Source organism: Calidris pugnax, unplaced genomic scaffold (genome assembly GCF_001431845.1).
Source record: "Calidris pugnax isolate Ruff unplaced genomic scaffold, ASM143184v1 scaffold25, whole genome shotgun sequence".
Classification (NCBI taxonomy): Eukaryota; Metazoa; Chordata; class Aves; order Charadriiformes; family Scolopacidae; genus Calidris; species Calidris pugnax.
The window spans coordinates 3,204,979-3,347,850 of record NW_015090805.1 but is presented as its reverse complement, the minus strand read 5'-3'; the positions used below and the strand labels follow the sequence as shown (position 1 = coordinate 3,347,850).

General features: G+C 43.9%; 3 protein-coding genes across 9 annotated transcripts in view; 2 read left to right on the top strand and 1 right to left on the bottom strand.

Annotated features, from left to right (window-relative positions):
• SLC37A1 (solute carrier family 37 (glucose-6-phosphate transporter), member 1) overlaps nt 1-34,607 on the top strand; it is a 40,473-nt gene extending 5,866 nt beyond the window's left edge. For all 3 annotated transcript variants that reach the window (XM_014938227.1, XM_014938228.1, XM_014938226.1), the window contains exons 3-20: nt 551-632; nt 1,436-1,562; nt 3,459-3,537; nt 4,410-4,545; nt 6,104-6,180; nt 8,007-8,173; nt 8,937-8,974; nt 16,296-16,379; nt 19,409-19,540; nt 22,361-22,451; nt 23,935-23,997; nt 24,536-24,621; nt 25,296-25,344; nt 26,495-26,568; nt 28,069-28,147; nt 28,711-28,808; nt 31,131-31,183; nt 31,802-34,607. In XM_014938227.1, the coding sequence (XP_014793713.1) occupies nt 551-632; nt 1,436-1,562; nt 3,459-3,537; nt 4,410-4,545; nt 6,104-6,180; nt 8,007-8,173; nt 8,937-8,974; nt 16,296-16,379; nt 19,409-19,540; nt 22,361-22,451; nt 23,935-23,997; nt 24,536-24,621; nt 25,296-25,344; nt 26,495-26,568; nt 28,069-28,147; nt 28,711-28,808; nt 31,131-31,183; nt 31,802-31,817 (1,531 nt within the window). In that variant the 3' untranslated portion in view covers nt 31,818-34,607. The remainder of the gene's footprint in view (nt 1-550; nt 633-1,435; nt 1,563-3,458; nt 3,538-4,409; nt 4,546-6,103; nt 6,181-8,006; nt 8,174-8,936; nt 8,975-16,295; nt 16,380-19,408; nt 19,541-22,360; nt 22,452-23,934; nt 23,998-24,535; nt 24,622-25,295; nt 25,345-26,494; nt 26,569-28,068; nt 28,148-28,710; nt 28,809-31,130; nt 31,184-31,801) is intronic.
• Nucleotides 34,608-50,296: 15,689 nt separating this feature from the next.
• On the top strand, nt 50,297-104,953 carry PDE9A (phosphodiesterase 9A). 5 transcript variants are annotated; one of them, XM_014938275.1, is made up of 18 exons: nt 50,297-50,730; nt 63,076-63,146; nt 67,231-67,308; nt 67,649-67,692; nt 75,183-75,237; nt 76,070-76,140; nt 81,509-81,593; nt 85,638-85,719; nt 88,066-88,140; nt 91,278-91,364; nt 94,482-94,586; nt 95,714-95,796; nt 96,717-96,873; nt 98,058-98,171; nt 98,894-98,998; nt 100,448-100,576; nt 102,384-102,479; nt 104,054-104,953. In XM_014938275.1, the coding sequence occupies exons 1-18, from the start codon at nt 50,662-50,664 to the stop codon at nt 104,102-104,104; spliced, it is 1,557 nt and encodes a 518-aa protein (XP_014793761.1). In that variant the 5' UTR covers nt 50,297-50,661; the 3' UTR covers nt 104,105-104,953. The 5 variants fall into 5 exon arrangements, with proteins under 5 accessions (XP_014793761.1, XP_014793766.1, XP_014793763.1 ...); XM_014938280.1 differs by lacking the exons at nt 50,297-50,730; nt 63,076-63,146; nt 67,231-67,308; nt 67,649-67,692 and adding an exon at nt 73,374-73,525; XM_014938276.1 differs by lacking the exons at nt 50,297-50,730; nt 63,076-63,146; nt 67,231-67,308; nt 67,649-67,692 and adding an exon at nt 74,896-75,017.
• Nucleotides 104,954-122,662: 17,709 nt separating this feature from the next.
• The window catches only part of WDR4 (WD repeat domain 4), a 26,286-nt gene continuing 6,076 nt past the window's right edge, over nt 122,663-142,872 (bottom strand). Inside the window, exons 5-11 of the mRNA XM_014938162.1 lie at nt 142,750-142,862; nt 139,657-139,717; nt 138,236-138,334; nt 132,522-132,586; nt 130,797-130,980; nt 129,831-129,900; nt 122,663-127,243 (exon numbers count right to left, since the gene is read on the bottom strand). Coding sequence (XP_014793648.1) covers nt 127,062-127,243; nt 129,831-129,900; nt 130,797-130,980; nt 132,522-132,586; nt 138,236-138,334; nt 139,657-139,717; nt 142,750-142,862 — 774 coding nt within the window. The 3' untranslated portion in view covers nt 122,663-127,061. The remainder of the gene's footprint in view (nt 127,244-129,830; nt 129,901-130,796; nt 130,981-132,521; nt 132,587-138,235; nt 138,335-139,656; nt 139,718-142,749; nt 142,863-142,872) is intronic.

The following is a 142,872-nucleotide window of genomic DNA, read 5'->3' as shown; positions in this document are numbered from 1 at the left end:
ACAGTACACACAGTCAGTGTCAGTCTCTCAGTCCGCCTCCAGAAGTGGCTGATTTCCTTTGTTACAGAGGAAGGCAAAAATAAAGCAAAATTCTAAAAGCAGTAGGGAAAGAAAGAAGTAATAACCCACAGCAGCCAAACTGATAATGCAAAGAGCCATCACTTACATCCTCTTCATACCAGAAAACCGGATGAGACAGTAAAATGTGAAATCTGATTATCAGTATGTTTAATGTTGAACTGCCTTTTAATAGCCCCCAGGGGAAGGTTGTAAACAAGGCATATCAGCTCTGTGGACTCCAGAGCACTGCCACGTGATCCTGCTCGTACCTGTGTGCTGCCAGGCTCCTTCTCAAAGCCAGAGCAGAGCAGATGTTGTAAAGCAGCATAAATGCTCGGGTGGTTCTTCAGGCTGTTGGAGAATGGAGAAAAAAGCCATCTTCCACTATTGCAAGATCAACAATGACTTGTGTAATGTTTTTATGTAACTTAGTGCTAAAAGTCAATCTGAATAAAATAAATTTCAAATACTGTTTTTCTTTATATTGTAGGTACAGAGCCTTCATTTTCTCTCTCACTTTCTTGTTGTACACCAGCTTCCATTTATCAAGGAAACCTATTAGTATAGTTAAGGTAAGCAAGGTTGCATCCTTGGTTAAACATCCTTCTACTCCCGTCAAACACGGAAGTAGTTGTCTTTTTCAGTATTTCCTTTTGTGAAAGGCGGTGTTAAACTTTAACTTGGAATGGTTTATAAGATGAAAAACTGATAAAGCTAGTACACAGTGACGTTTACTTGATAAACTTCAGTGAGACCACACCTAGCATATTGCATATATGTCTAATCTTTGGGTTTAAGACCTGAAACAGCAATGCGTACTCTTAATTCACATGAATTAATCTAATTATAGATATTTAAGAGTTTACAGGTTTGCATTCGTATGTTTGAGAAAAGTTGCTCACATCTGATGAGTCAAAGACTGTTCCAAGTACTGTTAAGCATCATAGTCGTAGTTGTCCATACACTTGGGACTCTCTTCCCAGTGAAGCTGCTGGCAAAATATCTAACTCTAGTTCATTAGTTTATAATCTTTGACCTGTATAACTTGCTAAACACAAATCAAATCCCCCAGGGCTGTATTGTATATAACGGATGAGTAACAATGGGCTTGAAGTTAGTGAAGAATTTTGAAATTCTGCATTATCGGAAACATGTTTTCACTGTAATATATTGTTTCTAGCCACATAATTACTCTTTCATGTGATGATGGCCTCACCCGGCAAAATACCAAGTGGTTAATAACAGCTAACAATTTTACTGATTTCAGTGGGTTCGATAGGGGTTCAGATAGAGCTAGAATTCTTAAGTTTGTTGCTGTATGGGGATTAACAGTCACAAGTGTGTTTTCCATTTTCAAATTTCCATTCTGTATCAGGGAGAGCTGCATAAGCATTGTGCTGCTTCACATGAAGTTGAACTCAACTCCTACAAAGAATATGCTGCCCAGATTCAGCCTGTCAAAAAAACATCTAATGTATCTCAGTGCGGTTGGGCACCATTTGGTAAGGGCTGTTTTCTTGGGTTTGTTTTTTTCCTACATAATAATGAGCTGATATTCATAATTAGTTTATTTGCCTCTCTTCCTATTTCTTCTTCATGTGTGAAAGGATTCAGGAGATGTGTACGGGAAGGGTGTTTTGTTTTTCATGTTCTCGTTGATTTTTTCCAAAGAAAGTTAAGTTGTGACTTACCTTATGATATCTTTTCTACTTAAAGTCACTTAAACAACTGACATTATATTACCTGTTTATAACTATGAGATGGTTTCAGTAGATCAGTTTTCAGTCAGAAAACGGGGTTTGTCTTTAGAATGTCTACTAAGGAAAAGAAGGGTGAAGAATAAAATAAATCATTATAATTTTCTCCTGGTTTAATTCAAGGTCCCGTAATCATTTAAGTGAAATTACTCAGTGTTTATCTAAATTGGAATTTTTCACAGTCCTTATCTGCCAGAAAGAATATTTTTCTTACCATTTCAGTGTAGAAACATGAAGGACTTGATTGCAGAATACAGTTTACAACTTGCTGAATAGCTTATGAACCTAGCCTTTCACTTTAGTATTTGCCTACTTACAATTAACTTGAATTTAATTGTATTTGAATTTAATAGAGATCTTGAATGATTCCTTAACATTTTTATCACTACCAAGAACGTCAGAGAAGTAGAATAGTCCATTCTGTCAATGTGCCAGTCCACTCCAGTCTATCTAGCCATCTGTTCTAATTTTTCTTTAAGTAGCAATTAAAAGAAAGTCCTACTCTGTTCAAAGATAATTAAAAATCTGAGCTCTGGATTTTCTGTGGACAGAATTCTGTGTGTTAACTGCCTGGTGGAAGATAAATCAGTCTATTGAAATTAGTCCCACGGGTTTCCAAATGTATTGGGATACAGTTAAACTTGCTTGTTGTGTCTTGTCCCTGGACAAGGGGAGGCTGAGGTTCCTTGTCTGAAATACTAGTTAGCTTTCTTAATGGAGGCTTTCGAGCTCCAATGTCCTCCTTTTTCCATGAACACACAGGTTATTGCAAAGCTACCCCTTTGGGATGGCACTCCAGGCTTGTTCTTCAGCTCTGTTTTTCAGGCAGCGTAGCTGGCAAACTGGGAGTAGCACTGAAAGAAGGAATGCTTGAATAACTGTGACTTTATTCCCAAAGTCAATGGGAATTGTGGTGCCTTGCAAATACACAAACTGTGTGTCTCGGTGTGAGCTCAGGTCTCTTGAGACTAGACTTGGTGTTTCTGTCTGGGTGGAGTCCCTCCTGCTCCCTCCATCCTGCTGACACCTCCCATTTAGTTGGGATTCTGCTCATTTGCTGTACAGAGCTGAACCCTGTGTTGTTTTTTTTGTAAACAGGACATCTGTCTCTCTACCTTTATGAGTGGTTGGAAAATGAAATGCAAAAGGCTTTAACCATTTAAAAATATATATATGTAAAGCCCATTCCTTAAAAGCCTGTATGATGATGGGTTATTTTACCCATTTTGGCTGTTAAAAGCTCACTCATTTGCAACACATCTTTCCACTTTATTAAAAGTCTGTAAAAGTTTGTTTTTTCTTTTTGTTTAAGGACCTGTAAGAAAAGGGCACCTTGTTAATAGCTAGTGTTTCTTCTCTTCCAAAATGCTTTTTGAATAAGGTGGAATTAAGAATGGGCCCACCAGTATTTTCCTAATATGCTACAGACAAAACAATCAGTTGTAGAGATGTGTTGGTGTTGTTTTCTTTTGTTAAATAAAATGCATTTTGCAAAATGGATAATTAAGTCTAAAAGTGCCCTTTGAAAATTAAAAGTCAGTGCACGTCCACTGCCATTTCTCTTGTAATTTGTAAAATTACAGTGGTTGGGAAGTTACTGGTACATTTAAACTGATAATTTGTTTTGATAATTATTTTTAGATAAGAACAACTACAAACAGTTACTGGGAGCATTGGATTACTCATTTCTGTGTGCGTATGCAATTGGGATGTATTTAAGGTAAATATCACTCTCTTGGAAACCTGCTTCATCTTTTGCTGTTATTAACAGTGTGAGGCTGTACTAATTCTGAGGTATTGTCCTTTCCTGCTGTAAAGTTTCTGCAGAAGAGAGCGAGATCTTGGATGTACCCCACCTCTTTGCTAGTTGCTGTGGAAGAAAATGCCTCATCCCAAGTCCCCAGTGGTGTCATAGCTGTTGGTACACAGGAAGCTTCCCTGGCCTTCCCTGCCCTCACTGCCTTCTGCAGGAACACCTTCCAGCTCGCAGGCTTGTTCCTTCATAGGCAAGATGAAGGAATAGATGCTGGAATATATATCCTCAAACCTTATCTGTCTCCAGCTTGCACATGTAGACTAAGCTGATTGTCCTGGCTCTCTCTGTACTTGAAGGACAGAAGCAGGCACCTCCTAAAAATGATACTGAACACATTTTAAAATGGGCAGTGTTAGCTGCGGTTTGGAGATGCATCTTTTTATTGACTGAAAGCAGAACCTTCGCAACTAGAACCATCAGCAAGGGAGACAAGTCTCACTTTAAGTGGCTGTAGACATGTCTCACCTTACAGGTCATTTGGAAGGTGATGATATAAGTAAATCACTTCTGATGTGCTTCAAGGGGAGCATCTCCCCAGAAGGTGGTTGTGCGGATGTCAGCGTTTGGCAATTAGGGGACATGAAATCTTTGTTGCTTTTTCCTGTCAAGTGCTAAAAATTGCTCATGTGCTGCTGTGAAGAAAAACAGCAGTTGCCAGTAAAGTTTCTCCTCAACCAGAATCAAACAACACAAAATTTTTTTCTATTTGTGAAGGCTTGGGGAATGATCTGATTTTTAATTATCACCTTTCTTTTTATTTCCTTCCATTTTCCAAGTGGAATAATAGGAGAACGGCTGCCTATCCGGTACTATCTGACTGTTGGGATGCTTGCTAGCGGACTCTTCACTGCAATGTTTGGATTTGGTTATTTCTATAACATACATAATCTGTGGTTTTACATAATGGCCCAGGTAGGCACGATGTTACTTGGATACTCTGAGTTTCCATAGTGCTGTTTAGTGTTGCGCTGGATTTTTTTTTTTCAGTTGCAAACAGTGATTAGTGGTTGGATGGGAGGATGTAAATGCTGGCACATGTTGTCATTGATGACAGGCAGAAATGATGGAGTGGATAGCCCCAGGTTTTATTTTTGAAAAATGTTTTGGTATTTTGTTGTTTTTTTTTTAGTGGAAGAAATCTTTGAAAACAAATTAAAGCGTTTCAGTCTGTGTCAAATCAGTGATCAAATCTTTGCAAGCTTAAATGTGGGCGAGTTTTAAAACAAACGTATTTACTTTTGTCAGCCTGCCAAGCCCTGAGTGACGCATCCTGGCTTTCTCGGCAGGAAAATTACACTTACGCTGCTAATGATGAACGGTCTCCCACGTTGGTGTGGCTGAGAACAGGCAGCTTCTGTAACAAGATTCATTGTGTGGGATTTTTCAGAGCACTTGTAGATCTAATCAGGCATCACAAGAATGTTTACCATTGACCTGACATGGAATTTAGGCCAGGACCAGGATATGGTTAGCACTTCTGAGTCATTTTTGGACACGTCTGCTGCTGTCTTTGTGTTATTGCAGTAGCACTTTCACCGCTGGCACCTTTGCATGGCATCGTGCGACACGGCATGCAGCGATACTAACTTTGGGTACTGCAAGCTCTTATAACCATTTCATCAAGTCATCCCTTTAACCGTGTCACTGCCCTAGCCCTCTTGGCTTACGTGGTTTCCAAGACAGGAGGTGTCTCCTTTAGGGTTAAGCTGACTGTCTCTACCAGTGCCGCACTTCCCAGTGTGGCCAGTGAATCCTGCAATACCAAGGAGAGTCTTGCACCGTCAGCCCAATTGGGTTTCGTTGGGTAGAGTGAGGTTGTTTCGTTGCATGTTCAAATGCTCATTGTACGTGTGAGTTATTCTACTGTGATCTTTGTGTTAATGTGTCATTCTAGATAGGGAGGTTTTTAGGAGGTGAGACAAGGTAGGGTTATGATCTGTGCAACATGGAGGCTGAAATAGTTCTTACTTCAGCCTGAATGTAGTAGGTTAAGTTTCTTCTCTCAGTTTATTTACAAGTGTCTGTTAAGCATTTTAAAGTTAACGTTCAAAGTTATCCAGTCTCCCCTCAAGTTTTCTTTTCTTCTTTTCCACTTATATTGCAAACACACTTTGCTTTATGTTCAATTTGAGATAAGTAGCAGTATTTTGCTGTTTGAGTGTGGGGAATTGGTTTCACTGTTCAGTTCAGTGCAATGTGACTTTTGGTAAGCTTGTGATTGAATTAGAATTCTTTTGTGGTTTAAATCATAAAATAATTGGAGACATGTAGGTAGAGGGAAGAATCTCTGGAAAGCATTGTAACTTGTTTATTGTAGGAAAAGAATGCTTTCAAAACCCCCCACTAAATTGCTAAATTCAAAGCATTTGTCTAGGCTTCCTTTTCCCAATGCAGCACTCGGCAGGAATTGTGTAGGAACCTGACTTATTATAGGGTATGTTTATTTATTATTATTTTTATATACTTTCAGATAGCTAATGGGTTGGTGCAAACTACTGGCTGGCCGAGTGTCGTTACATGTATTGGCAACTGGTTTGGAAAAGGAAGGTAAATAATACATAACCCAAAGTTTCGGAAATACAAATCAGTACATTCTGGGCTGTCATATTATAGTCAATTTAAATATCTTTCCTTCATTTTGGGTGTTTTTGGGGGATGAAACAAGCAGTTGGGTAGATCCTCGACAGGAATTTTCTTTGTTACAGTGATTAGTTTGAAATAGATATCTGTTTGAAATATTCTCATGTCAAAACAGTGTTCTGTGGTAGCTTTTTAGTCTGATGTTTAATTTTTCAGATGAAATATTTCAGAAATGAATTAAGAATGGTTCCTGCAAATATTAACAGTCTAAGCCCACTTCTAATAAAGGCTGTTCTGACATTTTAACATGGAATTTCCCACGTTTTCATTTATGTTTCAAAACAGTTGTCAGGATGTAACTCTAAAAGTATCTTTTTTGTCTAATGGCTTTCTAACACACTTACAGAAACTTGAAAGTTCATTTTGAAAAAGAAAATACGTATGGCAACTGATTTAACCTTTCTTTTTGTCACTTTCTTTAAATCATCGTTTTGGTTTTTTTCCTTAATCCTGCATAGAGATCACTCATCATGTCTATTGTCATACCGTGCAGGAGTTTTCCATAAATTTTGCATGCTAAATCCATTGGCTTTGATGATGGTTGATACAGGCAGTAATTCTACTGTAGTGGCATCGATTGTAGATACATACCATTGACTGAACATTATTGTCAGTCAGTTCAAGAGAAGAACATACAGAAATAGAGTATATGCTTTCTATATAAAATCACAGGCCAATGAAGAAGATGTAGGTTCATGCTAGTTTTTTGTAGTCCCTGCAGCCTTTTTGGTGAACGTTACAAAGTGTAGAGAGCGATAACCCTCACTCATACAATACTGAATAAAACTGGTGAGTCTGTGCAAAACGAACATGTCTATTCAGATTTTGCTTTGTGCAAAAGCAACAGCCTTTGCTTTTAGGAGGCTGCATAGTGGACTGGTGGATAAGGCTCTGGTTTGAACGTCAGTGATCTGGTTCTTGTTTTCATTTTGGTACAAATTCCATGAAATGTGAGCAGACCTCTTAGATCTGGCCTTCGACCAAAGGAAAAGATTTGATTTAGTTCAAATTAGGTTTCTCCAGGTAAACTCCTGCTGAGAGTGAGGCAGTTTTCCCATGCCTTACGAGGGGAAAAAGCACCCACTAACTGTCATGACTTCAGTAGGATTTCTGTGGTTTACGTTAGCTCGGCTGGAGCCTATTCCACAGCAGCTCTAATCTGGATTTCCAGGCAGACAGCAGTTTGATGGGTCTGTTAGCCAAGCTCGCGCAGGTGTTATCTTCTGCTAGTGCCTAGCAAGTCCAGAATGTGATCAAAAATTACTGAATTTGCTCTACTTATCCAGTACAGATTGTTTTATTTTGCATGATAAGCCTGACGTATCCTGAAAGCATTAGATTATCGGTGCAGTGTGTTTCCAGGAGGACTTTAATTCCCAGAAGCATCAAACTTAGCATGCGTGTGCTACGTAACATCTGCATACTTGTTTTTATCAAAGAAACGCTACCCAGAAATACACAAGCCCTAGTGGTGCCTCTAAATGCCATTAAATGCAGGACGAGTTCTGTCATGCACAGAGGAGTATTTAGGACACTTCTATTAATATTTAGGTGCCTTGAAATTGCCCGATGAAAGACTGTAGCATAAAGAAGCGGTCAGTTAAAGAACAATAAGATTGCAAATATTTAACTGACACCACAGATGAGCAGTCATTTTTGATACACTTTTCTCAAGATAGTAATGCTTATTGTTGGAATAATAAGAAATGTTTGTGGTTTTTTTTTAAATGCAGGAGGGGTTTGATCATGGGAATCTGGAATTCGCACACTTCAGTGGGAAATATCTTGGGATCCTTAATTGCTGCTTATTGGGTGTCTACGTGTTGGGGTCTCTCCTTCGTGATGCCTGGTGTTATCATTGCTGTGATGGGAATTGTTTGTTTCCTGTTTCTTATTGAACGTAAGTGCTTTAATGGGATAAAACTGTGGAGGGCTCATTATAGTTGAAGAACACCAGCTGTTTGAGATAAATGACCCAGTGCAAAGTATATTCTTTGAGCTATGCTAAAACTTAAAGAACTTCTAGGAAGTTCTAGAACATTAGATGGAGAAGAACCTGTGTGCATCTAAAGTGTTTATATGCTCAGTATATGCTGAGCTGGTATACCTGAGAGAGTAAGACTTCAGAATTCAGTCCACTGCCCTGTCACTACTTCCATGTCTTTATGAACTGTTCGAGTGTACCTTAGCAGAACGTGCCACCTGGCTGCAATGTATATCCTGTTCTACCATTCAATCCATGCCATCCATATCCTGTGCTGTGAAACACAGAAATCAGCTGGTAGAGCAAGTTTTATCACTTTTAGTTAGAAATTAAAAAGAAATGCCCCGTCTTATGCCTACGTAGACTCAGAGATATTAGTATGAATACTTATTTTCCTGTAACTGTCCTATCTCAGGAAGTAAAAAGTTCTGCAGATATAATTGGAATGCTGTAATGAGCTGGACTGTCAGAATAGCAGTTAATGTGGTTGTAGGACAGGAATGGTACCATGGAGCACCCTTTTCTTTTTCCCTCAAGCTACAGCTACACGTTTTTACTGGACCTACTTCTTGTGTTATCCATACTTTTGTTTATTGTCCGTAAATTACACTACTGGTGTTTTAAGAGCTATTCATTGTGATTGTTTTCATTAGTAACTACGTGTGGTATTTTATTTCAGATCCTAAAGATGTAAGTTGCTCCTGCACACCATCCAGTGTAAGTGAAATGCTTTTTCTATTTTGATTTTTGCCTCCTAATACACATGTTTATTATGATAGTTCTGGAAATCGGATAAACTGCATGCCTTTTTTGTGCCAAGCTGTTATGACTGACCCTATACTTGAGGGAATGATTTGGCTTCTGGGGTTCACTGGTAAACCAGTAGCTTACTTTCTGTCAAAGCAATGTGAATCAAGAGGCCAATGTGTTTGTTTTAACTTAAGTTTTGGAATGGATGATCCTACTACGGTAAAGAAAGAAAAAACTGCTCATCTATTTTTATTTATTTTTTTTTTTGAGGTCTCTTGCTTTTCTGCAGTTTTCCCAGCCATCTTCAGAGCATTTTAACCTGTTCTGCTGCTCTTGCCTTCTTTTCTTAGGTATGGCATAGTGAGATAGTTGCCAGCCGTATCCCGTGAAGGGTCTTGCTGTGTGAAAACCCTGTATTAGGCATTGCAGCAAGTACAGAGCAAGCATCCTTTTTGCTGACATAGCATCAATGAGCCATGCATCTGTGGGCTTGGGGACGGAAGGTGGGATGTTCCCTTGGAGAGAGGGAAGGACAGTAGGAGCATGTCCCTTAGTAAAAGAGGAAGCAAGGAGTGGATATGAAGCTGAAGTGAAGAAGTTGGAGCAGTTAGTCAGTCTGTGACAGGGAGCGTAGTCATGATATAATATGACCTTTCTTTAACCAGAACTGGCATTAATGAAGAGATGTGAAAAGGAGAGAGAAATAATCTGTGCTTAGTGGTATGGGTCACATGACAAATCAATGCTTTAGTTTTTGTAGCATCACGGAATAATTTAGGTTGGAAGGGATCAGGCCTCTGGACATTGTATGGTCCTACATTCTGCTTATAGTAGGTCTAAATTTGACATAAGATCAAATTGCTGCTGTCATATTTTGAAATCCTCCAGAATGGAGATAGTGTTTATGTGTAGATGACTTTTTCTTTTTTTAACATACAGTGAGTTTTTAGACTGCATCAATCACAAGTTTTACTGGCATCGAGGCGGTGGATCTTGCTATTTACGAGAGCTTATACTTCAAGGGCTTAAATTTTGGCAGCTTCACGAAGCTGCAAATATACAATCACCCACACAAACTGTGGAATGGATACTGCCTGGATCACAAGGGAAAAGGCAACTCTCTTGACACAAAAGTTTGAAATTCCAGCATCAGAGATTGACCGCTCAAGGCACTGCTGAAGCAGGACTGAAAAGTGTGTGTGCAAATGGCTAAACTTTCTTTGGGTTGCTGAACACTGTGTGGATGCTTCCTTGCGCCATTGTGGCAACAAAACACATGACTTTTAATTGTTTCTAAAATGAAATCTTTTTCTTTAAGTATTAGTATAAGGTTGCTCAAAACACTATTTTAAAAGTAGGTTGGATGTGATTAAGCTCTGGTACCGAGACGTTTGCCCAGTGCTTTTAAACCAAAAGTTCATAAGACGTTTTACATACTCAAAATTAAGTAAGGTAGAAAGCCATGTCAATGGCAAAAAGATGTGCCTTAGAAAGCTTTAGCTACTACATGAGGAGGCAGTTCCTTCCTTTCTTGCTTGGTGTAGCTCTTGCCCAAGAGGAGGGAGGCAGTCTGAACAAAACAAGAGAAAAGTAGCAAGCAAGGAAAGCGAACAAGAAAGACAGCATTAGGAAGACCGGCTGTGTATAACTTCTTCTAATAGACTGTCATTTGTAGCCCAGTTTTGTTCAGGGGTGTGTTTGCAAGTTCATTTCTGTTTCATGTTCCTTAAGTGTGTTCCTTAAGTGTGTGTGTGTTAAGTGTTCCTTAAGTCCCAGTGCTTTTAAACCAAAAGTTCATAAGACGTTTTACATACTCAAAATTAAGTAAGGTAGAAAGCCATGTCAATGGCAAAAAGATGTGCCTTAGAAAGCTTTAGCTACTACATGAGGAGGCAGTTCCTTCCTTTCTTGCTTGGTGTAGCTCTTGCCCAAGAGGAGGGAGGCAGTCTGAACAAAACAAGAGAAAAGTAGCAAGCAAGGAAAGCGAACAAGAAAGACAGCATTAGGAAGACCGGCTGTGTATAACTTCTTATAATAGACTGTCATTTGTAGCCCAGTTTTGTTCAGGGGTGTGTTTGCAAGTTCATTTCTGTTTCATGTTCCTTAAGTGTGTTCCTTAAGTGTGTGTGTGTTAAGTGTTCCTTAAGTGTGTGTGTCTAACAAAAACCTAGAGCAGCGTGTTGCTCCGGGCTCTTTCTCCTGTGGCTCCCAGGAACCTGTGGGCAATCAGGTCTGCCACATTTTCACCCAGTTCTTTGGACATGACTTTTAATTGTTTCTAAAATGAAATCTTTTTCTTTAAGTATTAGTATAAGGTTGCTCAAAACACTATTTTAAAAGTAGGTTGGATGTGATTAAGCTCTGGTACCGAGACGTTTGCCCAGTGCTTTTAAACCAAAAGTTCATAAGATGTTTTACGTACTCAAAATTAAGTAATGTAGAAAGCCACGTCAATGGCAAAAAGATGTGCCTTAGAAAGCTTTAGCTACTACATGAGGAGGCAGTTCCTTCCTTTCTTGCTTGGTGTAGCTCTTGCCCAAGAGGAGGGAGGCAGTCTGAACAAAACAAGAGAAAAGTAGCAAGCAAGGAAAGGGAACAAGAAAGAGAGCATTAGGAAGACCGGCTGTGTATAACTTCTTATAATAGACTGTCATTTGTAGCCCAGTTTTGTTCAGGGGTGTGTTTGCAAGTTCATTTCTGTTTCATGTTCCTTAAGTGTGTTCCTTAAGTGTGTGTGTGTTAAGTGTTCCTTAAGTGTGTGTGTCTAACAAAAACCTAGAGCAGCGTGTTGCTCCAGGCTCTTTCTCCTGGAACCTGTGGGCAATCAGGTCTGCCACATTTTCACCTAGTTCTTTGGAAGAATAGTAGGGGGAGACTGGAAAAGAAGGCCTTAAGGTTTCCCATCTGTGAATTTTAAAAGTAGGTTGGATGTGATTAAGCTCTGGTACCGAGACGTTTGCCCAGTGCTTTTAAACCAAAAGTTCATAAGATGTTTTACGTACTCAAAATTAAGTAATGTAGAAAGCCACGTCAATGGCAAAAAGATGTGCCTTAGAAAGCTTTAGCTACTACGTGAGGAGGCAGTTCCTTCCTTTCTTGCTTGGTGTAGCTCTTGCCCAAGAGGAGGGAGGCAGTCTGAACAAAACAAGAGAAAAGTAGCAAGCAAGGAAAGGGAACAAGAAAGAGAGCATTAGGAAGACCGGCTGTGTATAACTTCTTATAATAGACTGTCATTTGTAGCCCAGTTTTGTTCAGGGGTGTGTTTGCAAGTTCATTTCTGTTTCATGTTCCTTAAGACTCTGGTGTGTGTCTAACAAAAACCTAGAGCAGCGTGTTGCTCCATGCTCTTTCTCCTGGAACCTGTGGGCAATCAGGTCTGCCACATTTTCACCTAGTTCTTTGGAAGAATAGTAGGGGGAGACTGGAAAAGAAGGTCTTAAGGTTTCCCATCTGTGAGGGCAAATCAAGGCTGTTAGGGAAGGCATTGGAGGGAACGTCCCAAGGGAATCCCACATTTTCCAGTGCTAGGGGATTGCACCCGGAGATTGTCTGCACACATAGGTATATGTGAACTAACTATACCTTTCAGTTGTGAGCCTCACAGGTAGGTTGTACAGGGATCATGGATTGTCATGGAATTGTCAGAGTTGGAAGGATCTCTAGAGATCATCTAGTCCAACTCCCCTGCTAAAGCAGGGGATGATTGCTGGTTTTTTACCACTCTCCCCAGTAGTTTCAGGTAGATGGCTTTTATGTTGTAGGTGGCTTCTAAATGCTTTTTAAATGCTCTCTTCTTGAGTAGTAACTGAAAGCAACTTTTCTAGCCTGTTATCTCCTCTTTACCAGTTAATGGGCTTTTTCTTCTCATGTGAAGTACTCTTGATAAAGCTTCTGAACACTTTTAATGGTCTGTGGAACTCCTATTCTTAGTTTGTTATTGTGAGGTAAGGTGTGCTCACAATGCATTCCATTTTTCATTTAATCCTTTTTCATTTCTTAAAAGTAACTTCTGTCAAGTATGAGAATATTTTAAGTGACTCTTGGAGACTTCTAACAGGAGGCATTTTTTTTCTGTAGCTTTTATGTAGTACAGAAATGCTCTCATGAATACTTCAACTGCTGTTTGTAATAGCTAGAGCGTAAGGTTTACAGAATTTGCTGTTAAGCTTTATGGAAGTAAATGTTTGTTATTTGTTTTAAATACACTTCCACTGGAAAGCATAACTAAAGACTTCTGCACAGTATGTGGCTTGTATGTCTCAAGGAGCTAATATGGAAAAATCTCACAAAAATTTAGTATTTTAGGGGCTTTCCCCCCATACCTTCCATTCACCACCCTTTCACCTGGTCCTGGAAGGGGGCTAGCATTTGACCTAATCTCTAGGACACCTGCAAGATCACTGCTCCAGGTGCAGTGTCATTGTGTAGGGATGCATTTGACCTCTGTTTCCCTGGAAACCTTGCTCTCCAGAGCAAAGGGCATCACTTCTGCCTTCCCTGTTCTGTATATTCACATCTGCAGATCTTGTAGGAGGTTTATAAAAGTGCTTCCCCACCTGCCTTGGACCCTTCTCAGCTTAAGATTTGCCATTGTCTCGGGAAGCTGTGTGTCACTTGAATTGCTCAAATACCTCTCTTCAGATCTGTGTGGTCTGCAAAGCACAATGGGCTCTAAATCCTTAGTGAATAGGGCTCAGACCTTCTGTTCGCTGTGGGCAGGATGGTTTTAGACATAAGGAAATTAGTAAGGCAAGAGCAGAAGTTTAAGGAGATCTACAAATGCAGATGCACCATGTCCGATTGTAAAGAGAACAATGATTGCTAACTGAAGGAAGGTTCATCTAATAAAACAGACTGTGTTATTAGTGGGAACAAAAAAAATTCAGCGGTGCTGTAAAAGGTGTAGTTTGCTGGTAGGCATAAAATGCTAGCTGTCCTTTTTTGCTCGGTTGTTTCAGTGACAACCTGAACAACTTGTGTGCTGTTGCAGGTAGTTAGAAATGTTTTTTCTAAGAAATTAAAGAAACATACTCACTTGCTTTCCTCATAAAGCTGCAGAGGATCACTTTGGACAGATGTCTTGGTTAGGTGCAGGCAGCTCTGCCACCTGCTGCCAAAAGCCAAACCTCATTGTGGAAAAATGAGGCTGGTTAAATTTAAGCACAACTGAAATAAAGGTTCAACGTGAGAGAAGGACTTAGGGTAGATTAATACTAAGATTTATAGATCAGATTCATCTCTGTGTGGTATTGCTATTTTGGAATAATTTGGTCTACTGTTTATTTGCAGCATGACTGTGAGCCAAATATTTCTACACAGTTTGTAGTGGTGAGTAATCAGATTTCACTGAGTTGTCCAGAAGCGCAGGCGGTGAGCCAGCCCCAGAGCCTCGGATGCATGGTTCTTGTTCTTCATTCACCAATTTCTTGGGCTCTGTTTCGTTTGCTTGTATTCATCTTGGCTCTGATTTATAAATCTGAAATTTGTTTCAAAACAAATATTTGAGTACAATAAAATGCTTTTAAGTGCTAGCGTTGGAGGCTTGATCTATGACTTTACAAAAGGCTATACGTGTGACAAATGCAAGTGAGAAGTCAGTGTGCTTTATTAAGCATTGGTATACTTTCATAATGAAAGTTAGAGTAGATTTACAGGATTTGTGAAATATGAGGATTTATAACTGATCTTATTGCTTCTCATCTTTTCTCCCTGTACCATTTATTTTTTTTCCCTAGGTAAACATGTTAGTTGCATCATGTTCATACAGAGCTGTCTTTATGTTCTAGGAACTTTCTTTAACCTGACTTTGCATTTCCAGGAAACTTAGTTCTCTTAAGCTCCTATGGCAAAGTGCTCCGGCGTTTCAAAGATACCACACTGCAATTTTTATCTTCTGAAAAGGAGGAAGAAGTCTAAGTATTAAGTGTGCAGCCTCTCAGTCTAGTCCTTTTCCCCAGACATTTCCTCCTTATGACAGTAAATCTTATTTTTGACAGTCAAATGAAAAAAGAATGCTGAATAAAGATGTAGATGACTTGTCTCTAGATAATGGATTTTCTTCCCCACAGATTATTGTAAATCGCTTTTTTGACGAGAGCCTAATTTTCTGTAAGATCAAATTTAAAAATCTGTTTTATCAGACTCTGTGGTTTTGGGTGTTGTTTATTTATTTTAGGAAATACGTGCCCAAGATATGCCTGAGGCCTGCATTGAGCAGCAGAAATACCTCAAATTTTTTTTTCCTTTTTAGAAGTATTTGATTGATGAATGGCAATTTGTCTAAAGAATACTGCAATACATATCCTTGCATTTTTGTTGGGAAGAATTGCCTAGTGATTCATTTTAATTAAAATGTTCAGTGTTTTTATTATTTGTGGTGGTGGGTTTTGGGTTTTTATTTGGGGCAGAGTTTGGGGGTTTTGTTTTATTTTGCTTTTTTTAACGTGGCATCCTGAATGTGATTAGACACTTAAACATCTCATCCCTGAGGAATGCATAGTGCCCTCTTATGGTCTTAGCAGTAGGTTGTCAGTACCCAACTGCAAACCTACACTGAAAATCTATTTGGTGGACAAATGTTAATGTCCTTGGCAAATCTTTTTAGAGCAAGGATCTCAGAATTCTGTTTTCCAATGAATACAGTTGTTGTGAACTGATACGCTAATGCGCTTGTTAAGTATAAAAAGCAAGCCCATCTGGGGCCCAAAATACAGCTTGTTGCCTTGATTTCTGTACTGAGCATGCTGGAGGTGCTCAGACTGTATTATCCCTCCTGCCCACAAAAGCACAGTCCATTTCTGGGTTAGAAGAATGGAGTGAGCATAAGCTAAAGAGAGAAACTTTTATTTTAAAGGGACAGGGAAATGAAGAATCAAGGTTTTCCTGAAACAAATCACTTCTCTGTTGCTACTAGAATCATTGTATTATAAGAAAAGATTAAGTTTGCAATGTCAGTGAAAGTTCAGTAGAGGAAAAAGCAGATAAAGATGTTAAGAATAGTGCGGCTGTGCTCTGAATTCAGTATGCTGCTTCTGTATAAAACCAGAATGAAGTTAGCCTTCAAATAAATTTGTGATTGCATTTTATGTACGTTGCCATAGGTCTGCAAAAGAACTTTAAAAACCCAAAATACCCAGTCATTAAATGAAAGATGCTTCATTTTGGGTTATGTTTATGTTACAATGCACAGAGGCTTTTGTTGCAGAGAAATTATTAGCTCTAATGCAGCCCTTTAAAAAGCAAGCAACAAATGTATGGGTTTTTTTGGTTTTTGTTCATGTTTTTTCAGAGTTCTAAAAACGCCTTGAATGGTGCGTGTCGATTCAGAGTCCAGATGCCAACCTTAAATGCTAAGGAAACCAGCAAACCTCAGGTAAAATCTAACATATTGTTGTAAAATAGTATAGAAGACGTCCTAAAGCTCACATGGAATAATCCCAGTAGATAAATTATTATTGGTAAAGATTGCTCTTCATTTTATTATACTGAAATCTGCTTCCATCTTAGTACAAAAATGTAACTTCATACAAGGGAACTAAGCGTTATCTAACATAAATACTGCAAACTAAGCTGAGTAAGATAACATGCTTACTCAGTTGGTCTTAACTTGTGGTCTTCATATAATTCCAGCAAAAGTACTGCACTGCAAAGTATTTGAAAGAGAGCCATTTGAAATCTTTAAAGTACGTTCACCCTGTTTGTCCCCTCCTTGCAGTTTCACTTCTGTCCCTTTGTAATGTAACAGAAGTACATAGTTACAATATTACAAGTGAAGACCGAGTTCTAAACATGAGAAATTAAAACTTGTGACCATAAGTGCTGGTAATTCTCACTGGAAACTGAATTCTGCATTTGCCTATTTGTCGGCAAAAAGACATTTTATCTTGTGATGGACATTAACTGAAAATTTCCGTTTGAAATTTTCTATTTGTATTCAGTATACTTGGTACATCATATCCTGAGAGGGTAACTTTTTTTTAACTGCTTTCAGACTTTTACAGGAAAACAGAGACTTCTTATTCTTTTCATCCTTTGCCCACAAAATAATAATCAGCATTCACAGGTTATAATAATCAGTGTTGATGAAAAGGTTTTGAAATTTTTGTTAAGGAAACCTTTTACTCAGAATTTCAATCAGTCTTAAACCCCCTCTGTATTAAGTTTATTCATGTTCATTTTGAGCTGCCCAAGAACAGTCTCCAGCCTGGAAACCATTTGTCAATATTATTTTACAACCAGCAGGGAGATAAGGGGAGAAGATCTAACAACATTGGTAGATGTCTTTTGACGAGTCATGAAGACAATTAAAATATAATCAGGAAATCAGTAGACAAAGATGTCTTTTCTAACTCTGTTAGTACCTCTGTTTAGCACCATTGCTGTCAGCCTGTACAGAGAGTCTGCATAGCAAGTGGGCACAAAAGACATATCCCCCCCTCCTCTCACACTGCTGCTCCCTTGGGAGCAGGACAGAGAGACAACACGGACAACAGAGCATGAGGGCACTTGCTGGCAATCCTGTTAATATTCCTTTTCTTTTTTGATTCTTGCCATCTGGGCCTTATCTTTATAATATGGAGCACTAACAAGTCTTTCATAAAAAAAATCTAAAATCCTTGTTTGTCACTGTTTGGGACCCCCTGATTTTCTCCCAGTGACAAAAGGTAATCTTATTCTTGTCAAAGTGGAGTTGAACATCTTTCCTTTCTACAGTGGTTGTGTTACAGTTATGCTGAGCTGATTATCAGAGTCAGCTTTTGTGCCTGCACAAACAACAGATGTTTTGGATTTATGAGCTGGTCTCCTCCAAGCTCACTGGAATGGCAGCTTTAACTGATTTTTCATTGACCTCTTCAATTACTGTAAAAAGAAAGCAAATATTCAGGATATGCAGTGATTGAAAGCAGAATGTGTTTTTGGCTGCGTGACCTGAATACCTCTGTGTGTTCATTACTGCTTATATGAGGTTGGACTCTTAAAAATTGCAGAAAATCGAAGGATAATGAATCCTTCCCTAGAGATCAAGAGTCTGCCATATGCCTAATCACACTCTATGACTTGCTGACAAGGCTGCACAATGTTATCTTTGCCAAGCACAAACTGCTTGCTTTATTTATCATTTGGCTATGTGCAGTATAAAAATCCCATATTGTAGATAAAAGTTTCCAGCATGAGTTGCTAAATAAGTTATTCTGAGTTTGGTCACTTCCACTTCAGTATTTAACCCTCTCTTCTGAAGTAGGCTTAGAGCTACCTGTCTGAGAAATGAGCAGCATTACCTCAGACAATCCTGATTAGGTTTGCTGTGCAAATTGTGCAAGAGATACTCACTTAAGAAACCGTCCAGACCTGTCTTCCATTGAATCCAGTGGGGAGCTTGACTGCATAAATATCCCTTTTTCCCCCTCCCCCCCTTTTTTCCTCCATGTTTTTTATTGTTAGTAGCTGATATGGTTTGAATTGCTACTGTTAAAACAGTTCAAGCTTTGAAGTTGCTTCAGTAATGCAGAGGATAAGTACTGATGATGATGCCGTGCCTCATGTGCCATAGCAAAGGCTTACAGTGCTGTGTTAGAGGTCTCTAGATGTTTCCCCTGTCTTCTAGTTCCTGCTTCACCAGAGTGCACAGTCTCCCATAAATGTTTCATCCCATCTACCAACTTTGTACAGATGTTATGGATGCTGTATGATAGCTTCTAAAATTATACTGAGTGCTGGGGCTCAGGTGCCCAGATGGATCCCCGAGTGTTTTCACCTAAATGGAGTTCTTTAAAAACAGAATTTACTTAGAATCACCGAGTGTTAAATAGCGGGATTGAATTTGAATTTGTCCAGCGCTTAATATATTTTTTTTTCCTTTCTTCCTCTGTCGTCTTGCCAAATATTAATCTGAAAGCCTTCATCTTTGTAATAACTATGGGAAATAGAATGATGTGCTGTTTGATCTTTACCAACCCATAACCAAATATATATTTGAGGCTCAATTCTTTATTAAGGCTTTATTCAAATGCACAAGAACTGGAAGAAAGAAACTGTGTGTAGAGTACGTCCATAGCTAGTAAGAGTGCAAGTCTAGGTAAGCTTCTCAGCGAGCAGGTGAAAGTGAGGATAGCTACTGGTAAACTCCAGGCTTTTATAATTTGTGGATTGCAATGCTCAAATGAAACAGACGTGAAAAGATAAGTGATTGCTTAGCATAAAGCACTCGGTATCCATAATTTGATTGGAAAGATGGCCTGTATTTCAATCGGTGAAAAAGATGATGTTACAGAGTCTGAAAAAATGGGCTTACTATTTGTACAGGAGGAAGATAGTAGCATGCTTTTGTATGGAAATGCGTTGTAGTACTCAGTACTCATTGTTCCTTTCTTTTTCATGTGATGTTGATGGGGGAAATTGCAGGATCCAGAGATGCAGCACTTACTTATTGACAGTGAAAACTGCAGTGTGTCACTGAACTCCAGCCCTGCGGCCACTGAGGAAGGTAGACACGGGACATCAGCTATCAGCTTCCTTGGGGCCTTGCGAATACCTGTGAGTACATGTGCTACTCTTGCCAGTTCCCCTAAGAGTAGGTTTGCCTCAGAATCCATATTACTGTGAAGTTCTAGATGGAGTGCTAGATGACATTAACTTTGCATCACAAGCTTTCAATGGCATGTCTGGTGTATATAGGCTAAAGGAAATCCTGGTACACAGGATAAGGTGTGCCACTCTCACAGCAGGAGTGAAGAATCAATACAAGAGTTCTCTTTTCCCCAGTAAGCAGATGGCATAAACTCATTGGTAGCATCTTAGAAACTACAAGCATCTAGGCTTCAGTGCTCATGTAAATGGCTTGCCTTTTTTTTTTTTTTTCCTCCTCATTGTGAGTAATACTAGAGCAGTGTATAATGTAATAGTTTACTGGTCTTACTTAATGACACATGGATATTAAGAATGGAATAGCAAGCTGAGTCAGTGAGCACTTCTCTGTGTCAGAACTTCCTTCCGTGGCTTCCCTTTTACACACTTGGAAATTGTTTTTAAAAGCTTTAATTTTAAAATGTTTTGTGTGGTTTATATGCAGAAGTTTGAAATGGCCCAAATATTTGGACTGCTTGTAAAAGCAAAGAAAGGAAGTTTCTTTTAGGTCAGGGACAGTCGGCCTTGATTGTCCTTTCAACTTGAGGTCTAGCAGCTTTAATGGGATGCACAAGTAGCATTATCTACAAATTGATTTGGGCCAGGTATAAAGGTAAGGAAGGAAATTCCCAGCACTATATTCCTGCATCCTCTCATTCTGTTCAGGTAAGCTTCTCAGCGAGCAGGTGAAAGTGAGGATAGCTACTGGTAAACTCCAGGCTTTTATAATTTGTGGATTGCAATGCTCAAATGAAACAGACGTGAAAAGATAAGTGATTGCTTAGCATAAAGCACTCGGTATCCATAATTTGATTGGAAAGATGGCCTGTATTTCAATCGGTGAAAAAGATGATGTTACAGAGTCTGAAAAAATGGGCTTACTATTTGTACAGGAGGAAGATAGTAGCATGCTTTTGTATGGAAATGCGTTGTAGTACTCAGTACTCATTGTTCCTTTCTTTTTCATGTGATGTTGATGGGGGAAATTGCAGGATCCAGAGATGCAGCACTTACTTATTGACAGTGAAAACTGCAGTGTGTCACTGAACTCCAGCCCTGCGGCCACTGAGGAAGGTAGACACGGGACATCAGCTATCAGCTTCCTTGGGGCCTTGCGAATACCTGTGAGTACATGTGCTACTCTTGCCAGTTCCCCTAAGAGTAGGTTTGCCTCAGAATCCATATTACTGTGAAGTTCTAGATGGAGTGCTAGATGACATTAACTTTGCATCACAAGCTTTCAATGGCATGTCTGGTGTATATAGGCTAAAGGAAATCCTGGTACACAGGATAAGGTGTGCCACTCTCACAGCAGGAGTGAAGAATCAATACAAGAGTTCTCTTTTCCCCAGTAAGCAGATGGCATAAACTCATTGGTAGCATCTTAGAAACTACAAGCATCTAGGCTTCAGTGCTCATGTAAATGGCTTGCCTTTTTTTTTTTTTTTCCTCCTCATTGTGAGTAATACTAGAGCAGTGTATAATGTAATAGTTTACTGGTCTTACTTAATGACACATGGATATTAAGAATGGAATAGCAAGCTGAGTCAGTGAGCACTTCTCTGTGTCAGAACTTCCTTCCGTGGCTTCCCTTTTACACACTTGGAAATTGTTTTTAAAAGCTTTAATTTTAAAATGTTTTGTGTGGTTTATATGCAGAAGTTTGAAATGGCCCAAATATTTGGACTGCTTGTAAAAGCAAAGAAAGGAAGTTTCTTTTAGGTCAGGGACAGTCGGCCTTGATTGTCCTTTCAACTTGAGGTCTAGCAGCTTTAATGGGATGCACAAGTAGCATTATCTACAAATTGATTTGGGCCAGGTATAAAGGTAAGGAAGGAAATTCCCAGCACTATATTCCTGCATCCTCTCATTCTGTTCAGTCTGATCCTCAGTCTCAACTGTTTTTCCTGTGGCAAAGTGGAAATAATGGGTAGAAAAATTTCTGCTGCTGACACTTGTGATCTTTGTAACTGCAATATTTTTCCTGCCTGTTGTTGGGAAGGGTCACAGCTGTATATGAAGTAGAGCCAGCTGTGTATGTGTGTTGTCTGTGCAGATAACTGCAGTACTCCATACCAGGGAGTTAAGAAATCCTGTCTCTAACAAAAAGGTATCAGATGGTGAGGGGAATGAAGGTAGGTTAATATGGCAGTTTAGTTGCAGCTCTCTGCAGTAAGCATACTTTTCATATACTCAGCAGGAAAGAGGATGGAGCAAATTAGTGTTTTAAATAGATGTATGCCCTGTCTGTAATGAACTTTTACCATGTATCAATTTGAACTGTGTCATACTGGTTAACTGGCTGTTTGTAAAGAGTTAAACAGTAAGGGAGAGATTGTAAACCCAACCAAAGGATTGATCTTAAGAACACAGAAATGTGCCCATTTCTCTGGAATACCTCCAAACCTGCTATAATGCCATATAAAAAACCTCTTTATATGAGGAAAATAAGTGATGCAGGTGTCTGAAACAGTATCAGATTGTTCCTGTTCATTTTAATGTTCTCTCTTCGGTCAATTTAGTACAATCACAAGAAGAGAAAACATGAGTAAAATACCAGTCTTCTCTGGTTGTCAGCTTTGTGCTGTCAGCAAAAGAATGCTTTGTGGGAATTCTTAAGAGAAAAAGAAAAGCCTAAGTGCTTCTTAGAAACCATTTTCATAATGGTCTTTGAAAGCAAATAGCAGCCTCTGTGAAGATACTAACTTCCGATTTCCTTTATTCTCTTAGGGAGTCATAGAGTTCTCCCTTTGTCTTCTGTTTGCGAAACTGGTGAGCTATACTTTCCTCTTCTGGCTTCCCCTCTATATCACAAATGTAGGTAAGTATCACAATAAGGGGATAGAGAATTTATGAGTACAAACTGTCTGGAAATAAGAGCTTGAAAGTAAATAAAAGAATAAACATTACTGCTTCTGAAATAGGGTACCTTTGCCATAGAAGCAGGAGAGTTTGAAGTCACTAACTGACATCTTTCTCAGTTTTATGGATTCTGTATTATGTGAGGGCATTTTCAAAGCAAACAAGGAAAAAGAATCTGGCTTATCTTCAACAATTCCAAGCATCAGTGCTGTGGCTTTGGCTCTTGCAAACCAGTCAAAAAAGTTTACTTTCTAATGGTGTTTTTAAATGATACTAGTGCCCTGTTAAAACATATGCCAAAAATCTAAACAGGCTTCTTTATCTGTTCAGTTCTGCTGGGGTTTTTTTGTGCTGTATAGTGTGAGGAAGGAGTTCTTAGCCAGATAAATTCATGTTCTTGTGAGTCATGATGTGACCTTTAAACCCCCGGTTAACAAAAATGTCCTGGACAAGTATGGTGGTAACAACCAGCAGGGAGAGATACATTGAACACCCTGTAAAACACCTAACGCTGCAAAACCTATAGCTAGATGCCGTTGTGTGTGGACTCTACATAACCAGTGCTCTTGCAGAACTGGGTACCTTGAAAGCAGTGGGCTTTTAATAGAAAGGCTAATGATATTTATCACAGTACTGCCATCTGTGCTGTGGCAGATGTTGGTGAGGTTATGGTAGTGCCACTGCCACCGCTGTTTTGGCACGTACTGCTCTTTCAAACGTATTTCAGAGGCTTAAAAAAAAATACCAAAGGATTTAGAAATTCAGCTGCTTTTGAAACTTCACACTGAACACAGTGGGACTTGGATGCCAAACTTCCTGATGTACTTTTGGAAGTATTACCCCATAGCATACCAGTGACTACATTAGATGAAATATAAGTATGTGTGAACAGTGGTCTGCACTGCCCACAGGGGAGTTGAGGATATCACTGTCTCTTCATAGTCCCCATAAAGTGCATGTTGCATGTTGTGCCAAGCAGGGTGGCCAGACGTAATTTGATGATGAGTATTATTGGTCATGTGATGGAGGTCTCAAGGATGAGGCTCTGTAAGTGATCCAAAGTTAGGCTAATCATGCTTTTAGAGCACAGAGGCTCACTTAGGAGCATTGGTTAACTGCTTATGATTCTGTGGCTATTCATAAATGGCAATATTGTTGTTCTGAACTTTAACAATCAACAGCTCTACTGTTTAGACTGTATCTGTAGTTAAAGTGGTAAAGTGTCCTGCCATGGGTGTAATTGCATTCAAAAGACTGTATCCTTGAATAGCCAGTTCTAATACATTCTTATTTGTCAAATACAAGAACACTTTATGGTAGCTTATTCCTTTGGACAAACAATGCTTCTGTAAGATACCTTTACCATAGCATGACAAGACTGTGTTAGGCATACTACATTTTATAGTCTGGAAATGAGATGAGTGCTTTACTTCTGTCACTAGAACATCTTGATGCCAAAAGAGCTGGGGACCTTTCTACACTGTTTGACGTGGGTGGAATCTTTGGTAAGTTCTGATGTTAATATTTCATCCTTAACCAGGATCTAGATTAGTTCATTTCCCCTGGTTGCAGTGCGACACAGACAGAGCACTCAAGAGCCAAGTTTCTTGTTGCATGTGAGGAGCTGAGACCAGTGAGTAGCTGGGCACAGCTGGATTCTAGGGTACCAGCAGTGGGGCCACGTGATACCTGGCAAAAAGGCTTCATGCATTCAAAAGCAGCAGAACAATGATTTCTAAATATTTCTTCCATCTCTGTTCCGCCCCCACCCCTGTCATCTTGGATGTTCAGTCAGAAGAAACAATGAGGAAGAGCAACTGTCTGCTCCTGTTATCTTCCAAGTCAAAAACCAATCGGCTTAATAAAGATATTGCTAAATGCAAATTATGTTGTCAGTCACATGCTTTGTGTTGCTGTGTGTAACTGTACGTTAAAAGTTATATTGTGTTGTTTTAATCTGGGTTGGGTTTCCTTAAGTATAACTGATGTCTTCTGTATAAAGCATGGACAGTGCTTTCTTCACGTACCTCCTTCTTCTTTCAGGTGGAATTTTGGCAGGCCTGATTTCAGACAGGCTGGAGAAGAGGGCATCAACCTGTGGCATGATGTTGTTGCTTGCAGCACCCACAGTAAGAGTTTGCCCCTCTCTCACAGCTGTGGCTGAGACTTTGACAGCATTCCTCGGGAAGTCTTGCAGACAGCATCTTCTAACTTGGATATAAAGAATTCAGACCAAGTTAAAAGCTGGCACAAAAAGTTGGGCATGAGAGGAAGTACAGACACCAGGGCTGTCTTTACTAAACAAGCAAACAGATCTAATGTATTGCTTGTTGTAGCATTATATAGAAAGTTTAACACTCTCTTGTAAAATTTGATGTTCAGTTCTTAGCCAGAACCTCAGCTGCTCAAAGGCTAAAAATTCTGTGATATAACTGTTGGAAAACTGGCAGTTAGACAGGAGAGATGCATTTTTCTTTGATGCTTTTGTGAACTGTGCTTTCTGTTAAGTGATTCTTTTGTGAACTGTGCTGTGTTAAAGCTGACAATTTGAGGGTTTAAAATTGAGTGGTCTCATAACACAGCCCTTTTTTCTAAAAGGACATATTGGGCAATATCCCTTATTTCCATCTTCTGTCCAATCAAAGAACCATCCTGCTGTGGTCTAAAACATTTTAGTAAAACCTGGAACTAGCTTTCACATAATACCCACTAAGATATTTTGTAGGTAACATGGGGAAAATAGAGAACCTAGGATTAGTCCATATGTTATGTTGGTATTGAGTTTGATTTTTTGTCTTTACAGTTGTACATGTTCTCTGCAGTCAGTAAAATGGGCCTTGAGGCTACTGTAGGTGAGTATTTTTAAATTATTTTCTGCTTGGCTTTCTGTTAACTTTTCAGTTATGATCTTTGGTGCTCTTTGCTTTTTTCTTTTTTCTTTTTTCTTTTTTTTTTTTGTTTTATCTTTTCCCTGAGAGGAGGAAGTCTGGAATCAAATTCCCTAGACTTTCCCTTGCAGGCTTTTTTACATAGAGGAGGAAGTCTGGAATCAAATTCCCTACACTTTGCCTTGCAGGCTTTTTACGTGGTAAGGAAAGGGGCTAGGAAATAAGTAAGGGGTGGCATGAGAACAGTGATTTACTTAACATCGTTAGTTGTCTTTCTGGAACTTGTTGTATCAGCACAGGCTTTACTATATTCCAAACACCCAATGTCAGAGGTGTTTAAAAGTTACTTGTAGTACTTTTGACGGCTACATTAACTTTACTTATATAGACTGGATTCATTTTCTAGTGAATTTCTAGCTGTTACCTCAAAGCAGAAGTTGAAGCACAAGATAGTGTCTCGCCTACTTAAAGGCCATGTTAAGTTTTAGGGCCCTCTGGTTCTTGGTGCTGTACGAGCAGAGAAGATGCTTATGAGTGGCTCCCTGTGAGTGTCCTCTGCTCTTGTAGACGCGATGTCAGAGGTGTTTAAAAGTTACTTGTAGTACTTTTGATGGCTACATTAACTTTACTTATATAGACTGGATTCATTTTCTAGTGAATTTCTAGCTGTTACCTCAAAGCAGAAGTTGAAGCACAAGATAGTGTCTCACCTACCTAAAGGCCTTGCTAAGTTTTAGGGCCCTCTGGTTGTTGGTGCTGTACAAGCAGAGAGGATGCTTATGAGTGGCTCCCTGTGAGTCTCCTCTGCTCTTGTAGACAGTTTGGTCAAACTTTCCCCTTCCTCTGGCCTACCAGCATCAGTAAAGGCCCTGGGAAGTGCCTTTTGACTCAGCTCTGTCTCCTGTTATATTTGAGAATTCACACCATGGAGTAAGCATTCCAGGGAGATAGAAATGTATGTTGCTTTTCCTCCTTTCCCAATTCTGTAATGGGGTGAGGGGATTCAAGGAAGGATTAAAGCATTTGAGAACCATGGCCTATGATGTCTCCTGTTATTACAGTTAACAGTCTTTCAGGTATCTCATATTTCCTGTTTTTGTCCAACTTGCAACAGTGATGCTGCTGATCAGTGGTGCCCTGGTGAATGGCCCTTACGCGCTGATCACCACTGCTGTCTCTGCCGACTTGGTGAGTTTGGCTTCTCCTCTGCTTCCAGTGTAGCAGCTTTAGCCTCCAGAGAGAGCCCTTTGACTTCTGCAGGGTTGTCAGTGAACAGGCTGCGTTGTCCCAAAGCAAAGGGATGAGGAGCTGGATAGGCACTGCTGAACTCGGCCATTGAGATTGTTTTAGAGATCGTGCGTTAGTACAAATGAGTGTCATGCTTGTGAGAGGCTTCTAGATTATTCTTGCCTACTCAAAAGACAATACAAATTTTGTAGGTGACAGCCCAAAATGAATGTGAAGGTTGCATGCAAGGCCAAGTCTCTGTACAGGTGCCTTCTCCCCTTTTGCACTTTGCATCTTTAAATCGGGGCTGAGGCGGTGGGGCTGTGTCTATTTGGGAGATGAGCTGGAGACTGAATTCCTGTCAGCGTGGAAAGCTCTACCTGACACATACCCTTAATTTTGTCCATGCTACCCTCTGCCCTTTCTTGTACTGTTGCTCTGGTTGCCAGCACTTACAGCTGGATCAGGTCAGTCAGACGTAAATGCTGTGTGAAAACATTGACCTTGGTGCCTTTCATTAGCTAGGCTTTGAAAGGTTGCTTTCAAAGGTGCTGGTTCCTTAAGGCAAAAGTCCTTAAGGTCCAGAGGCAAAAGTCCTCTAACAAAAAGCTCTCTAAATGTAGGAAAAAGAGAGGGATAGAAATCTCCAGACTTCCTCTGGAGCCCTGTCCTTGGCCTGGAGATCTTGGCAAGACAAAGGCAACCGCTATGCATTGCCTGTTTTAACCTTAGCTTTCTTGAAGGGGCTTCTAGCTAGAAAGTGGGGCCTGACATTGCAAGATCCCTACCTAGCGCTTGGGAAGAGAGTTGAAACTGCTAGCCAGTTCCTCAGATGTCAGCAGTCAAACATCTGACATGAGCAAATATAAATCAGACTGTATTCTCCTCAGTGTACTGGAGATAAAGGATTGTCTCCTCTTATTAGCAGTTCTCTGAACTATCCACTTTTTCTGGCTTTCTAAGTCACTCCCTTTATCAGTTGTTCTGTTCTGAAGACCTGGCTTCTAAAATTGGGGCTGAACGGCTTCTCTTGGCTCAAGAATTCTCTGAATTGGCATTTCAGTGTATATGCATAATTCTGGTACTTTAGTATTCCTGTTACAACAGTGATCTTCATTGTTCTTCCACAGAGCTTTGCTGTATTAGCAGGGGACAAGATGGCTGTGGAAACAGCAGGTTTCACTTGCAGCTCCAGTGCTGTCCTTGTTGCTTGCATCCACAGAGCAGAAGGCTTCTTAGTTCCTGTGGTTTAAATAACATGACTTAATAAAGGAGAATGCTGTAGGCAACAGGTTGATGGAGTAGAAGGCTTTCTTAAGTCGTGGTAAAAGGGTTTGAGCTAGGACATTTAAGGCAACTTCACTATATACATCTAATGTGGATGGGTGTGAACTAGATGCCACTGTAGGGACTTTTTCTCAGTTTGGTTTAGATGGTTCTAAGCAGCCTTTGTCACTTCAGGGTACCCATAAAAGCCTGAAAGGAAATGCAAGAGCCTTGTCCACAGTGACGGCGATCATCGATGGAACAGGATCTGTAGGTAAGCCAGAGCTGTAAGGTAACCTGCCTTAGTTGTGGTTGATTAAAACAAAGGATCTTTGAGAAACTAGGCTCTCTCCAGTTCACACTTTGCTAGGACTCAGTACAGCTTTGGGAATGGGGAGTAGAACAAACAGCCTTAAACCTCTCTAGTGGTCCCACACCTGAGGGAGGGAGGGAGGAAGGAAGGAAGGAAGAGGGTGGTAGACTGGGACTGGACACATACAGCAAAAATAGATGCCATTGGGCTTTTTCTGAGATCAGTGATATTTTATTCATGCCCTCCGCACTAGTATGCGGAAGGGAAAATTAAGTAGGATTAAGCTTAATACTGGGTGGGCATTTTGTTGAGCCAAAGGCAGATGTTTCTCAAACTTGTACTCTTCCAGCTTCTCCTGTGTTAAGTTTCCCGTTGGCTTGTGGCTGTACCAGTAATGTTTTGCACTTTCTGGGACCTTTTCATAAATAAACTTGGTGGAGAAATTGATGTTCTAACTCAGAATGACTATCAGCATAGTAAGTTTTACATTGCATCATTCTGACAATATCAATATTGTATTTTAGGTGCAGCTTTGGGGCCTCTCTTAGCTGGTCTTATTTCCCCATCTGGTTGGAACAACGTGTTTTACATGCTCATAGTGGCAGATGCATGTGCCTTGCTAGTAAGTTTCCATGTCTTTCCTTTGTGCTAAAGTATCTTAAAATGCAAATTTTCCTTTTGCAGTTTCAATACTCCATCATTACAAGAAACTTCCAATTGTGTAGGAAATTCTCAATTAAAGAGCAGATTTGCTCATTTTGAAATTCTCATCTAATTTTAATCAAAAGTGCAGATAAGTTCTGATGCGTTTCAATTCCTGAGCAAATGCACATCTGTTAATTGCTGGCTGAGCAGATTACAGCAGGCATTATTGTAAGTAAACCTTCAGATGTAGACCTAGAAGATGCCTCAGATTCTGCTCACGGAAGAATTACTTCTGTTTTCTTTAAAGCCAGTTTAGCAAAGCGGTAACAAATGGTTGTTTTTTTTACGCTGCTGTATTACAAAATCACCGTGATAACGAAGCTGTTGAAAGTTAATACATCACATTCTCCAGATGGGCCCTAAAACTGCTGTACTAGGTTAGATGAAGAATTGGCATCCTAACTTTTGACAGTAACCAGGAGCAGATGTTTAGGGGAAAGGAGTGCAACACACACGCGGTGGCTTGGTACAAAGCACATCCATTTTCCTTTTTTCTCCTGTTTGAGATCATGCCTAGGAAGATCTGAAAAGGGTTTTGGGGTGGTTTTTTCCACTTCTGAATTGCCCTGCTTTGCTTTTAAAGACCAAAGAAGACATGAGATGAGGCAAGGCAAGTCTTGCTGTACCTTTGAAGTCAGTCTTGCTGCACCCACCTGTAGGTTATGTTTTTGCGTTTGCCACAGATTTCCCTTGCAGGCATCTGTACCAGCCTTGTTCTCCAGCAGAGCAGAATGCTGCTATGACTACTTCAGAGGTGTCCTGAATGTCACCTGTTTATCCTCTCCTTTTGAAGTCCTGGGTAGGAGTGCTCATGTAAAGGGCAGGGTGACTGTGAAAGGCTTCAGAAAGGCTCCTTTCTCTGTACTGGCGGTGCTCAGACAAAACCCTGTGCCTGCACAGTGTTGCTCTGAGCTCTGTGCTCCTGCAGAGGAGCTAATGCTGAGTGTGTCAGGGTACTTCTTCCTGACAGAAGAAAAGCAGAAAGTCTTGCTTTGAGTTACAATTGAGACTTCTTTTTATAAATTGAACTTAAACCCAAAATATTAAAGTAAATTTTTCTACATTTAAGATCTGAAATCCCTGGAAATTAAGTAAATAAACTAAGTAAGGTAATAGTTGAAGCTTGTTCCCACTGGCAGTCAGCAGCTCTATGAATCCTTATTTGTGCTGTTTTAAGTATGATGTATTTCCTACTGCAGGGTATGGTTTGGGAGATTGTTGTAGTTTTCCCAAATAGACTTAAATCTCCTGTTTTTTTTTTCATTTATAGTTATTTATTAAAACCAAATGAAAAAATCCCATGTTTCTTTGCAGCATCAGTTAAACTGCCTTCCTAAAGTTCTGCTTTTGAGAGGGTTGACTCTGTGCTGTTGTGTTAAATTCTGGGTTTTGCAACTCTTGTTCTGCTTTTCCTGTTCTTTGCAGTACAGCTATATGCCTGTGTTTAACTGTTATTTCTTCAAAGATATCTGGAGAGGCTTTAGCCTCCTGTGTGGTGTTCAATTCTGTCATGCTTGGCCACTTACATACCTTTTGAAATGTTAGGCTTATCTGCTACAAACACCAATACTTATAATAGTGAAGAAACTTCAATTTATAAGAGTGAGAGTCTGAGGATAAGGAAACCTGTAACAGTGAGGAACCCTGGAGGTTCTAATTCTGTCTTTAATGTATGTGGGAATCACCTAATTTTATTTGTAAAGTCACTTTCTTGGGTACTATCCTAGTACACCTTTTATAGTGCATTTGAAATTCCTGATCCTGCACACATAAGTAAACGTGACTGACTTCATTCATCTTGACTAATTGTGCAATTAAAGCTTCTCACACACTCACAGCTTATTTTCGGAGTAGCACCTAAAACACTTTTGTGCTCCAAAACTTCTATCTGCCATGTCTTCTTGAAGTCTTGGGTTCCCTCTGCTGGTTTCTTTACACATCTACTGGTAAACTACCTTCAGAAAGCCATTCTGGTTTTTACAAATAGATCTCTCATTTGCAAAAGGAATTTATTTTCTTCTTACCTAGTCATTGTAAAAACTCCCCTTCCAAACACTGACTGAGAATCTGTAAATCTTTTCTTTTTTTTTTACTTTTTATTTTTTAACCGAATTCAGCACTATGGGGTGATATTTCAAATGAGGTGCTTTTTAAAGACCAGTTTACATCTTATCCTGAAAATGAGTTTATTTGTGTATCTGTATAGATATTAACACAGATTCTGTGACTGTTTTTACAGTTCTTACTCCGACTTATTCAGAAGGAACTTCGGTGTAGCGCACATCGTACCCTGTAAGTGTTACACATGGCTAGTGCTCTTAAATAACAGTTTAAAAACGTGGTGCCAGGCTTTTGCCCTGTTATACCTCGATGTAGACTGAACGTGTTAATATTTCTGGATGTCCATTTCTGTCTCTTTTAATTTGGCTTCAAAAGAGTAATCTTGTTTTGCTTTTCACATCATGAATACTATTTTTTTTTTTTTTTAGAATATCTTATTTTGAAAAGCATCTGCAAACAGGTTTCTCTGTCATGATCTCTTAGTTATTGTTTTTCCCAAGCATGTAATCTTTGTGGTTTTCCATTATAGAGCATCCACATGGGGATAAGAAGCTTGGTTTGTATTTGTTTAATAACTTCAAATACAACTTTTTCCAAAAGGCTCCCTTAAAGGAAAGGGTGACTCTGACTTCACAGTGGTTTGAATTGAGAAAAAATAATCCCCTGAATTAATGGAGTTACAGTTGCATAATCAAAACCTAAATTGGGCTCCTTGGCTGTAATTTTGGAGAAGTAAAATGGACAGAGAATAGAAAGATGGATAGCAAGGGATGGATCCTGCATTTTTGTGTTAGTGACTGTTGTGCCTCACACCTCAACTTCTCCTGCCTGATTGCTGTTCTTTCCCAGGTTTAAAGAACACTGAGCTAAGAGGCCGGATTTGGAATAAGGACTGCATAGCTGATCAGAGCTCTTCCCTGAAAAAAAAAACGTCATGGAATACATTATTCTATATTTAAGAGAATCTGTTTGGTGAAGAACTTTGCACATTTACTGGAAGCAATGTGAGAAACGCAACTGGTAAATCCCTGAAGCTCTTATTTTTGCACATGAATAAGTACCTCAGGATGGCAACTATTCATCAGATGAAGAGACAGGAACTGTGGGAAGGTTTTAGCAGCGCGCCTCAACTGAGCCAAAGAGAAATACCAAGTGCCTTTTTATTTCTTTTGATAGGATGTTTTTAATTAAAATGCCGAACTGTGTGTTTTCCAAAACCAAGTCAAAACTAGAGCAGAAGGAAGTTGAAATAATAAGAGACAGTCTAGCAGTGAAATGTCCCAGTGTCAGTGAGCACAGTACGTATCCCTTATGTCATCTTGCGCACATGGAGGGCATCGCTTTATAGAGGACAAAACCAGCTGTTTATTCAGATGCACTGCTATTAGTATTTGGAAGCTGCTCAAACAATAATAACCTCACCATATTATTAGTTTTTAACTACCGCACTACTTCTAATCCCAAGGACAACATCCAGCCTTTTGGTAGGTAATGAAATGGAATTTACTGTTGCGGTGTACTACAGTTAGCGGTTTTCACAGACTCTCTGGATGAATATTAGTCCTCAGTGAGGATGGTGCAAAGAAAAGTGTCCTAGGCAACAAAAAGTAGATTGAGTCAGAATTTCCAGTGGGGCGGCTCAAGTGATTTTTAGGGCATTAAAACTGGTCGGGCAAACGTCACGTTAGTGTTGTGCTGCTCCTCTAGGCTGGGTGGAAAGGAGAGGTTGTTCCTTTGGGGTTGGTAGAGAGCTGTGAGCTGTCGTACTTGAGCACTACAGGATTGAACTGATGAGCTGCTTTAGCACCCACTGCCACAGTCGTCTCTGTTGGATGCACCCTGGTTTCAGTGCTGGCGTGTGCATGTGGAAGTCATGGTCAGATCAGGGCCTTAATAACCAGAAGTCTTTCAAGTGGCTAATTCAACTGGCAGTGAATTTCAGATTCCGAGCCAAAATATGTTTATATCGGAGAAGAAAAATGATCTAGGTGGTAGGTTGTAAGAGAACATTTCAGTAACTATTGTTACCTAGCAAATAGACAGTTTAATGTCTTCAAAACATATCGTTTCTTTGTACAGCTGTCTCCTTTGCAAAACAGATGTTTCTGTGATACCTTTTTTTTCAAAGATGTACAAAGTAAAAAGGAAAATTTTTTGTATGAGGTGTTTATACTTAGATCATAAAGGCTAGATAATTTAAACTGTGTATTATTCTTAAATGTATTTATTAAAGCTCTAGGCATATGTCTTGTTCTGAACTGTTCTCCCAAGTTTTGTGAAACAATGCAGTAGTCTTTACACTTGATTAACAAAACAGCACTCTTTAAAATAGTCCTGCAAAACATGGAGAAATGTTCTCCATCCGCTGCTGGTGTTGTCCATGTGTTGGCACAACACTTCATTTCTGGGACTGTTTTGTAATTCTTCAGTCTTTGATCAGTTATTTTACTGATGTGATTCAGCACGTGCTTTATGCTTGACTTGAACAGCAGAAGAATGTGTTCATTTTTAACTGTTTTGCTGAACAGAAAAACAGGGAAGACCTCAGTCCCACAAAGACATAAGGAGAGTACCAAAGTCCTTGCAAGTGAATGCTCCATGTAGACCCTGGCCCTGCAGTTACCCAGATGAATGGTCACCTTCACGTATTTTGAGTAAACCTGTTGAGATCAGTGAGGATACTCAACATGTGCGTTTGTAAATCCGTGCTGTGTTCAGACTTTGGGCTGTAGTTAAATGTGACAGAATTCTGCAGCAGTGTTACTTGAAAGGACTTCCATCCTGGTGGCAGAACATGCCCCTCGCGCGGCCAGGCTGGCACTGGGGGACGGCTCACCAGACCCAGGGAACTGTCTAGCCTCTGGGGGGAAAAATAACATTACAACATTACAACAAAACAGCCCTACTGGTACAACTTCAATGGCTGTGTGAGGAGGGAGGGATGGAGGACTTCTTTAGCTGAAGATGTCAGTCCCTTCCCTGCAAAAAGGTATGTAGAGCTACATACTGGTTTATGGAAAAAAAATTAAACTCTGCTGCACGCACATTTTGAGAGGCCGTTCCCTGTGGGCTGAAGTCTTAGGTTAAAATGCTTTCAGCTGTATTTTACAGTTACAGGTTGTAAAGATGTTTAACTGTGTTCTGGATTTGACATGTTTTTCTTGTTGGGACTGCTGCTGTTATTTATTTATTTATTTGAATAGCTTTTGCACTGCAGGGACTCGAGTGTGGGATGAGGACAATGTTGGAAGTGCTGGGCCGAGTCCTTCCTTCCATCAGTTGCAGGAGGGAGGTAGGACTCGTAGTGTGTCGATGTCTCCTTCCTTGCTAATGTGCAGCATTTCTGTTCCTCCCAACTACGAATTTGTCAGACAAAAAGATAGAGGTTTGCTTTTCTTTCTGAACAACCCTCAAGATCTCCCAAGTTGCGAATAAACTGTGTGTTTTGTTAGTATTGGGTGTCAATATCTATTAATCTGGAAATTAGCAAGACTTGATAAAATTTTGTATGTAGAAATGTGAGTGGCCAGTAGGTAGAGCCAAATTTAAATATGACTGCAGGGTTGGTTTGTTGTTTTTAATGCTGGTTATTGTGAATTTTATTCGTTTACCATCCTGTGTTGAATAAAAATAGATTCTTCTTTAAAACGAGAAATGTTGATTACTTTATCTTTTTCATCTCTGTGAAGAAATGCTCCTTTTATTGGTTGGGAGGATAGACATCCCTGCTGGGAGAGTGCTCCTATCTCTTGTGGGGGCAATGAAAATGGTTCATTAGGAGAACAAATTAGAACCTTTATTTTTAAAACAGTGCCCTTCTCAACTTGAACATGTTTTTTTTTTTTCATTTTGGGGGATTGTGGGTTGTACAACATCAGTATTTCTAATCAGCTGCACCAAATGGGTGATTACACTCCTTATTTCAGTGTAGTAGAAAGGAGGACACTCACCTGAGTCAGGGACTGAGTCCAGCTCCAGCAACATAGTTTTAAGGTGACTTTTTTATCTACTCTGCTTGCCCTTCAATTTATATGGAATTAAAATTGGAAAGCTTCACCTTTTCTCTCTACCTGTCATCATCTTTGACATTTATATTTTTGATTCTGTTACCATGTTTGATGGGATTTGTGTGCCTCTAGCAGAGAGGCAATGTCCTTAATGACAGATATGCTGGGGAAAAACTGCTTGGAAAGGTAAACAATTTCTGGTTAGAAAAAGGTGTCTGAGGGTCTTGGGCAGAATTTCTCATCAAAATGTGCTCGAAGTGCCTCCCGGGAATAGGCAAGTAGTAGCTGGAGCATCTTGTAAAGAAGGGAGACTCAGATCCAAGTTTCTGTTTTACCTGATGCGGAGCAGGAACCTCCAGGGGAATATTTGCACGCTCCTGAGCGGCCCGGCTGTTGCTGGGCACGCTGCAGTGGAGGTTTGTCTCTGTTGTGTGTAGGGTTTATAGGGTGGGGAAAAGATGCTTAGGTGGCAAGGAAGGTGGTGGTGTATTCACAAGTCACTTGGAGACTTCTTATGCCTCTAGGTTGAACCACTAACGCGCTCCGTGCACTGATACATCTATTCCTATGTGTTTTGTCAGTTAGGAAATTCCAGAAGCAATTCTGCCATATGCTTCAGGAGGTTATTCCACGTGTTTCTGGCATAATATCCTTAGAATGACAACGGGAATCGTTCATGTGTGCTTGTGCCAATGTCACGCTGCCTCACATTTTGGCTGAATTCATCATGTTTACGTTTGGGAATCTGTTTGGTTGCTGCTGGTAGGTTTCTCCAGTGACTCATGTGTGGGGTTGTTTATATGAGATGTGCTGCTCAAAATTAGGGAGACGTAAGATGGCATAAATGAAATCAGAGGACGTTTAGAGCTGTTTGAGGCAACTGTTCTTCACATGGAATTAATATGAGGAAGATTGTTTACAATCCCATCAAATGCTGAGGCCCAGCATTGGTGACGGTAGTGTTCTCTGGCCTGAATGAAATTTTATTGCCTGCATGCTATATAGGAGGTTAAATTAGATTACTTTGTGATTTGTCCCAACCTCGGAGTTTATCTGATACGACGTTCTGATTGCTGAACTATGTCACTTTCACCTTACAGTAAGTCTGTTTTGATTTTTGTCCTGCTCTCAGCTAAACTAGCAACAGAATGGCATGGACTCTTCCACCAGCCTCAGCTCCCAGCCTGCTGTGCCTGTGGAGGGACCATAGACTGTTCACTGGGAGGTCTGTGTCTGCCTGCTCTGGGGCTTTGGTAACCTTGAACTGCATTTTCTGCCATGCCGAATTAAAAATCAGACCCTCATCCTTAAAGCTGAGGCAGGGGAAGGAGGGGCTGGTATGCTTCAGCCTCATGTCCAGTGACCCTAACGTTGTGTTGTTTGTCACGCTGCCTCAGAGTTTATTAAACTCAATTGCTATAAAACGTTGGTTTTTTCCCTTTTTTGTTTCCCTCCTTTTGGTTAGTTTCCAGTTTGGAACAAGGAGAGAATTAGTTAATGTCACTGGCTGATGCGTGGGGTTTATTTTAATTTTTTCCTCTGTATTTCTCTCTTGATCTAATACACTAGTTATCCTTTGCTGCAGAGAAATTTTCATAGCTCTTTAAATTGTGACCACAAGATCCAAACTTTCTTTAGGTGTATTTCAGGGAACCTGCTCGTCTCCCTGCTTCAGGAGATCAGCTGTCAAGAACATGTTGAAATTTTCTTTTGATGCTGAACTTAACTAGAGAATTCTAAGGATGTTTTCTTCACCTTGTGATGATACTGGGCATAGGGGTTCTCTCCCTCATTTTCTTATAAAAGCACTTGACAAATATTTAGCCACATTTTCACAACGCTCCCTCTGGTCCAGTTCTTTTTTTTTTTTTTCAGGCAGAGGAGGACACTAAACTGACTTCAGCTGTGCTGCTGTGTAAGTAGAACCATTGAAATGCTGTTAAAAGGCTGATGCACTGAGTAATGTGTCTCACTTGGATGGGATTGCAAAAACATTTCCTTCCTGGTGGTTGAGTACATTCTTCACACGGAGCTTTTCCAGCCATTCAGGAATGGAAGACATTTAAGCACTCTTTTCATGAATGATTTACACTGCAACTTGGCATTGTAGAGGACTGTCTTTCTGATTGGGAGTTGATAACGTGTATTCTGTGCCACACAATAAAGGTAAGTACACACCCACCCACAGAATCTCCTTGCTTGTGGCTGTTAAATAACTATCCAGATGTAAATAAATACAAATTAGTTTGGAGGTTGGTTTTTTTTGAGAGTGTGTATGTGTGTTTTTCATGTCTGTCTGCATGTTAGTGAGGTTTTAAAAGAAGAAAAAAAAAGGCAAAGGGAAGGGAAGTACCCATTAGCATAAGTCAGCAAGAAGGCTGCAGTCAAGAGCTTAAACAGATTTCATCTGAAAAAGAGCAAGGGCCTTTTTGTATGAAAAATTGACTACAGATAGAGAAAGGAAGTGCAAAGACAAAAAGGTGGTTCAATTTTTACTAAAAAGGGAGTACATCAAGTGCTGATACATAATTAAAATGTAGGGTGTAATTGGGATGCTATAGAAATGCAAATGTGGGATAGGGTAATGGTAAAAATGCAAAGACAGCGAAGCACAAAAGGCTGGGTTGGCTGGGAAACTACAGAGAAGCGTGAAAATCTGGGGTTGGAATTAAAAAAAAAAAAAAAAGAGGGGGGCTGATAAGAGCCACCTCTGTGTCTGGAGTGAGGGAGCTGCTGGCCCCTTCTGCCTCTGCTGGACACCAGGCTGGGCCTCAGGAGGGCCAGGGGGCTCTGAGGGATGTATCCAAGGGGAGAGGACTGCTGTGGCTGGATGTGGAGCTGCTCAGCTGCTGGGTCCTTGCTCCAGTAGGATAAACTGATGCTTTGGCCTGAACCACCTTCTGATTTTTCAGTTGCCTGAGGGTTCATTTGAAGTTTGGCGTTTTTGTGCCCACATCTGTTACTTTTCTTTCTTTTTTTTTCTTTCTTTTTCTCTCCAGGAACTAACTGGTGCCTGTGCTTGTACGAAACACCTGTGAGGGTTGGTCCTGTCTCAGCACTGTAGCAACCAAGGGTTTGTGCAGGTCCCTGTGGAGCTGCCAAAGGACTTGAATCCAGTAGTGGTCAGTTGCTGATGCCAAAAAGTGAAAAATCACATTCCTTTGCCCATGTGAAGGCAGGTTGGACACAGAGTTAGATGAGCAACTAGTGGAAAACCTGAGGGGGGCTGAAATTTTGGATATCCCTTTGAGGCAAGGTGCAGGCCTGTCCCTGTGGAGCCCAGTTTGAATTACTGCCATCATCTCCAGGTTACTGCAGTTCCTTGAATCCGGGCTTGGGGCTGGAGGGAGTGCTTCAAAAATAAACATCTTAAAACCTGATTTACTCTGATCTTTGCATTTATTTACTATTGTACTAATCGATTTTCCTGCTCTAATCACATTTCAGTGTGTTTCTAAAAATACAACAGAAAAAATGGAACTAAAACCTATTTCTCATGTTTTCTCACCCGTAGAGGTCACTTTCTTACATAAACCTGGCCCTGAGCTTGTAAAGGTTTCTCCCAGTATTGCAGGATGTGGATTTCATATTTGTTTGAAAATTAGCTTTTTGTGGCCTGCCCGTCTATGACTGTGTTATTTTTTCGTTTGTTTCACGTGAAGGTTCACGGAAGGCAAAACCTTGGTGAGGTGCTGTGGGACAGATGCACTGCGGCAGAGCGGGGTGAGGTGAGCTGTTCAACCTTTCCCAACCATGAGTGCTTTGGCAATTGTACGCCCGGGCTGCAGAGAAGTTGTAATCCCTTCCAGCCTTCACTCCTAGGAACCGATGGCCCTTTCTCTTGCGTAGCTCAGGAGAAGCATTTGGAGAATCCAAAAGCTTGTAAGTCCTTGCCATCTTGGGCACTGTATTTTTTTTTCAGTTTGTCTGATACCCAAATCCTTACTTAACAAGTGGCTTGAACTACTCGGGTTATTCAGAAACCAGCAGCAGCTCCTCTTACTGAGGTCAGAACTCAAAGCAGCAGCCTGAGTTCATATGCTAAATCAAGAGGGATACAGATGCATATGTGTGTGTGTGTACAAATATATATACACACATGTACATGAGTTGCATCATGAAATGGGAATAAGCTGAAACGGCTGGATTTTACTACCCAATGGGTGCAGGGAGACTGGCTCAAAAGACAAGCGACAAGATGTTTAGTAGCTCCTGAATTCTCCCCTTCTCATTTTTATGATACGAAGGGTGGTTGGTATAGGCAGCCCATCGTTGCTGAGTGACGTGCAGGCAAAACTTGTGGAAGGAGTGGGTTTCTTCTGACTCCTCTGCCAAACACAGCGATGTTATTTCTGCAGCAGAGGATGGAGCATTGTATGTGAGTCTGAGTCATCCTGTTTCGCCGCAGGCCATGTGAGACTTCAGCTTCATAAGTACAGCTGGGTCTGAATCTATTCTTAAATTGCTCTGATCATCTGGTAGGAAACAGCTGAAGACTGCATTGTTCTGTGACAGAATTTGTAGGTTCTGTTTCATACCGATAGGTGTAACCGCAAGATTCCATTTAGCCATCCCTGTTAGAAGTCTTTATAAAGCTTCCTCCCCCATTTTCCTTTGGTTGCAGCTTTCCAGCTACATGAAAGGAAGAAAGCACGTTAATGAAAGAATAGAAGAGGCCACAAAAAATTATCAAAAGCACATTCTCTCTCCCAAATAGAAGAAAGAGCTGAAATGACGTGCAAGGTCATCATCGCTCCACCAAAGCGTGCATGTGTTCAGCTTGGTGCCAGCTCTTCTCTTTCCTCTTGGCTGGGTTGGGGGTTTAGAAGTAATTAAGTTTGTCCCCCTGCTTGGAGGTGAGTGGAATCCACTACTACAGCTGGTCTGCCTGTCTGCTTGCAGAATGGTACGTGGAATCCACTACTACAGCTGGTCTGCCTGCAACTTGCAGAATGATATGGTTGCTGGAAGTGGAGAGGAATAGTGAGAAACCTTCTGGTTTCCTTGCTGTGATTTTCAGTGGCAGTTCTCAAAATAGGGATCAGCAGATGTAAAAGGCAGAACTGGGCTGTCTGCCACATCCGGGGTGCACACAGAGAAGCCTGAGAAGGTGTGTTTTAGGACTGATATTTTTATTAGAGCTACATTAGACAAACTTCCCATACACATTGCTGTCAGGTGAATCGGGAAACTCTAAACTTACCACAGATTTCAGCAAATAATTTTTTGAGGAGGATGAAATCCCTCTCCAGCAAAGCACCTCTAGAAACGGTGAGTGGATGAAACCCCCTGAGAGTCTGAAGTAGAACTAACACCGCTAGTTCTCAGAACAATTTTCACTGTCATTTGAAATGAGACCTCTTGGTAGAAAGGTTATATCATCTGCAGATGAGGTAAGTCATACAGTAACAGAGAAAACAAAGCTCCTGTATTTGTCTGCCTGAATTCCTCTAATAAAATAATGCATCTGTTGAAGTAGCATCTAAATGTCATTTCTGTGTGTCATCAGAAAGCAATTGTTGTTCCTAAGTGCAGGCTGTTTCCTATATGCAGTTTTTTCAGCCTTCCCAGACCCATAAAAGCAGTCAAAATGGATGATTAGCAGCTCTTGTACATTCACCTTATACATCCCTGTAAACCTCAGGAGCTGCCTTCTACGTTGGTTTTGCTGTCTCTGTTGGTGACATTGTCCATGTCGGTGCATTCTGCTGAGAACAACAACAAAGAAAACATGATAAACTGTCTTGCTAGTTGTATTTCTTTACACCAAAAAATTGATCTAGGAAGCAGTCGGGTGCTGCGTGACTTTCCAGCAAATTTAGCATTCTGTGGGGCGAGTCTTATTTTCGAGCAAGATTGTCCAAGCAATTGCTTTGTGAATTACAGTTCGGTTCGCCCAGAATGAAATCCTGGATGGTTTTGGAGCCTGCAGCCTTTGCTGGGCTCTGCCTGTCCAGGTGCCCGGGCTGTCTGCAGCCCCTCGTGCTCCCTGGGGGAACGCGCTGGCTGGCGGAAGATGGGCTGAGGGCAGAATGGTTCCACAAGGCCATCTGTGCTGATGGATTTTGTGTCTCGGGGGGATTCGAACGAGCTTAGACCTCCTCGCCTTTATAATATGAAGCAGAGCTGGTTGTTGAAGCTGGCAGGCTCTCAAGCAATGGCATCAAAAGAAGCACGGAGCAGATGCAGCCAGAGAGCAGCAGTGGTGGCACTGGGGAGAAATGGGGCTCCGAAGGCATGAGAAGAGCCTGCAGCTCCTCTCAGGTGGTGGTGGGATGTGTTAAACTTGTAGAAGGTTCGGGTATCCTCATGGAGGACTCCATGGAAATTCCTACAAGTGATAGTCAGCAACACAGAAACAGCTCATAATGGTGTTGCATTTTGCATATTGCAGTATGGCGCTGTAGCTCTCTAGCAATATTTAATTCGTGGTAGCCATCACAAGTCTCGAGGAGGGGTGGTGTTGGGGGAGACATGTTCATAATGCATGCTATAACTTAAAGGTTTATAGACCCCCACACAAACCAGGCACATCTCTGAACAGCAGCTCATCAGCAACAGGCACAGTTCTTCAAATAAAACCCCTGTCTCAGTTGCTCACTTGGAACATGGTGTGATTGGGCTGGAGGAGGGGAGAGGGATGTGTAGAAGACAAATAGACCAAAAGCACCATTTTATGAAAAGAAACAAAGTGATGCGTTGCCTTCGGCCTTCTCCTTAGCAAGCATGAGGGTCAAGCACTCATCTGCTCCAAAGCAAGCAGGGCTCAGCATCTCTGCAGGAATCTTGTTTTGTTGGTGAGCGAGTCTGGCTCCGTGGTTTTTCTGCTGCTCATGGGCACCATGTCTTTTTGGGCAGGGGGATGGCGCAGAGGTGGTTGCACTGCTGGCAGGAGAGCTAGATGGCAAAGGGCAGGGAGACTGCACCCCTTGGATGAAATGGGGCAGGGGGAGACCCAGCCGTGGTGGGTGAAGACATTGGAGCAGATAGAAGGGAGCAGAACACTGCTCAGAGGAGACGATGGTGGAAGAGCAGCAGGAGGAACCAAAAAAAAAAAAAAAAAGAATAAAAGTGCAAGGAAAAGGTGTGAGGCTGGAGAGCTGGGGTCAAGATTGTGCTCTTTTTAGTGGAGGGCTGCTGGGTTTTTACTTTATTTCTCTGTGTTTACTGTGTGTTTACTGCGTGTTTACAATCAGAAATAATGATTGTTCTTGATCTTTTAACTTTCTTGTCCAAAAGATGCTGCCTATGGGAAGCTTTTAGACAGTGGCGAAAAGCCAACAGTGGATTTTCATCAAACATTTGGGCAGAGAAGTCCAGGAGGGGAAAACCTTCCCACCCAGTGTCCAGGTGTGTGGACGCCGCTGAAGGTGGGAGATAAGGATTTTAAAAAAGAATCCAGGTGAACCCAGTGAAATCCTGTCAAAGAAGAAGGAAAAAGAAGGAAGAAAAAAAAAAAGGAGGAGGAAGAGGAGGATGAAAGACTAGTGAGGAGACGTGGCTTTGCCTATGTTGGAGTGTGGTGGGAGAGAATCCAGCCACTAACAAAGCCCCTCTGGGAAAAGCTTCCTGCTAAAAGCCAACAGCTGTCACACTGGGAGCCTCAGGGACAGCTGCAAGGCTTCTCCCCGGTGATGGTCCCTGAGCTGCTCTCCTCAATTCTGAGGCCAAATACGTACTGCAGAGCTAGCCTCAACACGGCGATGTTGGGTCCTTCCCTGTGCAGGAGCTAGGAAGGGAAGCACTGGCATGGGCTTGTTTTCTTTTGCAATATCTCAGACTCAAATGTTCACATGTCAAAATCAATGTTGGGTCCTTCCCTGTGCAGGAGCTAGGAAGGGAAGCACTGGCATGGGCTTGTTTTCTTTTGCACTATCTCAGACTCAAATGTTCACATGTTACTGGTCTCAGGGTTCACCTGGAGTCACCTCTTAAGAAAGGGAGGGTGCAGGAGGGGAGGTATGGGCTGAGACTCAGCACCGTGGTGGAAATTTGGGCTGTGCAGAGCAAAATCCAATGGAGGATGTAGAAAGAGGAGTGAAAAATATTAAAAATATATATATATAATTGAGTTTTTGTGTGAGGCACTCCATCCCCCTGTAAGCGACTTCCATTTCATCTTCTGTAATACTTCAATGCTGCCCTTTCTCCTGACCACACCATTAATTTATGATATTTACTGTTTTCCTCAGGAAACGGAGTCTTATTATTGCATGAAAACCTCCGTTCAATTTTGTTCCTTGGTGAAAGTTTCTGGCTTTCAAAGTTATAGAGGAAAGCTCACGTACGTGACCTGGATGAACAGTCAAGTCCAGAAGACAGGAAACAAATAAAAGGTACAAATGTATTATTTGAAAGCAGACACTAATGATTTCTCATCCAATCTTTTGAGTTTCTTTAGTCATGACCTATGATTTTTAGAAAAGGTGACAATGTTCATAGACGTGTGATGGGTGATTGTCTAGGTAACGCTCCTGGGGAAAAGCATCACCGAACTCATCGTAATATTGGAAACTGCAAGAATAGTTAAAACTTTCCCCTAGTTAGAGAATACCTCAAATATATAACCTCCCTGAGGTATTATCTAGCTATCTATGAAGGTCTGCATTTTTTAAATCATGTTAAAATAATCTAATTTTTTATGTACTGCAAAGAACTATGTGGAGTCCCTTTATGCCAGACTCCCAGGAATTCATGTGGCTAGCCCTGATTTTTATGGGATACAGGTGTGATGCAGTTGAGGTACAATCTCCCTTCCAGTGTCCGAACTTTGCCAACGCACCCATCTTGCTGAAAAGCAAGAAGTGAAAAATTTTGAAGCCGTTCCTGCTGATGTGACTGTGGGTCAGTGTTGTGAAGAAGAGGGGTGAGCAGCAGCGTGCAGACGAGGAGGCACCCAGGGATGATGAGTCATGGGTGCAGCAACGCTTGTCTCCTGCTCTGCCCATGTCTGGTCTTCAGCCCAGACACAAATTCCCCAGGCCCCACATCTGGTGAATGTGTGAAATGCGTTGCGCCAGGCTGGCACCAATATTAGCAACCCCGTGCTAAGCTTCAGGTTGCCAAGACTTTAGGATGTCTGAGGTCTGCTTGTCAGAAAGATGGAAATAGCTGAATTACGGTGAGTCACTGAACAGCTCTGAGCTGCTCAGATGGCAGTCTCCCAAAACAGGCATCTGAAGTAACTTCACTTTCCTGCACCACATAAAATGCCAGGCAGTTTTCTTCAAGTGGAGCCATGTGTCGCTTCCCTCCCATTTGGGAGCACGGGCTGTGGCCCCTGCCCAGGCTTCCCTGCCAAGAGCATGAGCCGACCTGGTCCAGTAGAGGGAATTGACTTTTCCACTTCTTGGCTCTCACCACTCTGAGTGATCTAGCGGGTGACTCCAGACACAGCTAATTTAATTATTTTTTTAATCTTTTTTTTTTTTTTTTTTCTCATCAGCTCTTGAAAGTTCCAGTTGGGTCTGCTAATTTCTTCCATAACCTTATGAAAAACACGGCTTTTATAGCCGGGCTTTCCCAGAAGCTCTATACCAGCGACCCGTCAGGCTGACTTTCGTGTGTCGTTAGCAGCTAGTTAGGGTCCGTCTGCGTGTATATGTAAGTATTGAATGCTTGGTATATACAGCAGTGCCTAGGGCAAGCTTGCAAGGCACTCAAGTACTCTTGGCTCCACTTTGATACTTTAAAAGAAGGCCTAGGAACAGATAGCTGGATCGCAGAGGCTGGATGGGAGTGAGAAATGAAGGGAAGAGGTGGGAAATAGAAAGCAGAGAGGGAAGGGAGCCTGAAAATCAAGCAGAGAGGTTGCAGGGGAAGAGAGTGGAGCCAAGGCTCTCTGGAGGCAGCTGGCAGCACACACCACAACGGGGCACGGCGATGCCCCAGGTCCTGCTCGCTCCTGGCAGGGAGAAGGAGTCGCCTGGGGAGGTGATGCAAAGGGCTCTTAGCAAAATCTGGACATAGGGCTGTCTGTGCCACCGCCTTGCAGGGCCTGTGCCAAGGACCTGGTGCTGGCTCTGCAACGAGAAGAACGGCTCGTGGAGGCTGAGCTTCCTCCACACCCAGAAGGGAGCAGGGGAAGGCAATGGGTTTGCACTGCTGGGAGACCTTCAGGAGATCAGCCTGGGGGGCTGGGGCTACCAGCTATTGCAAGTGCTTTAGAAAACAGCTTACTTAAAAAAAAAATAAATTGCTAATGTAGAGCTGGAGAAAGAAGGCCTTTACTTCAGTAGACAAAAGAGGAAAGTCAAGAAATTCCAGATGTTGTAACGGACACATACTTTCATAAAGTGGAAGCATTGCCTGTGGCTTGAGATGGCTCTCCTTCTCCAAGCCAGTACTGCACACATGGACAACTATGTGTGAGTTAACAGGGCTTTCTGTTTCTACTTTCCCAGGATTTGAGCCTGTTAACTGGTGTGTGTGAGTGTTGAGACACAAGCAAGAACTACTGGTACCGGAATTTTAACAGCAACTGTAAACAGAATAAAGGTAGTATTATCTACTGGGGTGGCCAGCATTGTTAGGTTAAAGAACAAGACTGGTTCCCGAGTGAGTAATACTATGTCTCCAGCTCACAGGGCTCTATAGCCACATTCAGGTGACCCAGACCAGCCACGTCAGGAGATGCTGCACTCCCTTCCAGCCCACCTACCTGGGGGTTTGCCATGGAAACCAGGATGCAGGTGAGTATGGCTGCACTGTGTGGGATTGGGGCTGGGGTGAGCAGTGGACTCAGAAATGGGGCTGGAGCCAGGAGCGAGCTGGGGAGCTGCACCACTGTGTGGTGAAGGGCCAAACGCAGGCTTTCTGGGGCCATATAGACAAATCATATAAAGGTCTCAATATTAACAATCAGTCATTCTGATAATTAGTATTAAATATGATCATTTCCAGGACCGGTCCTGTGGAAACCTGGCAGTGTATAAAAGAAATGTGCGAAGAAATGAGCTAAAATTTCCATATACATCAAGCCATACACCTTCCATAGGCTTTTGGACAGGAGTGAGAGCTGGACTGAGAAGGACAGTCATGCTCGGGCACAATGGCAGAGCTTAGGTTGGCGTAGCCATTGGTTTAGCTGTTAACAGAATAACCACCATGAAAAGTTAATTCCTGCATAGTCTCAACCCCAAATTACATGTTTGTGGGGGAGAAAGACCTAGAAGCAAGAGTGATGAAACACCCAAGATGGTGAAAGGAGGAAGAGAAGACCGAGTGAATTACGGAGAGGAAGAGGAGCTGTAGGAGCTCCAGGGGCAATCAGGTGTTTTGGTAGGTTTGAGGGAAACAGCCTGGAAAGGTAAAGCAGTAAGTCAAGGCCCTGTGGGAATGGGAGAACAAGACACATGCGAGAAACCTTCAGCTGAAGGAGTGGACCTGCAAAAGAAGGAATCAGTGGGCAGAGGAAGCAGCTGAGGGGCTTAGATATGGAGCAGGTAAGGAAAAAGTTGATTTATTTAAATTATTATTCTCTACTTATTTTTCTAGGCAAACTTTGTTCAAAATGTAACACCTCCTTAAAATACTTGGCTTGACTCGTGCTCTGGCTGCCCATCCTTTCAAAGGCCAGGCTGCACCTTCCCAGTCCCAGTGGCCCAGGAGGCATTTCCAAATAGAATCTTATACCCTAATACCCCTTCATAGCCACTGGGGAACTCTCTGTGCTTTGCACAAAACCTAGGGTTTTCCCTCCCCAGCCTCCACCCCAGGCACCTCTCCCTGCCCTTCAGGTGGGGTGAGCTATTTGGTGTTGAGTCCAGCCCCACACAGCTCTGGTGGGAGCGTGGGGCAGGCACCGCAGGCAGGGTACCAAGGGTCTTGCTCCATCACAGAGGGTAAGGAGAGCTGTAGTGCAACGGAGAGTGAGGAAACAGCGTTCAGTGATGACTTGTGGAAATGAGTTTCTCTGAGGAAAAGTGAATGGGAGATTATTCACTGGAACATTTAATTTATCTGGCTTTTTTTCCCCATCTAAAACCCTTTGAAGGATACCTCCCTGCACTAACCCGGTTTGGACGTGCATGTGCAAGGAGCACTTGATTTCTTGAGTGCTACAGGAAATCCAGGTTTTAGAGAGGCTGGGGTCTGCAGCGGGTGCCACCACGTGAGCGCAGTGACTTCAGGACTGGTGAAGCCAGGCCTGGAAACTATGTCCCATGGCTGTAAATAGGTGACTATGGTTGATGGGGATGCTTCGGAGAAAGGACGGATTCTGGGAGGCTATTCCAAAGGGGTGTTGCCACCTCAAGAGGTGTCTGAGAAGGGCAGCTCCTCAGGGGCTCCACACAGGCTGGCAGTCCATGGGAAAGGTGAGTGGAAGCAGTGGCAGTGCTGTCCCTGTCTTATCCTTGACAGCTCACTGCCTCGGTCCCTTCTGCGTAGTTGCAGCTGTGGGCAGGGGGGACAGGGCAGACAGGGGTGGTGCCATGCCACCCCATGCCAGCCATGCATGGAGAGTGGCTGGAGCAGCCCTCTTCATCCTCTTCATAAGGCTTTATGCTCTCCCTTTAAGCAGGGTTTGCAGCAGAAGGGGGGGATCTCAACCTGTGTAAAAGCCGTGTGGATGTTTTCTGCCTTGACAGCAGCGGGGTCCAAGTGCAAAAAACCGTGTGTGATCTGAATATCCTCCAGTCACGCCTTGGAAACCCTAATAAAGCTGCCTCTGAACCCCGTACGTGGAGGAGGCGCCAGGACCAGGAGGCAGAAGCACCTTTTTCACCCCTGGGAGCACCAGCCGGGGTAAGTGACATCTGGCTGGGGCACCACCAGATCGTTGGACCAAAGGCTGAAGCCCCACAGCCCTCTGAAAGCTGCATCGAGTTTTAAGTGTTGTGTGTGTACAAAGTGGTGTGTGTTGGCCTCGGTAAACAAGTCAACAGAGAAGGCAAACCAGAGCTGTGCGATGCTCGGTGTGCCGCCTGCAGCCTGGGGGATAATAGCTTGGCACTGCCTGTAGCCCGCCAAAATGCTCCTCTAAGGCAAATGATGGAGAAACATCATCTGGCGCCGTACTGCCGGGATTTGGCCCAGCTGGTGAACTCTTGAAGGGCTGAATAAGATAGAGTCGTTCTTCCAAGTAATTTTTGTCCCATGTTGCACGGCATATAATGAAATAAGGCGATTCAGGAGGGTTAAACCAGATAAAAGAAGGCAGCCATCTCATGGAGCTGCTTCGATGAACACCATTTTTTGTCGCCTTTCAGGCATGGGCCTGGGCTGTGCCTTAGGCCGTGTCAGGCTTTCACCATCATTTCTGAGAGCTCAGGTTTTGTAGATTCAATTCTACATGAAAAGTTCTTGAAAAGTGAGGTAGTCAGCAATTTTACAATAAAGAAATTTTTCCAGCTAGCGTTAATGTAATGAGGAGGGGATGGGATGTGTGCTGGAGCTTAAGAAACAAATTTTAAATATGCAGGGACAATAGATACGGCAAGGAGGATAGAGGGGCAGGAACAGGATCATCACCTGGATTTATGTGCCTGTCTTTTTGCTGGCTGGAGAAGCTGGTCCTTTTTTTAAATAGAAATCAAAGGGTGGATGCTCACCGGTGTGAGTTTCTGATCCTTAGGGGTCACAATGATGTGGGACTAAATCCTGCAGTCCAACAGTCCTACCACTCTTGGAGTGGGTTATCACAAGGAAGATCTCAGCCTCCTCCTCTACAAGACCAAATGCTCCATGTGCATCTCCCCGTGTGAGCGCTCTTGCTGCCTCTTTCTAAATGGCTCATTGTCATGGCCATCTTCTTGAGGTACCTGCTGCTTATCAAGGTCAATCAAGTCACTTGGGAGTGAACCATGGTAAAACGGGGTTAAGGCAATGCTCGGCAGAGTAGGGTATGAAATGGTGGGTCACAGAAGTCCTGACTGATATTCGGAAGCAGTGGGCGATGTCTGTTGTGGCAGATGTGGAAAGGCTGTGGCAGTGAGAGGCTGTGCCCATCTCAGAATAGCCATGGGGGTAGCCAAGGGGTTGCCCTAGGGGATTATCCTCCAGGATGGCTTACGGGATAGCCTGTAGGATAGACTGCAAAATAGCCCAGAGGGCAGCCTAGGAGGTAGCCTTCGGGACAGCCTACAGGATATAGCCTAGGGGATAGCTTACAGGATAAGCCCTCGGAATAGACCCACAGTGGGAAGGGCACTCTCCTGGAAGCCTTCAAGTGCCTGCTTCAAGCTGGCAGAGAAAGGATGTGAAGCAAAGGTTTGCACCTCCCAAAAAAGTCATCCTTGCTGGTTGCTGGCTCTGAGGACATTAGGAGTACAGCTGGCTTCGGTCTGAAAGGCCGGCCTGGCTCTGGCTCCTGGACTGGCTCCGGGAACCCCTCAGCCCCGTCAGCTCTGATGAATCCCCTTCACACGGTGCCTGTTGCAGGGGGCAGCCACACCATGCCATGCCACAGCCCATGGGGCCACGCTGGCCTCCCCTGCAGGTCAGCCATGCAGCGAGGGCCTGGGGTGGGCAGGGAAGGGAAGGCAGCACCAACCCCGCTGCCATTAGCCCAGCTCTCCCAGGCCGCAGCGCTTTATAAAGAGGCCAGAAAATGTTTTTGCGGCTCCATCACCAGAAGCCTCAGAAAACAGCCAGCACTAACACTCACAGAAGGAGCTGTTTCCAGCTGCTCTGCGTGCTTGCAGCCCATCCAACAGCCTCTCCATTGCGAGGGTGGAAGAGACCCTGCCTCCAAAGCTCTTCCATGACCAAGAGTCACCCACCGCTGCCGCTGCTGCTCCATCTCCCCACCGGCGCGGGCACTGCAGCAGGGCACAGCCAGGCAGCAGATGGCATTTGGCATCTGCTCAGAGAATTGACCATCGGGTACTTCGCTTTCCCCCTGGTTTTCGGCCACACCTTCCCATGGGAGATGCCTTTGCCAGGATACTTCACTTAAATGACAAATTCCTTGGCTCCGGGGGTGGCACGGAGGATGTTGGGCGAAAGCACGGGCTTTATGCTTTCTCCATGCTTCTGGAGTTTACAGAGGAAAAGAAAAAAAAAAACAAAACAAAAAAGCTGCTGGTTTTTCTTTCTGTCCTTGTAATGATTAACAGAAGGGATGTGGAAATTAAGCTGCCGAGTTTGGGCTGAGAGGGTCTGAGCCCCAGCTGCAGCGGGTGCCTGGAAAGGACAGTCCCATCGCAGGGCACAGCTGGGAGCCCGTCACCCTGCCTGCAGGGTACAGGCAGCTCACCAGGAGGGTTGCCACTAATTAATAATTACGGTCCTATTTCACCACAATATCAAATGACATCTCTCGCCTCCCCGATAAAGAAGGTTTCCCCTCCCCAGCCCACCCGGGGATAAGTACCACTTGGTCTTGTGTGTGACGGGAGCTGGTCAGAGCCACAGAGCAGATGCCCAGCAGCTCTCAGCCCCAAAGCCGAGAGGGGTTGTTGCTATGGGAATCGAGAGGGCACTTGCAGACAGCATCTGGAGCCTGTGTCATTCCCTGTCGGAGGCAGCTGGATGTGGAGGGAAGCAAAACTAAAAGGAGGTGGCAGAGAGAGACAGAGGCACAGCAAAATGCATGCATGTTAGAGGAGGGACCTTCCCAGAATGAGAGTACAGTGGGATACAGAAGAGCGGGGACACCAAACTGTCAGGCAGTGGTGGCTCGGCTTGGTAGGATAAACCCTTATTTTCTGCTCTGTTTCACACTGGAAAAAGGTCCGGTGAAAGCCCAACTGTAACAAGATGGGATCTGCCTCCTCAACTTACCGGTCCAAGTGTATTTATTTGGATGTTGATGGAAGAATTCAAAAGGTACTTTTGCTGTTTTTCACAAAGTGGTGTCTCCGGAGGCGGCTGGGGGCTGTGTTTGCTGCAGGACCTGTTTCTGTAAGGCGAGTGAGACGCCTGTTTGCGTTTCAGCGCCGCAGCAGCGGGCTTCGCATCGCTTTTTAAGGGGGGAAGGAGGAGGGGAGGGGGGGATAATCCTGAGTGGCTTCTGCTTTGTACACGGGTGTTTATTTAAAGGGGAAGGGGAGGCTGGCGGCAGGGGAGGGCCGGGCACTGCCAGCTCTGGCTGCTGGCGTGGGGATCCTCGGTTGAGCATTTTCCTCGCCCGGAGTGGAGTGGCGACGTGTTTACAAAGTTCTGCCTGCAGAGAGGTTTTCACCCAAGCACTGGGAGCTGGAAAGCACGGCGTGCCGAGTAATTTGGAGGAGTGTGTGTGTGTGTGTGTGTTTAGTGATGTGCATTTTCCTACCACCAAGCTGACTGGCAGGCAGGTGCCCGAGCTGTTGTGCGATGGGGTGTGCCGCTGCATCGCCGGGCGGGGGGGGAGGCTGCGGGGGTCCCCGCCACCTTTGCCAAGTTGTTGGTAAAGGGTGATAAATGTTAATTGAAACTTTTGCTTCCATTAGCCTGCCTCGTTTGCTTAACCACGGTTCACAGCACAGGGGAAATTGTGGGAGAAATGTGTTCTGGCTAAAAGGGAGAGCTTGCGTGCTGTCGAGCTGACAGCCCACTGCTCTGAAACAGAAACGGTGCCCCCACATTTTTGTAAGTCGTCTCTTTTCTTCTTTTTGTCAGCAATTCTTTGGCCACAAACCAAGTGCCTTTTTTTTTGGTAATAGAAAGCCGCTGCAAGGCTGCAGAGCAAGTAAACTCTGACTTGCAAAATTCAAGTCTCTCTCTGTCGTCCTCCTGCTCTAAATTTCTGTTTCACCCAGCCTCGCCTTTTGTTTCTGCTTTAAGGAGAAACAGCAAAGATACCCTTTTCTTTCCCTTCCCTTCCCTTTGCTGTAAGAGCGACTGCAGAAACAGGGTAAAGAGAGAGCTGATACTCACAGTTCTGTCCCACCACGCACGCCTCCGTTGCCTACAGTCCCCTCTGCCACTGCCCTGGAGACCTGCGACCACCACCACCAAAGTGCTGTCCTGGGGAAGAAGACCTTTAAGAATCCAAATCAGGTCCACCATAGCAGGCTGCTCTTCTTCATCCGTCTTGGGGCTTAGGTGTGACGTGACGGTGGTCCCTCTGCCACCATGGGTTCCTCCATACCGGTGGGCAGAAGCGTGTCGGCTCTGCTGAGCTGAAGACGCCTCCTCTCTTTTGCTGGGGCTTAATGAATTGGTGGCCTGGCAGCCCCCAAAAGTAAGGCTTTTGTACGGAGCTCCCTGGCACCTTTACCGTTTAGGACGAAAATGTTTCGGTATTCTGAAAGGGTGGCGAATGTTTCCGTGGCTTTCGGTAAAGCACATCATCTGTCATCTACTCTGCTTTTTAAAAAAGTAGCATTTTGCAGAACCAGTCTCTGGAGAGTAGTTTTGACACTGAAAACGCAGAAGAAGCACAAATACATGAGCAAGCAAATGCAAATTCAGGCGGCAGTAAGGGGTTTTTTTGCTAGATAAACGTTATCTGTTTCTTTTGTCAGATGTGAAATTCCATCTGTGCAATGTTTGGAAGGATTCCTGCAGTAAAAATGCCGTGTGAGTGGGGTTCACCCAGGGGTAAGCAGGGCATATCTCAGATTCTCATGCCTCCTCAGTAACAACATCATTAGAAAGAAAAGAAAAGAAAAGAAAAGAAAAGAAAAGAAAAGAAAAGAAAAGAAAAGAAAAGAAAAGGGAAGGGAAAAAAAAAAAAAGCAGAAAAGCAACCCTTAATCTTCCAAGGAATGCAGTATTGGAGGCTTCTAAAGGGAACTCATTAAATCAATGCTAAGCTACTCGTCAACCCAGTAATGAGGTATGAGCTTCATTATAACACCGCTTGTTGAGTTTGAAAGGGCTCAGCTCCAACTTGCCACTGGCTTGCTGGGCACCGCAGAGCCATGCAATAGAACCGGGCATCCTCCCACAGCGCTAGCTGTGATGGCAGTTATTCACAGGTAATTCTGTGTTTGCGGGGCCTCAGTCTGAATTTCCACTGGTGTGGCCACAGGGTGTGCTACCAACTTTGGGAGCAGCTGTTTTGTCTTGGCGCTGGGGTAAAAGGAAGGGATGGAGCAGGCTCAGGGAGCTGTGTGCCACCTCCCCCGGGAACCTGCACGTTGCAGATGAGCTCTTGGAAGCGTTGAATTAAAAGCTAAGTAGGTTTGTGTGTCAGCAGATCCAGAGGGGCACAGCGGGGAGGGCAAAGGAACAAGGCGATTGCTGGAGGAGAGTTTGCTGGCTTTGAAACCCTCAGTAATTGTTGAAATAAAAGGAGGCACCATCAGCAGCGGTTGAACACAGGACCATGCCCGAGGCAAGCACATCCCAGAGGAAGGGCTGAAGTCCATACCTGTAAGGCCAGTGCCATGAACACCCAGGAGTCCAGTGGGTGGTTGGTGGGAGGCTGGGAGCAGAGGGGAGACCAGCCCACCCAGTGCTGCTGTGCATCACTCCTACGTCAAGCTGGGGAAGCCTAGTCCTTGCCTCAATAACTTCCTCGGCTCCTGCCCTTTCCCCTTGGCCCCCATCCCACCTGCACCCGCAAAGGCTCTCAGTCATTTGTCACAGTCTGATAAACTGACCTGTCAGGGCCATGGGCAGGCACAAAATGGTCTTCACCAAAGCTGACCACAGGGAAGGGCTCTCCTCCAGCGGGCAGAGGTGACTGAGCATGTCCCCATGCCTGGCTGGGCAGCAAGGGCTGTCCTTTGGGAGGGACATGACATGACCCACCCTGGCCCAGCAGACACCAACTGTGGAACCCCCCCACAGGCATCTGAGCTCAAGATCTCCATAAGGGTGGCTTATGTGTCCACCAGGAGAAGGATTCAAGCTGCTGGTAGCTGATTCCTGGCTAAGGGGCAGGGGATGGGGGTCTCCTGTGGAGCAACCGTCTGCCGAGCCAAACACAAGTCAGGAGATGGAAGGGACAGCCATGCTGTGTCTGCTGGAGAGGAAAGATCAGAGACTTTGCAGCGTTACAGCCGTGCGCTGAACCGGGGCTCTGTGCAAACCGACTTCAAAGAGGTCACTTGTTCTTGGAGCTGGTTGAACAATGAAGTTACAGCGTTCTGTGCTTCCTATCCAGCACCTACCTAAAGGGGATGCACGCCCTGGAGGAAACAAGTATTGCTTGGTTTATTTATTTTTAAAGGACCTTCTCACCCAGGGACACCCAACAGCTCATGACCCGCTTGCCTGGACACACACCTCCCTCCGCGCTTCGCACGCGTGCCTGGGGCTTAGCACGCCCGTGAAACACGTCCACGTCCCACCCCTGCCACAGCCTGGTCTGCTGCCAGGCAAAGGAGAAGCCGGTGGGATGGGGGAAGCCATGAACGTGTTTCATACAGGATAAGGTGATTTTGCAGTACCGTTGTGGACAGGGATTTCTCGTTGTTCCCGAAGTGCCACTAGATGGGGTCAAGCACCCAAACCCCCAGCCTCCCAGCAGAGAAGTGAGGTTTGCTCTGCCAAACTTAAGCAGGATTTGGAGTCTTATTTTCCTTCATAACATTGTTAACCCTATGGCTGCATTTTTAAGAAAAATTCCTATTGAGTCTGTTTCAAATTAAAAATCCACCAGTGAGAAAATGTTCCCCAGCCCATGCCGAAATCTTTTCCATGAAGAAACTACCGGGGAACATTTTCTTTTGACCTTTGAGATTCAAATGGTAGCAGAGCCAAACCAGCCAGGGGCCATATTCCCAGATGGGTGGCTTCATGGCTCTCGTTTTCAAATGTCACAGGTAGTGGCTTTGCTCACAGAGTTGTAAGTGGTTCCTCTGAGAAAAATGCTGAATTCAATAGGATTTCTGTTTCCAGTGTCTTACTCAGCATCACATCCGTAAAAAGGATGGAAAGTCAGAGGGGTGCAGAGCCTGAGCTAATTGGAAAAAAGAAAAGGACTGCTGCCTTTGTCAAGGATTCAAAGAAACCACTCAGGGTGGTATTTTCTTCCTCTTCACAAAGCAAGTAAAGAATTTTGGAGCCATTTTCCTGGCTGACTGAGTCATTTTGGATGCCAACCAGAGAAATTAACTTTTTTTTTTTTCTTTTCTCAAAGAAATGTATTGATTTCAACTTTCTGGGTGTCTACTGTACTGACCTGTGGAGCAGGATATCCACCTCCATTGTTCCTCTTGGCCTAAGGTCCATGATGAACAGAGCAAAGCCAAGACTGCGTTTCGGTGCTGTGGTTATTGCATTGAAACATCAGCACATAGAAATTGTTTCTGTCATGTGAGCTTTTCTTTTTAATTACAGCAGCAGCAACTGTGGTATAAATGCAAACCCAACAGATTTTTCCAAAGCTCTCCATGCTATTTTTAACACGCCAAACTGGATTCAGATTAAAAACAAAACACAGCAGAAAAATAATGGCATGATGATCAGTTCAAGGCGATTAAATATTTTCGCATCCCTGTGGCTCTTGGCTCAGCAGGACAAGCATACTCTGTGGTGCCCATGGACCCAATTCCCTGTCTGTTTGGACCAGGGATTTAGGGCAATACTCCTTCAACTGCTGACTGCCTAGAGGGGGGGTTCATGGGCAGTCAGGACATGGACTCCTCTGGGGGCCACTTTGCCCAGCCAGTGTTCTCAGGTTCCTCCCACACATGGACAAGCTGCTGCCAAAACCCTCTTTAGCATAGTGAGGCATAAGTATGTTTTTGTGGGATCAAGGCCATTTTCTTAGTGCTGGCAGATCTCTGTGGGTGAGGAACGGTGCAAGATAGCACAGCCTGAGCCTGGCCAGTGCTCTCAGCTCACCTTGGGTCTCTGATTTTAGCTGGCCCTGCTGAATTCAAGGCGGCTGCTAGATGTTCTCATCGTAAAGTAGCAAGAAATGAACAGCGAGTTCTTAAAACTCCATCATATTACAGCACGTAAACATTTTAAAGAGCAAAAATGGCTTAAAACCAGACTTCTAAAAAAGTGAGAAAAAATGTCATATTTGAGGCCTCTCTCTCTCTCTTCAACTCCCCTTTCTCTTTCCCCCCCCAGCAAGGGCTCTGCAGAGCATTTAGAAAGCCAAACCATAATCCTAGCACAGTTCTGTAATTCCAGCATAGCTCCATAATTCTTCTGTAGCTATCACCCAAAAAGGCTTGTTTAGGGCTGTTTATCTTTCCGAAGTCACATGCAGTATATATAATTATTAGAGTTTGTGCTCTTGCTAGCCAAGGCAAAGTGTAGGTCAAACACTCTCCTGCTACTCTTACCTATGGATTCAGACAAGCCAACTGTAGCAATTTATGCTACTCACATACAAACTGTTTTGGCTTAATACAAACGAGAGAAAAACCATTTTGTTTCTATCACCTTTCTAGTGAACTGCGAATTGGCCTTTCATTGCCCTCTCGCCACACCTGCTTTTCTTTGCTCCATTAACTAACATTAGTCTTCTGACAGTCTTATATTATCAAGCGTGTGGTAATATTTGACATCATTAATTGTGTGAGTGGTTTTGAAACACGCAGCCCAGCTTCACTCACATTTAGTGAGGACATTTGGTGCTGAAGCATCCTTATTATCCAGTTTACAAAACATTTCAAGCTTAATGCATTTATGTGCTACAGGGTTAATTGCACTTACTACTCCATTAGCAGCAATTGTGTGCCCTTTTTATGTTAAGTAAAGCCAGAGTATAGACATTCCTATTATTTGTCAAAGGTTGAAACGCTTTTATGTCTGCTGCAGAAAATAAGAAACTTTCAGCTCAGCCTCTCACAACCAGCCTTGCTGGGTCCTGGTTACATTCTGCCTTTAATCATTAGGGCTGAAAGACTGAATAGCAGCAATATGTCCCTTAAGTATATTCAGCAGGCTCCACAAGGCTCTCTTTACTGTAACCTGGATTCCTCTATGAGACCCAGCAACTCTAAAAAGTAGTGAGATCCTTCCTTGCTCATAGTGACAGAGACAACCCCTGCCATGCTGTCCCCCTCAATGGACATCCAAGATTGCCCTGGAGGTCACATGTATGAGTGTGAACCGTAGACATTTTCACTTTCCTGAAAAGAGAAAAATCTCTTTTCCCATAGTGCTCTGTTCAAGGATGTTATAAGGATGGTAATTGTGATTTACCTTATAGCTACATGCCTCGGTATCCTGATACGTCAGCTCTGTCTGGCGGTTCCTGTTTCTCATTTTAGGGTAATGTATATAATTAGGAAATTGATGGGATTCACCCCACTTAACCATTAACTGTAGCCATCTAAAAGTTAGTGATGACTGCTTCATGCTAGTCACACAGTTTCCCCACAGTCACTGGGGAGGCGGGTGGTACCTCCAGAGGATGATTCATCCCGTCATAAATTGGGTTTTGGAGACATGTGGGCTGACTTACCCTTTGGAAGTTGTCCTCTTTCTCTACTGGCAAGAGAGGGAGTCTAGCAGAGCAACATGCACGAGATGCCAAAGTTGTAGATGTTTGAAGTTACGTCAGCTGAATCCCACCCGTACATTTCACTTAGATGTCGTGTTGAAATGAATGTTGTCAAGCTGCACATCACTGCCCGAAGGTAAGTGTGAATCAGCAGGACTGCAGAGCTCTGGTTGTTGGAAGTAAAACATCTACCGTGCTCCTCATCCTCTAACAGAAGCAGTGTTTTAAGAGCTCAGGGGAGCCTTCATTTTTGCTCAGACTCTCAGCTGAGGGCTCTCACGCTTTCCTCCCCGCACATGCACTTATTCTCTGTTCCCCTCCTAGAGAAACTCCTACTGCAACAAACAGATGGCAAATCTGGCATACTATTTTTAATACTGCTTAACATTTGAAGCTCAGATAAATGGAGTGGTTTTCCAAATATCAGCTGTTAATTAGTACAAGAAATAAAAAATAGGTACTATGGATATAGCTGGGCTCATGCTATGCCTGTAGCTGAATTCAAAGAGTGAGAAACCTAGGAGATGCTTAGATGTGGGGTTTTAGGTAGGAATTCTGTTGGGAACTGTGACTGATAAGGTCATTTATCACCCTTTTTTGAGGAAGACCTATTTGTTTACACATTTAGAAATAGGAATTCTTTCCAGTGATTTCTACAAAGTGTTATCTAACAGTTCTAGATCCTGCTTCATATTGATACGGACAACAAAGACCACTGGAGAGACAGGGAAAACCTCAATGAAAAATTTCACATCAGCATTCTGCCTTAGCAATTCAGAAATCCCCAGTCAAAGCTGCTATTAGAGAATCATAGAATAGTTTAGGTTAGAAGGGACCTTAAAGATCACCTAGTTCCAAATTTTCACAGTCACTGCAAGATATGTAACTGAGTTTTACCAGACTCTTTTCTGAAACACTCTCCTCCAATCTCATTAGTGAAAGATTATAATTTTAGATTGTTTCAACTCCCCACTTCCAGCCCCGACTCTGAACATTGCTCAGTGAGCTGAATGAAAGACATCACCAAGTGCTAAAAAGTCAGGAACACAGCAGGTTGAGACCAGCAAAAGGAGGTAGGACAGGAAACTGAGAATAAGCTGGCTTTGAAAATATGTCTGCATTATTTATTTAGGAATTTTACTAGGGTAAAAACCAAAACAAAACCAGGAGTTAAATTCTTGGAAGAAAACCCAATTACTAACAACAGATCAGAACAGGATAACATTCTGGATGGGGTTTTCAGTTTACAGAGAGGATTAGCTGTTCTGAGGATCAAATATAGAACAGAAATTGGACTTGTAGGCTGTGGTTTTACCCATCCTATCTGAAAGCAAAATATAATGTGATTAGTTGTAAGCTGGTGGGTTGCAGAGTATATGCGCTATGGTCCCTTAGTAATATCTCCATCACAATCCTTAGTATTGAACTACTCCTCTGAGTGGGAAAGCCAGCCAAAGTAGCAGGGATCTTAATCCCTACTCTTTCTTAGAGGGTTTTTAAAATCCTTGTCCTCAACCAGAGGTGGATACTATAGATTAAGAGACAATGACCTCTTATTTCAGAGGAAGATGTTTCCAAAAAAAATGCAGAACTGTCTCCAGGAAAAAAACCAGTCCCGCAGAAGTGAGCTCTGGGCCAGGAAACAGACCCCATCGAGTCACCCTGTCCTACTTGCAGTCGCTGCATGCTTCATCATAATATTATTTCCACTCCAAAAAGCCTCAGTTATAATTCATTCTGCCTTTCCCTCCTTTGCTTCACATTACTTTCCAAGGCGGGCAGACAACATTCTCCACTTAAATCAAATGGCTACTTCTTGGTCTTGATTGAGAATTACTGAAACGATCAAGCTGAGCACTCAGGGAAGACGATTTCCTGTCATTTTTTTCTACACATGGTAGAAGTTTTGCTAACAGTAACAAGGACAGAAATATGAAATGATGTTAACTCTAAAACAGGGGAAACAAATTGTTTGCAGATGCTGCATAATTTTTGAGGAGTACGTTCTTTTTCTTCCTGGCACAAATCCAAGGGAGATGCAATTAACAGGGTTTATATACGGCTGATTTTCTTTGTGACATTTAGTCATCAGTCTGCAGGCTGGAGCAGAAGCTTCTATTTCCCTTTCCCATAAGGTGTATCACCTCTGCGACTCTGCTTACATGATTTTGGCTCTGCCTTTGCTTTCAGAAATGACACAGGCAAATGAGTGTCTTCTGTTGTCCAGTCTTGCAGGAGACTCTCAATATTGGAGTCCCTGTGTCCACTCTTTCTCAGGAGGTGTGTCAGGAGCTGCATCTCAGGCTTTTTTGCGCTGTGCTGACCTGTGTGACTATGTCTCTTTTGTCACATATTATGGGCAAACCTGTCTGTGCCCTATATGTGCATGATCTTAGCCCAGTACCACAGCTGTCGAAACTGCTGTGGTCTCCTGCTTTTGGCCTCTGTTATTCTCTGTAGCGAGGTCTCTGTCCTGTCCTAAGCAGTGATTTCTTCCATCGGTGGGCATTAATGCAGAGAGCGAGGTGCTGTGAGACATGTCCAGCAGTGGCTTTGCCACCCAGGAATAGGAACAGGGACCTAAGCAAGATAACTATGAGTCAGATACAGTTGATCCAGGTCTGAAGGGAGATAAAGTCCCTCACAGCTGACTGTGGGTATGGACCAGACCCACAAATAGTGCCAGAAAAGTATCATAATGGAGACCTGGGCTGAAGAGCAACGGCTTCAGGACATCTGCCTAAGTAAGGACATCTCCACAGGACTGGGTAAGCTGCTTGCTTCTCCACCCAGTGCCAACAGCGCTGCCTATCCTCAAAGCTGCAGGTCAGACATCTTCCCTGGTCATGGGAGAAAACATGTGTCCTATCTGGCTGAAGTATGGCTGCCAGCCAAATATCACTGCCAAATGCCTTCATGTTGCTAATGTCCCTGCAATGATAATGGACTTGAGGCAAATAGGATTCCTATACTGTTCTGGAGCTATCAATAGTACACATTACTGTCCTCCTGTCTCTCCAAAATACATTCCGGTTGTATTCCATCAGGACAACTGACATCGACTTTATTGGGAACATAAACCTGCAGGCAATAACAGGAACAATTGCACTTTGCTGGGAAATGTCTGAGGCTGGCTGCTCTCTTTTAGAACAGAAGGAAGTTGGTCAGAAAAGCTCAGCAGGTTGCAGCAGAAGAAAAGTTTAGTAGCATATGCTCTTTGGTTAAAAAGAACCCGACCAGCTGAGGACAACCATCCTGAGATGAGTATCAAAGTGTGGTGGGTGATTCACAAATCCAGTTTTAGCAAACTTAAGTAAAAATACCAAGTATGGAAAGCTAAAAAACATGTATGGAGACAGCTCATAATCTAGAAAATAGTATCTGCAGTCCTTGTTTTGCTTCCCACTCTTTCACTATTACATGGAGTAAAGGAAGCATTAAAATTCATCCTCAATGCATTGAAAGTTCCTGCTTCTTTCTATGAGTCAGGCTGGCTTTCTTACCTTTAATGTTTTTCAGTATCTTTTTAATCTTTTCCTCTCTTATCTGTCCCGGTCAATAATAATTGATTTCCAGAATAAGAAACCTCAATACCTGAAATAGCACTCTCGGCACATCACAGGCCTTTACCTTCTGTTCAGACGCAATTAGCATCTCATCTCCTCAGTTACTGCATGTACCAGTTGTTGTACCCTCCAATACCCTGTCAGCCAATTTTAGCAGCTGTCACTCCAGTAGGATGCTGTGTTCTGCTAGGAGTGGGGTTTCAGCCCTCTCTGAACTCAATTGGCTATGTTTCATTGCTTTGATTGCTGCTGTATTTTAATAACCAAGGGTCAATCACTTGGCAAAGCAGGCTTTTAAAACACACCCGGACATTAATGCCACCCATTGCCCTGGTAGCAGTTACTAACTACCTCAGCAATCAAGTGCCTTGATGTTTCATAAAGTAAAGGTACTGCCTGGTGTAATCTCAGCTGGGTCAGAAAACAGGGAAGGTGGGTGTGCACGCATGTATAAGCCACAGCCACCTCTTGAGGTGACCAATATCACTCTCTTCTCTACCTCAAACCCCCTGATGCTTCCCTCAAGAGTAAGAGGGCTCCTCACCACCAGTGAAAATGGAGGTATGAAGCCTTGCTTCAGCATCAGCTTGAGCGTCGGTATGTCACAGCCCAGGCTCAACAGGACTCGGACGGGCTGGCCAGATCTTGCCGTTCTGTCCTGACTCTCCCGATACTTCAGGCTCGCGGTGTTTCTGAGCTGAGAGCAGGCATGAGCAGCTCCTCGCTGGCAGAACATCCTGGGGGCTCTCCCACGGCTTCAGCAGAAGTCTGGGTCAGCATCACAAGACACCTCTGAGTGAGAGATTTCCCCTGGGGTCTGAAAGGCACCTTAGAAAAGGCACATGGGAACCGTGTCATTGCAACGCTATTATGATTTAGGAATTAAAGCGCTCAAATGCCAAGACTGCTGGAGTGAGGCTGCAGGCTTAATTAACTCCTGGCACCTATGCCTTTCAGAAGAGTGTTTAATTGGATGATGATATGCTATTTCTCCAGCTTGGCCCTCATCTTGCAGAATACATGGGCCCTGCTTGACCAGCCAGATCCGGGGAGGGTGGCAACAGCCCCCATTGCCTGTAGCCCTTCTGCTACCTACAGCCTCTGTCCCAGTGAAAACAAACTGTTGGGAGGACATCCTGGGTGACATGTTCCTCTTTTTCTGGGTCACCAGCCTCAGGGATGATCTGTGGGCATGCACTCCCCTGTGCTGGCCATAGACAGCAATGGAAAGTGTGCCTGAGAATATGGAATGTTACGGCTGGTCGTGAAGGGTGGAAAACAACGTTCCCAGCAAGACACTCGAAGGAGCGGAGACTTTTGACCTTGACCACCCTGTGCCTCAGACCTCGTCTGTAAAATACCACTTTCTTGCTCCTCCTGAGTTTTGTCATTAGGTCTCCACAAGTCCCTTTGAGCTTGAGGCTCAGTGGCTATTTCTTCTTTCAGGGTGTGAGGGAGCTGAGCTTCAGCCCTGGCCAGGAAAGCTGCCCGGCTCCACACCACCTCGTCCCCCTGCCTGCATCTGCTCACTGTTGTTCCTGGCTTTGAGAAGATGAGCCAGGCCCAATGGCAATGAGACATTTTATTTCCATGGCAGTTTCAAAGCATCCACCATAGGCAATCAAAGGCACACAGATAAGCTTTCTGCCCCCTACCCTGGCCACAGAAGAGCTTCTCAACCAGGGACCAGGGGAGATGAAGAGGTGTTTGGGGGTGTGGGACGGTAACAGTGGCAAATTTTGTAATTCAAGGTCCAAGCTCTGACCTGACAGCAGGAATGATACTGCCTGATAGACTGGAGGACCACAACGGGTGGGGAAAAAACCCCCTCTGATCTGTTTAAAGCTAGCTTAAACTGATGTTGTCCAAAATGCAGTGCCCTTTTATACCATCCAAGGACCTCCCCAGATCTGGGCTGTTTTCTTTGCGGATCTGGGCTCTTGCATCCTTAAATTGTTATCACCCTGCAGCAATACTGCACTGTGAGATACCTTTTGCTCTCAGTTTGCATATATTGTTGCTCTACTTCTGAACAGCTCAATTAGGTCTCCAGAGCTTGCTTGCTTTATCAAAAAAAGCACCGACTATTATACAGGAGTAGAGAAATATTCCAGCTCACAAGTCAAATCACATAATTGAAGTGGTAGGCTAAGCCTTAAAATTAGCCCAGTTCATGCCTGAATAGAGTTCATATCTCACTGGGAACTAACCTTCCTTTCTCTTCTTTGTCTTCATTTTTTTTTCCCCTGCTGCTGTTCGGTTTGGAAGGTGATCTTTAGTAAATACTGCAACTCCAAAGATATCATGGACCTCTTCTGCATTGCAACAGGGCTACCAAGGTAGGTCTCTCTTTTCATTTGTGACATTCATTTCACTTTTGTGGCTTTACTCCTGGGGACAATTTAAAGATGGGTCCCAAATGGTGCATTTACCTGCTACCCAGGCTTCTTTCTTATTCTACTCTACTGGAAGAAGAAAATCGGGGCAATCCAGAGAACACCAGCTAGAAAAGTGCACAAAGCCCAGGCAGGTGTTGAGCCACCTCAGTGCTGGCTGAGTCTGAAGAACAGAGGGGAGTAGAGTAAAACAGAAGAGATATAGTCCAAAAAAATAAAAGCAAGTACATAAGCCTAGCACCACATTTTTGCCCATATTGAGTGAAATGCAACCGTATGTTTAGAACCTGTGTTCTAGGGAAAATCTTGGGGCCGATAAGAAGCATTGGTGATAAGCTTTATATTCAGACACAGTGCACTCTAATCCCAGGTATGGAATATTCGAACACAAAGTATCCCAGCAGAATCATCTTATAGAACATAAATATCCCTAAATCCATTGCCCAGGCCAAGCCTTGCCCTATTTATGTTGTCCAGCAAAGTCCATGCATGTCTCCTGCTGTAATTTCCTGGAGAGCTTGTTTCTCTTACCCTCAACCTGGACAACAGCATCCAACTTAAGTCTATGTTGTGAGGGATCCAGGGTTGGGTGTTGGTGTGTGTCGAGGTGGGAGAGGCCGGCGTGTGGTGGAGGGTGGCATAGTGTAGCACCCAACCACTTCTGCACTGCCTGTCTGGGGTGGTGGTGCAGGGGGAAGGAAGCCCCTTAGTCACATCTAGAAGGGGGCATCTGCTGTCTCCACACAGGCCTTGAGCAGCAGGGGCCAGATGCACAGCAGCATGTATTAAGCCATAGTCTTTACTTTTGTACATACAGGTTTACAACGCAGAAAAAACACGGGGAAAAACAAGCCAATCCTTTAATCATGGGCTTATTGCATAAGTCCAGCTCTGGGGATTGAAATATAAAATTGTCTATATTGACTCAGAATTTGCATAAACTGTGGACAGAATTAATGCCCTTTCCTGTTTATCCTGGCTATTTCCTTCAGTTTGACATTATAGAGGTTAATAACTCTCATTTGCATATAATGTCAAATACTTCCACTACATTACCCAGGAAACTTTGTTTAGCAGTTTTAGTCATTCATAAACAGGGTGTTCCCTCCATATTTGTAATTTTATTGTCATCAGAAGACTTCTACAGAACTGTTCATTTCAACCAGGCTCCTGGAACCACAGTAAGCTTCCAAGGTTACATCTGAGCCTGGGATCATGCTTAGCACAGTATTAAAAAAAAAAAAAAAGGCCCTATATTCAGCAAGAAATTTGTTTTGTTTGCTTTGGTAAAGGAATAACTAGAGACATTCATAACACCAGTAGTAATTTGTATAGTGTGAGTCAATATGCCTTTATGCAACGCACGTAGCATGCCTTTATGCAAACACAGGATAGCATAAACATGAAGAATCAGAGATGTTCACACTCCTGCAGGGCTATGATCTCATTGGCATTACAGAGATGTGGTGGGATGGTTTCTATGACTGGAGTGTTGGAATGGAAGGATACAGGCTCTTTAGGAAAGACAGTCAGGGGAGAGGAGGAGGGGGTGTCACTATCTATGTCGATGGGGGTGGATGAGGAGCCAACTGAGAGCTTATGGGTCAGGATTAAAGGGAGGGCAGGGACAGATGATGTTATAGTGGGGGTCTACTACAGCCCACCTGACCAGGAAGACCGCAGGGACAGATGATGTTATAGTGGGGGTCTGCTACAGCCCACCTGACCAGGAAGACTGAGCAGATGAGGCCCTCTGTAAAAATGAGGAGCAGCCTCATGTTCATAAGCCCTGGTCCTCATGGAGGACTTCAACCACCTCGAGATCTGTTGGAGGGACAATAGAGAACGTCATAAGCAATCCAAGAGGTTCCTGGAATGCATTGATGATAACTTCATTCTCCAAGTGATAGAGGAGCCTATGAGGAGTGGCGCCCTGGTCCTCATGGAGGACTTCAACCACCTCGAGATCTGTTGGAGGGACAATAGAGAACGTCATAAGCAATCCAAGAGGTTCCTGGAATGCATTGATGATAACTTCATTCTCCAAGTGATAGAGGAGCCTATGAGGAGTGGCGCTATGCTGGACCTTGTTCTCACCAACAAGGAGGGGCTGGTGGGGAATGTGAAGCTCAAGGGCAGCTTTGGCTGCAGTGACCATGAAATGGTGGAGTTCAAGATCCCTAGGGTGGCAAGGAGAGTGCACAGTAAGCTCCCTACCCTGGATTTCAGGAGAGCAGACTCTGGCCACTTCAGGGAGCTGGTTGGCAGAATACTGTGGGATAAAGTCCTGCAGGGAAGAAGGACCCAAGAAAGCTGAGGTACTCAAGGACTTTTTTGACTCAGTCTTCACCGGCAAGTGCTCTAGCCACACCACCCACATCGCAGAAGGCAAAGGCAGGAACTGGGACAATGAAGAGTCACCCACTGTAGGAGAAGATCTGGTTCAAGACCATCAAAGGAACCTGAAGGTGCACAAGTCCATGGGCCCTGATGAGGTGCATCCACAAGTCCTGAGGCTGTGAGATGAAGCTGCTAAGCCACAAACCATCATATTTGAGAAGTTATGGCAGTCCAGTGAAGTTCCCAGTGACTGGAAAAGGAGAACCATAACCTCCATTGTTAAAAAGGAAAAAGAGGAAAACCCAGGGAACTAGAAGCCAGTCAGCCTCACCCCTGTGCCCAGCAAGATCATGGAGCAGATCCTTCTGGAAACTATGCTAAGGCACATGGAAATATATGGGGGTGATTGGTGACAGCTAGCTTGTACTAAAGGCAGATCAAGCCTGACAAATTTGGTAGCCTTCTATATGGCTGAAGTGTCTACAGTGTTAAAACATCAGTGGATAAGGGAAGAGCAATTGATGCCATCTACCTGGACTTGTGAGAAGTATTTGACACTGTCCGGCATGGCATCCTTGTTTCTAAATCAGGGAGTGTTGTGGTTCAACCCCATCTGGCAGCCAGAACCACGCAGCTCTTCACTCCCTCCCCACCCCTCACAGTGGGATGGTGGAGAGAATCAGAAGAGTGAAAGTGAGGAAAAACTTGTAGGTCAAGACAAAGGTAGTTTAATAGATAGACCAAATGCCATGCAGGCAAGCAAAGGAAAACAATAAATTCATTCACTGCTTCCCATAGGTGGGAAAGCAGGGCTCCTGTAATGGTTACTTGGGAAGCCATTGCTTCAAACCTCCTCCCCTTCCTTCTTCTTCCCCCAACTTTATATACTGAGTATGACATCATATGGCATGGAATATTCCTTTGGTTAGATGGGGTCATCTGTGCCCCTCCCTACTTCTCATGCACCCCCAGCCTACTTGCTGGGAGGCCTTGAAAAGAAAAGGCCTTGACTGCCTAGCAACAACTGAAAACACCAGCATGCTTTCCTCACTGTTTCTTATCCCAAATCCAAAACACAGCACTATGCTAGCTCCTAGCAAGAAAGTTAACTCCATCCCAGCTAAAACCATGTCAGTGGATTTGATGGACAGATCACTCAGTGGATAAGGAATTGGCTGGATGGTCGCACTCAAAGATATGCGGTCAATGGCTTGATGTCCAAGTGGAGACCAGTGACGAGTGGCATTCCTCAGGGGTTGCTGTTGGGTCTGACCTAATTGGGGCTGTTTAACATCTTTGTCAGTGACATGAACAGAGGGATTGAGTGCACCTTCAGCTGCTGAGTCGATGTATCACAAAACATAGCTTTTTAATAGAAATTATTAGTTGATGAGTCAACAGAATACATGAGTTAGCAGGGAGCAAAATCCGCTCTGAGATCAAAAATGATCACACTTAACATTTTTCCAGAAACATGTCTGGTAATTGAAACAGGGGAAGCATCAAACCTACCCCGTTCTGTGCTTTAACCCTTTCTGCACCAAGGTAAAATGGGCCCAAGTTAGTGTCAGGCCAGGCCAGGAGTGTCAGGCCAAGCAGCAAAGATGCCCATGCACCATATGCAGCACCACAGAATTTCAGGCAGCATTTCTAGGTCAAATAAACCTCTTTGAAACATGCTTTTCAGGAACACAACAATCTCCCTTTTGACGGCAGACAATTGTATGGTATCCATTGATCCGACAATGCCTGCAAACTCAGAAAGGTAAGCCTTGCTGCAACCTGCTCTTCAAAAGTGGGGTCAAGACCAAGGGAAGGGGTGGTGGTTGCCTGCAGATGCCTTTTGTGTGCAGTGGGAGGTGAGCAACTCCCTGGAGGGAGGGAGATGACAGCAAGAATTGCATGCTGGCTTACAACACTAACATCTGCTGGTTTTGAAGATTTTTGCTTGTTGTTAAAGTAGGAGCAATTGTGTGAGGAAAAAATACTGCTTTTAAGTGTTTAATGTAGAACACCTGTTCCCCTCCCACCCTGTTTGCTATCACAGGTGAAATACAAATTGCTTTCTGAGCGTTGCTAACATCAGCCCTCTCTGACTCTTCCAGGTCTCCATACAGAGTGATACCTGTTGCTACTGGGCAGCTCTCAGGTAAAGTGACCCTTTTGAACTGAATTTACTAAAGCTGAATCTGCGAACATTTGCACATGGAAATTACATGGCTATAATGCATGAAAGAAAGATGACGGTGTCATGGTTGTAGCTATGGCAGAATAAGAAGTATTTGATTACAGTGTTCTGGAGGAAAGCTAAAGAAAAAAAAGGTCCCCAGATTTCAAAGTAGTTGAGGATGGGGTGGAATGCCTGGGGTCCAGGGGATTTTCATGGTGCTTAGCTCTGGTCTGACTCAGCACCATTGATGTCCTGGGGAAAGTCTCGCATGGAGCAGTGGGGTTTTTTTCAGGCAACGTCTTGCAGTGTGTTGCTAAACTTGTTCATCTCTCAGCAAAGCTCTGCTGGAAAGCTGAGCACAACATTTGAACCCCCTGTTATTTCCAAATGGCTGAGGAGAGAGCATAATTTCTGTTGTGGGCATGGTAGCTCTAAGTGTAATAAATATTTAAATACACCTGACAAGATTAAAGAAGGTCTCGATGAAAGAACATGTCTGGAACACATTCCCCAGCGTACGGCACCGTTGTACTCCATAGGCAGGACTGAAGTGGCACTTCTACCATTTCTCTTTGCCTGCCAGTGTCATGCTCAGGCCAGCGGCACTCACACACTGGAGCAGACCATTTGCTTGGGGCAATTCCTGTAGAGCATCTGGCTCACGGTTTCTCTCATCTGTGCAACTCCAGTATCTCCTGCCACTCGCCCCAAGGCAGCCTGAGCAAGAGCCCAAGCTCCACTGTGGAGCTACAGGGAGAGGCTGGCCGCTGAGGCAGGGTCTGCAGGAGGGTAGGAGACATCCGCTGGGGACACAGTTTGGAGCAGTAAAATGAGAAAATAGGAGAGAGAAGGGGCAAGAGGTTAAGATTATCTTGGAAATGTACACTGCACAGAAAGAACAGGAGGGAGCCAGGAAGTCTGGGGCTGGAAAAAGTAGTTTGCAGGAATGGGTGAGGCTTTTAGATTTGGGGCAAGGCAGTTTTGCTGGTCCCAACTCCTCTTCTTGCTAATGCTAGTTGAATATCCCACCCCTTCTTCTTGCTTAGGCTCCTGTGTTACACAAGAAAGCATAGTGTCTCACAACTCTGCCTTCTCTTTAGATGGGGAGGTGGAGGGAGCCAAAGCAACTCTCTGAGGTACACGTCTGCTGCAGCAGAAACATCTGTAGGAAAAGGTCACAGCAAGGCAGTGTAGGAGGATGTGCGGAGGAGGCAGTGTGCATGCAGAGAGCAGAGACGAATGGAGAGCAAAAAAAGAGCGAAGAAGCTAGGAAACAAGCAAGAACTTTATCACAGTAAGATTTGTTACAAGCCCATAAACAGGTCCCATGACGATGACTGCCGCTGTTGCCAGAAGGAGGTAGTCAAATCCGAGGGACATACGCAACTGCTAAGGGAAAAGACTCTGTCTCCTAAACCATTTCCTTATTATAACAAACTCTGCTGGAACACCACTCTTCCAGTCCATGAGTATACTATTTGCATTATCAGATCAGAAAGGTGGGGTCTTAGCTGCAGCCTGTGTCTCTGTAGCAGCCAGTGTGAGGAACCAACAGTCATTTCCCCAAGATGGAGAATGACCAGTGAATGGAGCTGATGGGCTCCACCGGGGAATGCCACTCTGTTTTACCAGCTGGGAAGCTGGTCAAAGGGCTTCCTAGAAAATCTGCCTTTTTTTTTTCCTAGCATGAAGCTAAGCGTATATTTTCATAAGACCATGTATGACTTTTCACACTCTCCCAGGGCCCTCATTTTTCACCCCAGTTGACAGCACATGGCTCTGCTTTGTGCAGAGCGCAGCTCACTGTGTCAGCAAGGTCTCTCTTCCCTCCCTGCTTTTTATAAGAAAAGGATTTCCAAAGATCTAAGCTGAAAAGGGCAAAAAAAATTCTGGCAGTAGCTTGCCAAAGCATAAGACAGAGTCCGCTATGGAAAGAGGAGGAGAATTGAACTGAGTGTGATGGAACTAATGTTCCTCAGTATCTGTTTCTCTTTCGCATGGATTGTCATTAATCTTAAGCATTCCTGACATTTTGCTGAGAGTAGGAAGAATAAACAGAGTGGGAAATTGTTCCTCTTCATTAAAAGAAAAAAAAACAAAAAACAGCTCTGTTCTAGTCTTCACTTCTTAAACAATTCTGCCTGCGTGATTCTGCTTCCCAAAGCAATTCATCCAAATACATGCCAAAAAAGAGGTCACCCCAATTTTCACAGCAGTGGGAGGTAATGCACCTCCTTTCAGCAGTATCCCAGGCAGCTGGAAAAGAGTGGTGCACACTCCAGTGGAACAAAGGCTGTAAAAGGTGGGACTGGAAAATGGAATCCTTTGGGAGGAAAATATAAGCAATGGCTTTTATCCAGCAGAGGAGATATCCACTGGAGTCCTGCTAAGAAACCATTCTTCATTTCCTGGCCATAGTCATGGGAGAGGGTTGGAATTAAAAAAAATTATTATTCCAGTGAGCGTCCGTTGGATGCAGCAGCGATCGCCGTATCACCACGGGGTCAGCTGTCTGTGAGGCAAAGGCAGGGGCCCAGCTGGCCGGCCCTGAGCCTGGGGGGCCCTTGTCTCACGTGCTGTCCCTCCTCCCGTGGCCCCAGACCAGAAGGCGTGTGGCTATCCAAGCCCAGCATCAAACCCCTGGTGCCAAACCCTTCCTTCTCTCTGGGGTGTTTAAACTCCCAAGCCCATCCAACGGGCATCTTCTCTCTCCTGACAGGGGAAATGCTCTGTGTCTGTGTCCTCGCAGCGGAACAGGCTCAAAACTCACAAACTGATGGCTGTGCTGTGGCTGTAATTAGTAGGGTTCAGGCACTCTGCTATATTGCTGGAGATGCCAATTAAATGAAAAAATCCTTCTAGCAGCACACTCTTGAGAAATAAAATTGAAGTCTGTTACATTTCTGATAGCGCAGTGAAAGGAGCTGTTTTGGAGCTCAAGTGAGCCTGATCCACCGTGGTCCTAAATGGGGGCGAAACACACACAGGGGCTTTCTTACTGCTCCAAAGTTAGGGCAGCAAAGCACACAGGCAGCTGAACAAGCCCTCAGAGATCTGACCGGGGATGTGACCTGAAAGAGCGTGACAAGTGCCAAGCTCAGACCCAGCCCTCTCTGCACCTGTCTCCAGCTTACTCCGGTGGGTCCACCAACACAAGCATCCGCTCATCCCTGATGAAACGGGTGAGGAAACCCAAACAGAGCAGTGCTTGATGGTGATTGAGGCCAGCACACAGGGACAGCTCGCCACCTGCCACTCCTTCCTCAGCAGCTTCAGCACCAGGGAAGCCAGCCAGCGTGAGAGCCGCTTGGCCGGGCTGAGGTTGTAGGCAGCGGCTTCGCCTCCCACTTCACTTGCAGCTCGGTTTTTTGCCTCTTCAACTAACAAGCTAGCTAGCGAGCATGGAATAAAACCCACGGGTCTACCCAAGGATATTGGTTTGTAGCAGGAGAGCTAGCTCGACCAAGAGCTGTGACCTGTGCAGCTGCCTGCTAGAAGGCCCACATCTTTCTTTAGGAGAAAGTTCTTTACTGTGAGGGTGGTGCAGCACTGGAACAGGTTGCCCAGGGAGGTGGTTGAAGCCCCATCCCTGGAGATCTTCAAGGTGAGGCTCGATGAGGCCCTGGGCAACCTGGTCTAGTTGGGGGGGTCCCTGCTGACTGCGGGGGGGTTGGACTAGATGACCTTTGGAGGTCCCTTCTGACCCAGACCATTCTATGATTCTGTGCACCAGAGGTCTGCGGGGACTGCTTTTTCCCCCAAAATGATAAAACACACAAGATCTTGTGAAGGTTGCTATTGGTAAAGTCACAGAAACTTGTCACTGTGTCTAAATCATATTTGGGGATCTCTCTCTTCTCCTTGTGGAGGCTTATTCATGCTCGCAGCTCAGGCAAGAGGGAAAAGGCAGAGACTGTGAGAGGAAAAAAAAACCCGCCTGCCTGCTGCTCCTTACATGCATCCCACGTGGATGTGTGCCTCGGGACGGGGGCAACTGCTCTGCTGTTTCAGCATTGCTCACGTAAGCAAGGAACTTGGATGCGGCAGCCCAATTTAACCTGAGCTGCCAAGTGAATTTGGCGCTGGGTATGACGTGATCCACAGCCGTGGGCTTGGACTTGAAGCACCCCCCCTTCCCGAGGCTTTTGTCCACTTGCCTGTTTGGTGGTTTTTTGTTTCTTTTTTAAATTCTTCTGACTGACCAGATCCAACCAGACCGCAGAAAGGGAAATACAGACGGAAGCCTGAGCCAGAGGTACAGGCACACGTGAGAAAGAGACCGTGTGGCAGGAATTCGCCAGCCTGATGCTGGCAAGGAAAGGCAGACGCCCACGTCCCCGCAGCCTTGCTTGGCCACAGCAGAAAAGATGCGGGGGAGGAAACCAACCTGTCCCCACCATCCCATGCACTCCCCGCTTGCACATCGTTGAGGCTGGCAGGATGGCAAGGGGAATCGGGGAGGATGGAGGTGGCTTCCTGGCTGTAATCCCGACATGTAAGATGGGAAAGGAAGAGTCACCGCCCAGCAGGGCAGTGTGAAGCAGAGGGTGCACACCAGTGGGTTATCAGCCATCTGTGTCCATGCATGCACAACCTGAGCTGCCCCAGCATGTACCTAGTCCCCATCTGGCAAGGGGAGGTGTGTGCTCCCTGCCAGCTCTCCAGTCCTGCTGTGGTGGGAGCCACAGGAAAAAAATGCTGCCCTATCCCCTCACACCTGCTTTCTGTCCAGACCTGCTGGAGATGGGGCCGCAGGGAGGGGGGGCAAAATGGCTTCTGGCTCTTTGATGCCCCGGCCAAGCTCCCTGTTGAGCTTGGCAGGGGCCAGCAGGCAAGGAGCCCAAGTCCCTGTGCCCGCAGCGAGCGCAGGAATGAGCTGTGGGAAGCCCGGGAATGCCTGAGCTGGCCTGTCCCCTGCCCCACGTTACAGTATTGCAGCATCTTCAGGAGGGGATTTTTCTAATTTTCACTTGTCAGCTCTAAAACACTCTGCGTACTGTGCAAAATCTGACTTGCTGAACACCTGTATTTGCAAATGTTGCGCGTTCATGGTGCCGACAGGGGATGAGCTGAGAAGAGGGTTGCTTTTGGCTTTTGGCTTACTGCAGCCAGGAGCTGGCGACCCTCAGCAAGGTGCACAGATTTCCTCCACCCACGTTACCTGCAGTAGGATTTCCTTTTCCCAGAGGGAATTGCAACAAAACAAATGAAGCAACTGAAGGAAAAGGTAGCTGCGTGCACGTGGGGTATCAGCCCTGCCCAGAGGGATAAAAAAAACGAAGACAGAGGATAATAAAGGGAGTGAAAGGACACCTACCCTTCCTGTTTTTCAAAGGAGTGGGAAAGAGACACTAAATGATGTTGGCATAGTCTCTCCTTTTCTTTAGAAACAGGGGTTAGCAAAGGTCTTCTCCTCAGAAAAGAACAGGGCAAAGAAATGGATCATTGTCTCTTTAAGATGAGACGAACTGCCACTCTTAGTCATATATCTTTACTGCACCCTAGAGTTATAAAAACATACATCTTCGTTTTGAAAGTCTTTTATTACATCCATAAACATCAGATTGCAGCTGACTGTTCCCTGGATGAGAATGTCCTAGTACTCCAAGTGAGTTTTGACAGGGGGAGGGAGTGAAAGTAAGATTGTGGTGGTTTTTTTTTTTTTACTGGAACGGTGTTTATAGGGAACTTGTCAGTCTCTGGCATGCTACAGCCACTGTCAGAGAGCTGAGCGGCACTGAAGTGAGAGGACACGGGTTTCTCTGCTTATTCTCACAGTTGGACTCTGGTACCATCCCAGGTGCTGCATACGGTAAGCTTTCCTCCTGTCTTAAATAGGGCACGGCGTTTGCTTTGCTTCAGCACTTGGGTTTTCAAATGGGTTTTGTCAGAAACCTGAAAAATGGATCTCTGTGAAAAGAACTAATCTCTTCATTTGCTCTGCTAGCCACTCCACTGGGAGTTGGAGTGCAGAAAAAAAGAAAAAAAAAAAAGAGGGAATTAGATCTGAGACTTTCAGAGCACAGAGTGCTTGCTCCAGTTTAGAGGCACAGGGGTAACAGCCAAATTGTTTTGACCAGAAAAGTGAATGCTCTTGACAAGTATTTCTGAAGTCTCTAATACCTGAGGAATTGCAAATCCTTTCAACAGGTACAAGAGCTATTATTTAGCAATACAGTGTGTATGCTGAGCTGTATTTCTGTCTAATGTGTTTTGCCTGGGTGATTGCACTCATGAGGCACTGCGTTCCCTCAGGCAAGTGCAAGAAGTAGCTTCAGAGATGCCGCTGGGGTATTTCTGTATAGCGTATAAATGGGTGTCTGTAATCTGCAGCGTGTATAGGAGAGCATGCAATGTTTCTGTTCCTTGAGCATGAGAAACCAAGAGTACATCCACATTGCAGGCATGAGAACGACTGCAGCACAGTGCAGTTTAAATTAGCTGGTGGGGGAAAGTGGGAGCAATCTCGAGACAGTAGGTCACAGCTCAGCAAAGGGTGATTTATGCTTCCCCTATCTGTGTCAATACAGTGTGGATAGACTGAAAGATGGGAAAAGACTGCTATCGCACTTCTTTCCTAAAGTGTACTGTTCCCTTGAAATCTGGGGGTCTTGTTTTAAGAACTCGTTTGCTTTTCCCTGTATTAATGATTACAATCCTGTGATGGTCTCAGGAAGGGGCTGGGGCTTCACCCACGAAAGGCTGACTTTCCCATGCAGGCTGAAGCAGCCGAGCACTGGAGTTGGCAGTGGGAGGTGAGGAGCTCCTAGCGTGAATGCTCCCACTGCCGCAGCAGCTCAGGCAGCAATGGGATCCCCCTGGGGATCCCTACAGTGGCTCTGTCCAAGTTATGTTCTCAAGGAAAAAAGGGTTGGGAAATTTGTGCCTTGCTGTGTCCATCCCACGAGCCAGGGAGGGCGGACCTTGTTCTGCAAGGACAGGCATTTTGGCATCTCCCATTTGCCTGAAGCTTATGCATAGCAGAACAATCCTTATGAATTTACACCAAAAAATTGGTCTCCAGGATAAAGTAACAGTGTAAATCTGAACGGCAAGTTGGGTTTTCTTGTGTTCGTGTTGTTGATGGGCACTCTGGCACAGTGTGCTGACGGTGTAGAGGCAGTCCTTGTGAGCCAGACCTTTCAAAAGCAGGGGGCGATTCTGGATGTCCCACCCAAGAAATGCAAAAGGGGTCTCCTTTCAAGAGAGTGCTGCCTTAAAACTAGCACCTCTCAGAGATGCAGCACCCCCCAAAAAAACCTTCTGAGAAACCTTGACTGTGATCTGCAGGCAGAGGAAGGCAGGTGAGACAAGGAGTAATTCGCAAACACTGCGAGGGCAAGAACGACTTTTTGGATAAATGCCTCGCCCTCAGAGCTGGAAGTCCGAGGATGCCATTTTGCAGGGGCATTGAGGGTGTTTTCTTTCCTCTGTCATTTTCTGTTATGTCTCCCTTCTATTTCTTTCAGAGAAGGAAGAATTGTTCCAGAATTTATTAGGACAGATTGCCGAGCAGTTCTCGAGGTAAGAAGCCGAACATAATTATTAATTTAGAATGCTATTTCTTTTATCAGCCTGAAGTGAAATTTTCACAAGAGGCAGAGAGTCATTTAAGATCTCTTTCAAATCCTGCTCTTCCTGCCAAATTTAGGGCTGGTACACACGTTATTTCCTGCTGACAGCAATATGGTAGCTTAAGCCAAAAGTGATTTTGGCGATTATCTTTGACCTAAAAAGGAGATCAAGTAGTAAATATAAATGTTCTTATTATGCTCCTGCCCTCTTTGGAAGCAAAAGAAATGCTTCTTCATTGAACAGTCAAATAATCTGATTTGTTTCATTTTTCCTTTTATCACCCAAACATGTCTCTCCTCCAAAAGGATTTTTCAACATCTGTACAGCTGCTTAGTTTATTCTAGCTGGTTTCAGTAAGACAGATCAATTCCACCACAGCTCAGCAAATCACCAGCATAACTCGAAATAAGGAGGGCTTCAGAGCGTGCAGACACCAAGATGCTGCTGTTAGGCAAAGCATTATCAATTTAACTTTGCATCCCTGGGGGGTACAATAACAAGTCACTGCTGAGCGAGGGGTTGATGAAGTGTTGCAGAACCACAGTACATTCTCAGAGTCCTAACAAAATCATTTGTTGTTAATTTTTCTGAAAATAAAGCCCAGGTGTATTTTCTGCTCAAATTTTAGCATTTTCATGGAAAAGTTTCTTTTCCTTACAGCAACCGTGTTGGACAGAACAGTCCTCTGAAAAATATAGGCATTTCTAGCAAAAGTCCTTTATACCTAGCGTAGGTACGACACTAAATGTATAACATTAATACATGAGGGTTTTCTTTTCAGGGTTTTTAAAATCAATGAACTGAAAACGGAAGTAGCTAATCACTTGGCAATGCTGGAGAAAAAGGTTGAATGTGAGTGTCCCTTTCTTCATATTGCAGTGGGAACTGGTGTCTCAGACCCCCCTCCCTGCCGCCTCGCTGCCCTCCTTGCACCCTTCCTCTTTCCTGCTTCTTACACCCCCTCTGCTTTCTCCAATCGCTCATAATTTGGCTGTACCTGGAGCCTAAAAGTCCGCAGGCCAACCCAGGGTGCAGCCTGGGGAAGGCAGGAGCCCATGGTGGCACCCACCAGTGGGGTGAAGCTGAGGAGGGACCATGTTGCAGGCATCCGTGCGCCTCCTGGCCTCCCCTTTGAGGGGCCATTGAGCCCCTCCGCTGCGCTTTGGGCCCGGGGGCCATGTCCTCCTGCTACTGTGTCCCTGAAGCAGGTCTCCACCACCCATCTCCCCATCCCCTACCTCCGAGCCCCCTCACACCCCACCATGCCCTGGCCCCATCTTCCCTCCACCCAGCAAGGGGGAGACCCCCCATGCCTCTGCATGGGCACTCCCCTCACACCCCCGGGGTTCTCACCACCATTCCCCGCTCACACCCCCGGGCCCTGGGGCTGGCTCCTGCACCCTGTAGTTAGTTACAGGAGGGTAACGCAGCTGCCTGCCTTCTGCTTCAAGTTGCCTATTCGCACAGGTGTGTCCAACGCCTTGTCTTGCAGAGAGACTTTTCTCCCTTCGGGACTTGTATGGAAACAGTGGGGTCTGTCTCTTTGCTGCTGACCGAGGCAGCAAATGAGGTTCAACAAGGGCAAATGTAGGGTTCTGCACCTGGGGAGGAAGAACCCCAGACACCAATACAGGTTAGGGGTGGACCTGCTGGAAAGCACTACTGAGGAGAAGGATCTGGGAGTCCTGGTGGATGGCAAACTATCCATGAGCCAGCAATGTGCCCTTGTTGCCCAGAGGGCCAATAGAATCCTGGGCTGAATAGGGAAGAGTGTGACCAGCAGGTCGAGGGAGGTCATTCTCCCACCTACTCTGCACTGGTGAGGCCACAACTGGAATATTATGTCCAGTTCTGGACTCCCCAGTTCAAGAGAGACAGGGAACTGCTGGAGAGAGTCCAACGTAGGGCAACTAAGATGATTAAGGGATTGGAGCACCTCTCTTATGAGGAAAGGCTCAAATTGCTGGGACTCTTTAGCCTGGAGAAGTGAAGACTGAGGGGAGACCTCATCTATGTTTGCAAATTCCTAAAGGGTGGGTTGAAGGGTGATGGAGCCGGACCCTTTTCAGTGGTTTCCAGCAATAGGATGAGGGGCAATGGGCACAAGCTGGAACATAGGAAGTTCCGTGCAAATATGAGGAAGAACTTCTTTAGGGTGAGGAACAGGCTGCCCAGGGAGGTTGTGGAGTCCCCTTCTCTGGAGATTTTCAAGACCTGCTTTGATGCAGTCCTGAGTGATGTGCTCTGGGCAATCCTGGTTTGGCAGGGGAGTTGGACTAGATGATCTCTAGAGGTCCCTTCCAACTCCAACAACCCTGTGATTCCGTGATTCTGCTCAGCACCAAGTCCTACCACCTCCCTCTGCCGGGAAAGGGCCCGCCATGGGGCGAGGCCACTCCCCGCCCCACAGACAGCGGCGCCAACGCCCAGGCCTCCATGGACAGGCGGCACCTGGAACAACACCTGAGGAAATACAGCCGCAGGGCCACGCAGCGTCTCCTGGGCTGCAAAGACGGCGGGTTCACCCCCGGCTGGCCATACTGGACTGCTAAGCAGCATCAATTTCCTCTCTTGTTCAGTAAGACAACCCTATTCAGTTACCGGGCAACAGCCCAGTTAACTTGATCTGGTTAAAGAGCTCCTTTTCATTTTTTTTTGGTTTGTTTTCTTCTGTTTTGTTTTTTATCTTTTCTCCAAGCAGCAGCTGGCTTGGTGTTTGTCAGTATGTTGTGCAGAACGCAGGTCCCGGAAAGGCAAGGAGGGGGTACGGATAAGGCACTGTCACCCAGCACCATTTTGACACCAAAGGCTACATCCTCACTGAATCGCAGCATTCCCGTCAGGGGCAGGCAGGGTCTCCCCCAGCACTACAGCTGCAGCGGGAACTTTCTCATCCGAGCTGGCTGGGGAAAAAAACAAACAAACAAACAAAAAGTTTCTAGTTCATAGAAGAAGTTGTTTTCTTGAAATTTCCCCTGACCAGAAGCTACCTTGACCTTGCAGCTGCTCAGTGAGACTGATGGCTTTGTCAGCAGGGAGAGGAAAAAAATGTCCTTATTCGAAGAGCAGCTGTAGGGGAACCCCCTCCAGGGGCCACCCCAGCTGCAGGCTCCTGGTGTGGTGGGAGCCCTCTGGCAATGTCCATGGAGGGGGTACCCCATGGCATGCCCATCCCCAGCACAGACCTCTGCACGGAGCCCGGGTAGCAATCCTTCCTAGTCTGCTTGGCTGCAGTTTACCCAAGGCTCCGCTAATTTATTCTTTTGTCCAAAAGAATTAAAAAAAAAAAAAAAAGAAAAAAAAAAGAAAAGAAAAGGGAAAAAGAAATAAAATTAGTTCAGTCACCCTGCATTTTCTGTGAAACTTCTGACCAACTCCAGTCCTCAGGGCTAAATGCCAGGGACTGAGGAAAGCATTCCCGTGGGTCTTCCTATCCCCTTGGCAGCCCAGGCAAGCAACTAATCCCAGCCAGCTAGGGGCTGCTTTCGGGTCTCCCCAGTGACCACCTGGAATTCCTGGCTGCGTCCTGCACACATGCTGCCTGTCAGCACTGGCACGGTGGAGGGAGATAACGAAGATTGGGAGATAATGAAGGTTTGCATGCTGCTGCCAGCGGGGAAGAGTTGTGCGCTATGCACTCTCCGGCGCTTTGTTGCTGGTTTAGGGAACTGCCGTGCCATGCAGGTGAACTGAATTCACAGGTCCCCAGACAAGGCTTCTTTCTGTAAGTGGGTCTCACTGCTGATGGAAATAGCAGAGGATGTAGCAATATGCTGCCATTCTGCCTGAGCGCTCACGATCCCTTCTCCAGCAGCCTCAGCCTGTGGGAAGGAGCTCCCTGGGTTGCCTGTCTACAAATGCGCCCATCTGCTCGAAATTGGACTTCCAGAATTTGCAACAGTGCCAAATCTGAAACATTTTGAAATAATCTTGGGCTTTCATGTTTAAGAAGCAAAACTGTGAGAGAAAGGGAGTGTCCAGCCTCTGTTACCGAAGCTGGGCTCCCAGAGGTTGCTTTAAGAGCTGTGCTTCAGTGCTGGATTCAGCCCAAGGATTTCTTTAGACAGCACAGGGTCTTTTCAGAAGGTATTTCTTATTGCAGAATAATATAATCGGCCCTTAATCAGTGCACATGACAAAGCCATTTATCATTTATGAGCCAAACGTGAAAAGAATTGTGTTTTTTATTTTCTCCTACCTCCTTCAGAGATCCCTTTTCCACCACTTTCACATGTGACCTCCAGGATTTCTTCCCCAGAGGGGATATGTGCGCGGGGATAAGTGCTCATGACAGCTCTACATCTGCACCTCACATAAAATGTTCTCAGCTTCCTTCCCGTTACTGTCTAGAGACCGCATTACAGAGGTGTGTTTTCAAGGAGCCAAATCTTTTAACTGATTTTTAAATCCCATGTAAAGCTTGTGACTTGACTTACTCTGCTTCAATGTTCACACAGCATCCCACACATGAATAAGGGAAGCTGGCAAAAACCCTTCACAATTTGTAAGCATCTCACATCTACCTTAAGAAAATAATTATGTAAATTTTCTGGTCCCCTGGAGAGGTTTTGGAAGAAAACTAAAAAGACGCAATACAAAAAATTGCTCAGTGCTGCCATTTTGCACTGTAACTCCTCTTCTCTCTGCAGTTGCCTGCCCCACTACTCTGTTGGTCTGATAACTCTGCCTTGCTCCCACTGACTCAAATAGGCACTGGCCACCATTTAGACAGTTTGGCAAATGGGCTACCCACGAACTTCTCCCGGATGAATGCACCGGGGTGGTACATCGCAGCGCAGGGGCTGCAGGTCAGCTGCAGCTGATCATCTTCAGTTGAACAAGTGCCCAAAAAAGTGCAGCCAGATATCCAGAAGGAAGATATTGAATAAGCAGGACAGCATCTGGCCTATATCATCACATTGTGATCACCCAAAGAAATTGCTTGTAATTATGCTAGAGGAAAAAACATTGATCTGGAAATGGGATTCTTAAGTGAGGGGTATCACTGTAATCAAGTATAAATCAAAACCTTTTCCCTTTCCTCTCCTAATATGTGGCATTTTGGATTCAGTTCATAATACCTCTCTGTTTTTCCCCTTTCCCAGTTCCAACAGCAATCTTTGTTGTTACTAGCATAAAGAAAACAAAACTGAGGTCTCTGCTTATCTACAGAGTTGTGCCCTTCCAAGGCAATTTTTTATCACTTACATGCTACCCTCCAGATAAGTGTGATTTTGACTATTATTTTCTAAGAAAGTCACTGAATACTGATTGTATGATTCCACATTCCGAGTTCCTTGAACCACGGCTTGTCCGTGCAAACAATGAGTTCAGTAAACAAATGAGCTGTGAAATGATTGCATGTGAATGACATGTACTTAATAAATGGTGCTGTATTACGTCCTTGAGCACGCTGATAGTTCAACAAGAGGGAAAGAGAAGGGAGAATATTCTCATACTCGCACTGCGTTAGGTTCTCACGGCTGTGTGGAATGAAGTGCATTGCTGCATGAACAGGCAATCAAACTTTTTGCCTCATGGCTCTCATCATTACATACAGAGGGGGAATATAGGATTTTTTGTGCTGTATGCAGAAATAAACTTTGATTACAAAATTGACTGGCAAAAAGAAGTGACAGGTTTTCAATAGTTAAAAAAAAAAAAAAGAAATCAATCATTAGAGCAAAACTTTTCAACATTTCTCTCTCTCCTGCATTTTCACTTTGATTTCTCTGTATCTAGCAATGCCACTCAGAGCTCCTTAACGCTCTGCATGAACTTTCAAATTAAAACATTTTATCTTAATGGGAATTCTAATCGTATTGGGACGTGTTCGCTGAGCTGCGCTTATCAACCCATCACGGGAGGGGGTTTTTTTGCTCAGGATTTCCTTTGATTCGTGTTCTACAGCAGAGAAGTGGAGGCACTAGAACCGCTGGCTGCTGCTAACAATTGTGGAAAAGCTGAGACGTTATAGCCGTTCTGTGAATTAAAATACTATAGCTATTATCTAAAATTGGCAGCAGAGAATTCCTATGGGCTTTGAAGATATATCGCTTTGGCAGCACCTGCATATGTGAGAACCGGGGCAGACCGTAAGAGCTTGCTGGCTCACTGGATAACCCCACTGTTAAAGCCCTTTGAAATTTTGCACAATTGTGAAATGAGATCCTTCGACTTTCACCATGGTAACACCCCTGTTGTTTTCCGTTGTTGACAGTGGAAGGCCTGAAAGTAGTGGAGATTGAGAAATGCAAGAGCGACATTAAAAAGATGAGGGAGGAAATGGCAGCAAGAAACAGCAGGTAAGTTCTGCTTTGGACCTAAGCAAAGAAATAAGCATCTGGTTACAAATCCTAATGCAACGTTTCCGTAGAATTGAGTTACCTTCTGGGCTTAGAGGTAGAGGAACAAGGAAACCAATAACCATTACAGACAGTGGCTTTAATTTAACGTTTAAAGATTTATAGCCATTCATCTGTTAAAATAGCTCGGACCGCAGGAAAAGAGAAAAAGGTCTTGCAACAGAGAGTTATTTTGCACCATACGGAATGGGAATTCTTCATCCAGATTTACTAGGATAGAGGGAAAGGGAAAGGAACTTCTGCAAAGTGCGGTGTTTGGTTGGGAACAAGCTAATGCTCAGATCAGGTCCAATATATTCTGGAAAAATATCAAATAAATATGTAGCAACTCTTCTAATTATGATCTCATGCTATGATAAAATATCCATTTCAATTTTAAAAAGAAATTGGGAATTTACTTTGTAATTCAAGGGCTCACTGGATTGTGAAGCTTGGTTTCACTGTAATTAAAACAACAGCAGAAAAAATTGCATTTTGTACAATATATGGTCTCAGCTGGAAAGTGTGCCCCCTGTGTCACTGAATTACCCCATTAGGACAAACCAATAAGCACTGTGAGATTATGAATACTTCTGGGAAGATTGCTGAAAAGGGATATACCGTAGTGCTCAAAGTGTGGGTGAAGAGGATTTTTCTCAGCAAATGTAACTCTGCTATCTTGACAGCCTCTCTCTTTTTCTTCATTTGGGGTCAAATTCTCTGACCTTTAATCAAAGTTATTTCCTATTGAGGGCAATGGGAGATTTGCTAAAAGAATTAAGCTTTATAATCACTCACTTTTATAAATTTTGCTATCCAGATATGTCAGGACGCACAGTGTTAATACATCCCTAAGGCCAAATTCAGCTGTCGTACTAGCATAAATGCGGAATAACATTATTAACCTCAAATCTGCTCCAGATTTATACCAGTAGGACGTACTGCGGTTTGCCCTGTAACTTGCATCATTTCTTGTTCAGGTGGGAAAGGAAAACTCATTAGAAAAATCAGAGCTCAGACTGGCAGCAAATGCAAAAACATGTACAGTGATTTGTGCTGGGTGTGATGTGAATAACGTGTGTGCCCGAGCATGAGTCTTCACTTTTCCTCAACTGCTGTAGGGAGCTGGGAGAGCTGCATGTATGAGCATAGTGACGCACGGGCAGATAAAGAATTAAAACAACAACAAAAAAAAAGTAGTTGTGGCAACTTCATGGTTGCCCAGTTGCTGCCACACACACCAGGAAGTATGAGACTGTCCCAGCAGCAGCCGTGACTCATTCCCGTTCCAGATCTTGTCACCTTACGATCTATATTTTGTAGTATAAACAGCAATCTGTTAACAAGAAAAAACAGGAATGGGGAGTGCTATGTCTGCCCAGTGCAGCCAGCTCCAGCTGAGGTGTAGTCTTTCCTGGGGACTTGTGGTGAGATGTAACAGCCGCCAAAAGCCAGAGACCAGCATGGAACATGATGCTGGAAAGCTGTGGTCAAGACTGGTGCAGTTCTCAGCAGCAGGTAGCACTGGGCACTGCAGCCCAAGCTAGCTTGCTCTGAGCTCACACTGTGTAGCTGCTTTTGCTGAAGCAGGAGCCTAACTTGCTCTGCTCAGCATCACTCTGTGCTGTATCAGTGTGGCAGCTACCTGTCACAGCTCTTCTTGGTTGTCTTGAGCTGGGTCTTCTTCTTCGCAGCTGCACAAAAGCTCCTCCTCCTTGCACAAAATTCTGCCCACCATTACCTGTACCCTAAAGGCTTGGGTCTCAAAGCAGTAGCTAGATGTGGCTAGGTTTAGTGTATAACTAGGGGTGGCTACGAACACCTCTTTTTGCTATAAGAGGAGAGGATGCTCCTTGGTGGCTGGCCATTAAGATGGACCCCATTGAGAGCTGCTGAGTTATGAGCTGTGGCTCCCTATTTCTGAGTGACCACCGCTCCACAGGAGCCACGCTGCTAGCCCGCAGTGGCCCCAGCCTGCAGGTGCTTCACCCCAGAGTGGCTGAGCAAGCTCTCTCCTATGGGCATGAGATATGTGCATGCTGTGGGGGAAGTGGAAATGGTTTTGCTTCTATTTAGACTTGTCATCCCTTGTGCAATGTCATTTGCTAGATAATGCGTTATAGTTGCAATTAGGGATCACGTCTAAATTTAATTAATGAACATAAGTATGTGTGAGTCCATTTATTACTTCAATATCACAGTGTACACAGCTGTATTCTTGTATGTTTACATATTCTCATATTTGCTGTTACATTACCAAACAACAGAATAAGGGCAAACAGCTAGGTTTATAAAAGTCATCACGCACTGTGAATTGTGTATCTCCTCTTCAGAAGAGCAAAGCAGCCCCACTTGCATCCCCCCAGACTGCTTTTTTGCTAGTCTGCTTTTTGTGCTCACCAGTGGCAGATGTTAATAACATTATAGTGTCATTTAAAATCATGATCATTTGCAAATAGGGTTTTACATTTGTTAAGGTCTGATGCCTCCTGGCTCTGGTGTGTTCCCCAGTGTGGTAGCATCAAGGCTTCAATGTCTTTCTACAGCTGGGAACTAGAGACAGTTGGCTGACCCTCAGCTAACCCTGGACACCAGCTCCAATTAGGGCAAGGAATGCCCCAATCTCACTATTTTTATCCTAGTAATACCCCTCACAGTGGAGTTTTGAGGAAACAGCTTTAGAAAAGATTAAGACAGCTTTTCACCAACTGAGAATCTCCTTAAACAGGGCAGGAAAAGGCAGCTGGTGAAAGCCAGCTGACCACCATGAACTGTAAGATGACATAACTTTGGTAGAATTCAGACACCACCACCAGAAATTATAGCAGACATCAATGTTGAGAAGAGAAAAGAAAAGAGACCTGAACCAATTCACAACAAAGAAGAGAAGCACTAAAAAGAAATGCAATACAGAATATGCAAAATAATTTAAAAAGAGAAAATACAGTTAATGCAGTACTTTGGTTCACTTCTTTTGGGGTTTTTCAGCTTCATTTGGCAGGAGGCTCAAAAAATGAGACAGGATAATCCAAATGTTAGGGATAAATGCAAAGTGCGATCTGATCAACCTCACATGAGTTATTAAAGTCCATGTCACCAACCACCTGGGAAACATGTGCTGAGTTAAAGTATCATGATTGCCACCGGTGACACCACAGAGCTCTTAGTTTTATTGTGCCCTCTGTGACTGTAAGGCAAGAAACTGCTCTCACACTGCGATGCAGCAACCTAGATGTTCTGAAAAGGTTGTAAGGCTGGTATGCACCTCCCACCACACGGTCCTCTGCTCAGAAGGGATAGCATCAGCTTGGCTCTTCCACATGCAGAGGAAGGAAGAGTAGAGAAGTGGCAGTGGGTGCTGTTTTTAATAACCAGGTGAGTGTTAATTACCTGTAATTGTTGTCAGCAGCTCCCTTCCTCCAGGATCAGGGAGCCAAGCAGACTGTGTCTGCCAAGCCTGTGCCTTACTGCTGTTGTCCCACCTGAAGGGGAGCAGACAAGATAGTCATGGCATCAAAATGGATGATCTTACCCAAGCTTTTACAAGGCCTGGAGCTGGGCTGCAATCAGCCATGGGCTCAGCGGATGCCTACACTAGTAAATAAGTACAGGCATGCCAGTGTCCATGCTCAGCCTGGTCCCTGGAAGGGCTCTGCCATCCTCAGACCACTATGCCTGCCACAGACAGCAAGGAAAGGAAAGGAAAGTTACTTGGTTTAAATAGAAGTGATTGGGTATCCATGGATACACACCTGAAGATATAGGCTCCTCACTTGAATTCAAATGGATGGAGAAGGGGCAATGAGGGTGTTGTACAACTGGAGAAAATGCTAACGAGTATCACACTTTTAAAGCATTTGGACACCACCACATTGGAAAGGGAGAGGTTGAGGAGTGGGGTAATTCTCCAAGCAATGCCTACTGAGAGATCAGAGTGCTTCTGGCATTTTTTGAGGCACTGTGATTCTGTTCTTACAATGTTAAGAGCTGAATATTTCATTTCAGGACTAACTGTCCCTGCAAGTACAGCTTTTTGGATGAAAACAAGAGGCTGACTCCCCGGCGGGATGTACCATCCTACCCAAAGGTACCACTCAATGCTTGTTCTTCCCAGAATCCTACCACGCATTTGCCATCTTGACAAGTGCTGGTTTAGAATTCATGACTTCCTAGCCATTGACCTCCTACTTATTCTAAATCCACATCCTGATCCAAAATCCCTTGAAGCCAAGGGAAAAATCTGTCCTTGCCTGCAGTGACTTAAAGTTGGATCCTCAGTAGTCTTTAATACTTGAAATCTCATTAGTGTTTGAAATGTTAATGAACATTTTGCATTCATCAACATTTAGTGCTCTTTTGTCTAGTTATATTTGTTTATTCTCCATGCTCACAGCGAATAATCAAAAATAGCCTATAATGTTGTACTCTAATTGAAAATAGTGCTGCTGCCTGTTTTCTCCTAATGGATTATTTTTTAATTTAAAAACTAATTTATGGGGATGCTTCACCTAGGGAAACAAAGAGAAAATGCGACATTGGATTCTCTCCAGAATGATTCATTGTCCCTGTGAAAATGAGTTAAGTGTATTTTCTAGAGAAAACAGTAAAGCTTAAAGAAAAATGTCTACTGGACAAGTACAAGCACAAATCCACAGTGATGAATGAGACCGAAATCATGAAGCCCACAGGATCTGTGGTCCTAGCACCAGCAGTCTTTGCCCACAGGAATTTTTTAAAGCTACCAGATTATGTCTGCTCAGTGCCCAGCTCACACCTTGACAAAACACCAGCTCACAAATGTGCAAATCATAGTTTAACAGTAGGCATTTGCTTGCACACATTGAAGCTGGCTCAGCCACTCTGAAGTTCATGTGGTCCTGTGTGATGCAGGTGTATGAAATGAACACACATCGTTGCATATTTGTCTTCAGAGCCTTATGTAGCAATGAATTATAAGTTCTGCTGTTTATTCTGCTCTGCCTAGCAAAGTGACCTCTAGGTCTCTGAAGCAGACATCATGAGACTGACATTTCTTTTAATTAACTTTTGCCCAAGAGGCTTGTGCTCCTAATGCTAACACATGTTTTCACAAAACATATTATTTCTAAGCCAGATTTTTTCCCTTAATAAGTATAGATGTCAGATCAAACTTTGATGTACCACTATGATATTAAGATCTTGAATTGACAAGCGCTACAAAGAGTTGTACTGGCTGACTGCAGAGTAAACTGGTAGTTTGTATTACTGTATTATCCCTAGACCAAATCTCATAGCAGTTTTGGTTTTAGGAGTTTAGGTTCTGTTTGACAGATTTGCAAAATTTGTTATCAGTTGTCAGGTGCTGGATTTGTCCAGTGTCAGTGAAGCTAGGAAGTGATGAGTACACTGAAAGAAGATGTCATTACAACACTGTTATCAAATAAATCTGTACTGCTAAATCAGTTTTCTTGCAGAATGTCATATTAAATGTACATCATATATGCAAATGCAAAAATCATTGCATTCTCAAGATGGAAAATTAATCTTCAGTGTTATCCTTCCTTGGATTAAGTATCAACAATTTGATGGCTCAGAAAATTTAATTCACGTGCTCAGTACAGGAAGCCCAAACTAATTAGAGATAGCCATGGTAAATGGGCCAATCAAAGCTACAAGGTTTTTGTGTCCCAGAAAGACGCCGATCAATGGAGTCTTGAAAAGATGAATTGGTAGAGTCCAGTTCTCCCTTGGTCTTTTAACCCTCCACATTCCTTTTTTTCATTTTGTATACAAATTGTAACTGGCTGATGAGCTTGATTCTGTTTTAAGCCTCTGAGCGTAGTGATAAAAAATCACTTGAATCTTCCAGGCTGACAACCAATTTGAAAATGTGGGCGTTCTTGAAAAATACTCAAAATGAGAGCGTAAATCATCCAAAAGTAAATATATCATACCCACCAGCTAATTTAACACTGTAAGCATAGACACTTGACACCACCCAGCTTTGACTGGATGCATCGAATGTTGCTGATGCTCTGCAGGCAACAGAACCAGTGCAGATGGGGACAGATCTGTGCCCTTTAAACCCCCGTTCTGGATTTACCCACAACCCCATCCATAACACCTCTGCTCTCCTCCCTTTTCTCCCAAATCCTCCACCTCCTTGCCCTGCAAAGATCTCCAGCTGCCTGCCAGCTGGTGCCATGGCAGGCAGGGAGCTGCCTGGGGGCTTGCTGCCTACCAGGCTTGGGCGCTCTGCCATGCCCATGAGCAGCCCGGTGGGGAGGGTGAGGAGGGCTGGGCAGGCAGAAGAAGACATCAGTTGCTCTCTCCTTGGGAGATGTGGCTGAACCCCATGTGAATGGAACCCCAGGAGTTCCAAGGACATGCCAATAGCAGGTCCCATGCCAGGTTGGGGGACCCTTACTTATGTTGACTGCCTCTTTGTCTGCAGTACATGCTGTCCCAGGAGACCATTGAAGCACTACGAAAACCAACCTTTGATGTCTGGCTGTGGGAGCCCAACGAGGTAAGGATGCCACGTTGGCTGGGTTAGCACTCTTTCTGAGAGACAAGAAGGCCAGAAGAGCCCTTTAGGATGGTCTGCAGGGTTTTCCCCCTTCTCTGCCCCTTATTCTCTATGCTTTTTTTTATTTTCGTATCACACCAGAATACAGTACTTTTTCCTAACCAGCGCCAGGTAGATTATGCTGATTATCATATCCTGACTCCTCTATAGTTTTTCTTTAATCTCTTCCTAGTAATGTCCCACAACAACCGGTGCACTATCATTGCTGCCACATGACTTCTCTCACATTGTTTAACCTGAACAAATCGATCCCTAGCAAAGTGTATGCTTAAACATATCATCAATAACCCGGCTTAAATCAATAAAGCAGCGTGCTGCTGTGTGAAGCCAGGCAGAGGTGCAAGCATTGATTCACACCCTTTTAGGCAAGGGGTTTTCTGTGGTATATTCTGAAGAGGCTGCAAAGCTTCGTGTAGAGCCTGTTAGTATTTTCTTACTTTTCTTATTGCTATTGCTATTTTTCTTATTGTTTATTAGTATTATTCATTGTTCATCACCTGTATTGCAGAAGGTTCTGGAAAGCCCACGTGTAAACCTCTGTAGAAACATGAAGGAGAAGGATGTTTCTGTAATGGCCAGCTTATACTGTAAAATTAGATTTAGCAAATACGAGCAAATCTCACTTAGGGAAAACGTAAAGGAGAACAGGACTAAACTAGGATTTTAGCTTTGGATTTTTCCCAAGGGAAAGATTGTGTCATTCTAGCAGCACTCCCAGCAATCACCTTAATTACCTTCTCAATCAGATCTTGTGCATACAAGTGTAATTCCGGCTCAGCACCTGTAGATCAACATGACAAGGAAAAATATCTCAAACCCACCCACAGTAACAGCATATTTCCTTTCAGGATATTTCATCTGGCTGGTAGAGTAACAGAAGAACTCTCTGGTGGCTTTAGCTCCAACTCTCATTCACACAGGCTGGCAGAGCTTCCATTGTGTGGTCCGTGCCAAGCTGAGGCTGGTGCTCTGCAGTTACTGCTCCCTCTCCAGCCCCTTTTCTCTCTGTCGTGGCCATACAACTGCTCAGGCAAAATTACTTGCTCCTTGCTCTCAAATGCCTGTCAGGTCTTTAGAGCAAGAGAGAATTACGACCTGCCAGGTGGACCATAACACTGTTGGGTCATTGTTGTGACTATTAAGAAAGAATAGGGAGACACAAAAACCATTATCCACGGATTCTTGTCTGCTGAGGCATAGTACTTTAGCACAGTAACTCATTTAGAGTACTAGGAAACACTATATGGTGGCATGAACAAGGCTAACAAGAGGGTGCGGAGATTAGACATGCCCTGCAAGGAGGAGTGCTGCTCAGAAATAAGATACTGCACAAACTCTGGTGAGCCAAGCACCATGTGGGTTTATGTCACCCATTTAGCTCTGGTTTATGTTTACAGAGAATATTTTAATTCCATCAATGCTTGTTTAGCAATGAGCATTTGCCCACGTGCTCAATGCAGGGCAGGCAGGCTGTAAACCATAGTCTTCTGTAAGCAAATTACTAACATTGTGCTCTGCAGCATCTCAGCAAACAGAGCTAGGCAGCAAGCTTGTGTTCTTTCCAAACGCCCACTCACTTTCAAGCCTCAGAAAAGGCCGATATTCGAGCTTTTGCTGTTAACCAAGAAAGCTAAAAATGAATATTGAAATTCTCATGTGTTTAGGGGCAGGACCTTTGGGACCCAGAGTCACTCTGCCACTCACCCAAAGCTCTCTTGACAACAGCTGGAGGGAGACAGGCATTTCTGAGGGCAATTCAGCCCTTCTGGATAAAGTTTATGGTCTAGGAAAGCTTTTTCTGAAACTATTGCAAAGCATGTTTTCTTCCTTAGGGACTAGGAGCAAGACAAGGTGTCCTACAGCAAAATGCTGGTCTTGTGATCTGAGCACAATTCAGCTCATGACATTGTCCCTCAAGCCTTGCAGGAAAGTCTCCTTCTTCCTGTTTGGATGACTCAAAACCAGGCCCCTTCTTGCTGCATGAACTATGTATATTCCCGGGATAAATATAAAGTTTCATTAGATGAAATCATTTTTCTGGAGAGTTTTTAAGAGCCTAAATAACAGAAACCTAACTAAAAATGTCTCCAAGGCCATATCTGTGACATTAGACCCAGCACATTAAAACCCATGGATCAGTCTAAGGTCTAAGAACTGCATCTGCTAATGTAATGGCTACATTTCATCCCCTGCAGATTTTGCCTTCAGAAACGGGAATGCAGATGCATAAGCTCCTGAACTCCTGGAAGTCTGTTCATTTCTGACCAGCTGTTAAGTGCCCAGACGTATCCGATTGTCAATACCTTTCTCTTGCAATATTTTCAGACCCAGAAGATTAATCAGGAGCGGTAATGCTAAACTACCTGCACCCCACTTCCTACCACAGAGCAGAAGTTGTCTCAAAAGAGCAGCCCGCCCTTGCATTTCAGCCATTGGAATTCATTGTTATAATTTATAATCCAACCCCATGTGATTCTGTGATTCTGTGATTCTGTCACAAACCTGCTGCGATTCTGTAGTGTTATAACGAGAGATCTTTTGTTAATCAAGAAATTTCAGTTAAGATAGTGGATTTAGGAACTCCAAAGAAGTCATAAAGAAAGAATATATTGACACATATCTAGAATAAACATTTCATTAAGAATCTTTTATTTTCTGCTGTTTTCTATGCATCTAGGGCCTGACCCGTTTCTGTACAGCTAGGGCCTTTGGAGTCAGAGATAAAACTCCCTCTGACTTCAGTGAACATATCCCAGATGAATTAGAAAAATGTCAATACTATTTTGTGAGAAGGAATTGCTATGATACAGATGGATCACAATTACTAAAGAGAGCCGGTGCGTTTCAAAGCCCTGAACAAAACCTATGAAGTCAACAGCAATCTGTCTACTTCAAAAAGCTTTCAGAACCTATCTATCTCCCCTCTTCGATCATGTAATCTTTGAACATCTTTCTTTCATCTTAACAAGAGGGTTCTGCATTTATTAGATGCTTGCAAGGAGGAAATTCACTCTACAATGTGTGGTAAAGTGAAGTGATATTTACCAAGCCAATAACCTATCTGTTCCTGGCTGCAGATGCTGAGTTGTTTGGAACACATGTACCATGATCTTGGGTTGGTAAAAGACTTCAACATCAATCCTATCACGTTAAAGAGGTGGTTGGTAAGTATTTAAAATTACTGATATTTGCAATTTTTCATATTCAAAAATCAATAAACAACCATGGAATTAACTTGACTCACATGAGTATTCCCATTGAAAGCAGTCAGCCTATACAAATTCTTAAAATGTAAGTACTTCAGCAGGAGTTTACATTCTTGTGCTAACAGATGACATCTTTTTAACTGTTTTACCTTTGTTTGCTGAGCTTTCTATTATGGAAAGCAGTTCATTTCTGGTGAATGCTCTTGGTACCTGACACACATGAGACGAGTGTTTTCAGATATGGCCAAAAAAAGCCAGTATATCCAATAATCATTAGGTGTGCTAAATCACAAGGAGTAAAAGAGCAAGGCAGGGAGGAAAAGGAATTGCTGAGAAGTTAAATAACTTCCTTTGCCTTGGTTTTTAGCATTGACCAAGTTGCAGATATGCAAGACATGATAAAGATGAGATCATACCAAAATTACGATGCCTAAAGAAGAAACACTAGAGTATTTAAAAATCAATAAGCTATCAGGTCCAAGGGAGAGCATAAGAAAGAATTTGCTAAAAAGCTGAAGAATATATTGGCATTCTTGAAAAAACCCATCATGTTCCTAGAGAACTATAAATATTTTACCCATTGTTTAAAAAGGATCTAGGGATTGCCTGAAGAATTGTAGTTAGTAAAACTTACATCTCCATCAGACAAACTGATTGAAACAATAATTAAAAACATTATGATGTGAAGTTCCTTATACAGATGTTTCCTAGGATTCCTGTAGCGAAGAATTATATCTCACTAATCTCTTCTAATTACCTGAGGAGTATGGACAGAATAGAGGGAACTGTTTTGCGTGATTGATGTATAATCCCAAAAAGGCCTGAACAAAGTCCCCGTATTCAGAAGGTGGCTAGAAAGCACAAAGCAAAACACTGGATTCATCATATCACGAAGCACAGCAAGAGCAAAAAGCACCTGGGCACCAGCGTATGCAGGGCAGTGACGGTCGCTGCTTGTTGTGCTGCTGCCAGCTGAAGGTGACAAGGCATTAGACTGATCAGAGACTGGAATAAGGGATAAAATGGACCAACGTTACCACGTCTCCATAGAAGGCATAAGGCTTACCTGGAATTTATGCTAGTTAAGGACTGGTTAAGTCTTTTTAGAAAAATGGCATGACTACATTAAAGGAGATATAAAAAAGCGTCAAGACCTAGGAAATCTCTCCCCGAAGAAGGCAGATGAAAAGCTGTTGACCCTAGAAAGCAGCTGAACACAAGAGTTGGGATGAAACCCAATGCAATCAAGGCTAGCCCAGAGTACATAAACCAGAAAATTTCCTCCTCTTGTCTCACAGCCCGAAAACATGGGAAACAAGGTGATATGTCAACACACATCAACATGCCACCCACACGCATTACTGCAGGCAGCTTCCTGTTAGCTTGTAATTTGTTACCACTAGTATTTAAGACAGCCTCTTTCTGAACAACAAGGCGAGTTTGTTATGTGTTTTCTACAAGGGTAAGACAGGGCGAGATATCCTTTCTGAAACATTAGCTTCAGAGAAAGAAAGATGATTAAAAAAAGCCCCAGGGACTCTGCTTCAAACTATGATACTTCCCCAGGCACAGTATGGGCACCAGTTTGAACTTAAGTGGGTGAGAAAAAGCCATCTCATGCTTATGCTTACTTTCTTGCTTCCACATCCACTGGCCACAGAAATGTTCCAGAAAGGGGAGGAAAAGATGACTAATACAACCCAGTCACTCCAGTCCTTCAGTTCTCTGAGTCAGGAGTCCCCTGGGATGCTCTGGGCTCCACTGCTGGATGTATACACTACATCCATGCAGTGTTGTACAGTGCCTGGCCATGACCACGGTGTCCAAGGGGAAGCTGTGAGATACTACCCACCATCTGTGAGCCTGGCTGTCAACCATATTGTCCCAGTAGTTATTCATTTTAAAATAATGTAATATATTTCTAAAGTCCTTGCTGCAGAATAATCTGAACAGCTTTTGCAATTAAGCCCCCAAATATTGAAAAAGCATCGAAAATCCATAGTTCTTTTGACCTCATCCGGAACTTTGAGGCTTCCTAGAAGTCAGGTCCCAGGCTGAAGGGTTTGATCCTGAGGGGGCTTGAGGACTTTTGAAGTAAATTCACTATTTACCTGGAGAAGGGCACACAAATTCCATCCATGTCCTTAATTCAGGCTCAGTAATCGAAGCATGTGCATAAGTGCTCTCTTGGGTGCAGGCTATGGAGGATTCAGTAGAAGGGGTCCAGTAGTGCTGCTGATGCTTGACTGGTTTGTGCAGGACAGGATACCAAAGGCTGTCCAGTGTGTTGGAAGAATGACTGTGGCATGTGTTAACTCAGCTGTGCCAGCTTCATACAGCTAGCCCAGCTGACAGTAGTGAGGACACATGGAAAGACAAGCTTCTGTAACGAGGGCACACAGCCAGGTTCTGTAGAAAATTAAACCACACAAAAATCACTCCCATGTGCCTATATGGCTAAATCTCTCCCGTGCTACCTGGCATAGGAAATCCACACAGGTATGCTACTGCGTGTGCATTCACATCTTCCCTTTGCCAAGCAACACATCCCAAAGTGCCACCTCTGAGCATCTGCAAATGAAATAACAGCTACTTTTCAGCCTTGAGGATTTCAAAGCTGCAATTTGCATTCAGTGAGAGAGGGGAGCGGGGATGTGTTTCGTATCTTTAGTAACATGGAGTCTTTACACAACTCAAAGTCACTGCTTAACTACCACATGGTTTGAAATACAAATTCAGGATGAAAGCACAGAATTGTATCTCAAGACTGAGACACACTTGCAGCTGTGCTGGGATGTTTACCCATTGCTAGCTGGTATGAGAGAGAAGTTGCTATGAGCTTTACCTGCTGATAATTTCTTAGAAGGCAGTAATCTCTTGCCCTCCCCCAGGAAGGCAGAGAGTGTCAGAGGGCCTTATGATGCCACTTTGTCCTAGCAGAAAATAATAGTGGGCTCCATAGGACTCCTGTAGCGATTCCTGCAGTGCTTCCAGGGAGACTGGGAAGCGTATGTAATCATGTTTTTGTAAAAAGAGCTCTCCTGTCTCTGACTGTTTCACTCCCTCTCTCTGCAGCTGTGTATTCATGACAATTACAGAAACAACCCCTTTCATAACTTCCGGCACTGCTTCTGTGTGACCCAGATGATGTACAGCATGATCTCACTCTGCAGCCTCCAGGTATGTCCCCAGCTCGGTAGTGTCACTCCATTTCCATCACGGGGCACATGTTCATCCACTGGGCACCGTAATATCTGTGCCACTTTTCTTGCAAAACAGGCCACCAGCTTTGTGGCAAGTGATGAGCTTTGCAGTGGCTGCACATGTTCAGTGCCTGGGGAAGTTGCATTTCCACCTCTGGCTGCCTGCTCAGCCATCCCATCTCAGACCCCAAGCACCTTCCCAGCTTTCTGAGATTGCTGGGAAGCCACCTTCACCTCCTCGGTATCCCATATTTGTGCACTGGAGGTCTTTTGACACTCCGATAGCATGAAACATCCATGAATCAGACCCAAAAGCCTACTGAATTGTGGTCTGTGCATATGGTCCTCATCTGTGACACAATATATTCCCATAAGAGGTTTTCTCCAAACGTGGGCTTGCACCTGGGTGAACTACTGCAAATAATGCCTTACATGTACTGTACAGAAGATTCATATTTGACTTGTACTTTGTCCAAAACTATAGGCATCATCTATTTTCATTGACTGGATAACCTGTGTTTATATATTAATTTCATTTCTGTACAAACCAGTACAAACCAGACTTCATTCAGTTAAAAAAATGCTTTCTTCTCCATAGTTGAACATCTCAGTTACTATTTCAATTTTCTTGCCAATAAAACTATGAAGAAAAACTTGCTTTAATGGAAGTTTATCCTACTCAGAAGCTGTGGGAACCCAAAACTTAATTTTTCTCACTCTTTTCATAACTTTAGTTAATGCAGACTGCAATGGCGACTAAGCTATCTTTCAACCCTCCCTTAACTAATCAGGATGTTCAAATGACTTGTAAGAGACTGTACTCAGTGCTTTTATGTGATCTCTGCAGTAATAGCAAGTTTCAAGCAAATTGCCTCCTCTGAGCTGCCGTTATTTAATACAACAGAGGCAAATCTGAGTCATTTTTACTGGAAGGCAGAATTCTCTGTCTTGACTGAAGTAAATTGATCTATGAAAAAATACTTAATTTTGCTCAGATTTGCATTCTCTAAAAAGTAAATGTGGGTGGTTTTTTCCTGTCCTTTCATTTATGGGGGTAGAGGAAGTAGAAATTGTAATGCTACATTAATGTTTTGTATTTTATAGGAGAAATTTTCCCAAATTGACATCTTGATTCTCATGACTGCGGCAGTATGCCATGACTTGGACCATCCGGGCTACAACAATACGTAAGTCTGTCTCTTGCTTTGCCTTCCTTTAAAATATATTAGGAAGTTAATACCAGCTGGCATTTTTTGGTAGATCAGGTTCTCCTTCTCATAGCTTGAGCTGGCCATGACCTTCCCCGAGGCCCTGCTGTTCACTCACATGTGGACCAAGGCAGAGCTTCATGCAGAAAACTCAGCTCTGGGTTGGGGTTGCCAGCTGTCCTTGGCTCTGTAAGGAAAATGCTTTTTCATATTTCTATTGCAACATTTCCCCCCGCTCCTGAGAAAACAAGGTAAAATGTTTTACGTTTTATGCTGAGCTCCTGAGAAAACAAGGTAAAATGTTTTACAGCTGGGAGGGCATAAATGATTACAGTTCCATTGACTGAAATGGAATAATTACACTAAAATGCAAAGAGTGATTTAACTTGCACATTACTTCATGATTATAAATCATGAAATGCATATTATTCTATTTATTATCATGTGAGTAAATTAGAATTGTTGACCCATGAACACTTCTTTGTGCATGTATGTGTTTGTGAAAAAGAGAGAGAATCTAATTTATTTGTAGCCTTTCACTAAACAAGGGCAGAACCAAATTCTGACTGGGATCACTGAAAATCTCTCTGTTGACCTGTTGACATTAGTGGGGGTTGAATGAAGCCCAGACAGTTCCTTCTGTGTTTGTTCTATGTCATTTTAAGCTACAGAGACTTTTTAATTTTTTTTTTTTTTAAATACCTACAGGAGAATAGTGCCTGAGATGATATTAAAGTAATAGCTATCTTCTCTAAAACTCTGATTTAGCATTAACAATCATAAGCCAAACTGCAGCTAATTGAATAAATATTGAAAAGAATGTAAATAAAAATAAGCAGCATGGTTTAGAGCAGCTGGTGTGTGTCTGCAGGAGCTCTCATTGTTTTTCTTCACATCAGCTATCAGATAAACGCACGGACTGAGCTTGCGGTACGCTACAATGACATCTCCCCACTGGAGAACCACCACTGTGCTGTAGCTTTCCAGATCATTTCCCAACCAGAATACAACATTTTCTCCAATGTCAACCAGGACCAATTCAAACAGATAAGACAGGTATGAATGCTGCTCCCATCTGTGTGGTACAAACTGTTCCTGAAGATGTAAACACGCACAGACTTCCCTGCTGTACAATGCAAGTGAATCATTCTCCCTAGAGGGTAGGACTGAAAAAGCCCCTCACACTGGAAGGATCCAAGAGGGATTCTTGGAAAATTTCCACCGCAGCACTCCCTGGAATGTCTTGCTGAGAAATAATGAGTACATCCTGACTATTAAAGCCTATGACATTTTTGGGGTTGATATTTATATTATTGAAGGAACCAATTAGCTCTGACTGGGAAAGGATTAAGCTCTCATGGCAAAAGTTTATGCTTTAAGAGAACATTGTATTAATTTTAAGAGGGGCTTCAAAATGGGAAAAGATTTACAACCACAGAGCACTGTACTTTTGGAAGAGGCTCTGGTGGACTGGGAGTCATCACAGTTATCTCTGAGACAGTGAATAATGCTACAACTCCTACTAGAGCGCTAACAGCCAAAATTCGGTCTTAGTTCCACATTATGCCTTCCTTACACACCAAATGAAAAAGCAGACCAATGTAAGGACTCGGATACTGGTCTGGTTGGAGTTACTGGTTCTGCCAGTGCATGGGAAGGCAGCATGGACCCAAAATGGATAGATCTGTATGAAAACCCACAACTTTAATTTAACCACATGTTTTCCCGTCATAAACTCTGCCTAGCAGGAGAATACAGAGCCCCTAACAGATTGGCTGCATCTGGGAATTTCAAAGCCCTTAATCCAGGGAGGATAAGCACAGAGGATATGCACATCTACTGATCTTTGTCTCTTCTTAGGGTCACTAAGAGTCAGCAGCAAAACCTATAGTGATTTCAAAGGAGCCAAAATGGATCTTGGCAAATGGAGTGTAGCTTTTAACATCCTGTTGTACAGTTTGTTTTTCCACAAATAGTCAATCAGAAAGGAAAAACCTCAGTGTCTCTGGAATATCACATGAGTTTTACAGATCAATCCAACCATGATTTTAATATACTGTGAACTCTTTATAAGCCTCTTTCAGTTTGCTTGGCAGTTTCAAGTCAGAGACTTCCCCTTTCAGTGTTAACAATGTAATGCATCTGAGGTTTTTCTGTGTAAGAAAGACCTTACTTTGCTCTGCAATAGTAGACTTTGTAAAGAATGTCAAGTTAATATGTGAACATGTTTTCTTTGCTAGGGAATAATTACGTTAATCCTGGCTACAGACATGGCGAGACATGCAGAAATACTGGACTCTTTCAAGGAAAAAATGGAAAATTTTGATTACTCAAATGAAGAACACATGACTTGTGTAAGGAGGATTTGTAGATTATTATTTTTCTGTGCATAGTGGGAAAGCTTGTAGATTAACATTTATTTGCTTAAAAAACAAGATTCAATATACATTATCAAAAATTAATCCTTCCTACATACTCTGCCCCACCAAAAAGAATTGAAACTTGGAAGTACTCTATATAAAGGAGATTATAGTTTTAGAACCAGTTTTAGAAATCCTCGAGTCCCATTGAGAAAAAAAATAAATTTACTCTGTCAGGATACAAATTCTTATTGTCCATTGCTGTGGGGCAGAAGGTATTCACAAGAGTACAAACCCTAGTCTCCTCTGCTTCCCAATCCAGTCGTTTTTGACATCCAGGGAAGCCTCTCTCCAGCTGCCCCTGAGTGCTCCACAAACAACTTCATGGTCATTTGTGGCTGAATCTCTTCATGCAGCAGATAAGCGCGTGTCCCTGTGACACATCCCAGTGCAACAGACAGGGGAACGGAGGCAGAGAGGGGATAAGTCATTTACACAGAGTAGCTGAGAGAGTGGAAAAGAATCCAGACCATGCAAGACCTCTGATTTAATCCTAAAACTCTCCTTTCTGTTTGAAAACATTGCCTCCCTTTGAATTTTAAAGACACGGGTTCTGGATAGGGGAAAAAGGTTTGGTGATAAAGTGCAGTATTTTCTGGATAGGGGAAAAAGGTTTGGTGATAAGGCTGCAGTATTAAAGTATTATCCTCTTTCAGCTAAAGATGGTACTGATAAAATGCTGCGATATCTCCAATGAAGTCCGCCCAATGGAAGTAGCGGAGCCCTGGGTAGATTGCTTACTAGAGGAATATTTTATGCAGGTAAGAATGAGGGAGAAATGCGGTTCCACAAATTGCTGCTCTTCCTGAATCCCACCTCAGCTGCAGGTGCTCTGCTGTCTTGATGGCCCAGTCTAGCTCGAGGTTGGAAAGGCTTCTTTCACTGAAAGTGAGAAAAGCTGTTCGGAAAACAAGTGAATGCAGTTTTTTGCAGAAGTAATTTGCAGATGAAAGACAATAGCAACCTAGAAATCCTAATGCTAGCAGACTGCAGCTTGTTCTCTGTAAAGAGGCTGCTTTTCAAGCTTTTTTGATATATAAATGATTTTTGAGTCAAAAGGGCAAGAACGGTGGCAAGAGAAAGTTGTCAAGTAAATGATATCAAATATCACACAGGAACTAGTTAAGACAATTTTCACTGTGTGTGAACACTTGCCTAAAGAGAAAGCAGACGACTTGCTGAGGTGTGCAAAGTCAGACTTTTAGCTCCCCAGAGCATCGCTCCTCACTGGATTCCCAGCTGGACACAGTTTCTGATTGCTTAAAAAAGGATCTCTGGAAGAGCAGCCCTCAGTGGCCTCCAGCACATGGGCTCCTGAGCGGTGTGTACGTGCTGCACCAGTGGGATCTCAAGGGGCACACACTTGCAGTGCTCTGAGGAGGAGATGCCAGAGCTTTCTTGTGTGTTCTGTCTATACATTGATAGAGTGCATGCTGAGGAGAGCTTCTCCCAAGAGACAGACATCTCAGACGATCTGTCAGAAACACTCCTCGCTCACTGCATCTGCAGCTTTTTACTCAAAATTACGATATCTGTGTGCCTTACTGTTTTGGCCACCCAACAAAAGCACTATGTGCCGAAAGACCCAATAATTGAGACTGAGAATCTGCTACAGGATACCTTTTTTGCACCCACAGTCTGTGACCTCCTTGTACATGAACCCACATAGAAACAGCGAGTCAACTAGGTAAACTCATTGGAGTCAATGGAACTGTTCTCCATTGACCTAGCCAGCCAGAACTAGTTCTAATCATTAATAAAGAAGGATATGTAATTTCTAGTTCAGTAGCTGAAAATAATCACTCTCTGGAGAGTGATGAGGAAATCAAAGACCTGTTCCTTCTGTTCCAGAGCTGCATAAGCTATTGCCACCTTTCTCAATGCTCAATATTTTACCTCACAAGTCCCATGGGTTTGCAAAGGGAACCAGGTGGCCTCGTTGTCCTGTAAAGCCTGGAGAGGAATGTTTTCATGCCAGTACTGTGTAGATGTAACGGAACAGAGTTCTCTTTATTCAGATGCTTGCTCTCAACAAAACAGGATATATTGGCCCGAGGGGAGCATATTGCTATTCTGTGCTATCTTCAGACACCACTGAGACCTGTGTCTGAAGGCTACTGCTCTTTAGCTGGTGATCTACTTGGTACATGGCTCTCCTCACAGGCTTCTAACTGAGATATTAATATTTATTAACTCTGGGTTTGTTCCAGAGCGACAGAGAAAAATCTGAGGGGCTTCCAGTGGCACCATTCATGGACCGCGATAAAGTGACCAAGCCGACAGCACAGATCGGCTTCCTGAAGTTCGTTCTCATTCCCATGTTTGAAACAGTAACAAAGGTAAGTCACCCAAGGCCACAAGCAGAAGGAGGGACATGCAGAGCTTCAGTGTTTGCTCTGACAGGTGTTAACCAGGGAAATGGGGATATACAGTTCACATCCTGTCTTTGTCCCCTTTTCTAGTCTGTGCAAGTTGATGAATACAAAAGGAAACATTGATACTCTCTCTTTTTTTCACCTAGCTATTCCCAGAAGTGGAGGAGGTGATGCTCCAGCCCCTTTGGGGTTCTCTGTAAAGAGGCTGCTTTTCAAGCTTTTTTGATATATAAATGATTTTTGAGTCAAAAGGGCAAGAACGGTGGCAAGAGAAAGTTGTCAAGTAAATGATATCAAATATCACACAGGAACTAGTTAAGACAATTTTCACTGTGTGTGAACACTTGCCTAAAGAGAAAGCAGACGACTTGCTGAGGTGTGCAAAGTCAGACTTTTAGCTCCCCAGAGCATCGCTCCTCACTGGATTCCCAGCTGGACACAGTTTCTGATTGCTTAAAAAAGGATCTCTGGAAGAGCAGCCCTCAGTGGCCTCCAGCACATGGGCTCCTGAGCGGTGTGTACGTGCTGCACCAGTGGGATCTCAAGGGGCACACACTTGCAGTGCTCTGAGGAGGAGATGCCAGAGCTTTCTTGTGTGTTCTGTCTATACGTTGATAGAGTGCACGCTGAGAAGGGGCCAGAGCTTTCTTGTGTGTTCTGTCTATACATTGATAGAGTGCATGCTGAGGAGAGCTTCTCCCAAGAGACAGACATCTCAGACGATCTGTCAGAAACACTCCTCGCTCACTGCATCTGCAGCTTTTTACTCAAAATTACGATATCTGTGTGCCTTACTGTTTTGGCCACCCAACAAAAGCACTATGTGCCGAAAGACCCAATAATTGAGACTGAGAATCTGCTACAGGATACCTTTTTTGCACCCACAGTCTGTGACCTCCTTGCACATGAACCCACATAGAAACAGCGAGTCAACTAGGTAAACTCATTGGAGTCAATGGAACTGTTCTCCATTGACCTAGCCAGCCAGAACTAGTTCTAATCATTAATAAAGAAGGATATGTAATTTCTAGTTCAGTAGCTGAAAATAATCACTCTCTGGAGAGTGATGAGGAAATCAAAGACCTGTTCCTTCTGTTCCAGAGCTGCATAAGCTATTGCCACCTTTCTCAATGCTCAATATTTTACCTCACAAGTCCCATGGGTTTGCAAAGGGAACCAGGTGGCCTCGTTGTCCTGTAAAGCCTGGAGAGGAATGTTTTCATGCCAGTACTGTGTAGATGTAACGGAACAGAGTTCTCTTTATTCAGATGCTTGCTCTCAACAAAACAGGATATATTGGCCCGAGGGGAGCATATTGCTATTCTGTGCTATCTTCAGACACCACTGAGACCTGTGTCTGAAGGCTACTGCTCTTTAGCTGGTGATCTACTTGGTACATGGCTCTCCTCACAGGCTTCTAACTGAGATATTAATATTTATTAACTCTGGGTTTGTTCCAGAGCGACAGAGAAAAATCTGAGGGGCTTCCAGTGGCACCATTCATGGACCGCGATAAAGTGACCAAGCCGACAGCACAGATCGGCTTCCTGAAGTTCGTTCTCATTCCCATGTTTGAAACAGTAACAAAGGTAAGTCACCCAAGGCCACAAGCAGAAGGAGGGACATGCAGAGCTTCAGTGTTTGCTCTGACAGGTGTTAACCAGGGAAATGGGGATATACAGTTCACATCCTGTCTTTGTCCCCTTTTCTAGTCTGTGCAAGTTGATGAATACAAAAGGAAACATTGATACTCTCTCTTTTTTTCACCTAGCTATTCCCAGAAGTGGAGGAGGTGATGCTCCAGCCCCTTTGGGAATCCAGGGACCGCTATGAGGAATTAAAGCAGATAGATGATGCAATGAAAGAGGTAAGCTCTAAATCTCCCTTTGATAAAGCAAGTTTTTTGATTGAATAAGTCAAACATTATAATTTAATAAAACCCTAATTCTGAAACAGTAGGAACGCTTATGGCATAATCATAATCATGAGAAAAGCATTCATTACACCTGGCTGGAGAAAGTAAGTCCGCAAAAGACCATGCCCATGCAGAGTCAACCAGGCACCACACAAGTACGGCTTCCAAGAGAGGGACCTTAAGACAAACCCCAGAGATAACCACCCGAGGGGAGTGTGTTAGCAAATAACTTCTTCCCCGAGCGAGCTGCCTTCCCTTGGGACGGAGTTAAACTGAGCTAGACTGGAGGGAAATGTCCTGGGGTTGGGCAGGTCAAGGCACTGCACCACCAATGCATGTTTGTTTTCTGGGAAGAAACTCCCACTCATGTGCCTATCATCAAGGATGTGCTTGAAAATTTATGAGGAATCACCCCCTAACACACAGCACCCAGTAGGTTTAAACACACGACCAACAAAATCATTTCCTGGCCCAGGCTGAGTGGGCACCTCCTTTACAGAGTGTCACTCATTTTGACATGTGAGGCTCAGGGGAGGTAGGATATACATGTAATGCAATCATGTCTACTCTCTCTGGCCACATCTGTGTTGCCTGACAGGGCAGAGACCGAGCCCAGGCCCTGGACACAGGTGCCCCACACCTGCAGTGCAGCAGCCAGCATGCCAACCTGGCTCCTGCAGCAGCCTGTGACACTGGGCCTGCACACCTTCCTTGCAGGCCAAGGCAGATGACAAAAACCTACCCAGATGGCATCACAGTGCAGGGGTTTTCTGACATGAACAAATTTATCACAGAGACTGGATACTGTCAGTCACTCTGTCATTAAAATAAATTGGGAAGTGCCCTGGAGCACTAGTTCTGCTGATGTTGTTTGATAGGTGGGAAACGAAGGTTCGTTCACTTGATCATCCCTGGCTGGATGCTCCCACCTCCTCCCAAGTGCTTTGGAGGAAAAGCCCCTCAGCAGCACAAATACTAAGGCTGGTTAATCAAAAAGCACGTGCTTTGAGGGCACTAAGTTACAAAGGAGAAGAAAGTCTTTTAGGCATTCTTCAGTTTAGAGTGGAGCATTTCTCAAAGGATGGGAGAAGAACTCAAATATGACTGCCAGACTTTCTGAGTCCTATTCATCTTTCAAGTTGAGCTGAGATTTTACTTCTGGTTTACAGAAGCTGTCAAAACAGAAATTTTATCCAAACTAATGGAGCTTTAATTATGCTATATTGGCATAAAAGTTCTTCAGAAAACAGGAGATGCCTGAATTCATAAATATCCTGAAACAGCAGGAGTTGGTTAATAATCTGAGAGCCTAGCACGGCTGAGGATGAGAAAGTCTGAGTGCTGTTTACTCAGGACACACATCCAGGGCTGTTTAGATGAAAAGGTGCCTGTGATATACCAAGCTGCTGCCTGCTATTTCCTGGGAAAAGCTGCACAAGCCTTGCGCAGAGATGAGCGAGCAGCAGCAGTGGAAAGCAGCATGGTGGGAGTTTGGGGTATTAATCCTGCTTTGCTCTTCGTTTCAGTTGCAGAAAAAGAAAAGTGAAAGTCTGACCACCAGCAGTACCGAAAAGTGAGGCAAAAACCTCTTGGAGCAAAACATAAGCCCTAAGGTTATTCTTCTTTTCGAGAAATGCTGTATTTGCCAAACAGACGTGGTGGGAGGATGTGTGTGGCGAGGTGGTGGCAGGAACGGATGCCCTGCCTGCCTGCCTGCCTGCCCGGGCACCTTGTCTACAGCCTGCAACCTGCTCCCAGAGGCCCTACTGCCCTTGGGCACCGAGGACTCCCCTCACTCTGTCATGCCCATTGCAGCCCCCCCCTCGGCAGGACTTGACCCTGTGGACATTGCACAGGCTGCTGCATGGCTCAAACCTTCAGCAGATTTGCCTTTTTGGTGACCACACTGACTACAGTCTGTAGAGACAAAGTGGAGTTTAGCTAAGGAGCCTTTTCTAGGAATTGATCCACTGGCATCCAAAAGCAAAAGAAAAAGTTGTTTTAGCCAAGATACTATATATATATGTGTACAGCAGTATGCTAATTACAGCATAGCTTAACAGATGCTTATATTCTGACCGGGGTCCTGGCATATATTTTTGTTTGCCTAGTAGGCCCTAGTGACACATTTCTCTGTATTATCCTCTGAATTTTATAGTCTTCACAGTACATGCAGAAGCCCAGCATAGTGGATGCAATTTTTTTGTTTTGTTTTTTACACTAGAAGAAATCAGAAGAAACCTTGGTGAGTTTGCAGGTTCGCTTTGTGGCCTGGTGCAGCTAGATGTCACAAGGTCTTTCAGCACGAGCGAAGAAGGGATCACAAAGCTGAAACCACTGTGCAAGCATATTTTTATGCTCATGGATGCAAAAAACAAGAAAAACCCTCAAAGATGTATAGAATTTTTTTTTTTACTTCTAAACTGATCCACTAAATAATATATTCTTCTAGAGAAATGGGTGTTTGTGCTTGTTTTCTTTTGCGTATGCGTTCACGTGAGAGCTGACTCTGTTCCTAATGGCAAATGCTTTCATAATGAATACAAGGTAAGGGGCTGCAGAGGAAAGGGGAGGGTCAGTTCTGCTTAAGAGGAGAAGCTTTATGACTCTTTTTATGACATACTTGCATCATAAGCTCAACTGAAAGAGCTTGACTTCCCTTGATGACTTAGTAAAGGCTGGGAGCCGAGCTCTGCCCAGAGGTGCAGTGGTGCAAGCAGGCAGCAGGCAATGCTGGGTTGCACTCCTGCGGAGGGGAGGCCAGCAGAAATCCCCTCAAGGCGTGCAACTGGTGGAGCATCGTGCATGTTGCTCCAGTCCTCCTTGGCTCAGTTCCCGGGGCTGCCACGTTGGCTTTGCTTGGTGTGTCAGCAATCAGGGTAACACTCATGCTGTGCCCCTGCAAAAGCCAAAGCCACGTGGGTTGTCTGAGCTTGTTTTTTCAAAAAGAGATGAGCAGGCGGGGGCCAGTCTTTCCCCCCATGACCCAGGAAGCAGCTTAGGAAGCCCAGCCTCTCTGGCAGGTGCTTAGTACCAAGCTCACCTCTGAACAACAAACACTGCCTCCAGCTCTGGAAATACAGATTTATTCTCCTGTTGTTTCTGCACATTAATTCTGATCTTAACTCTTGTTTCTCCCCCAGTGATCCCCAGAGTTACCAAACCCCCGTGATCGCTCTCTTTCCTTTGCACAAAACTGTATTACTTCAGCTGTTCTCCAGTCTCTCAGGGGGATCAATACCACCCTGAAACATTCACCCCTCTGCCCTGTTTCTCCTTGCACGTTTTCAGAGACCAGGGACAGACCCACAGCTAGTTCTCTCTGCCGATGTCTCTTTCCACCCAAGCTGCCTCCTCCTTTAAACAGCTTTTTGTGTGTGTGGTTTGGGGCTTTTCCCTGCAAACTGGAAAGGGGTCTGATCCCTGGATTCGAACAGTCCTGGAAGACTCCAAGAAAGATGGGAAAATCCAACCAAGCACAGAGTCAGCTCCAAACTACACAGACATCTTCATGAACGGATGAACTAAACTGCAGTTCTGATTAACCTCAAACTTGCTTGAAAGTTGGATCTGAACTATGTGGTTTGGGCCTTTTTTCTGTGCTAAATCTTATAATCTAAAGTACATGGTGACCCAGATTATTCTGCTGTGGAATTCTTCACTTCTTTTTCACAAGTAAATCAGATTTACTGTCTCCATTCAAGCGGATTTCCGTCACAGATCAGGTCCTAGAGCAGATGAGCTGTGCAGGAGCTGTAAACAATTGCTCAGGATATGCCAAATCCTGCATGGAGCTAGTTACAGTAGATGAGAAAACCTGCTGTAGGAGCTTGACTGCAGCCTCCTCCTGCTAAAACTGTTTGAGTTAGATCCTGATAGGAAGTTTTGTTTCGGTTGGAAGGACTTTCTCAAACCATAAACCCTAATCCAACAAGTATTGGATATTGTTGGATATCCAACATGTGCTTAACTCCCACAAGCCTAGTCGTGGACCCTGGCGTACAGTAGCTAATTGGACAGCGCAGGCTCTTTAGCTTTCTCTAACTGAAGTGCATGGAAGTTTGAGAATTGGTGGCCCTTGGTGCTTGTTTTCGCTCCATCATTTTTAAGGGCAAGCTGAAAATTGTTTATTGGAGAGAGATGATCAGAAGACGTTGGTGAAATCCCACTGACTTTATTGGAGCTGCATCACAAAGGTGGAGAAGGGAACGCAAGCCATCCTCAGGGCTGCAGAAGTGAGTGCCATGATGCTGCAACGTGCTGTGCAGCTTATTGAAAGAATAGGCAACATCCAGGCTGCTATTCAGAGACAGCTGTAAAACAGACCACATGCAATCACAACCAGCTATCAGTATAAATGGGAATACCACGGCAATTTTTAAGTCTCGTTTGCCTTTGTAACATTAGATTTCTAAGGCACAATCCTCCCAACATATGTTTAACTAAGGGGAATGCAAGGCATTCTCTCATAATTGTAGTTTCTTGCACTTTTCCCATAATATTTGATGCTGTGATTCATATGCAAATTAACGGATTTGAGAATCTTGGCAATCAGCCCATTAAAATGTCACACATTTTCAGGATGACATTTTAAAACTACACTTAGCATGAAAATAAAGTTTTTTGAGGCAGCCAGACAGATGTGATTTAATCTTTTCTCTTCTTAATTCAATGAATTAGAGTGAATATTACACCTCAGTGTTGTCATTCCAGCTTACAATAAGTGCCTTACAAAGAACTTTCTATGATCTATTGCACATGCATCCCAGCCTTACATTACTACTCTTATACTTGCGATCAAAGATGAACATGGAACAGGTTACAGCTATTCCATGCCATTTAGCTTAGAAAACTAATGATGACCCCTGGGATTTTACTTCTTTTTTTTTTTTTTTTTTTAAATGATGAGATCCCACAGCCCCATACTCACTTCAATTTTTAGTATGGCTTTCATAATCGGATCAAACTAAGGCTGTAGCTTGTCTTGGGAAGAAAACAGCTTTTAAAAACGTGAATACCCCCACAGCAGCCAATTTGCAATGAAAATTTAGTGTGTGTTAAATACAGGGTTTATGTAATGCCAAAGAAGTATCTGTACATGGAAATTGTTAATCTCAGTGCTGCCTCTGAGCAGCAATAATAGCAGCATCTGTTCCATACGGGAGTGAAACAAAGTGCTGGTGCAGAGTGTGATCCCATCAGGAGAAGCACTGTCAAGCAGTATCCAATTCTCCTGTTTGAACAGTGGGCTTTTACTGCAAACTGCTCCTTCTGTCTGGAAACACCTGAAGAACAAGTCTTATCTTCCTGTCTGGTTTGTGCTATTAAAAGAACACACACACACACTTCATTTTATCCTTCTAGCATATTGGGCTGTTTTGTTGCGAAGGTTTCTGTGAGAGAGCAGACACAGTGGGGCAAATCAACTGCCCCACTAATGCAAAATCTCCCCGTATTTCCCTCTTTCCTGCACTATCATCATCTCCTTGATTTCCCTGTGGCAAGGCGGGGTATAACACACAGCTACACACCTGTAGGTGACAAGGACCACTCAGCCCCAGCCTGCAGGAAGGATGTACATGAAAGGACAGCTCTGATGTGGGGCCACCCATCTGCTGCTCTGACTCCCAAGATCAAAAAATGTCTTTCCAAGGTGTTGCTCCGGAATCAGGTACATCCCAGCTCCAGGCTGTGGTGCAGAAGACCAGGTCCTGCCCTCCTGAGACACCCCTCTGGATGCACAGTCCTCTGCCACATGCAGCACCCTTGTAATGAAGGCTGTTTAACGTCAGCGAAGTGAAACAAAGACTTTCTGAAGTGTGTTTAAAACTGCTTGGGTGCTGCTTTTCCTGGCGGTGCAGCAGGTGGCTTCTCCTTTCTCTCAGCTCTCCAGGGGAGTGCCTAGGCAGAGGCAAAGTCTGTACCCTGAAAAACTGGCACATTGGAGCCCTGGTCTGTGTGTGGGTGCTATGATGGCACAAGAAACCACGACGTCTCAATAATAAACCTAGCTCTGCCACTGGCTTCAAATACCACCTGGGGTGAGTCACCAAGCCAGGGCTTCCCTCTCCTTCCAAATACAGACCCACCTCTGTAAAGCACCTTGTGGTATACGGATGTAAAACACTTCTCACTGCAACAACTAAGAGTTACTATTTTCAGAAAATATTACATCATAGAAACTTCTAGCCAAAATCTTGTTAGATGTTGTCATAAATGAAGAAGCTGGGACTGACAAGTCAAAAATCTCTTTCTTTGTGATCGTGCTGTAGTAGATATGGCTCTTTGCTATAGCTTCTCATTATCTCACGCATACATAAAAAAGCTTTCTGAGTATTTTGGCATGTACTCAGGGATTGCAGGTGTACTCAGGCACATGCACACACACAAAATGGCAATCTGTAGAGTTTTTTATAATACCACTCTTGGCTCTTTTGCAAGACAAACTTAGAACCAGGAGGGTTTGGAAAGCGTAAACTAGTCTTGTCACAGCCAACATTTGCTATAATGTCTCTGAGGAAAAAAATTCTCTGTTTTCCAAACTGTGTGGAAGCACACTGACTGCCTGCTGACAGACCCGGCAGATCCTCTGCCCTAAAGAAAGCTCCAAGGTGACAGGATCTTAGAGCAACTCTATTTCTTTCTAGCCGAAAATAGTTTGCTCTCAGCCTGCTGATGGTGTTCTGGGCTCAGGACATCTGGGGCGTGCTCTGGGCTGAAAAATGCAAAAAAATGTATAAATCCTTCTCAAATCTGTGTGCCCAAGCCATGCCTTCTAGCATGCTGAGTTAACAGCTCTCCTGGTTAACCCCTGCAAGCCAGATGCCTCTCCAGCTCATCCCACAACACTCATGCCACCAGGGAGCTGCCAGGCTCTGCAGCCACCCCAAAGTACACAATGATGTTCTAAAGCATCCGTAACTAATGGGCTTGTGTGTGGACAACTGAGCTATTAGATACTCATGTATCTCAGTGGAAAGGCAGATCCAGAGCCGTCCCTGGCCTGGTCTAAACTAGGAGAGGACATTGAGTGAAGAGGTATATGCAGCCAGGTCACCACGTGGTATGATGACATAGCATCCCCTTCTAATTTTTCAGCATCAGATATTATGGATTTGGGGTTTTTTTCAGGCTTTCCCAAGCTAGGTTTAGCACTTAGCTCCTGCCATGGTGTCTCCGGCTGTTTGTCTGCTGCCTGATGTCCCCTCTTCTCCACGTCTGAGAGGTGAAAATCTCTCCCCACAAAGGGCCATTGGTGATGGACACATTTGGTTCTGACTGCTGTGGCTCTTGTGCACATCCACGGCCGCCCTCAGCTGCCAGCACTGCAAGGCCTTAAATGTAAATGCCAATGAGTGGCAAAGCGAAGGCCACGCGAATGGGACATCGGCTCTGAGGGTGTTCTGCTCCTTCCAGCTTCGTATCAGGGATGGCTTCTTGAAGGGGAGCTTCTTTTTTGGGCTGGATGGTGTGGGGGGAGTTTCAGGAGCTTTTCTACCTGGCCCTGCCACGCTTGGTCTGCTTTCCAAATCAACGTGCTGGAAATGTAGCTGCCATGTTTGCGTGCCCCTGCAGCCTGTGCTGGGGGACTGGCCAGGCCTTTACATCTGGGGCCACCTAAGAAGAAGGGAAGGGGAAAGGGAAAGGGAAAGGGAAGGGGAAGAGGAGAAGAGAAGAGAAGAGAAGGAGAAGGAGAAGGAGAAGGAGACAAGAGGAGAAGGAGAAGAGTTGGAAGGGACCTATAATGATCATCTCGTCCAACTGCCTGACCAGTTAAAGCGTGTTATTAAGGGTATTGTCCATATGTCTCTTAAACATTGACAGACACAGGCACCGACTAACTCTCTAGGAAGGTGGAAAGATTTTCCGTTTTGATGAGCAAATTTCACCGTCCCCCCCAAAAATTTCTTTACTAGCTCTAAAGCTTGAAATTTCATTTTCCTAACTAAAAAATCTTCAGCTAAATTGAATCAACATTCAGAGCAATGCTTATGTGTTGCTTCATTTTTGAGCCATTGATTCCCTTCCAAAAAACATTATTAATTTCAGGCGAAGTTGTCCTTGAAACAAACCAACCCCCAACCTCCCTATTAGAAATGTTTTCCGCCACGTTTACTCGCCCTGCTTTGAAGCAACCTGCCCAATTTGACTTCAGCCTGCAGGTGACACCATGGTGGCTCTCGGCGGTGGCTGGGATGCCTCTTCCATCTCCCTCGGACCCTGCAGAGTGGGGAGCAGAGGACGGGGTTCGGGCTATGGGAGCTGTGTGGGCATTGGGTAAGCACCTTGCACATGAGGGGAGGTGGGGAAGAACCTGGGACGGGCACTGGTGGGTCCAAGCTCCAAAGAAGGAGCTTGGTGCTTCCTTCCTCACTGGCAGCCACCCCCCACCGCTGCTTCCCCGCACCCTCCATGGCACCCAGACTCGCACGGTGTTCGGCTGTAGGGAGATAGCTGCTTATCTTGGGGAAGAGCTGGACAAATATGTTGCCAAAGGTTACAGGATAACAAGTCTGAAACACCGTGTACTTCAGAAAGTTCACCAGGGCGATGTGTGTGTCATAAATGACAATTTCATTTCTTCCAGGCTGCAATTTTTTTTTCCCTCCTCACTCAAGACTTTGATCCTCCTTGTCATGCTGGCTACTGTGTGTATTGCCAAGGGCAGATCTCCAGCTGCAGTGACTCGTCATAGCTCCTTCGCTTGAAGAGGACATGCCACTCATTTTAGGGAAGGTGAGCCAAGGCTGTGTCACCCAGAGCCGCCGGAGGCTGGCCACACTCTGCCAGAGAAGAGTAGTGAGTTTCGTCTCCATCTGGGAGGCAGTCTGCGTTCAGGGGGATCCTGGTTTGTAGGACTTTGGTGGAGAAAAAGTACAGGAATCTCCCCTTTATTTATAGTGTTTCATTTTATCCTACCAGCTGATTCATTTTTTCATCCCGTATGGTGATTTATTCATTGACCTGTGCTTCACAATTCCATTTCCACCCATGCAGAAAGCATCAGCTGCTGCCTGATCTCTGCACAGTGCTAAGCACCTTCATGACAGACTGGGCTATGACAGGTCATCCTGCTTCATCTGCTGGCAGGGACATTTAAAAAGCAGCAAAACCACATGCCTATGCATACACCTTATTTTATTTTATTTTATTCATGCATTTATTTAACTGTTTTGACTAAGGGGAAAATTGTGCGAATGCAGAAAGTGGCACTCACAGTTTTGAACTGCACTGAATTATAGGTATTCATATAGTTTCATTTAGGTGTTGTACAGAATCGAGGTTAAACATGTATCTTTTGCATGAAAAGACATAAAACTAAATTGAAAAAGTTACAAGCCTATTAATATAAAAATTTTATGCCAATTAGTATGATAAAGCTCTTTCTTTCAAATATCAACTATGCAGGCTATCTTAGGAGGTTTACATTTTTCAAAACTGAGATTAAATCCATTATTTCCAGTGTAATAAACTTATAACACCTCTGAATTTATCTCTAGGACAAAGGTCTTTTCTCATCTCAGCTGTTAAAATTTAACTAGGGAGACAATAGTCATCTTGAAAAACACATTGCACACGGAGGAGGATTCGGTAGCGTGACTTACAAGAGGAACTCAAAGTTTGCAGAGTAGGAATGGTGTTTGCAGACTGTAAAAGAGTATAACAACCCCTGGGACAGTCTTTCAAAAAAGAGGTGAATCCTGCACTGCGTTGCACGGGAGGATTTGCTCTCCCTACAGTGAGGTCAAAATCAAAGCCTGTTTGCCAGATAGGGTTTGCTCGACTTTTTTAAGTTTCTTTTTTTTGACACCTGCCTTGTTTAGAGCTCAGTAAAAAGGTAGTTTCATCACTGTAAGTTATATCAGAATTTGCCCTCTCGGTGTGCATTTAGACAGTGCAGTCTTCCTGAAGCTGCGAGCAGGTGCCTCCAACCAGTCACCTGGAAAAACAGCTTCTCTGTAAACAAGCCAGATAATGAAGAGCAGATAAAAGTGCCTGGATTAGCCCTGGGCATGTGTGCACCTGCTGCCCTTATTCTTCTATCCCAACTGTTGCTGTATTTTTACCACCAGGTGACTGGTCGCATAGCCACGGATGCTCTGTGCTGTGGGGCTCCCCATTTCTTCCTTTGCCCAGCAGAGGAGGAGGAGGTATCACAGTAGGCATTAGAGGGTGATCAGCAGCCAAGTCCTTTGCCATTTTTCCTCAGTAGCAAGAGCATTTTGGTCTGCAAAAAGGGGAGCTTGTGCTCAAATCTGCACTCCCAGCAAGGCCAGCCCCCTGAAAGCACCACGGTTGCGCAGCTCACCTTTTTGGGGGATGATAGACATGGCAATGACCAAGATATGATACTACTAGGGATGGCAGCTTGGCTGTGACCTTGCTGTCAACATGAACACGTAGGGAAGCTGGCAGCTGCCAGGGCAAGGTTAGCCCCTGCAGCAGGGATGCAGTTAGAGCCATAGAAAGAGCAAATGTGGCACCTCCAAAATCCCCGTCTCATGGCCCCAGCTCTACCCCCAGCCTTCCTAGAAGGGGAAGGCATCCCAGGTTTGAGATTGCACACCCCTGCTCTGCCAGTGCTGATAAGACCAGAAGGTGTCAGGCTCAGGAAGGGCAGTGGAGTCCCTGCTGAGGACCTCCTGTTGCATGGGGTCCATGCAACATATACCTCCCACGACAGTGGAGGTAAGAGCTGGCACTTGCAAAGCCAGAGGGAGACGGGGCACTGGAACCCCTTACCTGGGCTTTATGTTTAAAGAATAGACCTGCGGACTCTTCTGGCCCTAAGGAACAGTGATCTGGACACTGCTGCCAAGCAACCAACACAGAAAATTAGAAGCATGGGCCACTCAGACACAAGAGTTGAATGCCTTCATGATGTTGGTATTTTTTTCCAAGTTGCAATACAGCGTTTAACGAAGTAGGTTTGGCAGTTAGATTTGCATACAAATTTGCAAAGCGGCCTCATTAGACTAAATGCCAATTAAGCATTCAATGCATACAAGAATGGTAGATGTGCAGGCCTAACAGGTGTACCGTTTTATGCTACGTGATGGCTGTGATGTTTACATCAGACATGATTATGCCCTCTTCTGCCCCAAACCGGATTCATTAACTTGCATCAGGTCCATCCATTTCCCACATTGTCCAAACATGAAACCTTTTATCTTCTCCAGTTTCTCATTTTTTCAGACGTATATTATTATCTACTCTACTCCATTAGGAACCTCTTTTTAGCCCATCTAAATGTATCCTCATTTATGTGAAAGCACCATAATAACAAGGAAACACATAGAAGCCTGACATTTCTTTTCATGCTGTTACTTATAGTTCAAAATATTAATAGAAGAATATTAATGATGTCTGTCTTTTCACATGTGAAGGGAACTAACCATTTGAAAGGACTCTTCATCTTTGGAAGATGCTGCACCAAGCAGGCTGTTTCATTATCCTTTTGCAAAACACATTGAAATCCCTTGGATGACACCCACATCAGTCTCTTCACTCCCAACTGCAAAACCACTGTGTTAAAGAATTGCCAAGGGAAGATCGGAGAAGAAAATTATGCAAAATTTTTACATTTTCTGATTCTTAGGGAGTTAGCAGTTAGCTACTATTTTCAGTGATTACCTGGTGCTGGCAATAAGCAACTTTCATTGCTATCATGTGTCTGTAAGAGCCACTGATCACTTTAAACATCTCCACCAGGAATGCAACTCCGTAAGTTACGTACATCAGCCACCCATAGGCTCCAGCTCTTAGTGGTCCCCGCAGGTGCAGCCCCCCAGAAGGACAAGCAAGCTGCACGGCCATTAAAGCCACAACAACTAAAGGTGAAGCCAACACTTATCCTCTCAACACTGAGACCACCAGTGTTTTCTCACTCTAGATCCAGTTGGGTTTAACCAGTTGGCAATTTTACAGCAAACACAGATTCTAGTGAGGGTCCCCGATGGATCCCCAAACAGGTTTGGCTCAGTTGCAACCCTGACCTCAAATCTTGGACTACTTCTTCAGTCTAGCTCTAGTAAGGACTCTACTGCAGTGGTTATCCACACAGGTTGCTGTACACATGTAACATACCATGTTACCCACAGTAACATTTCACCGGAAGCCTCTCAGTTTAAAATTCATCCAGCTTTCTCCATGGACAACCAAGTTCCACCAGGAAACAGACATTTGTAAGGATAAAAGGAAAACAGGCATCTCCTCTTCCTAGGAGAAGTTAGAGTAGATGTTATTAATTCTCTTTTCACTTCTAATCCACATATTACTTTCTGTTGGAAGAAGACTCCATACTGTGGTAACCCCAAATTGCTGGGCAGTCTGCAAATGTTAAGAGAAGCATGGTTTCTACCTCAAGGAGTTAACCTAATAATGCAAAATGGGACATAAATGAATCCAAATGGTAAGAGGAAGGAGCAAAGCTTTTTGCAATACACACCCTAAAATGAGTGAGCAGATGACAGAACTCTGATGATGCTGCATGTTCTGCAGGGGCAGCAGACGGCTCCTCCCCTCCTCATTCCTCATGCAGGTCCTACTCATTAACCTCTGTGTGAACACAGCGCTGGTGCCATCTTTGGTCACCAAAAGATCAGAGAGAGAAGTCTCAGGGAAAGTCACAGGGATGCAGAACCCAATCAGTGAAACACTAATTACATTTCACCAAAATGAAGTTGCCAGCGCAAACCTATCTGCATTTTCTTCAGCTGAAGTTTCTTGCTTGGCTCATAGCAGTGATGGTCACAGCATGTTTCTTCTGCTGTAGTTCAGCAAAGATCTGCTGATTGCACCAACTCGACCCATGGCAGCTCACGCCGGGGCTGATGCAGCTCCTTTACACCTGGACAGGAGCTGGCTGGATAACTCTGTGCAGAGGTGATCTCTTCACTTCTCAGGGGAGCTTGGCTGAAAGCTTGGATGCAGAAAAACTTTCCTTTCCTCCCCTAGATCTTGCTGGGCCTCCTGTTACTCCCGCCTGTTCAGCTTATCTGTTGATTTTAAATCAGGATAATTTAGATAAGCTTTCCTCCTGAATGACATAATTTTATTGTAAGTGGATGAGCTGCGTTGGGAACACCGTGCTCATCTCGGCTAAGTGCAACGAGCCCATTAAACTCACAGGGACAAAGCAAAGCACACTGGGGCAAAAAACAGGGTGTCTTTACCCTCCCCAGGAAGGACTTTACTTGTAAATGGGGCTGTACTTGACTAACCATGGGTAGGTGAGCTGCAAACCATTGACTACTGCCCAGGGAGCGGGGCAGAAATATTATTGCAGGGTCATGCTCACACAATTTACCACCTCCTGGGTGAGTAAGGGCTCATTAAAGTACCACCCGCTGCAGGGGTGACACAGCTGTGTCTCTTCCAAAAAGGAGCAGCCTTTCCTCCTGCCAGGGCTAAAAACAAGTGGCCAGCACTCGCTGGGACTGAAGTCCCTTTGGTTTGAGGCCCTGAGGGACCTCATTCAGGCAGAGCAGACGGGGCTGTGTCTACCTGATATGTCGCAGGCAGAGAGGAGCTTGCTCTGTCCAGACAGGGTGCCCACCCAACATGAGTTGTGTATGGGCAGTGGCTGTGGAGGTTTAGATAGCACGCTGCTGAGAACTGGGTGGACCAGCCCAGAAGCAGCACTGCCAGTAAAGCCTCTGGGCAGGTGGGCTTTTCTGACATCTTCTTCCACAGAAGTCCTCCACAGCTTAGAGGTGGCCAGAGTGGGATCATCTCCCAGCCTCAGTGACACTATCTGCCCACCTGCCTCCCCTGCAGGAGCAGGAAAAGATGACAAGAAAAACAAGCTAGAAACACAGTCACAAGATTTCCTCCTCTCTGTATCCTCGTGACAGCCAGCAGCAGCCAGGTCCCTCAGCTTGTCGCCATGTCTATGTGTGTTTGCCTTTGCCAGGCTCACTCCTGCAGGCCTGCTGTGAGGAAGGGGAGCTGATCAGCAAGGGCAGCGGGGAGCCCTCTCACCACCACCTCGCTCCCCAGAGCAGCAGAAAGGACAGAACACCTGAATAGTGAAATAGCTTCTCACCCCTACTGTCTCCCACTTGGAAATAAAGCAGCAGCCCCACTTGAAATGCTGCTCATTGTTTACCAGGGAGAACCATTTACTGACCCTGTCTTCATCCCTTGCAACTTTGATGTGATTTATTTTAAAAAACAGTTTATTTTATTTAAAAAAAAAAATCACAATTTTTAAATAGGCTGACCAATAGGCTTTATGTATGTTCATTGGTCTCAGGGAACTTGATTCTCAATGACAATTATGGGAGGACCTGAGACGCACTCAAGATATATAGGCCTGACTATGTCTGCAGAAGAAAGATGTGACATTTCTCACCTAACAATGAGGATGAGCGTGGAAATTGGAAAGCAATGGTACTTCCCAAAGAGCCTTAACAGAAGAGCAAATACTCTGTCTCTTGTTGATGAAACTGCACACCTTGCTCAGCGAGAGGTATTATGGCAGTGACATCTGGGTCTGTTCAGCGTAGAAAGGAGAAGACTGAGAAGGGATTTCATCAATGCTTATAAATATCTAAAGGGTGAGTATCGACAGGATGGGGCCAGATTTTTTTTAGTGGTGCTTAGCGACAGGACAAGGGGCAATGGGCACAAAATGGAACACAGGAAATTCCATCTCAACATGAGGAAAAACTTCTTTACTTTGAGGGTGGCAGAGCACTGGAACAGGCTGCCCAGAGAGATGGTGGAGTTTCCTGCTCTGGAGATACTCAAAACCCACCTGGATGTGTTCCTGTCCAGCCTGCTCTAGGTGAACCTGCTCTGGCAGGGGGGTTGGACTAGATGATCTCCAGAGGCCCCTTCCAACCCCATATTATTCTGTGATTCTGCGATCTGTGCGGAGAGCTTGATACCCATCACTTTTGTTAGTGTGGTACGAGGTGTCAGAACCCAGATTGGAGCAAGAGCACTGGGTGCTGCACCAAAGGACAAGCAGCACGCACAAAGGGGAACTGAGCAGAGGATAATCATAGAATCATCGAATTGTCTAGGTTGGAAGGGACCTTAAAGATCATCTAGTCCAACCATCAACCTAACTCTGACAAAAAAATAAATAAGAAATAGGAAATAAAAATTACTAAACCATATTCCTGAGGACCATGTCTACCTGTCTTTTGAACACCTCCAGGGATGGTGCCCCAACCACTTCCCTGGGCAGCCTATTCCAATGCTTGATAACCCTTTTGGTGAAGAAATGTTTCCTAATATCCAATCTAAATCTCCCCTGGCGCAACTTGAGGCCATTTCCCCTTGTCCTATCTCCTGTGACCTGGGAGATGAGACTGCCCCCCGCCTCTCTACACCCCCCCTTCAGGTAGTTATAGAGCGTGATAAAGTCTCCCTCAGCCTCCTCTTCTCCAGACTGAACAACCCCAGATCCCTCAGCCTCTCCTCATAAGACTTACTCTCCAGACCCCTCACCAGCTTCGTTGCCCTTCTCTGGACCCGCTCCAGCACCTCAATGTCTTTTTTGTGGTAAGGGACCCAAAACTGGACACAGTACTCGAGGTGGGGCCTCACCAGTGCCGAGTACAGGGGGACGATCACCTCTCGAGTTCTACTCACCATGCTGTTCCTGATACAGGCCAGGATGCTGTTGGCCTTCTTGGCCACCTGGGCACACTGCTGGCTCATGTTCAGCCGACAGTCAACCAACACCCCCAGGTCCTTTTCTGCCTGGCAGCTCTCCAGCCATTCTGCCCCAAGTGTGGTTGTTGTGACCCAAATCCAGGACCTGGCACTTGGCCTTATTGAAACTCATCCTGTTGGTCTCAGCCCATGGATCCAGCCTGTCCAGATCCCTCTGCAAAGCCTCTCTACCCTCTAGCAGGTTGACCCTCCCACCCAGCTTGGTGTCGTCTGTGAACTTACTGAGGGAGCACTCGATTCCCTCGTCCAGATCATTGATAAAGATGTTAAAGGGAAGGGCTCCCAGTACAGACACATCAGGCCAAAGGGAGAGCTGGAAATAGGGCTCTGACAGCTCTTGCACTCCTGCCTCCCCCAGCAGGCACATGGGCATCCTTCCCCCACCCCACAGACAAGCAGCAGCTCTTGATGTGCTGCATATTCCCAGAAGGAGACGCAGTGGGAGACCCAGCCACCAACTGGGTCCCCCAGCTTTGCCATCGGTGTACCAGCACGGGGAAAGAGGGGTGCCAGGGCAGGGCAGGCAAGGAGTGAGACAGGGCATTCCCTGCGCAGTGCCAGCAAAGCCCCACGTGAGGCCACAGGGCGATAAGCGAACTGGGAACCTCCTAAGAATTACAGTTATTAACGTTACTAATTCATGCACGGATTTCCCCTATGCTATCTAGATAATGCTGAAGTCTGTTGGGCTTCCTAGCAATCGGTGGAAAAACAAAACAAAACAAAAAAAGCACAAGAAAAAAACCCCAAACCACAGATGGGGTGAAAAAGCCTCTTGCTTTTTTATTTCTTTAACACAGTTTTGGTGCTTTCCTAGGAATACCCATCGCTCATTGACAGGAAGCAAAATGCAGCAGCAGCTTTTCCACGCTGGTACCCAACACTTCCAAAGGGAGCTCCTATACCCACCTGCTGCCCAAGCTGCTGCATCTGACCAACGCGTGGCTTCGAGTTTTAAACCATCCACCTTTTATGCAGAGGTCTCTATAGCTGCAAAGGTGAAACAGTCAGAATTGTTTGACTTTTTTTTTTTTTTTTTTTTTTTTTTTCTGTAGTTCCTTAAGGGAAAAAGATAAAATTTTTTTTTTTTTTTTTTTTTTTTTTTTTTTTTTTACTGTAGATCCTACCTGTGTGGGTTACAAAACCAGAACAAATTGTGGCTGAAACTTCCTCTTGGCTGTAACATGCAGTATGCAGGGTAGAAAAGGGACAGAGCCTGATTTGATATGACTATTTTTGACAAGTAATTTAAAAATCTCATATAGCTGGCTTTACACTGAGAAGAGGCGGATCTCTGGGGCCTTCTGTCCTAATTTGACTGTGGGGTTTTTATATGGTAGGTTTTGGAGAACTTTTTGGGTTTTATTGAAGGCAGTGGAAAGAGTGGGGAAAAAGCTGAAAACTCAGTCTTATGGCATAACAGCAGAAGTTCCTACATCTTTGTATTAAAACGAGCAGGTAGGCACTACTCTCTAAACAAGGTCTCTCAAGAAATTTCAGGAAAACTGCAAACTACTGCTTGATTTTTATTATTCTTCCTAGAAGTTGTCTGACACAAAACAGTTCTGCCTTATTTAAAAAACAGAATTTCCTGGTAAAGTATTTCAGAAACGCAATACACGCAAATGCTAAGACAGTGACTAATTATTACAATTATTATTTCCTTGAAGATAAGCAGCCTTCGATTTCTAATGGCTGGTTTATTTGCTGAATACTGTTGGCCTTAGATATGATGAATTATTATTATTTCAGGTAAATTTAAGTGGTATGCAGATAATACGAATTCTTGCATAGACTAGGAAATAGGGGGGAAAAAAAAATCAGATCAATAGGGTTTTTTATTTAAATAGCTGGTGTGTCTCATCCTGCCTTTCTTGAGCTTTGAAATATTAGAGGGCAAAGGAAGCACTGCAATGTGATATACTGCAATTATAAAGGGGAAATGTCAACAGAGAAATCCAAAACTGCCAGCGCTGCAGCAAACTAACTAGAATTTACATCGGATGCTGCCATCTTGACAACATGCTGATGAGAAAAATATAGTAACACTGTCCTTATTTAAAAGCACAAAACCCTGGTGGGTTACAACACAGCTGTAAAGGTAGTTAATCAAGCTACACTCCTAAAAACCTGCACAGATGGAACGTTGAAATGCATGTTTTAATTGGTGTTTTTCACATTGAGTGCTGTGTTTCACAACTGCCTTCCCCTGGTAGCCACTTCAGAAAGGATTAACAGCTACTCGCTTACACCATACTCTTTTTTTTAACGTAAGACATAGTGCACAGATGGAACGTTGAAATGCATGTTTTAATTGGTGTTTTTCACATTGAGTGCTGTGTTTCACAACTGCCTTCCCCTGGTAGCCACTTCAGAAAGGATTAACAGCTACTCGCTTACACCATACTCTTTTTTTTTAACGTAAGAAAAACAAAAACTCAAACAGTACCAGCATATACTGCTCCCTGGCCATGGCACAGGACTTAGGCTGTCCCCTTCTCCTCCCACTGCAACCAAGAGGGGCGAGGGCCAAAAGCTGTTTAATGGGTTTTGTTCCCTTCCCCACAGACAAATGAAGTTTCAGCCAAAGGATGACAGCAAGATACAACACAAGGTGAGGGGCTCCTTACTTTGTGTTAGAAAGCACTTTGGGTCTCCTACTAATGGTTGGAGTTCTTTGTTTGTTGGTATATAGATATATATACATATGACTAGGTCTGATGGTCCAAAACTAAAATTTCCATTCCAGATGAGACTATTAAATTATTCTTTGTATCCCTATGGAAAGCCCGCAGAAGTTCTGTATCGTGCCTGCAGATGTAAATCTGATCTCTCTCAGACAAGTGAATGAGCATACAAAGCTTCTCCACTGAGAGCTCAAGCATTGCTGTCCATAGGCTACCATATTCTACCCATATTTGCTTCGTACTGATTCTCTGGAGTTAATACATCCACCTGTACATGTGGTGTATTGTACACCTATCATGGACTGTTTGAATTAAAAATGGAATTAAACAACCATCAGTACTTAACTTCCATATCCAACAAACATCAGTCCCATGGACTTTGACTCTTACCAGAAGTCATTGAGACTCAAGACTCATCAGAAAATGGAGGGCAGTTCTGCACTCAGGAACGCCCGCCTTACACATATGCAAATACATCCATTATCTCTATTAACAGAGAAGGGAGGAGGAGGAGGAGAAATACTACATTAAAGGAAGTATGTTGCCGGTGCTGTGAGCTGTCTTGAACACAAAGCTTCAGGTGACACAACGCGTTGTTCCCCTGTGCAATGGCTACTCACAGCTGTGGTCCAGCCTCCAAGGCACCTATAGCCAGGGCAGCTCAATTTGGAGATGAGCTCTAACAATTTTAGCTGCTAATCCCTGTAGAATGCGGTGGGCTCGCACCACAGGTTTGCTGAGTGTCACACACTACACGAGACTCGTGCACGGCGTCCCCAGCACTGGCCACAAGCTGCTTGAGGACCTCAGCACTGAAGCAGGGCCTGTGCTCACAGGTGCCCGGGAGAAGAACCACCACTGCTGCAGTGTGGGTGACTCTGCCTGAAGTGAAGGATGACACTGGAGAGAAAAGCAAAGACCAACTCAATCACAGTGCAGAGTGAAAAGCCGGAGCTTTCTTGTTTTGAGGAGCAGGGGTGGAGATCGGTGCAACCACGGGCTGCTGGTGGGCTGTGCTCTGTGCCCTGCTCCTCTGCTCAAAGCAGCCACGTCAGTGGGCACCGATGGGTGAGAGCTTGCTTCCCACATGTGCATACAGGTGTGCCCTCAGCTGCATCCCTCATACACAGCCTTCTGCGGGGACACTTCATCTCCCTGCAGCCCTTGGTTTATCCCTCAGCTGCTCCTTTGCCTTCCAGAGTCAGGTCAGTCTCCCGAGAGGCTTTTTCCCCATAGAATTTCTACTCTGACCTGAGTGAGGGAAAGGGATGTGCAGAAGGTCCCTGGATTAAAAAGTGCTGATGTGGGGTATCAAGCAATGACCCACTTCAGGAGTGGAAGAGCCTTCACTTCCAGTTCTTGCAGGACTTTCCAGAACACCAGTGTTCAGAGGCACATGGTAACTTGTGCAAACACGTTGGAAATTGAGATCTGTTGGCCTCTAATGCCATTCAATTCTCTAGCTTGTTTTCTTTCCAGCCTCTGCATCTACAACTACTGACAAATCACATCCAGCCTATTTCTTCTCGCTTTCGAACCACCACGCTCAGCTGAGTCATCCTGGCCTCCCTCACACCGCATCACCAGGACTGATGGCAGCAGGGACAACCAGTACGAGTTAAGCCTGGAGGGCTTCTCCTTTTCAGATCAAAGCACTTCACACAAAAATATTTCAGCAAAAAGCAGAGAAAGCTGAAGCAGACTTTGGAGTGGATCGAAATTGGCAGCAGCTTTTTATTAGCCTGAGGATAAAGCAACTGTATTGCATCAGGATTTATTCATTTTTTTTTTTAAAAAAAGAAAGGAACATTTTTATTTACAGACATTTTATAGAGTAAAAGGGTTTGTTAAAAACGTGAGGGCTGTTCTAAAGCACGCTACTGGGCTGCGTTTGATTAGGATTCCTTTCTGCTACAACAGATAAAAGATCACTCAGTCCAACATGTTCCTGAAGGAGTTTCAGTGAAATCCCAGTGATGTAGGTAGGAAGCACGTTTCAGTTTAAAATGCTGAGGAAAAGAAACTCGGTATTGCTTCGACTTTTCCCTTGCCTCCATTTTTAAAGGCTCCTCGGAACGCCAGTGCTCAGGAGAGAAGCAGGGGAGTCACGCAATCACCATAAAAGAGTCTAGAGCAGCGTGGGGTGAACTTACGTGGCACACAAATACCCCTCGCAGTGGGTTGAGGGTTCCCAGTTCTGCAATAAAGCTACACCCTAGCTGACCTGTCCCCCTTTTCGCTAGGCACACGTACACGCCTCGGTTCAAGTTCAGAAAATAAACACAAGCAACCGACATCAGGTTTAACCACTAGAAATAAATAGTTCGAATACCAGGGAGAGGAGTGTTGTCTCACCCTCGGTAGCGGTGGCATTCACTCCTTTTTAATGATGTGCGGGTGTCTAACCATTTCCCATTCAAGGTGTAGGCACACTACAGTGGATTTAGACCTTCCAGCAAGCGTCCTTCCTCTGATCACTTTTCACAGACCCCTTCAAAGCAGCACACAGACACACACGGCCTCACAACTTCAGCTCGGGAACTGCTGCATGAAGAAAAGGAAAGATGAAATGGAATAGGAAAGGAAAACTTGCAGGAAAAAGAACAAAAAGGTATGAGAGTCGTCTGGCAGATATCACATCTCATGTCACGCCCACACACCACGATCTGTCATGAGTTCAAGCATTGGAAGGAATTTTGGGTTTCTTCCAGGACAGCACGCAGGGTGAGGATCACAAGAGCACCCCACAGCCACTGAAGATCACTGCCAAGGCCTATCCCGCGCTGAGAAAACAGCTGGGAACAAACACCCCTTGGGGAGAGGAACTGCCAACACAGCAGCCTTTTATCCTTCAGAAGTCTAACAATACCGATGCTTGTGCCGAAACCCCACACAGGATCTGCAACCAACCCCCTGAAAGCAGTTATCGGTGTCCTCCTCAAAAGATTTTCCTCCTCTAGGAGTAAATGGTTTTGTTTATGCACACGGACTCATAGCACTCAACATCAAAGCAGCTCAAGAGAAGGCAGGGTTGGGCAGAAACCCCTGTGGTGAGCAGGAGTGTCAGAGAGCAGGTGACCTGCCCTGCCAGCCCCTGCAGGAGAGCCCCTGCACGCTCGCAGCCTCCAGCATCCCTGCATCCCTCTCCCATGCTCAGGTAAGAGCAGCAGAGCAATTCCTGGGACCAGCCCTCCCAATCTCTGAAGATATGGCTAAAATAATGGTTTGATGACACAAAAGAGACCCGCCTTTAGCTCACAACCACCACCTCAACGCCGGTATTACCTCATGACACGCACGAGTAATCCAATACAGACTCCTGCTGCAGATTCAAATTTGTTCAGAAATGTTCCAGTTTGCTTTGTATCAGCAGGAATAACTTCCTCAGCAACAATTAGCAAAAAAAAAACCAAACAACCCACCACCAAAAAAACAAAAACACCAGAAAAAAAAAAAAGAAACAAAACCCTACTCTGATCCTTTTCCTCCTGTCCTGTCTAGGTCACAAGCAGTGTGAGCACTGGCCCATTCCTGGTAACATCACACTACTGGATCTGTGCACGACTGAACCCCTCACCTGAACAGTCACAAAGCTACACCCTGGGGCTGGAGTGTCCTTAATTGCTTCCCCAACTGCTTTCCCTCTTAAATTTGATGAATACAAGAACTACTAAGTTTTAACAGCCACCACCAAACAGCAGGTGTCTGTTTCCAAGTTACCAATATCAAGCACTTAAGACAGCAATTTCTCATCCTTTCTTGAGGACCACAAAAAATATGCATCACCAGTATCATAGGTTTTCACCTCATGCATGCAACTGTCCTTCAGACGACTGAAATTACAGGGTTTCTTAATTGTAGCTTCTTATCAGCATGGGATGTAGGCAAACTACCAGGAAATTTGCCTTCCTGTTGTTGAGCTCCATTCCTGTCATTCGACATCTTCCATTGGAGAAGGGGAAGCTACAAATTGACAGCAAACCAAGCAGCTGGGCCTCACATCTGCATTTGAGCTCTAAATTTAAGCCTCCTACCACATTCCCAACCTAAATATAGGAAAGCATTTGCTTCATTTGTATGACATCACATGCACACACATACAATGATGTACTGCAGAAATAATTACTTCTAATACAGCACAGCTAAAGACAGACACCAGGTGTATGAGAACATGATCCTCACCAGTCAACAGTACAAACCAAGAAACTGCCCAACCCAACTTCTAGGAAATGACAAGGAGTCCATGTGGCACAAGAGCCTTCAGGCACTCAGGATGCTCAGACAGAAACCTTGTCCTAGGGGTGAGCCTCCACGCCAGGCCAGATCTTTGCTGTAACAGCCAGCGAGCCGCTCCACCAGGCCAGCTTGGTCCTTCAGGCACTCTCTTAAAAGACAGAAAAACACATCAGCTCAAAACTACTTGCTCCAGATTAGGTCAAGTCAGGTCCATTTATCTCAGCAGACTCACTAATAAAAGGGTTATTGTACCTGAGGGGGCAAAACTCCTCATCAAGCCCAAATATACCCACCTACCACCTTCTCCTCTGTTCAAGACCCAGTGTAATCCAGGAGCATCCAATTGATTTGGTGATACTCAAAGAATCACCTCCGATCACTGGTATGTGGATATTGGACAGAGGGGCCAGAATTGCTACATGAGACCATAATCTCTCTGCATGCAACACTGCATTCTTACTGTACACAGAGTAGAAACTTCGTATTTTATTCACGCCAAGGCAGCTCCTGCCACAATTGAGACTTTTAACCAGAACAGACAATACCACTCTTGACACCTCACATTTTTTTGTCCAAAGAGACCTTTGCCAAGGCAGAGTGCTCTTTACTTAGAAGTAATCACCAAAAGACATCAGACGGTGGATGTGAAGGACTGTCTCTGTGCTTAAGAAGACACTTCCACACAGAAGGAATATGAAAATCCATGTGATATTCTACAGCACGAGACAAGGTCATAGCCTCCGGGACATGCAATAAGGACAAGACTGCAATTCTGAGCAGACATAACCAGCAAGTTCTTAATTTCACTGTTGAATACCTGCTATTCTCAAAACAAGCTACACCTCAATGTCTTACACATCAGTGTAACTAAAATTTGACTGCAAAATTTTTAAGTGTCTAGATACTCCAAAGAGAACAGCTATATAAAGAGACCTGGAGAACTACTCATGATTCGTGGGCTAATTCTGAATACTTTTAATGGATTGTACAGATTTCTACATCTGGTTTTACGAAGTACATTATATTCCAAATAGACATGATGCCATCTGGTAGATAAATGCCTATCTTCTGCCCTGTGATGAAGCAACAAGTGATCCCATAAGGCTTCCATAACTTTTCCAAAAAATGTACTTCTTGGCTAACTGCAACATAAAAGAGTTCTTGTTGAAAGAAGCAGAACAGTGTCCAAGTTTTGCACATAGGGTGCTCAAATAATTTTCACAGACACACTAGGATCATATTGCAATAGAAGGATCTTCCAATAACACAAAGTTGACTGACACATTTTACTTTTACTTACCAGTGTATAAAAATCTATTTTTGCACTTTTTCCTAAGAAATATCCCACAAGTAAGAAGTAATGGATTAGAAGCTAGGCAGAATCCCTACCATATAAACTGAAGATAAAAGGTAAAAACAGAAATGGCGAAGTTTCAGCTAAAACCTTTCATATACAGCAAGAGTTTTACTACATTCCCTTTCCAATAGCCAGGTACACAAAGTTACTTTAGCTAACAGACCTTTTAAAAAGTTAAAAAACAAACCCCGAACAAAAAGAAACAAATGAAGAAGTCACATCAACTGAAGTCTGTGCTCTTCCACCTGAAGAAGAAAGCCTGAACACAGTAGGCAAAAAGGAAATCTTGTTTCGAGGAAAATACCATCTCCAATATTTATATATCGTGCATTAGAGATTCCTAGGACTGAACCGCTAACACCTGTGTGCTGCTAGAAGCTTAGGCATGTCGTAAATACATTATCTGCTGCAAGCAGGATATTTTCATATCAGGCTACCTGAAAACCTGAATCTGAATAGAAGTTTAAACCAGTCTTCTTCCATAATTCATTTTACATTTAAAAAACAGTGCACAGTTGGATCAGTTCCTTTCAAGGAGCCAAAAGTTACAAGCTAACAAGAGTGTCATAGCGATGATTCTTCAGTCTTCATCTTTTTTGTTTCTCCATTCGAACCACGTTGCAGCTCCTCCTGCCTTTTCTTTTTCTGCTGCTGTAACCTTTCCTCTTTCCTCTGTAGGTAGTCGGCCATGTTATCAAACGAGGCCTTATAGAGACTGCTGTAGTGCCTCTCTGTGCCAACAAAACCTGCAATTAGGCAAAGCAAGAACACAAGACGAGTGTTAAAATTCCCCTTAGCGGTCTCAGCAATTACTTCTTGTACTGTAATTCTAGAGAGTGGCATCTCAACTCCTTTACTGCGGTCCTATCCACTTTATTAAATATCAGCATCTACAGTGCGGAAGCCTGATTTGTGTGGGTAAGCATCTGTCCTGCACTCACACAGCCAGACACAGCCTCTGTTTTTAGGCTAAAAAATTTGCACAGAGGCAAGCACCTGACCCTGAAGCAGAGAAGGCACACAGCTCTCTTTAGACGTTGGACACCTCAAGGCTTCTGAAGGCAGACTTCAAGGCTTCTGTTTTTAAAGCGAATGCTGTTGCGACCTACCGTTAGATATCCCACTGGGGCTGGACCCCAAGACCTACACACTGCAAAGGCCATATGCTACCTAACTGTCCTTAGCTGACTTGCCTCCTAGAGTATTAACTTAAAAGAAGCCCAAAGAAGTAGATTTCAAACAGTGAAGTCTTACAGTGCATACACATTTCTAAATATTCACCCTGTTAGTTCTATTGCACCTTCTGTCAATTCAGTATAATATTCATCACACCACCTCTGAGACTACGTTTAGATGAGCTTAACGGGGAACTAACTACCATCCAAAAAATCCCAATCACATTGTTTCTGTAGAGAATACACAACAAGGCTAGCTAGGCTAGGTCCACATTTCTAAAAAATGTTAAAGAGGTACCCGACAGAGCCAGTTACCTCTAGTTCTCCTCGTATTCCTACCTTTTCCCCACTTCCAAAATTTCTTGATCTTAAATTTTAAGGCAATGTAAGGAATCCAGTATTTGCTAGGGTTTGGTCCTAGCGTGCTGCTCCACAGTAATGTACATACAGCACTCCCCTGTTCCTTGGTACACAAAGAAACCAATTTTCCCTCGTTGGTATTCAGCAAAGCTCCTGCCTTTAATTTTGAGGGTCTTGCACTTGCACAGTAACCAATTTATTGGCCTTTGGCCCTGGGAAAAATTGCGTGCTGTGAGTCTGAATATCCATACTACTCTACACTTGATCAGCCTGCACTAAATCTTGCTCCATCTTTTTCTGAGATCAATTAGAACAGAATGTCAAACTGTTGAACAAGTGTTTCAAGACTGACTACAAATCCTACAGAATCAGTCAGGTGAAACAAGCTTATAAAAAGATATGCAGGCATTAAGATTGGGTTTAAGCAACATGATGATCACCTTTTTTAAAACAAGTAACTACCTTTTCAAGCACTAATTATGCACTGGAATAAGTGCTCATCAAGTGAGCCTCCCCTTACTAATTAACAATAATAGACCTTGTCATCTGAGCAGTCGTCCTTCCCAGCTGCAGAAGCAGCCGGCTACCACGTTATCACAGTGATTTTCTATGCTGGCTAATTATGCTCAGAAGCTCTTCCCCTGCCAGCTCTTTTTGCTTCTCTGTTGCTCATTTTCACTCAGATCTCATACTTCTAATTATCTGCCTGGCTGTAACTATCAAGTCTGCAACACTTACATGCAAACACTCTTCCTTCTAAAGGAGTAACTGAATTCCTTTTAGATTTCAAAGACTGCACCAACCTAATGACAATTTAATAACAGCTACACCTTAAACCATCCAATACTAAGCATTAAGGAGACTTTACATTAGACTGCACATTCCTGCAGCTCTTCCATCTATGTGGGTTAATCACCTTTATGTATGACTACCAAGAACAGACCAAGAGACCACTGGGGAATGTAACACCTTTTTCAAGGAAGGAGGCTCCCAGTCTCCCAGCAGAAGTACAGGAGAGAGATTTCAACTAATCAACTCTCAACACATAATGAGACATTCACTAGCACATGCCACAACACAACCCTTTTCTATCCTGCAGCCATCACTGCTGTAATTTCAGGTTTTAAATAAAGTTGTGTCATTTTTAAATTAAAAAAAAATCCTGAAAACATAGGGTGCTTCTGAAATAGTCAATCATGTACTATTTTTCTGCCGGAGACTGGAGCTGGGGCAGGAATCAAGAAGAAAATGAACGAACCCTGATACCAATCAATTTCATCCCTGATGATGCCATCCAGGGTCTCACCCTCCAGCCACAGCAAACTCCACAAAATCTGCCTCGCCAAGGCAGACCCAAATCGCCCATCTTTACAGTAAAGCTGCTCCTCCTGTAGCTATTTCAATTCTTACTATCTCCACTGTGCTTTTGATAAAGCGTCATGCCCAGGTCAGAGACAACAAACAACAGTGTTGGATATCACAGCAGTAAGACAGACTCCAGCAGCTCTGTCACAGGGTGTTTAGACACATCCCTGTGATAAGGTGTCTATGTAAAACAGTTATAAAGCTGCAATTCACATCTAAATACCTACAGCATTTTGTGGTAACAGTAACCTGAACGCACTTCATGATCTACACTAACTTCCATACCAGATGGAGTGATGAAACTGAGAAAACTGAACGATTAAGCAGCTTCCAACAGCCAGCTGAACTGACATGAACTCTGATTTTTGCTCTTAAATCTTATGTTTTACCTGTAACAACTGCATTTCCTGGGCCTTTCTGACAAATTTCTCACCTTCAAACACTGTCCAGTTGTCTTGCAGGTATTTTGACATCTTCTGTAATCCTTTGTCATCAGTTACAGGCTGGGAAAAGAAGGAACATCGCATAATATTTTAGGAATAATAAACAATGTCATGTTTCACACCACACTGGACAATTAAACAGCTCTCAGATGAGTACAGTGTAAGGAGAGTGAATGTAAGCCCTCCATGATGTCTTTTAGGCTCCTTTTTTCCAGAACTGCTATAGAAACCTGGCCTGAGATCATCTGTTCTGCTGGGGAACCTTTGCTGCTTGAAGGAAAAGAAAATGCATTCCCACTTACTAATCTGTGAGGAAAAGGACTGTCAGAAGGAACACGTAAGCATCAAAAAAGTTTCATTTACAACCACTTCACTACTATATCATAATTAGCTGGGAACTTACAAGGATAGCAGAAGAGTTTCCAGTTGTTTAATACACTATTACAGCGAACTTGATAGCACATCCCTCAAATATGACTCCCTGTTCGCAATGAAAATAAAAATCCCCTAATGCTTCCAGAATGCTTTGTTCCCCCCAAAGGATCCCTCAGAGGCAGGCACAAGGAAGGCTGTGTGGAAATCATTCCTGAGCAAACCACAAAGGGATTTCATTGTTTTGTAGGTTTTTTTTAAATAATCAAGTGTAGTACACAGAAAGCACAGGCAATGATATAAAGTACTGAGTACAACTGCTGACAACCACTCTGCTCAATCCCACTATGCCAGATGTTAGCTTTACCAGAGAAGAGCCTGGTATTCATAACAAGATCTCAGCGCCTTTGCGTTATACACAGGTGAAAGAAGTAGAATAAGATGTGTATTTATGACTTTTGCTCAGTCTCAAGATTGAGGGAAGTGTGCCACTTAGCTTTCATGGAGCATAGTTTACTCCATTTTTGTTATGGCCTCAAGACAATGCAAAACATTCAGGATGTTAGCATAACAGAAGTATCTACCTTCCACTCTCCATCACATGGTCTGTACAAGTGAAGAGGAGCTTCCCTGTCTTCCGACAAGACCCACAGATCTCCCGTCTCCTCAAACGCGATGTCCCAGATTTTATGTTTCAAAGAGATCTTCTGTCTGTGAACTAGCTGTTGGGCAATGGCATCAAGCTGAAAGACGTAGACTGCGGGAATACTTTCGAGAGAAAAAAACCTAATTACCATTATTACCAAATCCACCCACAGCCATCACTCGTACAGCAAACTACAACCACCCACTCTAATTCCAAGAAGAGCCAAAGCAAAATCATTAGGAATTACAAAAAATGCCCTAGTACTTCAAGTGCAGTTTGCTTACGTGATCTGAGGCAGAAGCTGTGAATACCTAACACGTCAAATGGCTTCTCAAGTGTTACATAAAAGAAAAAGCATTCAATGCTGCCTTTTCTTTAAAACAAAAGGTAGTAAAGGGAATTTCATAAGGATTACTAAGGATTTATATAAGGAGTGTTGCATCACAGCACACTGGCCTATGGAGCTGCACTTGGAGGAACATCTAGCTGAGCACCAGTCAAAATAAAACAGGAAAGGAACTACATGCTAGGGAGGAGGGAATGAGAGGGGCAGGAAACCTCAACACGGCTGAAGAACAGGACTCTGGCACTGCACTCATCTCCGTCTCTCCCATCAGCACTCACTCCTCAAACAGCCCCAGCATCTACAGGCAGGGCTTCCTAACCTCCCTTGGACAGGTCCCCAGTGTGCCAGCCAGGACACTTCAGCTCCCTCCTGAGCTGCCCACCAGGTCCATGTGACAGCGCTGTTCAGAAACGCTGGGCTGTGGAGCTGGAAATAAAAGCCTGATGCAGAGCAGAGCGTGGCCCCTGGGCTGAGTGACACAGGCCCAGCCCTCGGCTGACATGGCTTCCCTCTCCAGGGCCAGTTTGGTTGCCCATGGAGAAGGTGTGACGGGAAGCAACTACGGCTCCTCGCTCTGCCAAAGAGCGAGTTTACTGAGCAGACAGAGAGCCGATTTCACCACACAAGTGGCTCTGGCAATCTCTCCCTTTCCTGTTGGCAAGCTTTTGTCAGGAAGAACAGCTTCCTTGGCAGGCTTAAGGTGCTGTGGAAAGAGAGAGGAAGAGGGCTCATTCATTCCCTCAGGACATTTTCCCGCCAGTTGGATTTGTAAGGTTCCCCCACGCACGGGCCCTTCAGCTCCTGAGTGTTCTCTCCTTCCGCAAAAACACGTACATTTGAAACCAAAAGTCAATGTAGCCTCTCCACACGTCTAAACTGAAGCAACTGTGGTTTTAAACAGAATGGCCAAACACATTTACAGGAGCAGGAGACGGTAACAGAAGCTTGGTACCACAGCACTGAACAAAATGAGACCCAAAACACACGGGTCAGGCACAGTGATTTTGGGAGACAGCCTAGCACTGAGCAGGGCTCTCAGTCATCCTAGCCTTGTGTTTCCTCCCGTGAGGGAAAGCCATCACAAAGTCTGCAAAATTTAATTAAGCCGGGTAACCCTCGCACTCACCTCTGCACTCAGACCAAGTACAATAAGGACTCAGAGGCTCCCTGAGAGGCCAGAGGCATGCCTGGGATGCTCGGAGATCCACAGGACCAAGTACTTCAGGCTAGGGGAAAGTTCAGACAGCCAACAGGGAAAACTGCCCTTGCCTGTACAGGAGCTGTGATGATTTTAGCCATTGTTCTATTTATTCTTACCGGTCACATAGAATGGCGACGTAACTACCTTCGCAGCAGTATGTTATTCTTGACACAGGGTATTTCTATTAGGAAAAGAAAAAAGAAACATCCTTGTAAGTTAAGACCATTTACGGACAGAAAATTCACACTCCATTTCTTGTCTTAGCCTATGAAATTTAGCAGATGTCTAAATTTACAGTAATTGTACCGTCTACTGAATTGTAGCAGCATTTGTTGTTTTATGAAGTTTTCCACACTTTTCCCTTCACAGCCACCCAAACAGAGATCAAATGGAAAGGTTTTAGTAAACTACTCTTAACAGACAAACTAAGAAATACAGTAAAGTACACCTCAACCATTCTCCCCTGCAATACTAATGGCAAAAACATCAACATTGGGTCTGCTCAGCCAGGACACCAACTGGCAGCTTAGAGATTTTTAACACAAGCCATTAGCTGCTGTTATGTTTGTGGGGAAAAAAAAAAAAAAAAAAAGAAGAAGAAGATAGTGATGCATAGCTAATATCCTTGCTGCATTGTCTCTGTTTTCAACCTGTGCCTGGGTGAATCCATACTGCTTAACTGAAAATGTGTTCTGAAGAACAAAGCAAGACTGCCTGAGGCCATTTTCCTCATTAAAAAAAAAAAGCTCAAACCAGAAAAAAAAATCCCACACCCAACAATAACAAAAAACCCCCACACCACACTCCTAATTTAGAAGATGCACAGCTTTTTCTGGGAGAGAATCAGAGAAATACCTTTGCTGCACAAACCATACTGCTTGAAATATGTAACAACTGAAGCCCCTTGAGAGGGAAGTAAGAACTTGGGAGGCACAGAGGAACTGCAAGAAGATGCCCTAGGCATCTTTTTTCAAAAGTATCTGTTATATAATGGGAAAGACAAAGCTGTGAAGGCAAAAGACTGGTTCTCAAGTAGATTTTATAAGGAGCGATAACACCAGCACTTCTGATTAATAAAACCTTCCTACTAGAGAAGTAGTGAGTTACTCACTTTAGGGCAGGGAAAATACATCTTTTCTTGACACTCCGCTGGCAGAATTCAGGTGCCTCCTCAACTTTTCTTCCTTTTACCCCCTTTCCAGCCTTCACCTCTTTCCCTAACACCACATTGGTCACTAGGCAGAACCTCTGGATCACCAGGCGAAAGCTGAATTTGGGAGTAACCATGGGATTTTACCCTTTAAGCTATCAGCCGATGTTTGGGCAGTCTCAGGCTGCTTGTTTCAGAATTTTGCAATCACTGCTGGACAGTAAAGCAAGCTGCACAGCTTCCAAACATTCAAGTCAGCAAGCTTAATACCAGAAGCTAACTATTTTGTCAACAGTACATGATGCAACTACTAAAAGATAAACCAACTGCAGGAAAGAAAGTTAATCAATGGTATAAATATAGCTGAAAACCAGAGTTACACAGTACATCTCCAGCACATAAAGGTCCATTGTGTGATACAATCTCATGGGGGAAGCAAGAACAACAGCATGCACTCACATACTTGACTGCCTGTTTCGATAGAAGAGGAGCTCTTTATTAAAAACATTATCAAAAGAATGATATGTTTCAGAGCTCTTGGGAACAGATGGGACTAATCTCTTCCTACTCTGCAGAAATACTAAGCTGTTAGTTTATATTTAGCATTGGGACCCAGGGCCCCTGTTTAAGACGGACATAAAAAATGCTTATGGTTCCAAATACAGGGTAGGATGAGTGGGCTGAATCAGAAAGGTTCTCTGTGGCTAATACATCTAAATGTAGTTATTGCAGCATGGAGCCACTTACACTGCAGCTTTGGAGCAGAACTGACAGCTCTTATTGTAAACCACCAGTGGGTTCTTTAGACATTCAATGGAATAAGCCAAGATATATATTAAAAAAACCACCAAACCTGTGATATTTATTTCTAATAACAAAGCTCTGCCTCTCTGCCTGTCTCATGACAAACACACAGGGCAAGTGCAGCAATGGGAATTGCCCACCTACGCAGCTGAGTGCTTTGTCAGAGAGACAAAGGGTTCCGTGAACTTGGAAGAATGCAGCAGCTCTCCCCCACCCTCACTGGGGGAGGGAGGAGGAGGCTTTTCTTGATTTGAACCAAGTGTTATTCACAGCTGGACAGAGACAAGAAAATGCATCTTCTTTGCAAGCTCTTTCCTTTCCATGTGTGAGCAAGTTAACAATTAGCGAAGTCAATGCAAGCCCCAGAGTGGTATCTAGTTCAAGGACAAGCCTACAAAATCAGTTAACTTAAAGAACAGCTACAAGAGAAGTCTGTGATAAATAGATGTTTGCTTGATACTCTATGAACTTATTCAGCATTTATATGACTCTGTTATCAGCCTGCCAACACCTAAAAATTAACTTTTAATGTCATCCGTGAGAAGAGGTGAGCCTATTTAATGTACTGAAACACTGGGGTAGAGTTGTGCAATTCACGTTCTGGACTTTAAACAAGCTTCTGCTGTCAAGAGGATCAGATGAGGTGAAAGCTCCAAAGCAGGAAAAAATATTTATATAGCACTACAAAATTAGAGAATTACTCCCATTCTAGTGGGAAAATGAACTCGGGATCTGCAACCCATCAACTGAGACCAATGCTACACTGCTCAAAACCACTCCTACATTCCCAAAACAGACATATATTCATCATTTGCCAAGCATAATAAGCCCACACTTATGTGCTCTCATGACCCACTACGACAGAAGATTCCATTACCATTGTGCTTCAAGTTGTGTTTGAAGCTTCAGTGCATTCACAGGGGTTATCAATAGTTAAAATGAAATGCAACACAAAACAAAACAAACCATTTATACACCTATCTGATCTTTGGTTGCCAGGGTCATTTGCAGACAGCATGCTAGATACAGTCCAAAAAGTGCTGACGAGAGACTGTTCCCTTAAATTCAGACTATAAATGTCACGCCAGGTTGGGAAGATGATCTTTGATACACCTGGATGCACAACACAACTAAATACTACCAACAGACGTCATCTCTGGCATTTGTAGCACTACGATGTCAGCGAAACACAAGTCTCCTCTCCCCTTTGGTCCTGCTGGCCAGCAAGATAGTAATTGTTCTGACAGAAGTATGTATTTACAGCTGTGTAGCAATACAGCACAAAGGTGGCAAGGCACCACATTAAAGTTTAAATCTGTCATTTATCTGTCTGTAATCAGTGGAACACTGCCCAATCACTGCAACTCTGGAAGTCAACTGAGTCTTCCGCACCCCTCATGCATCATGCAAATTTTGTGTCATTGGAAGATAAGAGTTTAAAAAGCCTGTAAGAAGAGTGGACAGCAGAATTTTGCAAATTCAAGGAATCCCAAGGCTTCCACAAACACCATTAGGAAACACTAAAACATGCCAATGAGTAGCAGAACTGCAAAATACTGCAGGAATACAGTTTACTAACGAACATGTTATATCTGTGAACTCAAGTTTGTGGGTTTTCCCTTTCTCTCACTGTTTACTCACACTGAGGTATAGCAGCTAAACAGAGACTTCTCAGTCAAAGGGAACCCCAACTTTCTACTGAGAGACTCCATCAGTACACAGCATATCCTATGGAAGGGACTTTGTCAAGTGTGTTAGGAGGCAAGAGAAGTACTACTAAACTACATTCAAAAGCATTCTAAGAGAGTTGGAGCTTTTTGCCTTTTTTTTTTTTAAAGTTCATTTTTAAATTAGTTCCTGCTTGCAGCAAGAAGTTTTTTTTCCTCCAAAATTTGTTAGCTTATGCAGTGCTACATTCAAGGCTTAATATACAGTTTAGTATTATTTTTGATCAACTTGTTTGTAAGCAATGGACTTAGGATGCAGTGTGAGATCAAGCACTGTTAATTTACATGCAAGTTATCTTACAAAATGCTAAGCCAGTCTAAGCAAAAAGTAGCATTTTTAAAATTAATAATAGGATTCCCCACTTCACAGCTAGTTGCTTACTAGTCCTCAATGATCCAATAAAGCTAAAAGGCAAAGTATTTTAATATTAAACCATTCTTCCCCCAAAAAGAAATGCCTTGCAACATTACTGCAGACATGGATTTGACAGCTATCAAACTATGCTATTTCAAAAGAGCACAACACTAGAAAACTTTGGTTTTGAAAGTCCCTGAGACACTTACTTCCAGAAGGCTATACATGACAAAGTAATTTTGTGTATTTGCCTCTATCTTAATTCTCCCTTCCTCACCCAAACCCTGCTGCACCCAGACTACAAGAGGACACTGGCTATGTGGACTTGTTCCCTAAATCGGTACATGTTCTTGCTTGTGAAAAAAAAAACAGCAGTAGCTACTTCAAAGATATCAAGCCATAGACTCAACCTGAAACGAGCCAGAGACCTCATGAATATCTAGGAGAGGTCTCTGGCTCAGGTGTGCTTTAATTTTTAAGTTCAGAAGCAGGTTAAACTGTCCATATAGATACTACCCTGAATTCCTGCTAACAGGAATTCTAGGCAAAAAACAAAATTTCCAGTATCTAAGCTTGGAATGCTGTGATGCAAACAGCTGCTCTCCTGGGCTTATGTACAGACAGAAAGCTGCATGTTATTACTCCAACACGAAGAACAACTTGCTGATGTCAGATTATTACTCCAACACGAAGAACAACTTGCTGATGTCTTCTCCGTAGAAACAACCTCTGTCAGATCTGTCCCTAGGAACCTGGTCCTTCCATGTGTTGTGCTCCCACTTCAGTACCTGGGAATCCCACTACCAAGATCAGGCCAGACCTACACAAACAGTAAAAGAGTAAAGAATCTCTGAGAGGTCTCCAGGAATAGCTCCTGACTGCTGGGAGAGGCTGTGCACAACACACTTTGACTAACCAAAACCACAACAGAACACAAGGGGGGAGAGACAGAACTTTTCAATCCAATTTCGGCCTGGATATGAATTCCACAGTGGTTCTGCCTAAGAGTCATGCATGGCTACAGGCTTCTCGCCCACCTAACAACTGGGAGACAGCTGTGGTCTTCAGAGAAATAAATATTTTTAGAGATTCACATGAAAAAAACACACCCAGCAGCATGGGTGGTAAAATGAATAACTCTTAAATGACTCAACAGATCGGCAACTGGCTTAATATCATGTACACAGCAGGGTACACAGAACAAGTGCTGTTTCACCAATAGGTTGCATGCATATTCACATGACAAGAAAGAACAGAACCAGAGATCAAGTACTACCACAACCACTGTTCACATCAGATTAGCACCCAAAACACAGCAGCACCCCAAATATGTACGTATCATACACTCAGTTAGAGGCTGCAGGATAAAGGAGATCTCCTGGAGTATTCAGTTTTCATGTGGAACTTGCACACTTTCATTCCAGACACTGCGCAGCTTCAGAGCCCAAAGGAACAAGCCCAGTATTTTGACTCCACGGGGCAGTACTACTGCAGGTGATTGGGTATAAACATAACAAAGCTTCTTTTTGTTCAGATAAAATTTCAAAGTGTTAAAGGTGCAGTTTAAGTAGTTCAAAAGTGGGTGAATTTTTAGATCTTCCCAGTGTTACAGGTTATTTTCTGGTGAACAGACTTTCTTTCCCAAAATCCCAGGCTTTTATAACAGTTTCTAGGTCTCACATAACTTCCAACCCCACTGAAAGAAGGGAGGCACTCCTAACAAAATGCAACAAACGTGTTTGGGAGCCACAAGGATCAAGAGGACAGCAAAAACACCAACACACATGGACATACCTGGTCAGGTTTTGTTGTCTCTGACCCACAGATGCTACTTAGATGACAGCAGTACACTTCTTCCCCGCTTTTGTACTCCCAAAGTCTCAGAGTCGAGTCCTGAAGAGACAGAAGTGGACACAAGTCGATTACTAACAGCACCTCAGGCAAAGAGAGGCTTTCAGCTAAATCCCATTTCCCTGAAGAGCTTCCCACAGAAGCTGCTAAATAGTCACTTAGTTAAGACCTCAAACAGATAAAGCATTTTAATTAACATAATTTTTCACCTCAATTCTAAATTATTCAATCATGCTAACTTTAATTCTCCTTTTGAAGTGGAAATTGGGTAGCTGGAGGAGTGCATTTCAAGTCTGTTTTAAATAGTCCTGTAATACATGTGCTCAGCATTTTAATGGCAATTCTTTCAGGTTGCCCTTCTCTGGCCCTGCTCTTGTTATCACCCAAGTTCTCATTTGATTTAGTAACCTCCTGGAGAGAAGCTAAACACTTCTCTGGAAAAAGAGAGTCATCAAAGAGCATTTGCTTAGAACGAAATCCAGCTGCAGACAGCACTAACACCAGAGTTGCTTAAAGAATTAGAGGAACAAGAGACAAGAGCCTTAGGGAAGCAAGAGCAGCAGCTGAAACCAAATACTAAGAATTACTATGATCTTCACAGGAAACATTATTTGTTTCCTATGCAGTTCTGTTAGTCTGGGAAGCAAGGAATATTGTTTCCCTTCCTTTAGGCCAACTGCCATCTACCCATTCTGTACAGGTCTGGCACAACAGCAGGATCCCATCAGTTTAAGAAAAGGGCTGAGGGGCAGGAAAGGAGGGAACACTCGCTTCTTCAGTCCTCATCCAAGCAGTGTGTAGCAATGCACTGCAAACTCTACACAACACGCATCCAACAAACTGTGAGGACATAGAGACAAGGACATACTTCAGAACAAGTCTCACAAGGGAAAACAAGTGGGAGGGTGAAGAGGGACCAGTTTTCTTATCTTAAGAGCTCTAAAAAAAAATAAATCTAAGGCCATTAATTCTCAGGACACCCCATATCACGGCAGGCTGGCATAATATCCATTTGCTTCAACGTTGTTTAAATAGTACGATGATTTAAGTTTGTCTGTGCTGCAAAGCAAGAGTTAATGATGAAGACACATTGAGGACTTTACAATTTCTTCATCCCAGAGACCTTAACAAAAAGATAGCCTTACTGTAAACACAGTAAAAGGCAATTATATGATCTAGGAATAGAATGGCTGAAGACTGAACAGAAAGTTGAGAAAAGGAGAGAGGGAGAGAGAGGGCATGCTGGAAATCACAAGAGATTATTCCAAGTATCCCAAGGAACGTGGGGGAAACACAAGCAAACAATGGTTTTGAAGTCTAAACTTTCAAGAAAATTACTTTTTTGAAGAAATTGGAATACATACCCCAGAAGCTGACAACAGCAGATCAGGGTAGTTGGGTATTACAAGTATTTTGCTTACAAACCTAAAGGGAAAGCAGTCAAAAGTTGAACTCTCTTGCATGACACCAGTCTTTAAACACATACAATAAGAGAACATACCAATTTTAAAGAGGCTATTATAATAGACAACCAAACAGATACTCCACATCAAGCCACCAAAGAAGAAAAAGTATGTCTGCAGTACTTAGTATAGTATATATACTACACAAACTACTGACCTTCTACTTAATAGAAAAATTATTTCCCCACCTGCACTCAAGGAATTCTATTGACTTCCTCCCAACTGAGAGCACTTAGACCAAAAAATGCCAACGGAGATAGATTTATTCAGGTACCATGTTCTCCTTCCACAATTCATTATGCACATTAAAAACATGAATCACCAGATGCTTTTAAAACACAACAGTGATGATTCGGCTTTCAGAGTATTACATCTCTCCCATCCCAGCTGGAGATTACTCAAAAGCAATCTTCACTAAATTTTAAAACAAGCATGTGGCAATTTACCACCAGTGTCTACATTCAGCCAGAAGCCTTATTTTTCAGAAGTACCTCATATTGCTATGTCTACCATGACTTCCCTTTGCTGAGTGACGAGGACCTGAGCTTCTGGAGCTTTTTATTATCTGAGAGCTCAGCAACTTAAAATGTAGTGATTGGAGCAGAACATCACCTGAGAGAGACAGTAGTGCTTTTGAAAACAGACATAATTTTAAGGCTGTTTAAAAAAGAAAGAGAAAAAAAAATATAAGGAAGAGATTTGGTCACTGTAATACAAACTTTCATGACAAGGCAGTAATGGCGAGTGCACACAGGCGTAATAGATCCAGCAAAATCACCATGCACCCATTGAAAGAAGAAAATTCAAGAGTGTGAAACAAGACAATTATAGCTTCTCTATGTAATCCTTTGCTTATTCATTCCTAATTTAAGTATTGAATTTTTACAATATATTTCAATCAATTTACATTAAGTGCCTTTCCACTCTGTGGCCACTAACAAACTCTTTGAGCAGAAACAATAGCCCCCATTTAAAAGTGTCTTTCTAACCATCAAGTTCTATTAATTATAAAGTACAACTCTGTACACAGTAGGTGGAAACATCAGACATGGCTCTCTAAATATGCTATAGCAACTGACCTGATCAAAGACTACTTAGATCTTTAACATGAGTAGTCTCTTGCTTTTATACTATGCCAATTCTACACCGGTTAGACTACTAAATGATGCTATTAAAATCAGACTGGCACTCCAAATTAATCTGTGTCCTAAATGCTCTATTAAAACATCTGGGTGGCTAAGTTTAGACCCATATCTCAAGTCCCACACTATCTTTCTTTACTCTTGTTCTGATATAGGGAGCTTATTGTGCCATATTGCATCATCTTACGGAAGAACAGACCTGGAATGAGGGTGTTATCTCCAAATAACTCAGCGGCCAGAAAAGCAGAATTAGGTGCATTCTCTGCCCCATGCAGGGTCATCTCTTCTCTGCTACCTTGTCACTGTGGACTTCAAAAATGTAGCAGTGGCCACTCTAAAAAAAAAAAATCTGCACAACCCCCCTACCCTACTCAAAAACCCTAACAACCAACAAGAAGGCAAAAGTCAAGAGACTTTTTTAATACCACAACTGACAGACATTTTAAGCAGCAAAATGCAGAGGGAAAAGTCTTTTAAAAGTCTGCTTGCCATTTATGTCTTCTTCATGGGAAGGGACTACTGAGAAGAAAAGGGGAAGTACAGTCCCTCCTGTAGGCTGAAAATGGAGTCCTGATAAACTGGCTAGAAGACAACCCCTATTCCTATACCAAAAGGACAACCCATCTCCTAGCAAATCAGAGCACATCTGAATCACATCAGTAGAGCTAGCAGGTTGCTTTGCTGTCTTCCACTATAATTAGGAGGACTTCTATTTTAGGATGGAGGAGAAAGGAAAGGAAGGGAAAGATCATCTTTCCTGTTTTTATGCAGAGCGCACCCTGCATTTTACTAGACTTAGTAACACAGCAGAACATCATCTTTCTACAGGGATATCCCCTATGATCCACTTTCCACAGATCCTTTTACTTGCCTAAGTGTTCTTGCCCGTAGCAATTGAACCAATCTCTAGAAAAACACCAACTACTAGAAAGGCCCGGTAACTACACTAAGAAGGGTGATTTCTTGAATCTATTTTACAGGACCATGTTGCTGCCTCTAGCTCACTGCAGTCTAATATCCAGGCAGAAAGAGTGCTCTATCCTTCCTATTGATACCACTGGGTTTTTTTGTATTACCACAGAACCTCCAAGTCTGAGCTCAGTATCGAGATGCTGTTAGATTAGCATCTGTTCAAACTGCAAAGATTTCCTAAGACTTCCCTCCTTAAGATTAACAATCTCCAGGCTCTGTAGTCTCTTATGGGCAGCAGGTTGAGGGGGCTATTGTGTCCCTCTACTCCACTCCAGTGACACCCTATCTGGGCCCCAGCTCTGGGGGCCTCAGCACAGTGAAGACATGGATCTGTTGCAGTGCCTCCAGAAGACCACAAAAATGACCAGAGGGCTTGGAGCACCTCTCCTGTGAGGAAAGGCTGAGAGATTTGGGGTTGTTCAGCCTGGAGAAACCTTATTGTGGCCTTCAGTACTGAAAGGGGGCTTATAAGAAAGATGGAGACAGACATTTTAATAAGGCCTGTTGTGACAGGACAAGGGGGAATAGTTTTAAACTAAAAGGATAAATTCAGACTAGATATAAGAAGTCATTTTTTCAACATGAGGATGGTGAAACACTGGTACAGGTTCCCCAGAGAGGTGGTAGATGCCCCATCCCTGGATACATTCAAGGTCAGGTTGGCCAGGGCTCTAAGCAACCTGATGTAGTTGGCGATGGTCCTTCTTATTGCAGGGGGGTTTGACTAGATGATCTTTAAAGGTCCCTTCCAATCCAAACCATTTTATGATTCTAACACAGACCTAGCTGTTGTTTAACGTGATTTGAGCAGACAATCGTTTCATCCATTGAGGCACAGCGAAGAGCTACATACAGTAACGTTTGCACACAACAAACTTACTCTCTGTGTCCCAGACAGAAGGACACAATATAATAAGGAGCCTTTGTCAAGCTGACTCTGATCTTCTCATCTCTGTCTGCAGTGAGGATATATTGGTCATCAGGACTCAGTGCCTGTTGGTAA

Bases quoted from the DNA above. Each gene is read 5' to 3' on its own strand.
- PDE9A (XM_014938275.1), top strand. From the start codon at position 50,662: ATGGGATCTGCCTCCTCAACTTACCGGTCCAAGTGTATTTATTTGGAT. The intron at 63,147-67,230 runs GTAGGTCTCTCT...CATGCTTTTCAG, and splicing joins ATTGCAACAGGGCTACCAAG to GAACACAACAATCTCCCTTT. The intron at 85,720-88,065 runs GTACCACTCAAT...CTTTGTCTGCAG, and splicing joins ATGTACCATCCTACCCAAAG to TACATGCTGTCCCAGGAGAC.